This window comes from Lycorma delicatula, chromosome 13 (genome assembly GCF_047948215.1).
Source record: "Lycorma delicatula isolate Av1 chromosome 13, ASM4794821v1, whole genome shotgun sequence".
Classification (NCBI taxonomy): Eukaryota; Metazoa; Arthropoda; class Insecta; order Hemiptera; family Fulgoridae; genus Lycorma; species Lycorma delicatula.
In genome coordinates, this window is record NC_134467.1 from 13023293 (window position 1) to 13167471 (window position 144179).

At 30.8% G+C, this 144179-nt stretch overlaps 1 protein-coding gene across 1 annotated transcript; it reads right to left on the reverse strand.

The window, feature by feature from the left end:
• Positions 1-10759: 10759 nt before the first annotated feature.
• Positions 10760-114200, reverse strand: mew (multiple edematous wings). Its single transcript, XM_075381539.1, has 19 exons — positions 113931-114200; positions 86912-87039; positions 70235-70261; positions 53248-53351; positions 50919-51046; positions 47466-47677; positions 43010-43217; positions 40269-40403; positions 38475-38616; positions 30273-30520; positions 27780-28029; positions 25443-25680; positions 23330-23484; positions 22241-22482; positions 20043-20272; positions 16402-16640; positions 15415-15509; positions 14426-14552; positions 10760-11077 (listed from the first exon to the last, which is right to left on the reverse strand). Exons 1-19 carry the CDS (start codon positions 114125-114127, stop codon positions 10877-10879), a joined length of 3306 nt encoding a protein of 1101 aa, XP_075237654.1. The 5' UTR covers positions 114128-114200; the 3' UTR covers positions 10760-10876.
• Positions 114201-144179: the final 29979 nt, after the last annotated feature.

Below are 144179 nucleotides of genomic sequence, written 5' to 3' on the forward strand. Positions count from 1 at the left end.
GATACTGACTGTAAAACATAGTGATAATCCATCAGTTTTATTTGATGATATACACAATATGTATCTTATAAGACTACTTGGAGAATTATTTAAATGATTTCATTTTCCCTTAAGGTTATTCATTTGGCTACAAAAAACACTGATGTCTTCACTTACATCGGATCAACTGAAGTAGCAATAAAAAAAACCTGGAGAAGCCAACTTCAGCAATGATTAACAGTTTAGAGAGTTTGTTTAGCATGGTATTTACATGATTTATAATAAAATTAAGCACAGTTTCAACTTTATGAATAAACAAAGGGAACCCAAAAATAATGGAAATTGCATTGTGTTGAGTAAGGTTGTAATTTGCTCTTCTACCGCTGGAAGAATCTAGCTGGAACTCTTTTGAGTCGGTATACAAGGCAATGCCATCCTGAGAGGTATTACAAAACCAGAGTGAATTATAATAAAGTTATTTTTTAATTTCAGTGAAAATATGGTGGCTGAAAATCACGAGCAATGCATGTAATTTCAGGAAAAATGCGGCAAAAACACTTGAAAAGATTCAGAAAGCCTACAAAGAATCTGCAATGAGCAAAGGTTTTCATGCTTCAAAGGAGGAGAAATATCAATTGAAGATCATCAGTGATCTAGGCATTCTATGAATGTTTGAACCGGTGAAAATATAAAAAAAATATGTGAAGCCATCAATGAAGATTGTTGAACTAAAACTTTAACCTAAAGTTTCTCAAAAGATTATGTGTTTCTGAACAGAAAAAAAAAAACTGGAATTGCAACGAACAGGTGATGGGTTTTTCCATCATTACAATGCCTTGCCCTATTCTCTGTATTCACCCAATCCAATCTTGCACCTTGCAAGCTATTTTTATTTCTAAGGATGAAAAGGGGCCTCAAGGGAAAATGATTTAGCACGGTAGAAATTGTTGAAATAAAAACTAGCAGATTCTTTTAAAGGTAAAACAATAAAAGAGTTCAAAAATCATTTTGTAATGGAAAAAACATTTGCAGAAGAATATTGGATGTAATGGGCAGTACTTTGAAGATTATTGAATTTTTTAGTTATAAACTCATGATTTAAAAAAAAATAATTCCCATTATTTATGGTTACCCTCATATTTTAACAACTGAAACGACTGAGTTTAGAATTCTGAGAATCTCTAAAGTACTCATACAAAATTTTGAATTTATTGAAAATTATAATGTAGTGTATAATTTCACAGTAAACAGTAATTGGATGCTTCTTTTTTTCTTACAGATTTTAAATGATTGATATTAGCAGAAAATTACATGCACTTTGTAGTCAAATTGATAAGCGAGAATGCTGATTACAATAAGAAGTTATTTACTTTTCAACTACGTAGATATAGCATACACTTTTCCATGACCATACAAATATATTAGATGGAAACTCTACAATAGTAAATTAAATTAAACAGAAAAAGAAAATTTATTTGATGCCGTCATCAATTTACATTTAATGGAGATTAGATTTTAATTATTGTCATTTAATTAGTTACTTATAAATAAATGAAACTTTTTAAACATAATTTTATGAACACACTTTAATATTCCTGTACAAAAAATAGACAAAGTATAAAAACATGGTTCAATTCTTATGAACTTAAAAACAAGGTTCAACAATAAATTTAAAAAAAATTTTTGATATTCTATTAAAATCTGAAATGAACCACACTTGAATAATAAAACATAAATACAAACATTTAAATATCGGTTAAATATTGTTACTACATTTACAAAAAACTTTTTAAAAAATATCAGTAATATTAAGTGATATAATTATTTTTCTTAAGTTAGGCACGATATGAAGGCCAAGACATTTTATATTCAATTACATACAAAAATAACTGCACCATTTTCAGTAAACTAGATCTAATTACAAAAAAAAGCATATACATATAAATTAATTATTAATTAATAAGTCTTAATAAACATTTATGCACCAAGTAATAAATACATTTAAACTGTACATTTATAAATAGCTTTAATTCTAGAGAAAAATATTTAATTTTATTTTCAGTTTTATTTAGCAATCCTTACAAAAGGTTAGCCACTTACTGTGCGAAAGCTATTTTAATCAATTTGCGGTTTTTTTTTAATATACAATCACTTTGGTGTTAAAGAAAATGAAAGTAAATTCAGAATAAAAATTTCCGCACAATTAATTGCAATACAGTGCTACGCATAACAAAAGAAAACAGTTTCTCTTTGTAAAATTATATCTAATAATATAATTAAACTATAATCTTAATATTTGTAAAGTTATAACAAATCAAAGTAGTAGAGACCCAGGTAAAATTTTCCCATGTAATCTGATATCTCAAGTCTCTGTCCCCTATTGCTGAAATTTTAAGTTATCTTATACTATCCTTTCCAAAAACTTTTTTAAATTATATTCCTTAATTTCGTCAGGTTTTCTATTAATAAACTGGAACTTAGAAAAATAATGCAAAAATAAAAAAAAAAAAAAAAAAAGTAAAGATTTAATTATTTCTATCAACTCAAAAGATAAAACGTTTTCTTTTGTGATGCATTCAACTGATTTTTAACATACAGTACATTTATACGCAATTGATTTTCATTAAAATAAATCAATTATTGTTTATAAATACATAATAAAAATTAATGTCACATACATTTGATAAAAAAAACAAAAAAAAAAAACCACCAAATAATAGTTAAAAAGCCAAGAATATTTAGAAATATAAATTATTTTTAAAATATTATTTCATTTTCACCATAAAATTATTAAAAATTTAACATAACTGTACATAATTTTAATATTAAATCCATTTATGACAGTGAATACAACATTGTCTTTATTAAATCAAAAATTAGAAACAATGAATTCTACATCTAGAATTTTAGAAAATCATGTACAAAATCATCTTCAACCAACGGTGGCTCGCGTATAGGCACTGTGGAACTGCAGCACCCCCTATTTCCTTGATATTATTGATAACATTTAATATAATGGAAATCTTAAAAGAAATCAAACTCATACGTTACTTTTCACTCATTATTGACAAGAAATAAAAGTATACAATTATTGCCTAATGTTCAAGAAGGAAGGGTGGATGGGTAGAGGAATTAAAAATCAGTGCCTAATGAATGCAACATTTCTAAGGCCAGCCCTGATTATTAAAAAAATGCAAGAGATCTCTAAAACGATCTACCGCTGCACGATTACAATAATAGATAACTATTTCAGTATATATATAAAATTGCAAAATGAAAGGAAGAATTTTTAATAATAAGAAAATACTTAAATTTGCCATACAATTTAACACTGAAGATGACATGAATACTGCAATGTAAAGCATTATATATTGATAAGTATTCTTCAATTTTATAATAATTGTGTACGGTGGTTTTTGTATACTTATAATATAGGGTGTGGCATTTAACCTTATCCATTATGAGTTTACAATGTGTGGGTTGTGAAAGAGGTCATTTATATGACCTCTGAGATAGCAATGGTGGGTTTCCAAGTTGCCTTGAGTTTCATTGAACAATGGAACATTAGTCTGCATAGTATCATATTTTTTTTTTTAAAACAGTTTACGTTAAGTAAGTTTCATCGGGAATCTGGTGAAGACTGACAATATGGAGATGCACGTTCAAGGAAAATAATCAGTCAATGGGTGCAGATCAGTCGGTCATGAGACTGGGTCTGTATAGGATAAAGCCCATTGAAATACTATCTGATCACATGAAAATGTGTGAGAACAGTCTTAAAAGTCCAAAATCAGTGTAGTGTTATCCCCATCACTTGAATTTTTTGGATGAAGTGCAATGAATTTTACAGTGTGATTTGCATTTTTACCAGTCCAGAAATTAACTGCTGTGCACAAAGGACTGGAAAACAACAGATACTGTTGTTGTCCAGATCTACTGGAAAATAACAGATAGTGCAGCTATATTTTATATGCACGATGACCTTAAGAGGTCCTAATTATGATTGACAATAATTTTGTGGAGCAACTCTAAAACAAAAAAAAAACTGCCGATAGTCCTAAGTTGTGTGGATTGCCATTTCAGCAAAGGAAATTATTACCTCTTACTTTTTTAAGAATGATTATAAAGTTTCTGTGACAATGACACAAACATTATAATCATATGTTGGAAACTTTTTTCTACCTGAATGCTGCATTCTCCAGACAATTTCTCTCTTTCAGTTTAGAACATTTAGTAGTCCTCCATTTACCAGACCTTATTGACTTTTTTTTAAGGGGGGTATTAGAAAACTCAAGTTTTCACTCACATTCTCCTTGAAATTAACAGTTTAAAAATGAAATTTGTAAGGAGATTGGAAATTTTACGCAGGACACTATGTCATGTCATGACAAGTGTACCTTGAGGATGGCAAAAATATCTTGACTGTCATGGAGGAAATCTCCTGGATGTATTCAAGACATAAGGTCTGTTTTATAAATCCAAGACACTACTTACTTAACTGTGTTCAGTTGTATTTATTGCTGTAAACAATAAATGTGTTTGTTATCTTTCTATCAAAATGAGTAAAATTAAAACCTGTGTACGTATATGAAAATTTATATTCTTACTTTCAATAAATTAGATTTATAGAAAATTTACTCAACAAAGAAAGAATTTTAAGAAGAATTCACGGTCTGAGAAAAACACAATTAAAATCAGATAAATAGATATATGATAAATCTGAAGACCTGGAAGTAACAATAACAAAGCGCCACCTAAAATTCTATGGACGCACGGTCTGAATAAATCAATCAAGGCTAGACAAATTAATGAAGAGCTCAAAAAGTTCAACATTATAGAAAATCACTGTCTACATTGAAAAGAGTACGGAAATACAATTTTTGAATTAAAGGTTCCTGTAGGGATGTAGGATGTAGAGGGTATACCGAAATGAAACGACTAGCACTAGACAGGGAATCTTGGAGAGCTGCATCAAACCAGTCAAATGACTGAAGACAAAAAAAGTAGGTGATAAGAAAAAACTCAAAAGAAGAGATTGGACTGAAGAAAGAAGAACTAAACACTCCAAAATAATGAAGAACTTCTGGAAGAAAAAGAAACTACATGAAATAATTGCATGGTCCTTGAAGACCTATTTGCAGAGAAAAGATAAAAAAAATGCTTTTATTAATTCACTCATACACTCCCTGAAATTAACAGTTTTAAAAAAACAATTAATAAGGAGATAGGACATTTCATGTAGGATACTACGTGTGTCATGTCAAGTGTACTTTGGGGATGGGAACAACCCCTTGACAGTCATGGAGGTCATGTCCTAGACATATTCAAGACATAAAGGTCTGTTTTTTATCTGACAGTACTTACTTAAGCGGATTCAGTTGTATTTATTTCTGTATAAAATAAATGTGTTATCCTACTATCAAAATGAGTAATGTTAAATGCTGTGTTCATAAATAAAAAAAATTAGCCATTATAATTTTTATTTATAAAATGTTTTAAGCCACCTTTAAAGATGAAGTCTTATTATACAAAGAAAGTATACAAAAGTAATTTTCTTTTATATGGAATGGCACATAAAAAAATATTTAATTCTTATAAATTAACAATAAATATTTTTTAAAATCCTAAAAAAAATAATAAACATAAATTATAACTACAAATAAAACAATAAAACTTATAATAAAATATACTAATTACCTAATTAATAAATAAATAATTATTACATAAGAATTCTGTTAATCCATATAATCCAGACTGGATGATTTACAAAATTTCACCAATCACATGTTTGAAAATACAGAGTATCTTAAAAAAATTTAATTTGTTATATGTTTGATATATATATTGAATTTATTCTCTTTAATATTATTTTTATTTACTACTGCTTAAGACAGATAATGTATATGGCAGACTTCCATATATATATATATAAATAATGTGGTGATTTCTAATCAGTTGAAGTCGCTTTTATGAATAAAAACAAAATTTTCATCTAAAATCTTCAAATAAGTTTTTATAAACAGGAGATTTGAAAAAAAAATCATAAAGGCCACAATATTATCTAAAATAACAAATGAAATCAGCTTTTTTCTTGATGAATTAATTCATCACAGAAACTTGTACATGGTAATATGTAAATGTTATTTTGTAGGATATGAAAAACGCCATGGCTGACCGGGATTTGAACACAGGACCTCCAGAGATGAAAGGATAGTAATAAAGGATGTAATAATTAGAATTTTTTTCAGGGGTGGAAGTATTTGATAGGATGTTAAGGTAGGATGTCTTTTTTAAAGCCAATTTATTAGAAAGAACGATTTATGTAAATTTTGTAATGCATATCAAAAAGTCATACCTAATTAAAGTTAGAGGACAGAATCTATAGGTAGAAAATAAAGAATCCATCAATTACTGAGAACAGTAATTTTTTAAAAAAGTTATTAAATCTTAAATTTAAAAATTATATTTTTACAACTAAAATATATGTAAAATTATTTCTAAAAAAAACCTTTTTAAGTTTATTAAACTATATTTAATTTTACTAGGTAACCACCAACTACAACTATAATAAAATGGATGAAAGAATTTAACTAGTTATAATTAATGTCAAAAGAAGAGGAAAAAATAACTGGGAATTTTTAAGTTAAGAAGGTGCACTACTATTTACGATTTTATTTTTATTGATATTATCAGGATTAATCCATCTGTAAAAATGAATGAAAACAGTGGAACAAAGATTATGATACACGTAAAGCAAATAACTGAAGATGTCAGATGTAACAAAAGATTTATCCAGAAAGTACCATTTTTTTCTAGTACTGCTACAGCAGTGTAATCGCAGCTCTGAGCATGCACACCATATTCTCCCATTCATTGGCTTTCAATATACGCCATTACAAGTATAAAATTTATTTACAACTGATTAAACAACGTTTAAAATGTTCAAGTCAATCAAGAATCATGCCGACTGTAGAATTAAAGCATTATCTGATTTTCAAATGCAAGAAATGTCAAATCAGCTGATATTTATTGGCAAATTAATGAAGTTTATACTGACAAAGCTATGAATGATGGTATGGTTAGAAAGTGGATGTGGCAGTTCAATCAGGGACGCAGTAATGTGCTTGATGAACAATGGAGTAAGAAGAGTCCTTCTGTTGTGAATAACAATTTAGTTATATGATTGTATGAAAAACTAAAGAAAATCAAATTGATAATTTCTTTATTATATATTGAGTTATCAGAAAGTTCATTAACAGTTCTGCATAAAATCATAACATAGAACATAGGCTCTCTCAAACACTGCTGCTTTGATTGGATGATATCAATGTTGATGGAGGTTTACAAAACAAGCGATTAAATTAAATCTGATTGAATAATATCACTGGGAGCAACTGAAGCTGCCATATTGTATTCCTGGTATGGTGCAGAGTAACTGCCACTTGTCCCCATCTCAAATGATCACTAGTCAACTTTGTTATCGTGACAATGAAGCCGACTGCTGTAGGACAACGCTTATCTTGACTGAGGGCACTGTTCTTTGAGGAAGAAATGAAATATGCACCATATGAAATGGGCCTTAATAATGGTGTAAATTACGTAGAGAAATAATATAAGGTAAGGTTTTCCATGTAATAATAAAATTATTCTGTTAAATGTATTTTTTAATAACAAAATTGTATTTACTAATCTGATACATTTTGCATATTAAAATTAAAACATTAGGTCAGGTATAATAACCAGCTTGGTGCAGGGATAAGAATGTCACTTTATTTATATTGAAAAACAAGATTTAAAAAAAAACTGACTAATAACAGGGAAAGAAGAGGGATCAAAAAGGTAGCTGTTTACTGTTGATATTTTTCATATTACAGTTAAAATTAAATTTACACATCTCTTGATGTCTGAGATGAAAGGATTGTAGTATGTGTAAGAATCAGAAAGACATAAATGGAAAACATTAAAGAAAGAGAACAAAAAGAAAAGGAAAAACTAAAAAGCAAAATTCTTTAACCGGTAGAATGTTTTCAATAATTGGGTAATGAGCTGGAAGAGAAGGGAAGATTAGAGAGAGATAAGAAGAATAAACAATATAGAATATTTTTATCAGAGGACTAGTACAGAATAACAACCAGTGAAGATGAAATTTCTTACACGCATGATAGGTAAAAACACAAGAAGAGATTGTGCAAGGTAGAAAGGTAGGAAATGTAGAGGTGAAGGCTGTCAAAAATACAGAAAGTGTGTTGGAACAGAGCAGGGAGAGCAATATAGAATATTTTTATCAGAGGACTAGTACAGAATAACAACCAGTGAAGATGAAATTTCTTACACGCATGACAGGACACAAGAAGAGATTGTGCAAGGTAGAAAGGTAGGAAATGTAGAGGTGAAGGCTGTCAAAAATACAGAAAGTGTGTTGGAACAGAGCAGGGAGAGCAAAACTCAAGATGATTTGGTTATGTAAAAAAAATTTAGGGAAGAACGAAAATCACTGAGAATGGTTTGAAGTAGAAAGTAAATGGAAAGACACAAAGGAGCAAGACCAATGAAAAGATGGTTAGTAATAAAATTAAGAAGAATATAATGAATAGGTAGATAAAACTGGAAAGGGAGAAAGAGTATTGGAAGATTAGAATAAAATGGAGGTCTATGATCCATTCCCGACCCAGGATGGCTGTATAAATGGAAAAAAAAGTAATGAAAAAAGCAACATCAAATGATAAAAATATATAAATATTTCCAAAAATTATTTTGTAATTTTTATTCAATTCTGTAAAATAATAATACCTGAACTGATATAAAGAAAAAAAAATTAATTAAATTCTGGCAAATCCTGATTATTTATAATCTAATCAGGAATGGATTAACAACATTCTAATGCATAATAATAAAAATAATAATAAATTAATGCTAATTTTCACAAAAAAAACTTATAAAAAATTATATGAAAATACAAGGTACTTTGACGAACTTGAATTTCAAATAAAATTATATCATACATATAAATGGATCATTAAACACAGTTCCACTATATAACTTTACAAAAAAAATTGTTTTTTTTTACGTTTGTTTAAAATAGACAGATAATAAAACAAAATGAGGAAAATTGGTAAATAATTAATATATGTAATTATTGACCACATTTTTTTACATAAAGCTGTCTTGATTTAATAATTTTTAACATAACAATCCTCAATTTGATTTTGATTATAATTTTAACAAGAAAAATAAGATGGAAAATCCAGATTTTTACAGGAAATCCAATCTAGATCAATAAATCTAGAAACCAGCAAGTAAATTACAACACCAATTGGCCAGCATCTGGTTACGATCTAGGATAGTGTTAAGAATGACTTGCATAGAATACAGATATTATTATCAGAGCATTTTGGTTATTAAAATTTTACAAAATGCACTGTCTAAGAACTAATCGTAATGAAACATTAACGCCTCATATAGTACAGAGACTTAAGTACACGTTATTAGATAAAGTACACAACAATTATTTATCATTTTAAATTTGGTATTATTATAAAAAATAAAATATCTGATTACTTAACACAAAAAATTAATTGTTAAAAGATTAAGAAAGTTTATGGAGGTAATGCAAATGAATTAATGGTGATAACACTGAAAATTAAATTGAACAAGTCAGAATATCTAGATGTTCATAATTTTCTGGGTCATGAAAATAAATTTATTAAGCAAGATTGGTATAACAAGCTAGATAATATCTATGGCTGCCACAAAAGAATGCCAAATAATAAAAGTTTTTAATGTTTCAAATAGTTATTGAACCATTACTCATCCTACAGTCGATATAGCTGCCGAAATTTATCCATTTTTTCACAAACGTGAAATAAAATTGCCAACGGGTATGCATTTAATATGAATGATGAAAAGCTGAAAGAATGTATCATTATACTTATAAATGCACTGTTAACAGATGAGAATGATACAAAAACATACTACGATAAGTGCGTAAATTATTTATTTATTTACTTATACAACAACAAAAGGCTGATACAATTTATTAGCTTCTGATTGACGATACTAAATTTTTTAGAATATAAAAAATATCCTGCCAGGCCGGGACTGAAACCCAGATTCTATGGATGTAAGAAAAAGTTCCTACCATTCCACCATGAAGATCAGAAGACCAAAAGTTAATAATGGTGAAATGTCTATAGCTGCTAAGTAAAAATTTTAAGAAATTAAAAAAAAAAATTCTTTATATAAAACTTTTATTATTTTCCGAATGAATTAAAAATTAGGATCTGAAATAATGAAAAATGATTTTTAGCAAAAAGAAAGAATTCATTCAACATCCTAAATAAGATGATGTCTCTCAGCAAGTCAATACCTTACTCTATCCTTCTCCTTTTATTATCTTTCATTCTTTTTCCTTTCAATATATACTACTATTTTGAGTACTTTTATGATGGAAAAGTATAATAATTTAACAGCCAGTAAGACATCTGTTTCACAATATATATTTAATTGGGATGAAAAATCTACAACTCTACAGAAACTCTTTTTCTTTTTTCTGTTTAAACTAGTGTTTGAGCTAGTGTACAAGTTTTGGGTCAATACATTCTTATGATAAAAAAAAAAACTAGTGAATAGTTTCTTTTTTTAAAATTATTAAACTCTAAAATTAAACTTGTATTTTCATAAGAAATCATTTCCTACAGATAAATTATCAAATAAATATGTAATAGTAATAAAAATAATAATAATAATAATAATGAACAACTAAACCCTAATTAAATTAAAAATTATAACTTAACTTATTAAAATATAAAATAATATGTATCGGTTAAAAATTCTTATTAAAAAAAAAAAATAAAAAAAAATAATAAATAAAAAAAATAACAAAAATAATTATATACAACTAATAGTCCCTGTGTTTTTCTAAATTTCCTGAAAGTGTAGGATCCAACTGTTTTCTCTTAAAGAAACCAAGCTTCCATAAAAGTAGAGTAAGAATGATTAAAACTACTAAACCGACAACAATCGCAACTATAATAATCCATAACGGTACAGGTTCAGCGACACGTTGTTGTAATAAATCGACTTTAGCTACAGTTTCAACCTGAAAATAATAAAAACATTAAGTTCTATATTAATGTAAATAATATGTATGCATATAACAAGTTGATTCACAATTTATACAGGTGATTCAAAGAAATGGGTATTTTGAAAGTTGTGTTGGTAGCCGTGGGCGATTGGTACCACTTGATAAGTGGCGCCAGCCTCTCTAATCTAACCTGCCATTTACTTGTCATGGATCCTTGGAGTGGTGCGCAACATGCATTTGCTATCAAAGCGTTTTACAAAAACAATGACAGTGTAGAGGGAGGGTGTAGAGAATTTCACCGTCATTTTAATCTAGGACGGCACGACCGTGTTCCATCAGCACATGCAATTAAAACATGGACATCTAATTTTGAGGAAACTGGTTTGGCAATGAAAAAGAAACCTCCAGGCCGTGAGCAAACCGTCTGTACACCACAGAATGTTCAAGCTTTACAAGATGCTGTCACACAAAGTCCACATCGGTCAATCCGTCGTCTCTCAGCATCTTTACAATCGCATAGTTCAAGCGTTCGAAGAATGTTAGTGAAGGACTTGCAATACCATCCGTACAAGTTGCAGATCGTCCAGGAACTGAAACCGAATGATGCAGTTGTACGAGCACAATTCTGTAATGTAATGCTTCAAAGATAAATAATAACGAAGAGTTTGTTCACAAACTGTGGATGTCAGACGAAGCGCATTTCCACCTCAGTGGATTTTTTAACGGGCAAAATTTTAGATACTGGGCACAAGAAAATCCTACGCAGCTACACCAGTGTCCGTTTCACGGCCAGAAAGCGACCGTGTAGTGTGCTATGTCATCTTACGGTGTTATAGGCCCTTATTTTTTTGAGGATTACAACGGTCTTGCGATTACAGTGACATCGGCTCGTTACGTAGCCGTGCTTGAAACCTTTGTTGTGGAACAACAAAAGAGATTTCCACCGATTCTTAACACAGCCTGGTTTCAACAAGATGGAGCAATGTCACATACTACACGAATATCGATGGCAGCTGTACGCCGATTGTTTGGACAACATGTCATTTCACGAAACGGTGACATTAGATGGCCTCCCAGATCGCCCGATCTCTCAGCTTGCGATTATTTTTTCTGAGGTCACCTTAAAAGCAGTGTTCCACAGTAGACCTGCTACAATGGAAGAACTGAAGGCAAAGATCCGAGAAGCAATTGCGGAAATTCCAGTTGAGATGTTACATCAAACCGTGAACAATTTAACGAAGAGACTTCGTGAGTGTTTACATAGAAGAGTTCACCTGGAAGATGTCATCTTTAAAAATTAAACTAAAATGTATGTATCCTAAAATAGAAACATTTTTACAATTACATGAAATAAAATTCATTTTCTAAAAAAAATTTTTCATTAACATTATTTCATTTTTTAAATTTCCCGTTTCTTTGAATCACCCTGTACTTTACTTTAAATGGTTACTTTATATTTTTCTGTAATATTCTTAATTATATGAGGACTGAATATCTTTGTCGACAAACATTTGGACTGATTTAAGTAAAGTTAAATTTTTCTATGAAATACAAAAATTTTCTAAGGTGGGAAGAGGTTATGGAACAAATTTTCAGAACAACTTCCATAAATTTTTTCCTCTCTTTTGTAGCATTCATGTGTTCTAATTTAACCTTTTTAGTGGTTTATTTGAGTTTAATTTACAAGTCACAAATTTTTTTCTCTCCTTTACTTTATTTGATTATAGGTTTTTGTTAACAAAAATAATAATAATATTAAATCTTAAATGTGAATGCCGTCTTGTGACATGTTATTAAATACTGGCATATGAAAATATGACCAATTTATTTAAAATTCAATTAAAAGATTTTTTTATAGAAACAACATTACTGTCGATGAATGTTTAAATACCAATTAAATTAAAACATTAAAAAAAAAACCTTTAATTTTTTGTATCCCATTCAACAGGTACATAAATAACTGCCAAATTAATTTTATTTAATGCCATTTTGACTTAAGACTATATTATGTCACAAATTTATTACTTATTTAATTACTTAACCATTTTATTTTGTTATAAATTAAAAATTAATTTTAATTCTTTGTATAATTCAATGTATACACAGTACAACCCTGTTATAATGTTTTTAGAAGCCCCCAAAAAGAGAACTTTATCAGATATAAAAAAAAAATTCTAATATATAGTAGGTAAGTAGAAATACATTTTAACTACATATGAATATTTAGTAATAAATTGAATAAAAAAATTAAATACGAAAATATATTTATATCTGTGAATTTACACATAGCGTTAAAATATATGAACTCCAAGCAAACAAAATTAATTTCATTTTCATGGTTTTTCTTTTTTTGGAAATATAATCTAAAGTAATTGTACAGTCTTTTAAGCACTTTCCCTTACAGCCCAATTGAAAATACAGAAAAATAAATACCATATACTGTATTACTTTATTAGAATCCACTACTACATAACACAATACATTTGAATGTCTTTATTAATATAAACCACCTAGTACAGAATATTGAAATATCTTATCTCAATTTTACCATGAAAGTACTTTCGTAGAGTAGATCCTGCATCCTCAGTTATGATTGAAATACATACTTGTACATTTGACTGTATAAATTTGACAGTACAGAGGAATAATACAAATCTTTAAAAAATTTGAATGTCTATAACTTAAAGCTTAGATTTAAGACAGTTATTTGAAAAATGGGAAGTTATTTTTATTTCCTTGAAGTTCATTTTTTTTACAGCTACGTGTAATTTCACAGAGCTAAATCTATTAGTTTATTTATTTATTCTACTCAATTTATTATTAAATACATATACATAGTTAAAATGCATTTCTATATATCTGCTAAAACTGAAATTCTTTTTTTTTTTGATATCTGATAAAAATTCTTCATTTGAGCGACATCCTCGTCCACATTGAACCACGCTATAGCAGGGTTATACTTGAATCTACAGGTGAAGATCATATAAGAATCTAAATTTCATAATTTTAGACTAAGCAAATTTTTTTAAACGGTTCAGTTTTCTGGTTTTTCAAATTATTTCAATAATTGTTTAGCATAGATATTTATTTGAGAAACGTTACTGAAAAACAAAAAAAATATATGCTGCTGTTGATTAAGCTGGGCAAAAAAAAAAAAAAAATAATAATTTGCTAGGGAATGGTTTAAATATAAATTTTTATACTTCTATTTATAATTTTTTCCTCAAAATTGTTAAAAATTACAGATGAGTACTTTCCAAACGGACATATTCGTAAAGTACAAATAAAATACAGATGTAAAAACAATACACATGTCAAAAATACATTGTAAAATAAATAAATATCAGAATAATGAATAAATACCTGAGAAACATCATTGGTGGTATCTTGATGTATAATTAATGATGGAGGTATGTGGATTTTAGCTCTGGAACCAATTTTAACTAATTCAACTCTTGAGTAATCTTCAACTAATGTTGCATTCCATAATCTGTTAAATTTTTAATTTAAAAATAATTAATCAAAACATAAACAAAACATATCAGTCTTCAATATAAAAAAAAATTATTTATTGGTAGGTGACTAGATGATCTTTTAAGATTTTGTACAAAGAAGTAAACCTGAACTGAGCTGGCTCGAACTGCAGTTATTTTAGCATCACTTAACGCTTCTCTACCGCCACTCCTGCTACTACGACTACTACTACTTATGCCACTATTAATTGTGCAATTTACTACTCTCATCTATTGTTGTCAGTTGTACACTGTTCATGCTTCAGCGCAGTATAGTTTGTTCTTTACAGCTGTGTTTTTTCTAAAAATACCTTACTTGAGGAAAGGGTTGCTATAGAGGAAGTTAGTGTGTGTTCTAGATCTTTCAAGAAACGTTTGGGAAAAATTTTTGAACAGGACTGATTTCAAATGCAAAACATGAACTGAAAGATGCAGATACCTGGATGTCGTGAACCGTGGAAAGACTGGTCAGAATTCTTTATTGAAGGAATAAGAAAACTGGTTCACCTTGGAAGAAATGTGTAGCTATAAATGGTCACATGATGGAAAATAAAAGTAAGTTTCTGTAGCAAATAAAAAGTAATTTGATGACATATTTGTTTCAATTTACTATCTTTCATTTGAAAGTCATCATGGACTGTGCATTACATTTAAGCCAGCCTTCGTAAAAGAAATATCTGAAGAAAATACACAACAATTTTACCCACTAACTCACAGGTAATTATTTTAAAACTTAATAACACGTTAAGTAATTCCAGGATGAATGTTCTTTATAAGATGTTGAAATTGTTACGGAGAGTATAGGTGCTAAATAAAAATATACTGTAAAACAAAACTTACCGAGCTTTAATAAATATAGTTGCCTCTTCATTTTTCTGTAGATTATATACAACACAACGGAATTTAAAACATTTTGCAGTTCCAAGTATACAATTCTGAAAAAAAAAATGTAGTATATTTATTTATTCTTAAAGACAAACAGATAAAATCTAAATAGGTTTCACGGTTTACTGGGATTATGCACCAATGAATGATATACAAATCTTAAAGCAGATTTGTATTTGTATTGATTTCTATTTTATACACAGTGGGCTAAACGTCAGTTTCTCTTTAAATTCTGCTATAGACTGATCAATTCATTTTTTATCTGAATAACAGAACAATTTCATTGTTCTGTTATTCAGATAAAACTGTACTGAATAACAGAACAATTTCATTGTTCTGTTATTCAGTACATATCTACATATCTAAGTAGTATTCAGTGTATTCAGTACACAAAAGCGATAAAGAATTTTTAAGCTTTAATGCTGGTGCAAAAATAACAAATCTCATAATTATCCATTATCAACTTGCCAACATTTCAGAAGCTGAACATAAAATCTGAAAATACTAGAGATGTAGGAGACCCTTGATCCATGATCAAATATTCCTAGAACTAGTGATGCTTTGGAAAATAAACCTCTTGTTGTAGAGACAGTAAATATCAACCTGAAAGGTTCAAAAGATTCTAAAAGAAATGAAGTTAAAACTATATTATTGGTCACTTGGCTGCTGTGATTACAGATATACAAATAAGCTACATGGAGTTTATCTTTAAATGGGGCCAAGATAGAAAATCTTACCATCCCACAAAACGACATCAATAAACTAATTTTTAAACCGATTGCCTGGAGAATAATCAGAATTAGTTAGATAGATCATATTAAAAAGGGAAAGTAACACCGTTAACTGCCAATTTATTTCAAAATTGTGAGATTTATTATTTTTTCAAAATAACTAAATAAAAAGAATACGCATGTATCATGGTGGGAGAGAAATGTATCTTACCATCTTTACAATTTCATGTTTTCTTCCATCTTTATCGGTAAAAATTTCAGCACGTACAACCATTTCAGTATCTCTTCTTACACGTGTATGTAATCCTGAATCTGTATTGACGGTAACATTATGTGGTATAACATGCGACGATAGAGGCTCTATTGGTGGTTCATGTAATCCTGGCCTACTTCCTAATCCAAGTGGGTTCACTTGACCAGGTGCCATAAAACATTCTCCACCACTTAATGCTATTAAAAAAAAAAAACAAAAAAAAATTATTCACCTACATTAATACACTTATACCACAAATTAAAATTATAGATGTCAAAGAAATACATTTTTAATTACAGAGGTTAAAAATATTTCTAAGTGACTAAATAAAAAGTCAGTTATTTTACTTTCTTTAGAAAAACCTGCATGTAAACATATGATAACACATAAATAAAGATAACACATAATCAAAAGAGTAGAAAAAGAGCTGCAGTTTACTTCCCTTGGAGTCTCAGAGAACAGTTAGAGATGTTTAACATAACTTCTGCTTTTTGTTACCAAAGCTACTGATATTTCTTTTTCAATAAAATAAATGAATCTTTTATTCTGATCGGTATAAAACAATCCTTTACACAAATTCATGAGTAGATCTGCTATTTCATGGATAAAAAAAATGCCCAAAATTATCCTGGGTGGATCATGGGAAACTATGGTAAAGCCTTCATCACAGCATCACAAAATATACAATTATAAAATAAGAAATAGATGTGATTAGAATCCATATTAATTATTTAAAATACAGGTTGGTGCAGAGAAATGGGAAATTTTGAATTTGATGTTCACAGCCCTGTAGGTCTACCATAATTGGGAAAAAGGCATTAAACAGCAGAGCAGTAATGAATATTTAGTTGTAATGAAGCAGTGGAATAGTGTAGAGCGTGCGGTTGCCGTAAGGGCATTTTACCGATATGGTGACAGTTGCACAGTGTTATCCTGCAACGTGGTCAAGTTTCTTCTTCACATGCAATCAAAACCTGGGTTGAGAACTTTGGAGAGACTGTTTCGGCTATGAAAAAACCTAGCGGGCATGTATGTATTGACTGTATATACACCAGCAAACATTGATGCAATGAAAGCTGGAGGTAAGGTTTCCTTGTTGTTCAGCGCGGAAAATTGCCTCGTCATTGGATCTCAGACGTTAGAGCACGCAAAGAATACTCTATTACTTGAAATTTTATCCTTACAAGATTCAAATTGTCTATGAATTGAAACCTAATGATTGTATATTGCATCCGCAATCTGGCGAAAAAATATTGTCTAAAATCAATGAGAATACTAACTTTATTGAAAATCTTTGGATGTCGGATAAAGTCCAGCAGAACTTCCATTATTGGGCACAAACAAACCCTGCTCAGCTTCACCAGCATCCGTTACAGTACTAACTTACTGTACGGTGTGCAGTTTCATGTCACGGGGTAAAGACCTATTACCATAGGTCTTTACTTCTTTGAGTATGAAGGGGGGCTCTGCTATCACTGACGTCTCAATGTTATGTTGACATGCAAGAGACATTTTTTGCTTCTAGGTTCCATTCTCTTCTAAATTTTAACCTTCAAACAAACCTGGTTTCAACAGGATGGAGCCACTTCACACACTACCTGACAGTCTATGATAGCAGTGAGAAGTTTGTTTCAGGATCACATAAATTCAAGGACTGCTAATATTGCTTCATCTTCCCGGTCTGTAGACCTTTCAGTCTGTGACTTCTTTTTATAGGGACATCTGAAGAGTATTGTGTACCAGACCAGATCAAGAAACCTTGCCCGGCTCAAAACATAGATTTCAGAATCAACTTACTGAATATGTATCAAAAACTACGAAAAGCATGACACCACTTATGTGAAGTAATGTTTAAAAAGTAATTTATATTGAAATTTCCAATATTGTAGAATATATTTTCAACATCAAATAAAGTTTAGTAACTTTACTTCATTTTTTTAATAATTATTTCAAATTTTCCCGTTTCTTTACGCTATCCTGCATAAACATATGAAGTAATATTTTAGTAAATTCATAAGATACTAAATATAAAAAATAATTCACAAATCAAAAATAATGATAAAATTATTAAGAATATATTTATGTACAAACAGAATGTGGTGGAGAAAAATATCAGGTTTCTTATAGAACTGTTTAATTAATATTATTTAAAATCCATCAATCAAGTAAACATTGTTTCCGTAAAAAAAAATCTTTAATTGCATCTTAAATACATTTGTGGCAACATTTTTTAAATAGTTTGATAATTTATTAAAAATGGTAAAATAAGTATAATTGGTCCTTTCTTGTAAGCTGAAGTTTTTTGTCGAGTTACACAAAAACAGTTCTGTTATCTGATTTGGTCAAGTGGATTTAGTATTTTTTTAAGAATAAGTAACCCCATTATTGGAAAAAACTTTGCACATTAATAAATATAAACACAATAATAAGTGAACATTTAACATCTTCTAAATATTGATCTAAAAGTTTCATACTGAATCATACCATCATCTGACAATCCATTTTTACATCTTTGAAAACTCATTCTACCTTTTTGAGAGAATCCCAAAAGATATTATACTTCAAACTTCAAATGGGAATTTTCAGTGTTCCCTGGTAAACGATATCTAAAAGGAGAAAAAGGGTTGTAACCCATGTTAAAAGAAGATAAACACTTGTTGCCAACATAACATCTGTTTGAGAATTAAGGCAAGGTGAAATAGATATTCACGCAATAAGTTATAACTTGTGTTTATTGAAATTATATAACATATATACAGTATAAGAAACAGCATCTCGTTTAAATTTACGTTTAGAATATGTTTAGTAACAGCACTGGACTGTCCGAGTCAGCAACTGGAATGCGACTGATCTAAGAAACAGCATGTTGTTTAAGTTTATGTTTAGTAACAGCACTGGACTGTCTGAGTCGGCATCTGGACCACGACTGGCAATAAACTGCCCCCACTCTCTCTTGAACACTTAGCGGAGAGGTAGATCCAGTAGAAACGCTTAACAACATCCTTAACAAAAGTCTTATCTAACATATTCATTGCTTCATTGCACTTTATTCCATTTTTAAGTAAAAAGCTTTGTTCTGTCATTTTCAAACAAAATAAATAACTTGTAATAAAATACAATCTAATTATTTTGCTGCCAAATTTGAATTATGTGTCTAGTACGGTTGAAAATATCGGTATACATTATTGCCAGAAGATGAGAAATAGATAGACTTAATTGAAAAACACAGCGTTCAGAATTTAAAAAAAAAATTTGTAATTATTTCTAACAAGCCTATATTGGTTTTACAAGAACTAAGAAAGAAGCTAGGAGAGCAAAATCCTTTGTAATATTTTAACAGGAAATAAAATTGGCTAAATCACAAGAATATAATATTACATAAAGGGCGCTGTTTGGCACGTGTAATTAACATTGGTGACCAAAAACGGGTTACGACTGTGTGACAATAAGTTAGATATTGTTAACTTTATAATGTGCTGATCACTATGAAGGCAGAAAATATGTATCTAAATTGCAATAACAGCAGGAGTTGCATCTTAAACAAAAATCAAAAAATAACTTTAAGTACAGCTATATAAAATAATTAAAAAACAAATTACCTTCAACATACGGTTTTTCCTCCATATAAAGAAGCCATTTTCCTTGTGGTTTATTATTAGCTACTTGGAAAGGCCAATCGATATGTACTTCAAGGTTGGAAACTCGCCATGGTCCTTGATTAAATACTTGATATGTATGCAATATACGCGACCCAATTTCATCTCTGTACTGCATAGCTGATTCACCTTTAACTTCACCACCATAAAATACTTGTTCCGGTCTTGCCAAACTATAAAAAAAAAAAAAACAACTATAAAAAGAAAAATGAAAATTGAATATATATATATAAAAGGGCAGTATCTTGTAATGTGAAACTATGACATTACAACACGGTTGTCTTGCCAGAAGCCTTGTACGCAGCAGAAACCACAGTAATCAGAGAAATTACCAAAATTCATGAAAGTGAGAAGCAAGAATGGAAAATCTTCAGGAAAATCCACGGTGTGGTCCTAATAGATGGAATCTGGATCAAACGATCCACAAAGGAATTACATGAAATCACAGACACCATCACTGAAAAGTTTAGGAAAAACGTCTACAATTCTACGGACACTTATGCAGGATCAATGAAGATACTTGCTACAAAAATTTTCAACAAGGCAAGTAAATTAAAATCAATTTGGATGAAAGAAATACAAGACAACCTGGAACGACTCAACATCTCAGAAGAAGAAATCAAGGACAGAAGAAAATTTAAGGATGAAATTAGAAATAAGAAAATTGAACAAAAAAGAAAAAAGATAAGAAGATGGACGGAGGAGAGGAAGAAGAAATATAGTGAATGAATGAAGAGGTTTTTATAAGAAAAGAGAAGAAAGTAAAGCCATGACTGGTTCGAGTTCATGCACTCTCCTAAACGGGAACAATCAGAAATAATATATAAATGCATTTTGTAATACATATAATAATTAATTTTACTCCTTCTATGAGGGTCGTTTGGAAAGTTCTCAACCTGACATAGACGGCAAAAGTATGACCAAATAACTATGACATTTGTCAAGTATGAAGGAATACTGCACCGACTTAATACTTGTTTACTTTGTTTATAATTTTATTTCAAATTTATTTATGATTTAGGATTTATTTTGAACTTTCACTTTGTACTTTTACAGTCCACTGATGTGATTCATCAATAATAAAGCGATGTTTTCCCTCGTCCTCGGAAATCCAAGCGTGATTTGTAATCCATCTTAGAGCAGGTAGGAATATCAAAAGTTGGTTTGACCGGGTCAACTCTTAGTAAACACACAAAATTCATTAACCACCAAGCCAAACCTCATAAATTACTGTGCAAAATTACAATAGCTGGATACAACTTGAGTGACTGTAACCCTTACATAAATCTTAAAGCAAAAAAGGTACTTACGTCTTAATGGCACCGCAGCTACAGCTTTATTTAAAAACAAAGTAGTCAATTGGATTTCGGTGGAAAATGAACAGTCTCTTTATTAATTTTAATAAATGGTTATTTATATTTATTTATTTTATAAATATAATTTAACCAAACTTAACCTACGCTCGCTAACCTTGACTAATTAACAGGAGTGTTTTGATTATTTAAATAATAAATAATTGCAACAATAATTACTGAATTTATTAAATAAATACTCAAAAAAATTATGGTGTTAATTAGCCAAGGTTAGCGAGTGAAGTGAGCGTAGGTTAAGTTTGGTTAAATTATATTTATAAAATAAATAATCATTTATTAAAATTAATAAAGAGACTGTTCATTTTCCACCGAAATCCGATTGACTACTTTGTTTTTAAATAAAGCTGTAGCTGCAGTGGCATTAATACGTAAGTACCGCAAAAAATTCCTCCAAATCCATTACGAATTTTTACATAGACAGTCATCCATCGTGTGAGGTATTATACTTGTTTTTTATGATTCCAAAGTAAAGTCTTTTACAAAACTGTTCTTCAAAGCAGGATAGGAAGGTGAAATTGAAAGGAATTAGCATGCTGACGTAGAAAAGTAAATTTGGCTTGAAGATCACACCTCACTTTCCCTAGAATTCTAGAAATAAAAAAGGTCGTCAATCTTACAGATTTGTTAAGCTATTTTTAGTTGAGACTAACGTCTTAAATTATATTACCTAAACTATATGTGCTTACGATAAATATTAAAAATTGCGTAAACCGTAAACTTTTATTAATTAAATATTAGCATATTTAATATAAGAAATTAAATAATTACCCTCTAAGCGATAATTCAGCTCTTTTGACAACAGTAGCACGTAATTTAAGAGGTTCTTGAGGTTCAACTTCTTGAGAAGTAGAATTAGCAAATACAACAAATTCAAGCCACGATTGTCCATCTTCAAGTGTCCTCGGATCAAACCGTAATTGTATATTGGCACTAGTACCTTGTTTCAATGGATTACCAAGGCTACATATAACCATAGTTTTATTGTGCGGGTTGCAACTTAATTGTTTACCCTGAAACAACAATTACATATCAATTATAATTAATAAATACCAAATTTAAATATTAACAATTCTTATATAAAAAAATACATTACAACTTTTTTTTAATCCTATTAAGGGTATTGCCTTACACTATTTTAGGATCATGTAGGACTTTCAAAAAAATTGATAAAAAATCAATTTTCAACTTGAAACTGATTTAGCTATACATAAACTACTTCAACGTTAATAAATCTGCAATTGAGCATCATAGGAGTATAATAATAAAAATCACAGTTGCTGCTTTTAGTTTTTTGTATTAAATAATTGCTTTCGCAGTGATCACTACTTAATTACATATAAAAAACTTTTTGTTAAAAAATTAAAATAGCAAAGAAGTTTATTTTACCTTCTATGTCAAGTTAATTAACCGGCAATTAAATGAAAAATAAAAAATTATTAATAAAACTTTTAACTGCTACTATTGTTATTAAATAATTTTTATATTACATAAATTTTATCATTTGCTTAAACTATTCATTATTTTCAGAATTTAATTGTTCATTTATAATATAACCTAATAAAACTGTATAATTAAATAACCTAGAACTTCTTTACTAAATATAACGTCATTGTCTATATTGATTGTGTCCATGTCAATACTGACTTCTTCAGAAAGTTATATAATTTATTAAATTTTTTTTTTATAAAAGATCAATTTGTATTATTTATAGTAATACACATAAAAATGAATTAGTATTGTTGAAGTTCCATATGCATAAAGTGTGGGTGAAGCCATGACGGGGGATTCTAGTTATAAATAAACATTTTAATAGATACAATTTTTTAAAAACATAAATATAATTAACCGTATAGATACCTCAGTTTTAATACGCCCAATATAACTCAAAGTGGATGGATGTGATAAGAATAATTGGGCTTCATATGCTGATTCCCTAAGGTTGTAAGCCGTTATATTTAATGTGACTTCTTCATGCTGCCCTAACATTAACTGCCATGTTGATTTACCATCACCTAAAAAAGAAAGAAAAAAAAATCATACTATAATTGTTACTAGAATCAAAATTTATTACAGTCCTTTACAATTACAAATTATTTTTTTCATTTGCTATCAAAAATGATTATAGAATTAAAAAAAAAAAAAAAAAATACAAGTTCCTGAGTGGGATTTGAACCCAGAAATGTTTAGATGAATGGAAGAGACATTACTATTTAGTCATAAAAGTAGTATACAATAAATATCTCTATAATCATTTTATAAAACTGTACTGTAAATCATAAATTTAACGTAATATAATATTAATAAATTTTCTCTGTTCAGGCGATTATAGCCTGTACTGTATATGAAACTGTGAAATTTTACCGGTAGCATAAGTATGTGTATTATTCTGGTATGGAAATAAATCTAAAGATGAATTTCCATCTATAAATAATAAAAATTCATGAAAATATTAACTTCATTTTACTGACATCTATTTTACTCTGTAAGTAACACAGTACTGAATGATTAGATTACGTACTAAACTTCTGATTTTTGGTTTTGTTAGTTTAATGAAATCTAAATAGATAAATTTTTGTACTGATCAGTACATTATAAAATTATATAGATCACATTAAACATGATTAGACAGATTGCTTACAAAAAATAAAAAGAACTGAACCAGCATTTATTTGGAGGGATCAAGGAAAACCATGGTAAAACAGATCAGAGCAGTATCACAGAATAAAAAAAATAATTATAAAATAAACAATAATTAATGTGATCAAAAGTCATGATAATTAGTTAAAATATAAATAAATGAAATAATGTTAAAGTAAATACATGAAGGTGTTAAATATAAAAAATATCTACTAAATAAATCGGAAATGAAAAGATGTCAATGAAAATTAATTGAATACAGATTTACAGACACGTTAACAGGATAGAGATAATTCAAAATAATGGATTGACAGAGATAATGTGTTCTTTCTGTAAAGGAAAATCTTTTAATTGTACTTTAAATAATTTGCTTGGAAGATTTTTTAAATGATTAGGCATTTATAATATTTTGTTATATTATAATATTACATGAAGTTGTAATATTTCCTGGCATTGGTTATTTATTCTTACGTAGTAGAAAAATAATTATATATAAAAAAGTTACCTAAAATTTATATTTTGGGGTAGGAGTAAATTACGATGAAGTTTTATTGTAAAATTTATCATTAAAGGTTTAAATAAACCAAAAAAAAGATTTAAAAATTCAAAAAAATCATTTTTTTCTGCTTCTCTACCTCCAAAATCACCTTCCAAGAAATTTTTATTGCTTATGTTTACCATGTTAAAAGGAAGAAACTAAACAAAATTCCATTAAAAAATGTATAACCAATAAAAAGTTACCTAAGCTTTATTTTTTTGTGGTGGGGGATGAATTATGATGAAATTTTATTGTAATATTATTACTAAAAGTTTATTATTTAAACTTTTAACGATATTAAAAGTTTAAATAAACCAAAAAAAAAGATTGGAAAATTAAAAAAAAAACATCTATATTTTTAAACTTTGATCGGTTTCCCCACCACAAGAACTGCCCCCAAGGTTTTTTTTTATCACTTGTACTACTATTATGCCAATGCTTATGAAAGACATTATGCCTATGAAAGACATATAAAAAAAAGTTAAAAATTTAACCATCTTAAGTTCATTAATTACGCAAGATTTGTATATAAAAGAAATAATTAAAACATCATTTACATTAGCCCACTAGTTCTTTCAAGATTAAGCCAAATTACATAAAATAACAATCTAATCTACATATAAAGATTGTTGGAAGCAGTTTTAGCTTTACCAATCCATTTATTAATGTACAAGAACTTTTTAAAATCATAATAAAATTATTTTATAATTAAGTTTTAATTTAAAAAATTCAGAACAACTAAAAACAGATCACTGGGATACTGATATCATATGAAGAGAAAAAAAAATTACTTACCAGATGGTGGTAAATTAAGAGTGGCTTCGATAAACAACTGGCTTTCACATACATCATTATCACCACAGTCTTTAAGAAATGTTGCTTGAAATACTTTTTCGGCTTCCTGTTGATTTAATATTGGATAATCATCTACGCTAGGTAATGGTGATCCAGGAACCGGCATCACCGGTTCTTGTTGTACCAATGCATACGTTAATCTAAACATAATTGGCGACTGTATATCTCTTGTATTATCCTGCAATAAAGAGGAAAATAAAGTAAATAAATAATTTTTTAAATCAATTACTATAATTGTTAGCATTAAAAAACTGCTTGAAAGTATATACACATACACATGCACTATTCTAATTATTATGTTGTTTGAGATGAGAAAGAATAAGTCATACACATTAATACGATTCATATATTATACTGAAGAAATGTTCAGACTTCAATAAAAGCATTACTTCTAAGAGAAAAATGAGGAACTACACCACCAAAATTAACAGCTTATGCTTCTAAAATTAATGACAATAATTTCTAGAAGAATACAATGATAAAAACTACGAGAAAAACTCACATAGGTGTTAAGTAACTTCAATACCAAAATTATTCCTGGCACATTGAAGAAAAACAAATCTACATACAAGGTGACATCAAAAAGTTCACAAATAACCTCTATTTAAGGAAAAACATTTTATTTCCCTGTAATCTGCTATTCTTTGTGAGAAAATTACGAATAAGAAATATTCAGACAGGGTGCATTTATTGTCATGGAGAAAACATTTCTTCATGTGCCTCAGATCTAGAGGCTTTCATCAAATGTTTTACCTTCACTCCAGAACTTGGCACTAAAATCCCTATTGAGTTTTGGTGGGAAGGTTAGCATGAACTCTTGTCTTGGTGAATTTATTCCATATTTTTGGGGGGGCAATGCAAGGTCTTCAGACTGTTTGTCACCCTTTTCTGTCTTCACAGATTCTTTGTCTTCAGGGACATTCTTCCACTTCTGAAGTGTGTGCGTACCAATCAAAACATTGTATGCGAGCCATTCCTTATCACCATAGGCATGGAGAAATAAATTGAATGTCTGTGTAGTCGATTTTCCTAGCTTAATGCCAAATGGCTCATTGTTCCAAATTCTAATCCATGGTTTAATCGCAGACTACCATACACAGTATGTCTGAAAGTTCCGGAACTAAATATCTCTAGTCAATACAAGTAGCGCCATCTCTGGAACAACCAAGGAAGTATGTAGTATGATGTCTGACGAGTGTGTGTACATAAATTTCATCGTGTTTCATCACTCCAATCTAGAATTATATTCGGCTGTGTACGTTGTGTTCATGTGACCTTACGCGAGTTCATGACATGGAACAGAGAAGCGTGATAAAATTTTTTGTTCGATTTTAAAAATCTTTCGTTGAAACTTATTCTATGACACAGCAAGCATTCGGTGATTAAGCTGCATCTCGTACTACAACATACAATTGGTATCTCGTACTACAACATATAATTGGTGAAAGCGGTTTAAAGACGAGAGTTGTTGGATGACAAAGAACAAAGTGGGAGGCTGTTGAGCTGTTCATGATGAAAATGTTACAAAAGTGCATGCGCAACTGGTCAAACCATGAAATCTAAATTCTATTTGGAAGTAATGAAACACCTGATGGGTCACATTTGTCAAATCTGGCCCGAGTAGCAGGATCTGGGCAGTTGCTCTCTTGCACAACAATGCCCCAGGCATACATGGCAACAGTTTTAACATATTATTATACCACAAATCAAATCACCGCCTTATCACCACCTATTCACCTGACTTGGCTCCAGCAAACTATTTTCTGTTCCCAAAACTCTGGCTCCAGCAAACTATTTTCTGTTCCCAAAACTCAAGTTGAAGAGAGAAGGCATTTCGACGACATTCCAACCATCCAAAAGGCTGATGTGCATACTACATGACTTCTTTGTATGTCTATTAAATTACATATATTTTTTATTACATTTTTTTTGTTCCAAAATAATCCATAGATAGATTTTTTGGATTTTGGGCTTTTTTCAGACACTTTGGTCCAGTCAATTGCAATCAAAAGGGGAGGTGCACAACTAGATGTTACAACAGTCCTAAATCCAAAATTTTAACATTCTATGGCTAATTGGTTTTGAGTTGTGAAAAATACATATGTACGTACATACATCACACTGAAAGTAGTCGAAATGGATTCAGGGATGTTCAAAATGGATATTTCTGTTGAAATCTGAAAACCAAAATTTTTTGCGATTTCAATACTTCCTTGTAAGAAGGAACTAAAAAAGAAATTACATTCTTATTTACTTATTATATTCAAATTTACATACCTTAATATAAACAGAATGTTCATGGCAGTATTTTAATTCACCCAAGGTAGGTTCTTGTTTCAAAGTAATATCATTTTCAATAGTAACAGGACGTGCTGTGTTATCTGGGCCGATCCAAACCCGTGATATTTTCCTTTTAAAATCAGCATCTAATTTATAATGCAATGTTAAGCCACCACCAGCTCCCAATTTCGATCCACGAATGTCTTTAACGACAGCTGCTACTGACACGCATGCATTAAAGGTAAAACTGAAAATAAAAAAGAAATAAATACCTTAAAATACCAATAAATGATGTTATCTAAAGTTGTAGACTAAAGATTTAATTCAATACATATTAAATTTACGTTCACTACCGTTATTTGTTTTATACAAATCCTAACTAAAACTGAAGTGATGTATCATATGAGCAATTATGAGTACATTTTTGGAATTTCAGAGCCAAAATTTTACATACAACTTACTATATGTAATTTTTTTATTTCAAAAGAATTAGATGAATGGCGAATGTAGGTTATGTTTGGTTAGATTATGTTGTTTCAATGTACTGACGGTTTGTACGTATATCAACATAACCTAACCAACGCTCACTTTGCTAACTAACCTCATCAAATTAACATTATATATACAAATTATATACAACCTATTAATAGAAAAAGTGATATTTAAAATAAATACAATAATGTTAATTATTGTTATTTTATATTGATTAAATTTTTTTTTTTGGCTGTAAAATTCCAAAAAAGACCCAATTATAAAAAAAAGTATCATTAAAATTTTCATTGATCATTTTACAAAGACTTACCTACACAAAACCAATAATTACAAAGTATCATATACATTACACGAAGCTTAAACACCCTGAAGAAAAAATTTTGTTAAATAATTAAAGGATAAATCATTTGTAGTTTTCTTAGCTGTAGGGCTTCTACATTTTTTTTTGTCTTGTCATTTGACTGGTTTGATGCAGCTCTCTAAGATTCCCTATCTAGTGCTACTCTTTTCATTTCAGTATACCCCCTACATCTTACATCCCTAACAATTTGTTTTACATACTTCAAACATTGCCTGTCTGTACAATTTTTTCCTTCTACCTTTCGCTCCAATATTAGAGCCATATTCCAGGATGCCATAATATGTGGCCTATAAGTCTGTCTCTTCTTTTAACTACATTTTTCCAAATGCTTCTTTCTTCATCTATTTGCCGTAACACCTGTTCATTTGTCACTTTATCCACCCATCTGATTTTTAACATTCTGCTATAGCAACACATTTCAAAAGCTTCTAATCTTTTCTTCTCAGGTATTCCGAAGTTTCACTTCTATATAAAGCTACGCTCCAAAAACATATACTTTCAAAAATGTTTTCCTGACGTCTAAATTAATTTTTGATGTAAACAAATTATATTTCTTACTGAAGGCTCGCTTTGCCTGTGCTATTCGGCATTTTATATGTCTCCTGCTTCGTCCATCTTTAATAATTCTACTTCCCAAATAACAAAATTCTTCTACCTCCATAACCTTTTCTCTTCCTATTTTCACATTCAGCGGTCCATCTTTGTTATTTTTACTACATTTCATTACTTTCATTTTGTTCTTGTTTGAAACTTCTTTCTAATAAAGCAAATATTTGCAATACAAAATATCGGATAAATGAGTGCTCTGGCCTTGGCTGCACATGTCCTTTTGACGAAATTTTCTAAAACATGTTGTTCATTTATGTTGAAATTTCTTCTTTGAGGTCCTTAATTGTTTGTGGGTTTATTGATTTACACTTTACCCTTAAGATAACCTCAATGAAAAAAGTCCAATGGTGTCAAGTCACATGGATGGACTAAGAAGGACTGGGAGAAAACATTTAAAATTAAAGAATAACATAACAAATAAATTAATAAATTATTAACATAATAAATTAAAAATTAACAATAAAACATTAAAAAAAACATTAATTAAATTTTTCTTGCAATAACTGCATGGTTTCATCAACAGTAAGGCATGTTGCACTACCTTGTTGAAATCACGTCTTCCTCATCCATATCGTTAATTTTAGGCCATAAAATGTTTGAAATCATTTCATATTATTGAACTCCATTGACAGTAATGGCATTTTCATTTTCAGAGAAGTAAGGTACAATCAATCATCCTGCCCAAAATTCACACCAAATCATGAACTGTCAAGGATGCATAGGAAGTTCTTCAATCTTTTTTGGATTTTCTGCTCACCAAATTCAACAATTTTGTTTACTGACAAAGACATTAAGAAGAAAATGTGCTTCATCACAAAAAATAATTTTTTTTTTAAAACTCATTAACTTGTTATATGGTTATTTTTACAATTTCTAAGCGCTGTTCAAGCGTGTACTTTTCCACAATTTGACCTCAATATTTACTGATTACAGCATATAAAAATCTCTATTCTGATTTCACAGCAAACAAAGTAGCAGCAAATTTAAAATATCAGTTCATTTTGGGACACCTTTATATATAAACTTACCACGTAAATTCAGAATCAGGATCCTTTGAACACCCAGGTTTTGTAGGATCTATTTTACGTAAACTATTTTCAGGGCCAATAGTTGTAACAAGACCTACGATCGGTCTAGATCGTAAAAGTACAACAGAATCGCTTTCATATGCTCCTATTAAAAGATCTGGATAACCATTCTGATCCAAATCCATACCTCCACTTAATGAATATCCAAGTGTCTTTAATCCAGATAACGGTGGAGAAGATCTAATAACCTATTAACAAAAAAAAAAAAAAACAATAATAATAATAAGAAAAATCATTAAAAATATAAACATTAAGATTAAAATAATCACAAAACTAAAAGAATTAATATTCTTTTTTTAAATTTATATAACGTCAAAAGGTTCCTGAAAAATATTTATTTTACAAAAATTGTGTATATAAAAATGTCTTGTAAAAATTTGTTGTCAAGTATATAATGAAGGAATTTGGATTTAAGAAAGAAGATATTTAAAAAATACTGAAGAAACAGAAATAAGATAGCAGGCTGACAAATGTTTACAGAAAAGAAGGAATTAACAAGTAACACAAGACATGATTTTAAATCAACTTCTGTTCTGAATTTGCCATATATATATATATATATATATATGCGATATAAACATTTGGCGCTTCAATAGCTTAGTTATTTCAATCAATAGTCAGCTGTTAGCAATAATAATTTAGTCACTTTATTTTTAGTTGGTTATATTCATTCATATGAGTGCTACAATTCATGATCCCAAAAACATGTAAAATACAAGGAAAAATGTAATTTTTTATGGCAAAAACATTTCACGGCTGAAATTCACACGAAAATTTGTGATGTTTATGAGTTGAATATTATGAATGATGCTAAAGTAAGACGGTGGTGCCGTCATTCATTTTGAAAACAGTGAATGAATTTTCATGATGAAGAATATAGCAGCCGGCCATCAGTAGTAATGGATGATCTGATTGAGAAAATGGATGAAATAATACAAGAAAACAAGCGCTTCACTATGTCACAATTATCTCTGATATTTTCTGATGTTTCACTGGTTTTGATTTATGAAATTTTGACTGAAAAAATATGGCTACAAAAAATTGTGTGCCAGATGGATGCCAAAGATGTTATCCGACATATACATTCACACAAAAAAAAAAAAAAAAAGACATCTTGCTACAATATATGAATTTTTGCTATTACAAAAATGATGATGAAATGTTTGATTGCAGTGTTACTGAAGATGAAAGTTTGATTTATTTGAACGCCAAGACAGCAGTTGATGCGATGGTGGCATTCGGCATCTTCTAGACTGAAGTTCAAATGAAATATGGTAAAGAAGCTTACAGCTACGGTTTTTTTGGAACAAAAAAGGTGTCTTGCTTCTTGAATTTATTGAAAAATATTGGGAATGCCAATAGGGTGAATAAAATATAAACAGTAATTTTTTTTTATAAATCTATTGATTAAAATATACACAATTCATATCTTCATAATTTCTCTCTCTATATAGTCTCCTGCATGATCTACACACTTTTGCCAACAATTTGGAAGCTTGAATATTCCTTGTTCACAAAAAGTTTGAGAACAAGTCGTCAACCAATTGAGCATGTGCTACTCGATGTCTTCATTGTTTTTGAATCCCACTTAAGTGTGGAAAATTCAATACACAACAAAATTTCCACTAACAAGCTTCGAACTTATATTATGGTGAATTAAAACATCTAAAAGAAAGTTAAGCAATAAAATCAGCCGTAAATAAGTAGATTTTAAAAGAAATTTATATTAACCTGAGAAATGGAACATGTAGGTTTGTGAAATTCCGTAGAATATTGTTTGAAATTAGAGTCAAAGTTAATGTAGAAATTATTATATGTCATAAGTACCAGTGGTGAAATAAAAGTTTTTGTTAAAGAATCAATTAAAGTCTTGAAAAGTGTTTTTACTCAAATGAAAAACCTTTTCCCTTTCTCAATCAATAAGTAAACTTAGGTAACTGTGGGTTAAGGAGTAGAGGATTAAGTTTAACTTTTGATTCGATCAGTACCAACTTATTAATGCTTATTATTTGTATCTAATTCTAACTTCTACTTTAATCTCAGTATATGCCAACATGCAAGTGGGATACAGCTATCACTGAATTCACTAAATGATACGATCCAAAAGTTAACTGCTAATACCATCTTGTGGCTCTTTTAGGAACTATTATTCTTTTTATTTTCCACAATTTCATTCTTTTATAAGTGTAAATGAACTAAATACAATTGTATTGATCAATGTTTGACAACTATATATCATATCAGTTAATTACCTTCTCACTCTTTGTGCATGTTGGTAAACTTACAATATTATTAATTAATTGTGAGAAGATTCGCTTATAAATTTAGCACATAATAAACTTAATTTTTAATGTGATGATTAAAAATGTCATTAAAATATAGTAATGAACACTAACATTGATATACTCATATTCGGTAGGTTATGATTAATTTTTTTACCAGATTTTCAAAAATTTGGAAATCGCTTCTGTGCCTAGTCTTATTTATATATGTACGAGGTGTGATCAAAAAATACGGTGAATGAATTTTTATAGCGGCAACTGCCGACACTACATCCATATGCTGTAATTTGTCCAATAGCGTGATCAACTGATATAGGCAGGTACAAGTTGTAACACGTTCGAGCTTGCCAGAGCCGCTAGAGTGAGGTTGTGCTTATTGTGTCTGTCGCGCAACATGGATTTTGAACAACGCATTAACATTAAGTTTTGTTTTAAGTTGCAAAAGAGTGCCAAAGAAGCTCACAAAATGTTAGAATCGGTGTACGGTGATAATGTGGTAACTTTGAAGACCGTGTACAAGTGGTATGACTGATTTAAAAACGGAAATGAGTATGTTGAAGACGAGCAGCATGCGGGACGTCCAGTAACCTCAAAAACAGTTGAAAATGTGCAAAAAGTGGAAACAACGGTTCATTCAAACAGGCGAATGACTATTCGAGAGCTATTGGAAGACCTTAACATCTCGTATGGATCCGTTCAAAGCATTTTAGCTAATGAATTGCAAATGAGACGAGCGAGTGCAAAATTTGTTCCCAGACTTTTGAGTGATGAACAGAAGGAAAATCGTGTGTCAATTTGCACGGAGTTGAAGGGTCGTCTTCATGTAAATCCGGACTTCATGGCCAAAATTATAACTGGAGATGAAATTTGGGTCTATGGCTGAGACCAAAATGCAGAGTTCCCGATGGAAAACCAGTTCATCTCCTCGCCCTAAAAAGGCACGTCAGTCAAAATCCAACATCAAGGTCATGCTCGTTGTTTTTTTCGATAGTGAGGGCATAGTGCGATCAGAGTTCGTTCCAAGGGGAACAACTGTAAAGTCTGAATTTTATAAGGGTGTACTGCAATGTTTTGCAAAACGACGTACGAAGAAAGTGACCAAGAAAATGGACCGATGGCTTCCTTCTTCACCACGACAACGCACCGTGTCACACCTCTCGCTTCTCATTCGTGAGTTTTTGGCCGAAAAAAGTGTTCCTGTCTGTCCACATCCGTTATACTCACTGGGTTTAGCACCATGCGACTTTTGACTCTTCCCAAAAATTAAAACTGTGCTTAAAGGAAAACATTTTGACACCATTGCTGACATTGAGAGGACCACGACCGGGCAGCTGAAAGCCCTTCTGAAAGACGCCTTTCAGAAGTGCCTCCAATCATGGAGTCAACGTTGGGATAAGTGCATTGCTAGCCAAGGACAGTACTTTGAAGGAGATTAAATCGAATTCTATGTAACCTTATTACTTTTTTTAATAAAAAATTATTTACCGTATTATTTGATCACACCTCCTATATATATATATATATATATATATATATATATATATATATATATATATATATATATATATATATATGTGTGCATGTAAGTATAACATTTTTTCATCTACTCTACTGGATGCAAATCTTAACAGACTTTGAAGAAACTTGATGGTATAATGGAAACCTATTGGGAATAGATCCCTATTGATTTTCAAGCGAATCTGTTCACAGGAATTGGAGTTAGAGCCAAATAAAGACTAACTTTTTGTTATTTTATCTGGATCTTCTCCATTATCTGTCACCACACTGAATTAAATAATGCACTAAAACTAATGCTTTTATGAAAATTACTGTTCCATTTAAGTATACATCAAATACTAAGCTAATTATTTTGAAATGTATAGTAAACATTATTTCTAAAATTATAACAATAATTCAGATAAAAATGCAAAACAATTAAGTTTAATATTAAAATAAATAAAAGTAGTAAAAAATATTTTGGGAAAAGCTTTGGTAAAATGTACTTTCAATAAAATTGTTTGTACTGTGACTTAGTGTATTTTATTTATACTTAAGTACTGATGTATTTTTCACAAAAAACATTAGTTTAAATACACGATTTAATTCAGTGATGACAGCTAACGGAAAAGATTCTTCTTTCAACCTTAAATTGAGCATTAACTCAAGAACAACTTAATCAATTTTCATCAAATTTTCACATGTACAACATCAGATATAAAACTACAGCATATATAAATTTCAATGATGTACAACATCAGATATAAAACTACAGCGTATATAAATTTCAATGAAATTGATCAGAGTAGTTTTAGAGATTTTCAAGCCACAAATTTTGTATGACCAAAAGTAATAGTTATTTTCCAAATGCAATTCCAAAAAAAATGCTAATTTTGCTACAGTACTTTAGTTCACAAAATCCAAAATGCGATCTGGTATGAAGTAAAGGGGTTGGTATCCAAAAAATCAGTTTTGAAATTTTAATTGTTTTCAACACATTATACTAACATAACATGAAATAAAAAAAAAAAAAAACACTGAAAGCTAGCTAAAACACCGAAAGCAATATTATTTTCAAAAATTATTACAGCAATGAAACATCCTTTCTTTCTTAACTAAAACTGGAAATCTGCCCTTCTGATTCACTTACTGCGACAGAGTTATTTTATTATATCAGTACATCTCTCATATGACTGAAAAATAAAACACACATATAACAATATATATGTATAAATATATAATAATGATATATTTAGATATTACCAGTGTTTGTATGAATCTGAGCAGGAGGGAAAAAATCAATAAGTTCCAGAATTTGTTTTACAATGTATCAATGGATTTCTACATAACAGGGTGAAATTAGCAGCACAACCTTGATAAGTGCGGTTCTTTGAATTGCATCAGACAATTAAATTAAGTCATCGATCTGTACTGTTAATAGTTGTATTATATATTTTTTTATTTTTTGCTTGATGATACTGCCACATAAGCTAGAAGCTTGTGCATGGGATACAATTTAGTATACTTTCAATTTTTTTATTTTTTTTAAAGAAATTCTTTGATAAGGCCTTTAAAAATAAAATAGCTCATGTGCTAACAGAAATCATTACAAAAAACACCAGATTCTTAAGTAGGGTTTCTACCTTGTCAGGCAAAAAAATTTATTTTTTTACATTTTCTGAAATTACATATTTTAAAAAGATTTTGGGTAATTCTCAAATCGAAACTCATAATATTTATGAAGTTGTAATGAGTCAAAGGAATAGAGAAGCAGATAGAATTTTTTTCTGAGCGTGAAGAATGCCTGGTATCATAAATCTATTGTTTAGATTTGTATCTGTCCTTTCCTTTCAAAAATCTTCTTCTATTAAGAAAGAAAATATATTAGAGTGTGACAGGGATATAACAATGGTTTGAGACAAATATGTCAAAGTTTTTATTCAATATGTTTGGAATGTAAAGAGTAGGGAAGGATATTTATCAGTTTTTGTTTATTATCAAGATTACAATGCAGTTATAATCGCATTTTTAAGAATAAAAGAAAAAAGCGGAAGTAATTCAAGTCTGGGACAAAAATAAAAAAGTCAGTTTTACAGAATTGATATATGAAAGAACCAGTCATTGTTTACAAGCACTTAAGCAAAAAAATTAAAAATACATTTTGAGGCCGATATTGATAACATGCATGGGTATCGAATTACACACTTCATGTTTAATTTTAATATATTGCAAACGCTACTGAAAGTTAAGAAATATACAAAACTGTGGAATCATGATCAATGTTATCTGTAATTATGACAGTTACAAATTTTACATGTGGTTTTCTAAAAACACTTTTCTTGAACTGGTGGAAGAATTCAGTACCTATCAAATTATCCAAGTGGCATGGTTCTGGGCTAAAAGTGTTCAGAAACATTGTCTACATATTACAAAAATAATAATAGAAAAAAAAAATTAAAACTTTTTATATAATGAAAAGGACCAGCAATTTTGAGAAAGAAAACATTATTTTTGTTTAAGTATCCATAACTTGGCCAAAAATTATTTTTTTAATTTTGTTTTAATCTACTTTATGTGCTAATGTTTACTGATTATAAAACTGCTGGTTTTTTTAATTTCAGATAATTCCTTCAATAATTCTTCACATTCAGTCACCATGTTCAGCGATACCCCTGACTTTGGCCATCTCCTTTTACTTTTACCATTGATTTAGAAACTTTTTCTTTTTTCTTACTCGGTAAAAAAGTATATTACAAATAAAAATATTCCCTTTATCCATTTTTATTAATTCTTTAAAATAATTTTTCTGAAAATCACTTGTTTTTTAGGCTTAAAAATAAATATTTAAAAAATATATATTTTGTATAACTCAAACCATTTTGGACCTCATGATTGATGCACAATGTACAATACACAGGAAATAAAGATATACAATTACTGTCTAATGTTCAAGAAGGAGGACTTGGGTGGGTAAAATGCTGGAGGGAATTAAAAATCAGTGCTTAAGGACTGCAACACCTCTAATTATGTAAGCTTCTATAGTAAACCAAAAAAAAATTTTATAAAAATAAAATACTAATTTTTAAATGAATTTGTTTAAAAAAAAAGGAAGAATTTACTAATGTTGGGATTTGCGAAACAATGTACTATGACTACGCTGGTTGATAAGTTTATATCCTAAGATTGCTACTCTTTAAAATCTAATTGGAATACCCTACTGTCAGATAGATCAGATTTAGCGTAAACATGATTTAAAGGAGTCTCAAAATTAATCAATCGATTAAAATCAGAAATTTATATTTAATAGCTTAGTTATCCTTTTAAATAAAATTAAATAACATTGAAAAATTAGAAATTCTAACATAAAACTGAAACTTAGCTAGAGCCCTAAGTTATTTACCATTATACATTATTTATTTGATATGAAACAAACTATTTATGTATAAAAAAAATAAAAATAACAAATAATAAACATATAAATCAAACTCTTTTACTTAGTGTATGTTTGGCTCATAGAAAACCCATTATTAATCTACTTGGAACTCGTAGAACCCTTACTATTTATCTACTTGAACGTTAATATTCGCATTATTAGAATTTCACAAATTATCTTACAGAATAAAATAGCAAATTCCAAATTCTCAATGTTTAAATCAGTTAAATACTGTTATTTTAAAGAAAACTTAAACAAAGCTCAGCAGACACACATATTTGTTTTGACAGAAATTGTAGGTGTCAAACTAAAAAAAAAAAAATTCTTATATGTATAATTGTTTTATTAATACATACAAATATGGAATTGGCCAATCCAAAATTAATTCTAGTTGTAATTTTGAATATAATTTATCATTATAACAAGTATTATTTTTAATAGTTCTTTATTAAATAGTCAACGGATTACTACTATTGTAATGGATCCATTGGAATATTATTGCGGAGAGAGGCCTTAATTAATAAAGTTTTTCATACCTGTATCTTCAACTTTTATGGATAAATAAGTTACCGTATTTTGATATTGGTGATAGCCGATTGCGAATCAGTTCAGTTCAGGGCACAGTTGTGTTAAAAAAAAAATTTTGCCTTTTGCAACATATTTCAAAAAGATCAAACTTATAGATAAAAAAAGAATAAAACATAAATTGTAAATTTTTTGAACAGTTTTCTGAACAAAAGGGTAATTAAATCTAGGGTACGATCACTAATATAATCAAATGCTGACCATTATATGAACCAACTAAATGACCAGTTTATAGAGATTACTGTGAAATAAAATATTACCGATTACATTTTACACAATGCGGTAAATAACTTTTCTTTTTTTTTTTAAAAAGAGATTTAAAATCACAAATAAACAACAAATTACCTGAGATGGTTCCGTAATCAATCCATTTTTAGAACCCAAATAAACATATACAGCACCATCGCCTTCGTAAGGAGCACCAACAGCAATATCTTCAAAACCATCATTATTAATATCACCGAGATTGGAAATTGCAAAACCATACCTGATTAAATAAAATATTAAATAATTATAAAAATAAATAAGAAAAGAAAAAGCTATTAGATACAATTAGAAAAAAAAAGAATATAAAAAAGAAATGTGCAAATATTTTAACATTTCAACTCTAATCCCAAAACAGTAAACAAATGGATAAAAAAGAGGATTGTAAAGGAAGACATTACAGAAGGGAAAACTTTTACAGGAAAAATTAAGAAATTGAAACGTTTCAAAAAGGTAAAAACAATGAAGACCAAAAAAACACCTGGTCAGGAGAAAGAAATTGGACGAAGAAAAAGGAGGAGAATAAGAAATCACAGTTACTTCACAAGAAATCCAAAAGTGGCCAAAATCAGCAATAGAAGGACTTTACCCAGTAGTAACATAACCACTACATTGGATTTTTATGTGATTCACAGATATGAAACAAAATCCTTGCAAAAATTCAACAGAAAAAGGAGCAACCCCACTGAGCTCTAATAAAGGAGCAACTGCCCCATCGACTACTAGTAAATCCTACGTGGAATGATGCTAAATGATCCTTCTAGTAGCTATTCGAATTTGTATCTATTTTTAGACCTTATAATAAAAAGAAATAATAATAATCTAGATTTTGAAATATACAGAAATAAAACTTATACAGATAACATCACAGCTTGTGATTCGAGTCACCCAATCGAACATTAATTAGCGGCTTTTAGATACATGACAGGTAGACTACATAAATTACCGTTAAAGAAACCAATATATAAAAAAGAGTTAAACACTATTTTTCATATAGCAAAAATAACAGATGTAAAAAAAAATGAGTAAAAATAAAAATAAAAGAAATGAAATGGAGTAAATTAACATTTACAGGAAAAGACAGTAATGTAATGGCAATAACAATAATGGTATATACAAAATAAAATGGAAATATAATGCAACATACTTTGGACAAATGGGAAAAAAATTCAAATTCAAATATAACGAATACGCGAGATCTTTTTAAAAATCAAAAACAAGATTCTAATTATGCAATGCATTTAATAAAAGAAAATCGAAACATTAATGAAATGATACCGATATGAAAATGGAAGAATCAATGAAATTAATTCACAATTGTAATAAAGGAAGAAGAATGAACATTTTAGAAAATGTAGAAATCTTTAAATTAAAAAGTAACAATAAAATGATCATAAATGAACAGATCAACAATCAAGCAGATGTCCTTTTCAAGAACCTCAATTTATTGAAAACAGAAAATAGATAAATAAAATTAAAAGACAAGTGTAACCGTTAATAACAAATAAAGGTTGAATAAGGCATGACATCAAATAAAGGAAGGGGCAGTGATTTGTTACATAAATATTAACACAAATTTAGAAGTACCAGTACAATAAGTTTTGAGAATTGAGTTATTCCGAAACGCACCAACATATAATAAAAGAATGAAGCTAAGAAAAGTAAACGGTACTCAACGTATAAATCAAAGTGTTCTTAGCAGAAAATGTAATAATAATAGTATCTTAATAACTCCTGTGTAATTCATCCAAGAAAAGAGGCATAAGGAAGGGGACGCTCAATCTACAGGGATCATCCTCTTCTCTGATTGTGATAATTTGGAGAAAGTACACCATACCATTATAAAAATATTAAGTTAAATAATAAAATAGTTACCTTGATTCAAGTTTTCCAGTAATTCGTGTTGGTTTTTGACAATCCAAGCAGCGATTTTTATTTAAGAATACATATAAAGCACCACCAGTATCTCTGCTAAAATAAAATGGTGCTCCCACAAGTAAGTCTGGTAACCTGGAATTTAAAAAAACTTTAATAATATTTGAAATTCAATATGTAGAAGAAAAAGGTAGACGACTGGTTTGTAACTAAAAAATGTTACTACTATTTAGAAGTTAAATTAGAATAAAGGATAACCATGATACTAGGAACTGTATGTCAAGCACCAAAGTCAAGAGTTAGGGCCTTTGTGGAATCTCTGAACAGAAAACATTTGCACATCTGCAGAAAACACGAGTTAACATACTACCAAGTTCCACTATGGAAGCAACTTCACTGACTGCTACCTCCTCAGTCTCATAAGATTGGTGGAGTGCTGTGGTAACTCATCAAATTCTACTCGATATAAAGAAGAAATGGTTGTCATATTTATTTAAATATCTTGATTTTGGAAGTTAGACAGGTACTTTTCTGAAGAAGCTGAGATAGAAAGTAAAGTGATCTCGATTCATAGAGTGGCTGCAAAGCAATAAGGGATAACAGTAATTTATTCTTTTACAGGACCATAAAAAGAGATATTATATAAACTATCTGTTTTTTTAACTCTAAAAATTGATGTGATCAGTTCCTTTCTATATTAAGTAGGGTGAGCAACTTAAAACCAAATCGAGCTGGTTAAAACTGTAGCTATTTAGGTCAATTTTAACACTGCTACTACTAACGTGCCAAGATTGGTTGTGTATGTTACTATGTTTGTCTATTGCTATTAGTTGTAAACTCTTCAATGCTTCAGTGCAGTAGAGTGTTATTCTTTGTAGTTTTATTCTTTACAGTGCTCTCTGTAGTATTCTTGTAGGACAAAAGTGCATTGCTGCACAGGGCGCTCACTTCGATCATCTTTAATAAAAAAAATATGTTAAAGACATAAACTTTTGCTAATCTAAATTCAAAATTAAATCTAATTTACATTTTTTATCTCATACATAAAATGTTACCTATTGGAAGCTGTATTTAGTCTGTAGCGGTTCAGTATTAAGTGGCTTATCTGGTATTATGCTGTACATTTAAAAATACAATAAGTAATCAAAAACGTTCACTGATAATGATTATTTGGTGCCAATCAAAGCTAAACAGGTATGCCACCAGAGATTAAGTCAATATACTATAAAGCAGTGCATAAAATAGGGAAAAAAAATCATTTTTATGTTTATTACTCATTTCCAAACCCATGATCATTATCATAAGCCAGTGACAAATGATAAAATATTTTTGTTTCCTTACTGAGAAGTTAACAATGAACACTAGCACTTTATCAGAAAACTTCATGTACTACATACAATTGTTTTTTTTATTGGATAGTTAAATTTCAATTGAAGATCATCATCATGAGGTATTCCACCTATTGGCAGGTTCCTGACACCAATGATTCCTCCAGTTCTTTCTGTTGTACACCAGCTCTTTGGTATCTTTGCAACTTCCGTTCTTTATATCATCTGTCATCTTCAGTCTTCTTCTTCTTCCTTTTCTCCTTTCCCTATTCACAGTACCTTCAATAACGGTTGTTAATATACTTTCCCTTTTAATCATCTGCTCTTCCTTCTTTTAATCATTTCCAACAGTGTTCTTTCTTCCTTTAAGGTTTTCAATATATCCTTGTTACTAACTCTTTCTACCCATTTATCTTCTTCATTCGCCTCCACACCCAATTTCCATAGCTTATATCTTATCCTTCTCTCTCTTACCCAAAGTCTGCGTTTTGCATCTGTATAAAAGCAAACTCCATACGTAGCCTTTTCTTTAGATCCAAAACTATTTTGCTACAAAGTAGTTTCTCTTCTTATTAAAGGCCTCCTTTGTCATGGCTATTCTTGACTTAATTTCTGAACCTCTCCTCCAATTATCATTAAACATGCTTCCCAAATATCAGTATTTCTCAGCTTGTTCAACATTCCCCTTCTTTTGTTTGTATTTTCATACTCTCTTTGTCATTTACTTTCATATATTTTGTTTTCCCTACATTAATTTTCATCATATTCCTTAATCTGTTCTTCTAACTTAAATATCACACTCAGTAATATTTTAGTGTTATCCGTCAGTAATCCCATGTTATCCACAAATCTTACACAAGCAATCCTCTGACCTCCAATAATTACTCCTTCCCCATCCCACTCTACATTCTTAAATATGTCTTATACATAAAAATTAAAAAGATTAGGAGACAAATAACATTATTATTCAATGATGTAATTATGTAACTAAATTAACTGTAGAAAATGTTGATAAAATTTTACATGTTATGGATTTAGACTGTAGCCTTACCACCCTTGCAACCTTGTACATGGTTTAGTTAACAGAATTTGTAAAGGGATCCTGAAAAATAAACTGAAAATTAACTGTAACATTATGAAATATATTCCCAATTCTATGAGCACAATAAATATTTTGACAGATGACAATTTGGTTATCTTTCTACCTTATTGTTACAAAACTCATTATTTTTCTGCAAATATAAATATTAAAGTTAAAAATAATATTTTTACATATTATGAAATAAATCAAGAATCTATCAAAATATTAAAAGGATGGATGACAGACTTCAGAAGGAAAGGAAACTGTATAAATTTATCTCAGAATATTCAATTAAGCAAAATTCAATAATAATAATAATAAAAAACACATACTTATCGCCATTTACATCAGCTGTAGCGACTTCGTATCCAAAACTAGAAGCAAATTGTTCACCATTTATAATTAATTTAACTTCCATAGTTGAAGACATTTTTTTTGATTTTGAAAACAGAACGACTTGTCCAGTACCATTAGCTCTTGGAGCACCGGCTGCGTATGACATAATATTACCAAAAAATTTTGCAGCAGTTACAGACATACCTTTAAAAAAAAAAATGAAAAATATAACTTTATAGAGGTTAACAAAGACATATGTTCTTTCTTTATTTTATTATTATATAATAAATAGTATATGTTTGCATTATGCTCTTGAAAATTTTACTGTTCCTTATAATCAAATGAAAATGGTTTTTTATATTTATTGTAGCAGAATCATCAAATTAAAACTTATTAAAAAAAAAATGTAAGAACTATTATTGTGAGGGGATTATTACTTAATCTGACAATAATTTACAATACTAGAATTAACACCCTAAATAAAAGCAATTAATATTTATAAAATGAGAACATTAAAACAGACACAAAATTACATCAATTTTCTGCATATATACACAGAATGTATTACAAAGTTCTCCTGGGAATTTCATAACCTATTCTCTTTGTGAAAATTCCATATAAATGTATGTCCTAAAATGCTTTGTATGCAACTTACAACTAGTGAAAGATTTTGCTCAAATTTCAGCCACCTGGTAAAATGAGGTCATACTGAAATTTTTAGGTAACTAATTAAGGAGCAGAATTAGTGATTTCTTATGTTTTTTGACCTGAAAAATCTAATAAAATAGGTTCCAGAACCATATCTGCAGTAGTTTTTGAGAAATCAGGGAGGTGAAAACCAATAAATTGGGGTAAAAATGTTTGTTTTTTATGTTAGACATACAATAACTTTGTAAAATGGGTAATGAACACAACAATTTTAAATAAAACTTGTAGTTCAGAATTTAATTCTAAAGAAAATGGTGTAAGATAAGTTGAATAAATAAAGAAAAGTTAGAAAATTTCAAATTTCATTTAGAATCAGTACAAATCTACATTAATCAGAAAATTACTTCGTTAATGTAAAAAAATTATTTTTTAATGTGAAAAATTTGTAACAAACAAAATTTACTGTTAAAAAATTTAAAAAAACTGGAAATTACACAATTATAACGTAAATATAAATAAATAAAATTATTTAGATAATTTCTTTATTAATAACAGAAATACAATAAATTATTTGAAAAATTATTATTTTAAAGTTGGCAATAAAATAACAACAGCTGATCAACAATGCGCAATGCTGTATTAGTGTTCAACTATTGCTTAAATGCGTGCTGTGCAACAGGAGGGGGCACAACTGAACATTTACACAGTATGTCTGAAAAGTTCCCGAACTAAATTAAATAAAAATACAGATTTAAAGATAGACAAATTTACTCACATCAGCCCTCTTCATAGAACCCTTCTCTAGTTATACACTCGTCGCAGCGCCAGTAGAGCCCATCAAGCGCTCTGGAGAAATCACTTTGTGGGATCCCCTTCAACTGCTTGGTGCAAGCCCTTTGGTTGGCCAGAATGTTGTTGAAAAAGCGGCCTTTCATCTTCAACTAGAGTTTCAGGAACAGAAAATAGTCTGCTGGAGCCAAGTCGAGTGGGATAAGATGGTGATTTGATTTGCGGCATAATAACATGTTAAAACTGTTGCCACCTGTTGTTGTGCAAGAAAGTCCAACTGCCTGGATCCTGGTACTTGGGCCGGATTTCACAAATGCGACGCATCTGGTGTTTCATTATTTCCAAATAGGATTTAGAATTCATGGTTTGACCAGTTGGGATAAATTCATGATGAATCAAGCTCTCTGAGTCGAACACAGTCATCTTCGGGACATCTGCCGAGAGGACCCAACTCCGACAGTTGTAAGGAAGCGGCCTCACGCCGTACTGGACGAACCACCGTGATGGTGCGGTGCGGTAGCCGAAAATCGACAAACCAGGCTTAGGGGCCTCCATATCGCATGAGCCATAAACGGAATAGTGCGTCAGACGCGTTTCCGGGGTCGCGAGTGAAAAGTTTTCGCGAGTTATATAGTTTGAAGACGTCAAACACGGTAAGTCGCGCATAAAACAAAAACGCGGTCTAAATTTAAAAAAAACTTACAGTAAGACAAAATATCCCAGCAATTGCGACTCCTCCGGAAAAGGGGACGCATTGCTCCCTCCTTATAGCTAGTGCCCCGTTGTGGCGTATTCCTGCTAGCCTATTAAAGAGTTAGGACTTCAGTGGACGGTCTGAAGGGGAATTACGTCGGGAGGACAGGCTTTATAAGCCTAGCCTTCCGCGGTCGGCCCAAGAAATGGGTTCGATAACGCTGGTTTAACAACAGATTGGAATGCAATTAAATCCGTCTTAAATTCACTAAAATAATAATAGACAAAACTTGAAAAATTAGATCCGAGATTAAAAAATAACCCTTTTAAAAACAAGCCCGATTAGAATGATCCAGCAGCAAGGGACTCTGTCCAGGTTCTGCGATAAAGTAGGGAGTAATAGACTCCTGCCAACTTTGCATTCCATTCCATTCCATCTGAGTCGAAGAATGCAATCAACATCATTTTCACTCTTAATTTTTGCTGCCTGAGTTTTGCCGGTCTTTGTGCTCCAGGACTCAACCAAGCAGCCAGCAGATTGATGCCACATTTGCGAATCACACATGAAGCACAGCTTTCATCCCCAGCTATAATTGTTTGCAAAAGATTCAGGTCACTATCGGCAGTTTCAACAGTCTTGAGCGCAAGGAAGATGCACCTTTTTTTGTTCGTTGATCAAGAAGTGTGGAACAAAACGAGAGCACATCTTTTGGCAGTTCATTTTTTCTGTTAAAATTGTGCATACCATGTCTTTACTGATGTTTAGTTCTTCTGCTATGGTCCAAAGGGTAAGATGAAGTTGTTTAAGCAAGAGCGCATGCAATTTTGCAACATTTTTGTCGTGAACAACTGTTGAAGGCCTCCCGTTTCATTTGTCGTCAACCAACGACTCTACCATCTGTAAACTGCTTCCACCATGTGTATGTGGTGGTCATTACCAACACATGCTTGCTGTATCATGCAATAAGTCTCAATGAAAAATTTTTGAAGTTGAACACAAAATTTTATTGCGCTTCTCTGTTCCACGTTGCGAACTCGCACAAGGTCACATGAACACAATGTATGTGGCCAAATATAACTTGAGACTAGAGTGATGAAATCTTATACACACACTTGTCAGACATCGTACTACATAGTTCCTTGTTTGTCCTACAGATGACACTACTTGAATCGACTATGGAAATTTAGTTCGGGAACTTTTCAGACCTACTGTGTATGAATTGTTATTGTACACTTATTGTATTATCAAATGTAATTTACTTTACATTTAACATTAGTTTTTAATTTGAAATACAGAGTTAAAAAACTAAGTCTATTATTTTGAATTAGTCTGTACTTTGTGTCAATATGGCGGTATAAAAATAAACCATTGACCTGTTGAAGAATCATTCCTTTGCTCAACTGTCCAGGTAATTACAAGCAAACAACCAGTTTGAAATTGTTTTTCAACAACTCTAGACAGCTGAAACTACTGAAAATATGTTGAGTTTCCAAAGAATCACAAAGAATAGAATCTTTTATGTTTCGAAAGACAGTAAGCATCGCTTTGTTTGCAAAAGGTTGCATTTTGAATTTTTTTTTTACTGGAGATCTGCAGGTTTCCAATTAACACTAGTTTTCTCGATTTTGGGAAATAATGATATACCATGTTTCATTCCAATTTAGTATTAATAAAAGATGCTTTACCCTCATAATCAAACTTAAATTTCAATTCTGTAATAAATCAATCTTAATGTTTTCCGTGCTTCTATAACAAAACCATTTTCTGACAATAACAATATATTTCTTTCATAGTAATATGATGACTGTTTGAAATCTTTCTTCATTGCTAGTGGAAGGATCCAGAAAATTCTTCATCAATACATTTTTGACTATTGCTAAGTTAGTCTACCGATAAATAAAACTTTTGACTTGTTTATATAATTCATACCATATCGAGCAAACATTCAGCAAAGAAATATCGGCTGTATTCATGCGTTCAGATAACAAAAAAACAAATAGCTCTTTGCTGCTCTTCTCATTTTGAATGAAAATAAATAAAAATGTATGCATATAGTGATCAATTACTCACTGTATAGCACAGGCTTCAGGTAATGCAAGTGACTGCCATGCACTTAACTACTCAAAGTAATTCTCCAATCCATATAAGCTAATCTGTTTACTTATTGTATAACCACTAGTTGTATAATCTATGTTCTAGTACCTCTCACTAACACTAATTTTATTTTTTGTTTGAATAATACTGTTTTACTTAAAAAAAAATCACAAGAAATATTTTCCAAACTAAACTGAAAAAAAAACTTTACTTCAAAGAATAATTACCTAAATAGCTATATTTTTCAACAGGTGCTTCTGGTTCTTGTACTGGAGCATAATAATATGTTTTATCTCTTTCCAAATAATCATCTGATACACTGAATACAAAAACAGTACCACGCCATGTATATGGCCCAGGAGTACCGACTACAGCTGTATTATCATCTAATAAAATACCACTCGTACCTGCCTGACAGTAACCATACTGTTCATGAGCACTAAAACAAAAAAAGAAAACTTCAATGTATTGTAATTAATAGTTACATCCTTGATGAGTATATTTCTTTGAGTGTTAACGGACAATTAATATTAGTCATAGATTTATACTGTCATAAATTGTATTATACATATTTTTCAATTTTTTTTATGAAATCATTTGATAAGGTCTTTTTAAAGTAAACTTGTTTGTGGGCTTAAGAGAAATTAGTATAAAAATAACCGGATTCTTAAGAAAGGTTTCTACCTTGTCGAATAAAAAAAAATTACTTTTCTTTTTACATTTTCTGAAATTATATACTTTCAAAAATATCTCAATTCAATTTTCAAATCGAAGTGTATAATATTTGTAACGTTTTAATGAGTGAAAGTAGTAGAGAAACAGATAGAATTTCAGAGTGTGAGGAGCCTGGTCATCTTAAGTCTACTACTGTTTAAATTTACAGTTATCTTATACTTTATATTCAGAAACAGAATATATTGAGAGTGTAGTAGGACATTACAATGGTTTGAGATGTTTATTTCAAAGGTTTTATTTCAATACATTTTGAAACATTAGTAATGAAGGGTAAGAGCTTGTAAGAGTTTTGTTTATTTTCAAAGTTAAACTTCGATTTATTGTAATGTATAAAAGAAAATATTAAATAATTTAAACATAATATTTAACCCTTTTAGTGCCATCTCACTAGTGGTATAGGATGTAGGAATGGCAATACAAACAGTTTGATGCAGAACTGTACACAAAACCAACAATAAAAAACAATTTATTGTAAAATGATAAAGAAATAAATTGAAAAGAAAAGTGGAAATAATATCTCCACTAAGGGATTAGCAGAATGGTTTACAATTTAACTGGATACAATGATATTATAACGCCACATCTCCACTAAGGGATTAGCAGAATGGTTTACAATTTAACTGGATACAATGATATTATAACGGGGCCAGTGTAACAGGTTTTTTCCAATTAAGAAGAGAAAGAACTAAAAGGGATTCTTTATTTAGAATAACGATCCGTTTAACAATCTCTTTGTATTACAGGTAAGAGCATTTCCAAAAGCTGTTGTGTTCTACCAGGATTACTGGACCGAAAAAAGAACTTATAGAAAAACGCAAGGACATGGACATCCCAACCCCGTTAAGGGAAGACACCCACCTAGTGACACATTCCGGTCGCCACATCTCCCCATTCCTTGCCCTGTTGAGCTTGCAAGGACGTGGACAATGAAAATTATTATGCTTCAACAATCAAAAGGATGGTCGGGTACTGGTTTTGTAGGCGAGCAGGTATAAACACTGCTGAGGACCAACTGACAGAGTCAATATTTCTGCAATCCAGAGTGTTGCAGTTGTGAAAACAGTAAGCATGTGGTAACAACGAATGAAGAGTACATTGCGAGTATTCCATTTTGGACAGTGGTTGAAAACAAGAAGCTGTTATGGTAAATTATTTATAATTAGCAGTGAAAATGATAGTATTCTATTCATCTATTAAGTGTAGGAGGTTCTTTGGTACACAGTAAAAGTATTAATACATGCAGAAAGAAAATACGCTGAAAATCCCCGCGTTTATCACGAAAAACAATTACACCTGCAGAAGTTGGGCGTGTGGTGAGCGATATCGCGGAAGAAAATAATCGGTTCTGTTTTTTTCAAGTACACCATTAATGCAGAACGATATCAGGATATTTTATTTCGGTTCATCGCACTCTTGGAGGAGGAAGACAGACACTGCTGACTACAACATGACGGTGTGACATCGCACTACGCAGGTTCAACTTCTGATTTTGTCGAGGAATTCTTTGGTAATCGTGTTATCAGTCGAGGCTTGTGGCCACCAAAATCTCCAGATTTGACTGCGGCAGATTTTTTTCTACGGGGTTACCTCAAAGAAAAAGCCTACAGCAACAAACCACGAACACTTGAACAATTGAACAAGCTGTATTAAATATCCAGCAACAAACTTTGAAAAAAGTTGCAAGAAACGCCGTAAAAAGAATTGAAGCTTGTATTCAAGAAGATGGCGGCCACTTCCAACATTTACTTTAAATGTAAGGTAATGGATGGTAATAATAAAAATTAAATTTACATTTACACATGCCTTTTTATTATTTCAATACCTACCAATATAAGGTTGGGTTGCGTTTTATATGGGACACCCTGTAGTATAAATTAAAAATTTTTTTATTGTTATCTTATTGGTAATGCAATATTAATTTCTATCAGTCATTATAAGGTTTTCAGTAAATTGGATTGAATTCTGGTTTTTAGAATTTGTCATTAAATCAATTTTATCTTTTTATATTTAACTCACTATTTTGTATGTTATATATTTTTGTTATTATTTTTTTATATTTATAAGAAATTTTTATGTTTGTAAGTCTCTCAATATCCTTGTCGAACCGCAAACACGCAACAATATAAACGCATAATAATAATGACATTGTTCCAATAAGAATTCTTTCTTAACTCTCTCTTCTCTTACAAGAATATTTTTTCGACAATTCCTTAATTCTTGAAGAAAAAACAATTTCTGTTGAAAAAAAACAACAAAAAAGTAATATTAAATTCCCAACTGTGTAAAACTCCCCTGATCCACTGAGGTATGTGGTAAGAATGTATCCCTCCTCACTAAAGAAGGCCTTTAACATTCCTCTAGTGGCATAATTTGCCTCTAATGACTTAGCTTCTACACGAGTAGATGAATTTTTCTTTCATCAACTATCCATTTTTATTATTATTATTATTCCCTTCTCCGTTATCAATTCTGGACTCTGATGCTGTTAGATTCTCCATTATCAGGATACCTAGACCTAAAGAACCACCACTGGATCTTTGGTAACAGGTACGGGGAGGATGACCATTGACCAACTCAGGAACTTTAATTCCTGTCATTTGGATATATAGTAAACATATTAGGATATCATAACCCTCTTATAACACAAAAATACAAAGATATAAAAAGCAACAAAACGGAAAAAGAAGTTTAGTTTGTTAACAGAAATATATATTTTTTTCTTTTAAATTCTTTTTTTTTTATGAGATTACAAACTCAACTGCTATGGTCATTAGTCCAAATGAAAATTTTTAGCGTATGAAAAATTCCATACCTAACTGGAATACAAACCCAGAACCTCTGGATGAAAGGCTAAGACCACTCCACTATGGAGATTGGCTTATTTTTTTTATTTTTAAAAACATCACATAATTACATAAATAAATTTTAACAATTTATATACAAACCGATCAGTCGGACGTCCTTTACACGGTTCCCAAGCACTATCATAATCAAGACGTTGAGTCAGAGTATAACATAAACCCCATCCCCACTGGTAATTTTTACCTTGTTTAATATACCTATGAGCGCACACCTAGAAGAAAATAAAAAATTGTCAAACAATAAGATCTTATGACAAATTACTAATTTAAATTTACATTAAAAGTTTAAACTGATGAAAAAATTCTGCAAGGTATTATGTAATAATACGAATAAATTAGTTCAGTAATGAATCATTGATCCGAAAATCAAATAATTTATAACACTGATTTTTGTATTTTTCCACCTTTTAAAGGTGGAAAAATTTCAAATAAAAGAGCGATGCTAAATGGTTGGAAAAATAAATTGGAAAAAAAAAATTATGATCAAAAACAGTTTACCAAATTTTCATTTAAAATTAATTAATTAATTATTTTATTTTTAAGTTGATTAATTTATCACATAAGGTGAAGTCTGTATGTAGGAATGTGGAATGGAAATTTTGTAGCATATGAAAAACGGCCACAACTGATGAGGATTTAAACCCAGAGCCTCCAGATGAAAAGCTGAGATGCTACCAGTCTGCCACGGAAATTTTACAGTTTAAAAAAAAAAACAGTACTTGGAAAGGTTAACTAAAATTTATACTGGCAATGCAAGCTTATGCATTTCAACTTGGTTACCGGTACCAAATAGTAAACATAAGCAATTGTTGGAATTTAGGCAATCCAAATTGAAAGTATTTATTTAGCTAGGAACCACTTTAAGGATACTTCTTATTCATTTTCTGCAGTAAATAATTGCTAACAAATTTAAATGTGGTCACAATTCATTCAAATGATGCTTGGGACACCCAAACATCACTATGATCAATAAAAAATTGTCACAAAGATCCACAATGGATCCACAGATCATTAAAATCGTCAAAAGTCCACAATGCAGTATCTGACTGAACACGAGCTTGCTAACATCTCAACAAACCACATCAACTACATTTTACAAATGTTTTGGGTATGAAAAAACTTTTTCAGTAGATAAGTGCTAATCCACTAGTTGTTCTAGCGGTGAATGCATTATCGTAAATAGCTGATTTTAAAGACACAAGTTCTAAGGTTCAAATCTTAGTAAAGGGAGTTACTTTTATACGGATTTTATTACTAGATTGTGGATACCGGTACTCTTTGCTGGTTGGGTTTCAATTAACCACACATCTCTGGAATGGTTGACCCGAGACTGTACAAGACTACACTTCATTTACATTCATACATATTCACTGAAATAATAACTTACGTTGGTTCTGGAGGCTAAATAAAAAAAGAGAGTAGATAGATGTGTGTTTGTTAATAATCGATCAAAAACACATTCAACTGAACACTTTTCAAGCGCGTTAAGCCACCCTTATATTAAAATGCAATCGTACTGAATTTCTTCAATGTTTTATAACAGTAGATGAAATATGAATTCACCATTACACACCAGAGACCAAACAGTAGATAGGAAGTGTGCCGAAGAAAGAGAAAACTGTTCCATCTGCAGCAGGAAAAGTCTTGGCCATTGGTTTTTTGGGATTCTCGGGGTGTAGTGGCTCAAAGACAAAATGGAAAAAGGCAGGATACCGAAGAATAATACACATTACTACTGGGCTGATTGAAGGATATTACTCGGGTTAAACGTCCACATCTGGCCAAAAAAGTGTGCACTTCCCCAATAATAATGCACCTGCACATAAGTCTCAGGTTGTTACTGACTCCACAACCTGCACTTCTAAGAGTTTCCATATGTACTATATTAGCCAAATTTGACTTCCAATTTCCAAACGTGAAGAAGTGGTTTGCTAGACAAAGAATCACATCAAATTAAGTCAAAGCTGAGATAACCACTTATTTTAAAGAGTTGTACAAATCACATTAGTGAGAAGGAATTAAAAAATTGGAAAGTTGCTGGTCTAAATCAATCAAATTGCAAAGTGACTACGCTGAAAAGAAAGATTTTCTGCAAAATCGAACATTTTCTTTTTCAGGTTGAGAACTTTCCAAATGACTCATGTATCTATCTGTCTTCCATCTATTAAAAAAAGTTTAACCAAACTTTATTCCTGCGTTTAAAAAAGTTACCTATGATTTTTTTTAAAAATGTTTCCTCTTTAACTTATCCTGAATATTAAAAAAAATCTCCAATACATTCTACAATGTCATCTCCAAGAACTTATTTCGTAAATCATCCTCTCACCAAATAAATAATATAATTAACACTTACAATTTTCATACTTATTACATAATACAAATATATTCAAAGAAAAAAAGAAATAAAACTTACCAAAACTTTTTTACCAGGTCCTTGACTTTTAACAGTAACGCCTAACCATTGTCCATCTTTGATTTCATCATTTAATGGTGGCATTAAAGTCGTAGAATCCAAGGCTACACAATGGAAAAAAAAATTACAAAAATGATTACTCTTTTTTATAAAATTTATGACAAATTTCTTTAATAAACAAAGCATTTATTTATGATAAAACTTCTTAATAGTTCTATTACTATTTTTATTAATCAGAGAAATAATAATTATTATTAATTTAATTATTGAAAAGTGAAAAGAGAGACAAAATTGTTAAGACTGCTTAATTTTTGTGATCAACTTTAACAATTTCAGCAGTTTATTAACAAATTTGAATAAATGAGGTGTTATTTTGTTCACAATAAGACTTAAAATTTTATCTAATACAACATAATTCGATACAAATATTTACGGAACTATTAATGATGAAAAATTTTAATGGCTGTCATTTTTTAATTTAAAATTTTCAAACATTTATTTTGTAGATGTTGTTGTTTGGTGCACATACAAACACTAAATTTCATTATATCTAAATTATTTGTAATCTTAAGTTGTAATCTAAAAAATTACTAAATGGCAAAGAGAGAACTTGTTCATATGAAATTTTTTTATTTTTATGCCTCAGATTAATCCCTTGAGTATACCCAACACAACTCATATGGCACATTGTATATGTATCAGTACCTATAAAGCAACTTGTTCTAATCAACTGATTCATCAGTGTCCAGCAAAAACTACTGAAGATAAATTGATTGAAATTTATATATATGTTCTTCTTTGAGTGTAAGTCTACACTAGAAAGGATTTTTTGAAATTCCAACTTTAAAGGATTGTAATGGAGTAAAAGTGAAATTTACTATTTTTTAATTTCTCTGTAATAAATTAAGACATCAACTATATTTTTGGTGGGTATAATCTTCATGAGAATATGCAAAAACTAACTTCTAAATTGTTTGAAATTACAAATTTAAAGGATTAAAATGAATTTTGAATTCTTTTTGAAACTAGTTTATTTTTTTTAATTTCTCAGTAAAAAAAGAAGATATCAACTTGTTTTCTGATGTGTGTAATTTTCATTTAACTATCTAAAAGCTAATTTCTAGATTTTTCAACATTCAAACTTGAAATGGGTGAAGAAAGGTAAAAAAGATTTGAACAATGATTGCAAATGTTCCCCATTTCCAACTATACTAAACAAGATTAGATTGCGGGCTTGCAAATACTCTACACATAAATATCTAAAAACTACTTTCATGGATTTGAATTTCAATTTTTTAAGGCTTGCAACAGAGTTTGGCATGGGAGCTCAACCACCACCATTGTCATGTTACTGTATATGTGATGTGATTGGCTGCAACTGCATACAGTTAACCGACTAAAAAACATAAAATAAAAGTAATTTAACTATAAAAAAGGAGAAATGAAGTACATTCATTTTCTAGCGGCGTTTACTGGGTATTAAGAACTGGACAAAATACATTTTTACCATACTTTGTACCGGTAAAAACAGTACAGTTATATTTTTAAGATGGAGGCCGACTGTTCTGAAACCCACATTTTTACATCACTCAAAGTTTCGGGTCCTATACTGACTAATCTGTTGCACTGAAGAAATTACAATACACTGATAGTTTTGATAAATTGAACAGGCTTTAAATTTTATTTATCATTATTATTCTCACAAGCATGAATTTAATGAGCACAACCAGGTCCAAGGGGCAGAGCCCTCTGGCTAAACAGGAAAGGTGCATGAAGTGAGCTATGACCAGCTAGATCATTCTATATTGTTCTATTGATCAATCTATATTATTCTATTGTTCTAATATCTAGCTGGTCATAGCTCACTTCACGCGCCTTTCCTGATCGCAATGAGAAATGCAAGTAACCATATAGCACGAGCAAAGTCGTAATGAGGATGCTAGTATATATATATATATATATTATATACATACAGCAGTGTGCAAATTAATCCTAACACAGATGTTATTTAATAAAAAAGATCATATCTGTACAATTTGAGAATTTTAGGTATTAATATGTCCTCTTTTATTCTTAATCAATTCATGCTCGATTCAAAAAGTATACTTACTAAACATTTTTATGATTTCTTCATCATGAAACCATACCGATATTATTGCTTTAATGAGATCAATTTTTATGGTATAATTCATTTTTGAGAGTCTTTTTTGACTATGCTTAAAGATTTTCAATTTGATTGAAGTCTGGGGTGTTGCCTGGCTACAGGAGCACTTTGTTCTTCAAAAAAGTTTTCCACTATTTTAACAGTATGGGATAGTGCCAAATCTTGTTTGAACACTTCATTGCATTGTGGGAACCTGTTTTGAAGTTGTGTCACAGCCCATTCCTTCAGAATCTTTATATACCCATTAATTTCAACATACCATTTAAGTAATGAACAAGGGCCTTCAAATGTGTATCAACCCCAAGAAATTTTTTTCTTGGTATTTTTAATTGATTACTGGATGCGAGCCGGTGATACATTTTTATCTGATGCTTTTCTAAGCAAGGAACCCTTTGCCCCTGAAAATAAAAATAAGACTCGACAGAAAATTTAACAATTTTCTAGTCTTCTTTGGTCTAATTACCATTGCTTTGGCCCACAAGAGCCTTTTTGTACACATTCCTGGAATTATAAGCTGCTTTTTAGCTGGCCAACAAGCTTTCTGTCCAGCTGCAAAAAGTTGGCATCAAAAACAATTGTCATGTTTCAAGTCTGTTTCATTGGCTGTTAATTCTCGATTTAAGTCCACAAAAATAATTTTGGGTCAAGTTTACTTTTTCTCACTAATAATGATCTCATGTTAACAGTAGCTTTTCTTTTACTGTCACAATTTTTTTTTCTTTTGAAATGAAAAGGAACCAGTTTCTTTTAATTATTTTAAAATAGCATTCACTGTCCCTAGTCCAATACCACACTCAGAAGCTATTTGTTACTGTCATACTGGTATGCTAAGAAAGAGAAACAGTTTTCAAATTTTTTCTTGGCGTTATGTCCATTATTATATATTCAAGAGATGGAGAACAAAAAATAGGAAAATATGGTTTTGTAATAAAAATTTATAAAATGAAAATTGTTAAATAACCAAAGAAAAGTAACCTCACATTACACAAACAATTTAAAGGTGTACAGTCAAGTAGTGTAACCACATTAAAAATAAACAAAAAATTCCCTTTGTTCGGATTAATTTGTATGTATGTATATATATTTATTAAAAAAATTTAACTTTTTTAATTCCACTTTACAGAAGATGAGTAAGATACTTTAAAAGATGAAAAAAAATTCTGTAGAAGACAGATGCACCAATCTACATATCAGAATTGTTGAAAAAAGGTTTATATGATGATACACACAAAAGTTCAAACCCAATAACAATTTTAAAGTATTTTTTTTTTTTTTAACTGATTTATACACACTACTCTGAAATTCTCAAGATAATAATTCAGGGCTCATACACGGCTGACTCCTTGTTTTTTTAATGAGTGTATTTGTAGTACATATTACATCCACAGATGTCCAGGCGGTTTGTATCATTAATAAGAATCCAACAAAGTAATGGTGGTTAGGAGATGGCATTAAGGAATTTTTAAACAAAAACAACTAAAATATAATGGGGAGAAAGTATTAAGGATGCTTTGAGATTAAAGTATACCTGATCAGGCCAGGCCTTGAATTATCTACCTTCTGCAAAGGAAGAAGAAAAGGGCTTATCGCTTTGCACATTATACATCAATCTAATAAACATTAGGGCAAAAACAATTATTAAAAAAAATGTAACAATTATAATTTGAACTAGAGATGGGATAAAACGATTAATTAATTAATGTAAAACTATAACTAAAATTGCAATAAAAAATTGCTGACAATTTGATAAAATAATTTTAAAGGAACCATTTTAATGTATTATATAAGGCTTTTGAATACTTCTTGCAAGCGATAATTTAAGAAAAAAAAAAGTTGTAGCTTCATCGTTCATTTAGGATTTGCAATTTTATGAAGACTAAAGAGAACTATCACATTTGTAGTTGCAGCATGAAACAGAATTTGTAATATTCTGTATATATCATATATAAATTGAAAATATAATATGGAGAACTTATTTATTTATCTCTTGTTTTTAATTTCTGTTTGTCAATCCTATCTAGAATTTTTTTCAGTTTTCCTCTTATTAATTAATTACAATTTATTAATTTTTTTTGTTCGTAGCTTTAACTGGAAATTATAACTAATTAAATATATTTGAAAAATTTGTTACTTGATTGTATCTAATTCTTGGTTCAGATTTGGAAACCTCAAACAGCGCCAAACCTGAGAAAACCGCTTACTTTGCAGAGTAGGACAAATTGCGTTATACTGAGGATATTAAAAATCTTTTTTTAAATTTCTTAAAAATTTATTGTTTTCTTTTTCAGGCCAAGAACTTTCCAAATAGGCCTTGTACACAGTATATCATGATCTTAATTTATTTGTTTATCGCATATTAACAAAATTTAACCAATATATCTAATGTATAATTTTATATTTATCAGATGTATATGTTACCAAAATTAGAGAATGTCAATATTCTCCGATGAATGTTGATACATACCAAATATGTTGAAGAAAGACCAAAATATTTGCGTATATTATTTATACACTTGGACCTTCACTAGTATATGTCGACAAACACAAATAACTAGAAATTAAAAAAACATTACCCGATACCAATCTCTAAGGTAAATAAATTACAAGAAACATTTGTAAAAAAAAAAGGAAGTTTAAATTCAAGCCAAACATAAGCTACGCTCGCTAACCTCGTCTAATTAACGTTAAAAACACAAATTATATATATTATTCTCCAACACTGGAGGTGATTAATTAAATTCACCACATTCAGCATGCACTGATGGTAAAAGTTAAATAAAAATATTTTTATAAAAAAAATTGAACAAACCATCTGACCATTTATTTGTATTAATATCATTCATCCGTGCAGTTAACATATTTTGTATATCCTGACTGGCCTTTTCAATTTATAAAATGATGAAAATTTGATTAATTGTCTCCAATGTTGGTGAATAATATTATATAATTTATATATTTAATGTTAATTAGACAAGGTTAGCGAGCAAAGGTTATGTTTGGCTTAAATTTAAACTGTTTTTTTTTTTTTTTAACAAGGATTTCTCATAATATATTTACATTAGAGATTGGTACTGGATAATTTTTTTTAATTTCTAGTTATCATTTCGACCCCTACCACAGCTTATCTGTTTGTTGACATGTATCGGTGAAGGTCCGAATAAGCAAATATATTGGTCTTTCACCGATGTATTTGGTATGTGTTGACATTTACCATAGAATATCGACAATTGTCAGATATCTGTCTTTCATGGTAACATATATACATAACTATACGGGCTGCTATGAATTCATATTAAAACATCATATTAATATAATGTTGACAAATATTTATACTTTATTTTTTCAGTTACAACTGTTTTAAAAACTAGGCTTTCCTGTAGCCAATCATATAACTATATTAATGCCATGTTATTGTCTTGATGATGTTTGCTTTACCACTGAAGTTAAAATTGCCGATTGAAACTACCCTAAACAGTTTCAATCTAGAAAGATGTCATTCTTCAGCTGCTTAAATAAAACCATTGCATTTATTTTTTCCCATCTCTAATTCAAATAATGTGTTTTTTTAATATAAATTAACATTTAAATTATAATCTGTTTGTTTATAAACTTACCAATTTTGAACATACAAATCTTCTAAACTGAAGAAATTATAATTTATGTGCAAAAGTCATAAATTCAGATAATATACACTCATTTTTTTTAGATTAATATGATATGCAAGTCTCATAACATTATTAGAACTTTAATAATTCAGGGCTCATAGATGGCTGACTCCCTGTTTTTTTAATGAGTGTATTTGTAGCACATGTTACATCCACAAATGTCCAGGCGGTTTGTATCATTAATAAGAACCCAACAAAGTAATGGTGGTTGGGAGATGGTATTAAGGAATTTTTAACATTAAACTGATACGGGCTGGTCTATCTGCCTCTATCACCAGAAGGTAAGCGTCAATGTTAACCATGTGTTTCACTACGATATATATTGTCTATATTTAACAACATAATCATTGAACAGATGGAAATTGTTAACGTATTAAACAAAATTAGTTAATTATTGCTCTTCCACCAGCTATCGAATGTGATGAGTACCCACAACAGGTAAACAGTCTAAGTCATATTATTATATAATATTATCACAAATATTATATATCACAAACAAAATATTAAAAGGTGAATTGTTCACTTTATTGCTTTAAAAAATATAATACACAATTATAATATTAATAATAATTTACAAAATATATATATATATAATACACACACATTTTATTAAACTAGCAAAAATTCAAAATAAGCAAAAACCCAATATCAAACAAATGTTAGCTTAGCGTTATAAATCAAAAAAATCATTTTAAAAATGCAAAATAAATAACAAAAGCTTAAATTATTTCACATATGCTTAAAATTACATTCGTAAAAAAAGATTCATTCTTGAAGAAAAATAAATAATATTTTAACACTATAAATAAACAATATTTGTAATATCAATATAATAATTATAAACATGAATGTGTATTCACACACATGTTTATACATACACATACCAAGATGTTTATATATAAACAGACAACACATACAATACAAACCTATTAAATTAAATCCAGATTCATTATATAAAATACGAAAATATAGACTTCTCAAATTTCTAAAAAAAATTCATTCACTATTAAAAATAATGGATATAAAAAAATAAAAGACAAAAATTTTGTCAAACTTTACCAGAATTTGGATAGCCCTTAAAATGTATCTTTTCTTCATAACAAATTTACTATTTCAATAATTAACTTCCTTTCTGGTTAAATTTCATTATATTAGCTTATTAATATTATTAAATTAATTTCTATTAAAAAAATAAATAAATCCATTTCATTCTGTACTTAATCCACTTATTTTTAAACTTCTGCCAAAAGAATAAAAAAAAACAAAAAAAACACTGACAACACAGTTGTAATACTTACCTGGCATCAGTTATTTATTCTTATATATAGTGAAAAATATTGATGATACATGAAAATAAATAAAAACAGTTTTAAAAAAATTCAAAAAATCTTTTAAAATTCGATTGGCTCTCCCACTCCCAATACTGCCCAACAAAGTATTATTTTTGGGTCACAAGGACAACTATTATACTTAGGAAAACAAAAAGTATTTAGGTTAAAAAAATATGTAATAAATAAAAAAGATTTTTCGATTTTTGTGGAAGGGAGAATTTTGGGACAAATCGTTTTTTTTTTTTTTAATTGTAACAGAAGCATGCACACATGTAATGAGCTAAATATAAATGCGGTAATTTGCAAAATTTTGAGAAAATTTACCCAAAACCATCCCCCAACCACCTGAAAATATTGACACCAAAATTTTACCCACAAATTGCCCAATGGATTGAAGTTTCTATACAAAATTTCATCACAACCAGTTCATCTGGTCAAAAGTTATTAAGCTTCAATACATAAACACATGTACATAATAATATGTACGAAAATTATCCCCCACTTTTTTAGTTTTTTGGTCCCTGGGTCATAAAACATTGAATAATAAAAAAAACCCACACTCCATTTCTTGACTGATTACCATACTTCCTTTCTTGCAGTATAGCTCCAGAGCTATGATGCCAGGAACCAGTAATCATAACATCTATATTTTCCCTCTTAGGTAGTTATATCCCTTGGGTAACCTTCAGCTTACAGGAAAATAGTGAATACCCCTCAGATATGGGGATTACCTATGAATAAAAGTGTTAAATAAGCAATTCTGGATCATGGTGGTATCATCAGCAGGACGTGGTGAGCTTATTCTGCTTTACACCAGATGGGCCATATAAAAACCTATCTCGCCCGTCTGACACAGTATGTTTTGACACATATTATGTCAAAAGATCGTATGTTTGGCGAGCATGCGTATTAGTTGAGGGTCATTGACTCAATCATAAGCCTTCACCCTTCCCTTCCTGTTCAGTGAGTCTATAGTGTGTGTGTGTGTGTGTGTGTATGTGTGTGTGTGTCTCTCTCTCTCTCTCTCTCTCTCTCTCTCTCTCTCCCTCTGTGTGATAGTGTATTCAACTGAGCAGTGTGTTTTCATTGTGGAAAAACATGTTCACAAAACTTCAATAAATTTGGTTCATGAAAGGTTACAAAAGGCATATTCTACAAGTAATGTTCCTGCAAAATCAACACTTCAAGATTTAGTGAAAAAGCAAACTGTATTGGAAGGAGTCCTCACAAGTCAATGTGACAATTAGCCTAACAAACAAGAGTTTCTGGAACATCATGATTTACAAATGAAAGCCTATCATCTGAATGTTGGCCACAAATTAAAACAACATAAGGGTAAATGAGTAAACTATTGCCAGTGGCTCTTATAGAATATTAGTGGATTCCTTGATGATTTTCTCCTAACTTCAACAGATAAAGTACGGTTAAATTTATCAGGCTACATTAATTCACACAATACATGGGATTGGGCTACATATAACCCAAATGAAACCCATCAGAAACCATTTCACGATTTAAAAATCTGGTATATAATTTTTGGAAGTGAGATCATCATATCTTTGAGGAAACTTTAATACAGATGTTTATTTATGACTGTACAAAGAATTTACAATAACCTGACTCCAGAGGAACTTTTTTATAAATACTTCCACAAGAGCAAGTGACTTGCCACACTTCTGATCGGTCTCCCACTTGAATCCAGCAAGATTTCACGAAGGACAGAACAATCAGTAAAACCCCGATCTCCAGACTTATTGCTGTGCGATTTTTACCACGGGACCTATCTGAAAGCGATATTCAACAAAAACAATCCACTGACATTGGAAAAGTTGAAAGATAACATATGACAAGAGATTGTCAGGATTCCAGTTGGAGAACTGCAGAAATTTTTTCTAAACATGATTTGCCGCATTGAACTTTGTATAGCGGCTACTGGTGAGCATTTTAAACAAAGAGTTTAAAATTACATAGCAACAAAATAGATAGCTCTTTTTTCAAAAGCACTGTAATTGAGAATCAATAAATTAATAAGGTGATTTAATATTATTTTTTGCTTTTCATTATTAAATTTTTATTTCCATGGACCGGTTTTATTTGAACCACCTGTATGTCCTTACATGCTTCTGTAATATGTACATATCATATGTAATAGAGATATGAGTAATTACTACTATTAAAATAGCAACATCATTGAGAAATTATAAAAAAACAACCTTGAAAATGAGGAAAGAGATAGAAAGACTGTGGGAGGGGGAGAGAGGAGGATAGCTCTTATAGCAGTAAACTCTAGAAACACGTTAGAATGGTCAATAATCTTGAAGAGTGAAGAGAAGATTTTTCCAATAGTAGAGAAGGTTACTCCTAAACAAGTAAATCCCAACAGGCAAGTTAGGAAGCCTTAAAAGAGGCAAGTTTCTTCACCTAGTCGGTTTGGTTATAGGGTTGAATGCCAACACGAACAAAATCTGATCACCATTAAAAGAAAATTCATGATGTTTTATCACAGATAAAAGGATGATATAGAAATAGAACAGCTACACCATTCCCAAATTTATCCGGTCCCTGTACTTAATTCTTGTATGTACAATTTGAAAAATAACAGAACCATACTACATTCTTATGAGAATTAGAAATTTCCTTTATTCTTATTTTTTTATTATTTTATAGACTATAAATAATACTTCTTTCTTAATAATTTAGTCATCATTTAACAACAGATAAAGTAGTTTCCTCAATTCTAAAAATGTCATGTTATACGGTAGACTAAAAAAGAATAAAGTTTATCAACTATCTACCTCAAAGAAAAAAGAGGGAAAAAGCTGAAAACTAATTAATTTTAATTATAAAATCCATTTTAATAAATCTAAGAAATAATAATATCTAGTTATAATAAGGATTTTAAACAAATAAAAACTTTCTTTAAGTAAGTCGGTTAAAAATATATAAATATTTTGCAAGTCATAGTATATATAACGGATAGAATGTGGTTTTGGTATAATGCCAAAAATTTGACATGTAAAACGCTATACTGACCTATATAAAAAAGTTATAGAAATATATAAATAAATATACAGTAATTTTAAATGCAGCATAATATTAGAATGGAGGTTATTAGAATGGGCATCGTTTTTTTATATTTTTAAGTATGAAAATAACAATAAAATTAATCCAACAATGATCACTGCATAAATATTATATAAAAAAATTTATACACCTCATTAAATCCACAAATAAACGACGTTAATGCAATTTAAATCGTTATTTACATTTTATTTAATATAAGATGGAATATATTAACAGTTAAAATAAACAACACTACTATACTACATATATTTTCTTACAAATTAAATAACATAAAAATCAGTAACACCGTTTTTTTAACCATAAAATTCTGTAATGTTTTCTTATAATCTGGCCACACCAAAAGAAGTTTAATACATTTTTTTGGTATGTTTATAAGTGCACTAAAATTTAAGAACAGCTGGACTGGTATTACATAATATATATTATATTGAACAACTCATCTAGGTATGACAATCTAAAGAAAATAAAATAATCAATAAATATTTAAAATCATTTTTTTTTTGAAAACTTTGTTTTCAAGACAGATTTCTTAGCATTTTCATTCTTTACAAATATTTTTTCTTCTTATACTGATACTTTTTTATATAGCTACTAAATCGTTATTTAATTTCTGAAATTGGACCAAATTATAAGTTACCTGTTGTTTATAGTAATTGAATTCTAAATTTAAAAAAGAATTGAATTTATTTTTAAAATAAAATAAAAAAAAAATCAATTTCTAAAGATACAACAAAAATTAAAAAAATAAATAAATAAACAATTCAATTCTTTTTCTAAATTATTAAATTGGCACTAAAGTATAGAAATTTTTATCTTAGAGATACAAAGGCCTATGTTTCCCTTTGAAATAGATAATGACATATCCAAAACTACTTTGAATTTCATATCGGTTGTCTACAACTATTTGATTATGTCATGTAACAAAAATATCTGCTCGAATGAAAAGTACTTATGCTTAACTCATTTGCTTACTAATTTTATCAAAGAAAATATTTTTTTTATTAACTGAATAAAATTAAAATTAGGCAATTAAAAAAAAGAAAGAAATGTTAGTGATTTTTTTTTTTAACTACTTTTTTAAACCTTTTTTTTTCTGTACGTTTAATACATTTAATTATAAGTTAATTTAACACTAATTATTTTTAATTTAAAAAATCATTTATTCTTTCTCTTAGATATATTTCCAACACTTTTACGGGTAAAATAAATTTTTATAATAGTTTTAAAAAATGTATATATTATATCGTACAAATAAAATACGATATCCTGACTAATTAACATGTGCTGTAGTGAGTGGCTAATAAAACTTAAAATTTAATACATGTCCTTTTTTTTAAAGGTAATTAATTCACCTTTAGAATAAAATGTAGTGATGATGCAACACTACTTTGTCATGGAGATCGGTAACCTCTGATCAACACCTTTTAACTAATGAAGGCTTGTAGTACTTGTAAATTTATTATATGAAGGTGGGATGCAAAGTTTCTAGCCTGACAAAGAAACAACAGTTTTTTTTTTTTTGCTTTTATTTTGCAACATAATCTCGACAAGGACTTTTCATTACGTCACTCTAATGCAGTTATACCAATCTTATCACGCAATCTGTCAAGCTCCAAAATATACATTTACAGTATCAATGACTACCTTGTTTCTCTCAAATCGTCTATTAAACAGTCACTGGGCACTAAATCTAACAAATAAGGCGATCAGGAAAGAAACTGGAATTTCAGTTCATTGATTTTAATCATTACGATGATTGACAAAAGTGCTGGTGCATTGTCAATGGTGAAAGAGATTTTTTTTTATGCTAGATGTGGTAGTTTTCTTTTTACTTTGTCAATCCTAGATTAACAGGGCTACTATCCTGAAATTTGGTGTATACAAGTTAGCGAAGTATAGTACTATAGAATGCCAGAAAGAAATTAGACCTGCTGATGTCATTTATATGTCAGGATGGAAACTTCTCGGCCCACCCTGCTATTAGTTTTGTAACTTAAAAATATAGACTTGTATATTATAAAATAACAGAACAATATTCAGCACTGAAAAATTATTTTTAATAAATCAGTTGTTATAATAAAATATACAAAATAAAATTAATAAAAATTATTTAAAATTAAGTATAGAATAAAGACAACATGCAAAGAAACTATATTTAGAAAAATAAACAAATTAAACAACTTATAAAATGCAAAAAACCCATAAACTACATTAACACATGCATTTTTATATTTTATTAAAATAAAAACGCATGCAAATATACAGAAATTAATTAAAAAAATCTACAGTATAAAGATAAAGAAACTATAAAAGAAAAGATATGTCAAAAAAATAATGTAATAACGCTAAAAAAAAAGTAGGAAAACAAGCTGTGTGTTCATTCAGGTGCCAAAACTGTGCTGAAAAAAATCACCAATGCGGAATTTAAAAAAAAAATAAACCATAAAATTCTTTAACCATGAATTCAGGTGAAATTATCTTTATCATAAATATTTCATTATAAAATATCATGTAACAACAATAATGCAGAAATAAATCGATTTAGTAATTTCTCACATGATATTTTTAAGATTTATTGTTGAAAACAACACAAATCTACATTCTGTAACTAAGTCTAATCATATAATTAAACAAAAAAAGGAGATAATTACAAGATTTGTTAATGAATTTAAGTAAATAAAGGACTTAAATATGTTTTCATATACGGTAGTGATAGCTAAGGATTTTGCCCAACCGTAGTGAGAGTTCAATCAATATTCATAAATGATGTGCCACTTTGCTTAGAAATCACATATTTGTATATAGACAGTTTAGTCAAACTTATATTTGATGTTTAGTTATTCACAAAAAAAAGAACAGAAGTAGAACTTGAGAACAGTAAATCAAACGGGAAACTGAGCTGTCATTATGATAACATGATTGTGGTACAAGCAACAAGTTAAATTGTTTGAAAATTCTTTGATGACATCAGAATATATATTTCAATAATTACAGTTACCTAATGATAACTAAAAAAAAGACATAATATGAAAAAAAAAGTTGAACCACTCATTCTTAAATTATTGAAAGCTTGTACCGCAATCAGAACAGACTTGGACTCTTATCAAATGTGTGGTTTAAACTGGGTTGTTTGTTCTTGAAAAATTACTAATGATCTACAAAAATGAAATTATGATTGCGATTTAATACACTTAAAAATCACTTAATATATGAAATGTATGGAAAATACATTTTGTATACATTGTATTGCCATTCTGTCAATCTCCATGGTGAAGTTGTAGTCTCTCAGCCTTCCATCCGGATGTCCTGGATTCGAATCCCAGTTAGGCAAGGTATTTTCCTACACAACAAAATCTTCATTTCTGACATTCCTGCACGCAAGTTTTAAGTATAAATGGCAAATTAATTTATCAGCAAAAAAAAAATACTGCAACATTTCACTAACCAGAAAAGCATAATTAAATTGAAACTGATAGCAACGAGGTATAATAATAAACACGATAACTAATCTTTTAATTCCAAATGTGAAAAGAAATTGTAAAAGAACGATTAGAAAATGATAATGACATAAAAGAATTCCAATTTAAAAATGGGGATGAAATTATAAAATCTATAAAAAAATCCGTTTTGTAAAGATTATACAAGAAAAGCCGTCAAGTGAATGGAGCAACATTGGGTATATTCAATCTTAAATTTTTACGATGAGACACTTCGTTAATTTGTTCCATGCATCAATCAGAATTATGTCCAATAAAATTACTTAAGATTTTTTTTTTTTTAAAGTGAGAGATTTTACAGCTACAAGACATTATTAATCATAATTATTTGAAATATTTTTACATCTGTAAAAAAAATTTCTAATAATTTTCAGCAGACTATTTAGAACTCATTTTAACGCTTTAAAAATGAGGTAATGTATCGTTCAATGTATCGTTATCTAAAAGTATTTTATCTAGTTTCAGTTATTTACATGCACATTTTTTTTTATCTAATATATTTATTACTTCACTGCAATTAATTTTTACACCGATATTATTATTTTCTTTTAATAATTTATATTAAAAAATCCAGATAAATGTAAAATTCAAATTACAAAGTTCTTTAGTTTTTATTTTTATTTGTTATAGATGATTAAATTCACCACTTAAGATTGAAACGTGTATATGGGGATGTATAAAAATTTAGCGATGTAAAATACCAAAGCCTGAACAGGATTAGAACCTAAAAGTTTCTAGATGAAAGATTAAGACTAATTACACTTCATCACAGTAAGCCAATAATTATAATAATAAAATATTATTGTAAAAAGGAACTGACTTCCATCCAAAACTACGGTGTGGAATAAAAGCAATTAGAAAATGGTAAAAAATTCAAAGATTGAATAAATTACTGGTCAAAGAATTGAAAACATCTTAATTTCAAACCGAAGTTAAGTCATGTACTTAATTCAATAAGGCCCTTTTTTACTATTCTAAGATACAAAGTTTGTTGTTACACTAAATACTCTTGAATTAAATAATGCTTTATATATATATATATATATATATATATCTATCCAATTAAAAATAAAATAAAGATCAATTTAAAGTACTTTTAAAGTTTCTTTTGCAGGTTACTTAATCTACATATATATGACAATCTTCTTTTTTCGTGTACCCTAATAACTCAATAACTATTTAACTGATTTAGTTAAAACTTATTATTATTTGTCCTTCAAGTGTTTACATGTTATTAGTCCCACAATACTTAATCTATACTTTTATATGAAAAAGAGGGTTTTTTGAAGATAAACAAAAATCTACCCGATCTATCACTACAAAATTTTTATCCGTTTCTTAGCATAACTGAGAAGGTTTTTTGTTATATTTCACCTCGATAAATCTCTATAATATATTATATACATAATGTAATAGTAGAAATTTGCCAGTTGAAGCACAAACTTTAATGAATTGAATTATTGAAGTATGAACTGTAAGTGTCTATCATTTGTGAGTTGGGCTTGAACTGATTATGAACATCTAAAAACCAATTAATAGATTTTTTGAGTTTTATTTCAAGTTTCAAGGGTTAAAATTGATTTCCAAATTTTTTTTCAAACCCTGTTATTTTTTTAATTTCTCATTACCAAATGAAGAACAAATGGTAACAAATGAAGAAATCAACCTGATTTTTGGTGAGTGTAATCTTCATGTCAATAAGTAGATTTGTAGATGTTTGAAATTTAACCTTGAAAGGGGAAGAAAAAAGGGTAAAAAAAAAATTTAAACGATTGTAAATTTTTCCAATCCCGACTATAGTAAACGAGATATTCTTCTGTAGATTTGGGCTTGCAAATTCTTCAGATAAATATTTAAAAACCATTTTTGGGTTTATTTTAATTCCGATTTTTTAAGGTGTGAAAGTATACGGCGCTGTGGCTCAACCGCAGTCACTGCCACTGTTACTGTATGTGTGACTGACTGCACCTGCCTCCGGTTACTTGACTTGAATAAACATAAAATAAAAAGATTGACCGCTACGGGAAATGCAAGTAACCATATAGCGTGGGTCAAGCTGCAACGGGAAGCTAGTAATATAATAATTTAAATAATGTAATTTTTAATCACATAATAACTATCTGAGTAAGTTGTTATTGATTTAACCAATGATCAATATAGACAAAAATCGATATAGACGATATCTCTTGATATATGCAACATTAAATTTAGTAAAATAAGTTTTGGGCTATTTATTTATGATTTATATAGTAGTGAGGTTGGTGGGGTTTGAACTATGGTAAACATTCTGGGAGGGTCAAAAGAAGAAAAAAAAAAAATTAATAGTGAATTAATATTGTACAATATATTGTTTTCATAATGTTGACCGTTTCATTGTTTTTATAATGAGCCCTCCTGGCTAGACAGGAAAACATCTTGTCCGATAAACATGATTGATCAGCTAAACATCCCTGACCGTGACAGGAAACGCCAGTAACCATATAGTGCGGGTGAACCCACAATGGAAATGCTAGTTCTATTAATCGTAAAACTATGTCGGTAAAATGCAATTTTTATTACAGAAAGGGAAACATTATCAGTCATTTTACATTAAATATACCAATCATTCTTATGGATGTATATTGTATGCAAAGCATTTGAGATAAAATAGGCACTAATCCGATTTGATTTCTCTGAGAGTTATGATGTACACAATACAGCTGATCCTTAGTGAACAAAATGAAGGAAATGAAATGTATGAAAGAAAATGACCTGCATTTCAGTAGTCTTAGCACAGTAATATACAACTATATATTTGGCTCTGTAGAGAAGTAAATGGGAAACTACTTCACTCCTCCCTTCCCTTAATAAGCCTGGCGCATTTGATGCTTGTTATTCTTAAATATGAATATTTAATTTTTTTGAAGGATGTCAATCATCAACTATTACAGTTTGCCACTTAATGCAAGTACATGCATAAAAATTAAGTGTAAGAGTTAAACTCGAATTTTGTTTAAATAAAAAAATTAATAAATACACGAAAAACTTATTTAATAAAGATTAGTGATAAATTTTACAACAATGAAATTAAAAAAATTAATCAGTTAAACCTGAATTCATGGTTGTAAAAAAAACATTATTAACTAATAAAAAAAGTAAAAATATTTTATATATTAAAAACGGAAAAACCTCAGCAAACAAAAAAAAAAGGCCTGAAAATAAAAATGACATAATTAATCCAATTAATCTGTTAATATAAAAACTTACTGTTATAATAGAGTCCATCGCTGGGATCTGCATAACAAAGAAATTTTAATAAAGATAAGACTGCAATAGTAATAAGAGTAAAAAAAAATAAAAAATAAAAATAAAAGAATAACCAACCATCATCATATCAGTAATAAATAAATTAACATGATTTTAAAATTTAAAAATTTTTTATAAATATAAAATTTAAAAACAAAGACTTTCACCTATAAGAAAACGCAATCCCAACTCTAAAGCGATTCCTTAAACCATTAAAGCTGTGTTCGAAAAATAATTTGTGATTTGTGCAAGCTAATAGTCATATTTAATAGAAAAATAACAAATAAGATGCCAATTGAAAGCTAAACTGAGGTACAAACAGTTTATGTAGATCCTAAAAAAAATTTTAAAATCTTAATAAGGATTCTCAGAACGAAGATGAAAACAATACAACCGTTGTAGCAACATGCACGTCTACCATTTATTTTGTTCAGGGCTGGTAAAATAGCAGTCATGAAAACATGAAATCTCACTGTTACTTCTCAACAATGTTGTCACATCCAATTAGTTCTGCAAGTTGAACGATAGAGCATTGTCAATGCACGTACTCAATGAACGTATTTTGTTTACAGTACAGTAAAAATCAATTAGAGGAAGTTATGTGAGATATGATGCCAGAAATTCAGACAAAAAATAAATCTGTTTAAAAATCTAACCGAAAAATGACAGCTACAATGTTTAGGGACTGGAATACATGAAATGTTCCTGATATTATTCAAGGAATCTGGAACTGAGAAAAACATTAGAAATTTATTGTAGAAATTGAAGAAGCTTTGGAATTCAAAGAAAAACAAAAAATACAGGATCCTCAAAAAAGGTTTTTTATTTTTTGCATGTACAGGTTCAGCCCCATACTACATGTTGCATTATTATTCAACATGTATGTATGTATGTTCTACAGAAGGAATTGCGACTTCTAAGTTTTATATCCCATTATTAAATAAAATTATGAAAACATGTATTCACAGCAATATACCATACGAAATGAAAAAAAAAATTTTAATTTTAACTGGGAATTAAAGTAGTATAATTTACGTGTTTTTTTTTTTTTTAACAACGGAAATCACATAACAACTAACCACTGGAAAAAATACTTAATAACAGATTAAAACTGTTCTTTTAGATAAGCTCATATGAAATCTTTTAACAAAATTATAAAACATTGAAATACCTGATCACAAAGGAGAAAAACAAAGTACTTTATAAGTATCTTCCATAATTCCTAAAGGTTTTCTTTATATAAATTAAAATGCAAAAAAAGGAATGTTTTTTAATCTATTATAAAACCCAACAGATAAATCTCCATCAAAAGATAAATAAAAATCAAAGTATAAAATTTGCTAAACCAATGAATGATGTAATAAAGAGCAAACTGAGAGACCACCATAACAAAATATAAATTCAAACAATTAGAAAAAAATTAGAATTTTTTCTGCTTTTGAAGTTGGCATCAACGTAAATGTACACAGCTGTTAAATTACGATGCACAATATGTTAAAATGTAATACATCTATATACCTAAAACTACAATGAAAGATAAAAAATCTACTAATAAAAATATTCTATTCTTTTACTGATATATTTAATGTAGATGCAACAAGACGCTGAAATGGAATAAGGATACAGTAATTAATGATATAATGTTTACTACAGTGTAATGCTATCTCTACTTACATACAACAGTAATAATTATATATTTTTTCTACATAAAACTACTTAAGATTGTTTCAAAAAGAATTCCTTTTTAAAATCAAACTATAACAATTTAGGCCATTGGTTCCCAATGTGTGTGCCTTGGTACCCTGGAAAACCACATCTGAATCAAGAGGACGATGCAGAATATTATACAATTTTATTTCCATTTGAAATTCAATTGACAACTGTCAACCTGTCATACCTGTCATATTGAAATATGACAGGACAACAAGCTGTATCCAGTTTAATTCCACGATTTGAAAAACGTGTGGTGATCCGACAGGCTCATCCATCCTACTGCTTATTCAATTCATCCAACATCCAATTAAATTTTTTTATGATCATATTGTGTTTTATTTATTTTTATCCAACACTTGCAAAAAGATTACTGGCCAATTCACAAACTGTATATAGGGCGGCTTGGGAAAATCTAAATTCAGTGAGGGCGTGGAGAATGAAAAGGTTTGGGAACCATTGATTTATGCAACTACAAGCTACTACCCAATTACATTCACCTATTCTCCTTTTTTTTATATAATAACGTGAAAAAATTCTGAAACAAATGAAAAATAACTTGTGAATTGAACAAAGAACACTGAATGAAAAGAGTAAATGGCATCATTCATTGAATTGTCAATAACATCCATTTAACTGGCAAATGTTTTATTCTTAAAATGATGCTATTCAATGTTTAAAAACAGTGGGTGTCAATAAAGAATTTTTTTTCAATTTGGTAAGGATAGTTTTACATAAAGAATAACAAACTGCAACCGTACTTATAAGATTAAATTAAATAAATTATACAAAAAGGACTGAAGAGGCTTCAGGAAATATTCATTTTAACTATTAACATCAACTTAGGAAGCCAAGCTTTGTGCTGCTGCAGCACCACAATCAGTTGGATTTTTAATAGAATACCTGAATAAAAAATGTCAGAAATCTCAAAAGCTGCCGCATTAACTAAGTCCATTGTCTTTAGTGTTCCCAGTCTTGTAGAGAGAACAGAGTGGTTTTCCATTCCTGCGATACCCAAGTAAGAAATAAAGGAGCAAGAATTGGGAAAAGGGGATAACACAAACAACCTTCATGTGGAGTACCTGCATTCCTGACTCTTGCAGTAAGCATACGTTGTTACATTACTGGATCATTTGGACAGGATATGTTGTTAAATAAAAACCCAAAAAACACAATGACAGTCTGGAGATAAAACTTTAACGGTTTATTAAACCGAGTTCAGTAAATCAGTTCTAATAGATTATTGGATAATGCTGAAGCACTGCATGTTATTGATATATATTACTGTATTAAAATATGGGATTACTTTACATTTTACAACTAAGGTTGGTACTTATGTATAACGCCACCGCAGCTATAGCTTTATTTAACAACAAAGTAGTCAATCGGATTTCGGTGAAAAATGGGCCAATATAGAGTTTAACATAGATTCAAAACAGTCTCTTTATTAATTTTAATAAATGGTTATTTATATTTATTTGTTTTATAAATATAATTTAACCAAACTTAACCTACACTCGCTAAGCTTGACTAATAAACAGGAGTGTTTTGATTATTTGAATAATAAATAATTGCAATAATTACTGAATTTATTAAATAAATACTCAAAAAATTACGGTGTTAATTAGTCAAGGTTAGCGAGCGAAGCGAGAGTAGGTTAAGTTTGGTTAAATTATATTTATAAAATAAATAAATATAAATAACCATTTATTATAATTAATAAAGAGACTGTTCATTTTCCACCGAAATCCGATTGACTACTTTGTTTTTAAATAAAGCTGTAGCTGCGGTGGCATTAATACATAAGGAGCCTAAGATTTAGTAGGAGGTAGAAACAAATCAGGATTTACATAAAATATAGTGAATTTAAAATTTTTACCCATCATCATGACTAAATAGTAAGGTGGATATATGATACATGATTTTAATGTAAACTTTTAAAAGAAAAACAATAGTTAAAACCGTTTCTTGATAAAAGGCTTAGTTTTTGAGTTATAGCCAAAGTTGCAAAAATTAAAAATCACAATAATAATAAAATTGTAATAACTTTTTTAATTTGTATTACTTCAGAATTACATCCAATAATAAACTTTAAGCACTTAATGTCAGAATTAAAGGCCCAAACATGAATAATTAATAATAACAATAACTAATAATTTGCAATACTACTGCAAATTAGATGGCTAGGTCAACTGACATTATTTACTCTAATTATAAAAAAATATATATATTTCCAAATTTAGTTAAATGTTTACGTTCTAAATTATTTAATACAATAAATTTTGAAAGCGTATCGTTCTATAAGAACTGATCAAAATGCTATCGCTCATAGCTTGGAGTGCTAACCTTAAGTAATATCAGTTTATAACTTGTTATCATGTTTTGTGACATTATGCATATTCATCAATTATATGCCATTTCAAATCATCAACTGTTTCATATAAATTATGTTTAAAGTAACTCTAAAAACAATAAACTAAGAAGACAGATCTATAGAACTTTTTTTCTTTTTCTGTTTAGCATCCAGAACCACGATTACTTAAGAGTATGAATGAGGATGATATGTATGAGTATAAATGAACTGTAGTCTTGTACAGTCTCAGGTCGACCATTTCTGCGATGTGCGGTTAATTGAAACCCAACCACCCAAGAATACTTATATCCAAAATTTAGTATTCAAATCCATATAAAATCAGCTAACTGCCTTTACTAGGATTTGAACCTTAAACTCTCAAATCAGCTGATTTGCAAAGACGCGTTTACCAAACCTGGTGGGTAGATGTAGAGACTTGACAGGCCATTTTATGGCTCTTTTAGTACCTATCCATAATTTTGAAACGTTTCATTTAAAACTTCACCATTTTTTACCTCATAAAATTTTACGTTAAAATCATGTATCATATGTCCACCTTCCTGTTTAAAAAAAAAAAAATTTGCTTCAATGTATCAGATTCAAGATGGTCAACAAAAATTTCAAAAACCATAAATTAGTAATTCTGTTAACTACGTAGATCCGCACTTGTTTCTACCTCATAGTATCCCTCAGTTTTGAGATATGATGTGTTTCCATACCTTAATATCACCTGTATATAAATAGCTAATGATCCTAGCAACAGATGCCGCTTATAAGATTTATTTTTTTTTAAATGTTAGAAACCGGAGGATAAAAGTTAACAAACGATTATGTAAGAATATCAATATCAGATGATGCAGAAAAAATATAACTAAGAATATAGAAGCCGGCCTATGTGGCACAAGTGGTAGCATCTCAACCTTTCACCCAGAGGTCCGGGTTCAAATCCTGGTCAAGCATGGCATTTTCACATATGTTACAAATCATTTATCTCATCCTATGAAGTAATTCTTAACTGTAGACCCGCAGGTTAAAAAAAAAAAACCTAAGAATATAGAAAAAAATTAAGGTTAGAGGATGATGTAAACATATTCTAGAAACATACCACCACAAAAGGTGGTGTGTAAACATACCACCAGAAGAAAAACATGTGAATATATGGTGGCATGTGAATGTATGATGTAATAGAAGCGGTGATTACGGCAAGGAATTTAAAAAAAGATGAGGGTTATCAAAAGAGAGAAATAATGGTTGGTAGAACAGAGAGATAGGGAGGAACCATAAAAACCAATTAAACGTTCTGAATATATTAAAATCTATACGTTTTTTTTTACCAGAATTCTTTTTGAAAACTCTTACATATGACACAGAATTAAATAACACATCAAATTTATTAGGTACAAATATACTACTACTTAAATATACTAAATGTAATTAAATTCTAAAAGATTAATTATAAACCTAATATCTAAACCAGAAAGTAAACTAAATAAAAAATAAATGATTCTATTAAAACACTACAACATAAGTACATAAAAAAGAAAAATAAATAACTAACCAGAACAACAAATATAAGGAGTGTTCAAATATAATCAAGAATAACTTTCATACAGGTGGAAAAAGAAATTCAGAGCAACCTAAAAATTAGGAATAAAATTAACAAAAATTCTTATATGAAAACTTCTTTGAAAATTTAAAAGGAAGCATTTTACCCATAATTAAAAAATTATTTTTTTATAATAAATAAATTTAGAATACAAGTTAACAAAAATACTTCTAAGGAAAAATCTTTATAAAAGTAAATTAAAAACAAATCTTATGAAATTTGTTGAAACCATTTCCTCCTTTTTTTTTATTAACTAAACATTGTAATGAAAATATAAGAACATAATTCCACCTCCCTAAAAAAAAAAAAATTATATCTGAGAACTACCATATGTTCAAGTTTTATGTCACGCAACCAAAAATATTATCAACCAGAATAATTTGGGAAATTTCTAATGATGGAAAATGCAAGAAGAACGAGCAATAGAATGAAGGGAAAATGTAAACAGACAAATATAGTGGAAAGAATCTAAGAATACAGAAAATGTTCAAAATCTAAAAAAACTTTAAAAAAAAATTTTATTGTTTTGAAACCATTATGTTTTAAAATAAAAAAAGAATGGGGGAGGTTTCTGCTAAGTTGGGACAACTTCTATGTCCACAGGTGTGAATACTGCAGAGGACGAGAGAGAATGAGTGAGAGCGGGTGAGAGGTGGATGGGAAGGGGAACATTTGAGTATCAAGAGGAGTGTATCAGGAACATATTCCACTCTGCAACACCGTTTGGTTCTGTTAAGTGTGAGAAGCTGCTTTGCAAGTTCATTGAGAACAAGAGATAACATTGTTAAAAAATAAAAATTGTTTAAAATAAAAATGTAGGCTAATTTCTTTTGTAACTATTAGAAAAAAATAATCCTTGTATAATGTTTATTACCGATTTTGTAATTATGATCTGCATGCCATAATCATATCTTAATTTTGCATTCATTTTCATTAATTATTGTAAACTTCATAACAGAATGAGAATTATTGTTCGTAACAAATAATTTACATATCTTGTAAATATGACACTCAACCAAATAAATTCTATATTCACAAGAATTTAAACATGACTAAATTTGTAATATACTTTGTCAGACTGATAATATGTAATGTTATAACAATTAATAGATAAAAATAACTTAGGTAAGAAGAGGTAAATATTAAAAATTAAAAAAAACAAGACTTTCAGACAAAGATTGCTCTTTAATGTAGGAAAATTAAAAAGCGTGCAGGTGAAAATTTTATATACAGTATTTGTATATGGTATAGTTTTTTTTTTATTTTTTACATTTATTTATTTATTTAGCAACAGTAATAATTGAAGAACATAAGAAAGAAGCGGTAATAAGAAAGGGAGTCCGACAACGATGTTCCCTACCCCCGTTACTTATTAATCTTTACGTGGAACTAGCTGTTAATGATATAAAAAAAACAATTTAGATTCGGAGTAACAGTACAAGGTGAAAAGATAAAGATGCTACGATTTGCTGATGATATAGTAATTCTAGTCGAGAGTAAAAAGGATTTAGAAGAAACAATGAACGGCATGGATGAAGTCCTACGCAAGACTACGGCATGAAAATAATCAAGAACAAAACGAAAGTAATGAAATGCAGTAGAAATAACAAAGATGGACCACTGAATGTGAAAATAGGAGGAGAAAAGATTACGGAGGTAGAAGAATTTTGTTATTTGGGAAGTAGAATTACTAAAGATGAACGAAGCAGAAGCGATATAAAATGCCGAATAGCACAAGCGAAACGAGCCTTCAGCCATGAAATATAATTTGTTTACATTATAAATTAATTTAAATGTCAGGAAAAGATTTTTGAAAGTATATGTTTGGAGCGTCGCTTTATATGGATGTGAAACTTGGACGATCGGAGTATCTGAGAAGAAAAGATTAGAAGCCTTTGAAATGCGGTGCTATAGGAGAATGTTAAAAATCAGAAGGGTGGATGAAGTGACAAACGAAGAGGTGTTGCCGCAAATAAATGAAGAAAGAAGCATTTGGTAAAATATAGCTAAAGGAAGAGACAGACTTATAGGCCACATATTAAGGCATCCTGAAATAGTTGCTTTAATATTGGAAGGACAGGTAGAAGGAAAAAATTGTGTAGGCAGGCAACGTTTAGAATATGTAAAACAAATTGTTAGGGATGTAGGTTGTAGGGGGTATACCGAAATGAAACGACTAGCACTAGATAGGGAATCTTGGAGAGCTGCATCAAACCAGTCAAATGACTGAAGACAAAAAAAAAATATGACATTTCATATCATCATCATAAAATGATAATTCTTCAAATCTTACTCTGTGAAAAAGACATTTGTATTATAAATCTAAAAAACAAAATTAATTAATTCAATAATTCATTTAAACATATATATAGCCTAAAACACTCCCAGTAATGTAAGGATTCCAAAACAGGGTTGTACATCTAAATCGGTTGAGCCATTGAGCTGCTATGGTGGAACAAACATACACATATACCGTAATACATTTCTTTTTGTTATTACTCTTCTTTTTGGGCAGTCATGTAAAAATAAAATCAGATAAAAAGCCTTTAGATATTTGGGTTCTCCAAAAAAAAAAACCACAAAGGACAAAGAAGTGATTTTCACTTTAAGAAAGTCTGAAGAAAAACAAAGCTATCTACTTACAAAAGATTTATAGGTTTTGAGAAGTCAGTCAATAACTTTATGCAAGAATGAAACAAAAACTTTCACAAAATGTACAATTATTTATACTTTGCGTTAAAATCAGATGGTTGGAATTAAAAAGTAGAAAACAAACAAGAAGTGGAACCACCAGGACAGAAAGAAAATAGACACAGTCTAACATTAGTTTTTTAAAAATTTATATACAGAAGAATTTTTCCACGAATTTGAAAAATGTAAATATACAATTTCCTAAGAAAAGTGTACATAAATTTTTTCTGACGATGTCTCAAAATAATGTGTTATTAAAAAAGGCTACTCTATGAAAGTAATGGTGTTTATCACATAGTTAAAACCAAGTAAAACAATGTATATTTTGGAAGTCTTGGAATAGTGATATCAAACAATATATGTGTGATATTTTTAATAAAGAAAACAGAAAACTACTTCGCTACTTATTTCTATAGTAAACCTAGCACACATACGACTATAGAAAAAAAATTACATATAGAAGAAATAATAATATAATTTAAAGAAAAATTTTAGAGCACAACAAATAATCCAATGAAAATAAAACTGCATAGATTAATTGATAGGATATAGATTTTAATTTAAGAATAAATAGTTTAAAAAGGAAAGTTGCTATAAAAAAAAAATACCAGTCATGATTAATGAAAAAAATAATTAAATTTGGTTTTTTTAAATTTCATCAAAGTTCCACTACCTATTTAACATGAAGAACAATTCAATTTTTTTTTTTTTTTAGTGAACTAACTTGGTTATAGTCAAGTCAAATTGCTGAAATATTAAAAAATAAATACTTTTATTTTTTTTTTGTCTTCAGTCATTTGACTGGTTTGATGCAGCTCTCCAAGATTCCCTATCTAGTGCTAGTCGTTTCATTTCAGTATACCCCCTACATCCTACATCCCTAACAATTTGTTTTACATATTGCAAATGTAGCCTGACTACACAATTTTTTCTTTCTACCTGTCCTTCCAATATAAATACTTTTATAATAAAATTTATATTTTTAATGGAACACTCCTTATATATATATATAATTAATAACAACTACATATTACAGCAAGACAATAAACAAAATTTACCTTCATTAACCTACATAACATATGTTAATAACACAAAAATATATTTATGTACCTAACATTACTGCATAATATTAATATAATAAAAAAAATTTGTTATTATAAAAATAAACAATTGCTTATTTTAAAGTAAAATGAAAGAAAAGACAAAATTTAAAAATTACAATGAGCCACAAAAATATAAAATTGTTAACATTTACTTCCAATAACTAATAATTATTTTCATTAATATTTAATAGAATTAACGACCAATATATAACTCACCATAACAGATTTTATGTTTGTGTTCACCACTTAAGATTTACCAACACACATGTGCATGCATGTATACACATTCATCCAAATACAAGATGTGATGAAAAAGTAACCAAACTTGGCTCATAGAAATAAAAATACTTAACCTGTTTAGTTAAACGATTTGTCTTCTTTCAAAGTAGGCCCCTTCTGATATAACAAACCTATCCTAGTGATGTTTCCGTTGTTAGAAAATTTTTTTCAGTCATTTCAGAGAGCACCATACATCCTCTTATCGCATTTCTTTAGATCTGTTCTCTAACTTTCAAATTTCTTTCTTTTAAGCAGAATTTTAACTTTAGGAAAGACCCAAAAATCACAGTGAGCCATGTTTGGTGACTAAGGAAAACTGACCAAAGTCATCTGATACCATATTTTACCAAAAGTTTCTGGATAAATTGTAATGCGTGGGTTGGAGCATAGTTGTAATGAATTTTCATGACAGCGTCAAAGTCATGTTGAGTCTTAAAATGACATAATTTATCACAAGTATACTCCTTAAAGGCAAACTGTCAATAAAAAGTACTAAATAACAATCCTTTGTCGGCTAAGAGATGCTGTTTGACACAAGAGAAAACAGCTTTGGGGAAATTCATCATGACAATGCTTCAGCCTATGCGTCGCAACTTATGCAAACACAGGATCAAACAACCTCAGCAACTGCAGCTCCCAGTGATTTCTGGCTCTTTCATATTCTTAAAGAAATGAGATTTGAAGACGGACAAGAGATTAGAAGAAATGCGACAAGAAGATGTTCGTTAAACGACAAGAAGAAGCGACAAGAAGTGTTCGTTAAAAATGCTTCCAAATAATGAAAATATCATCGAGAAAAGTGTATTAAATCAAAAGAGGGCAAATCATTGAACTTAAATAGATTAAGTATTTTTGTTTTTACAAGCCGAGATCAGATACTTTTTGATCATACCTATATGTATTTCATCCTTCCTTTTTTTTGTTTCAGAAATCCTCAAAACATTGAGAAATTATAATGCACTGTTTCTTGACAGAAGGGATGCATTAATTTATTGTTTTACACAACCGATATTTCTTAAGGTTGCTAAATATGTAAAGCACTTTTTTTATGAATAATAATGTTTATTATATAGTCAATTCCTACAGTAAACAGGGTAAATGTATCACTTGTAGAGCTTAACTCTTCCTTAATTGGCTTGGGATGCCAATTTACAACAGTATGTTGTTGGCTGTGATGAAGGCACCAGGAAACCACTTCACTTCTTTAATAAGCCTGGCGTGGTATGATTGTTTTCTTGAAAGTATCTATGCCAATTTTTAGAAGTGACTGGCACCTAATTTTGAGGCTGTCTGCAACTTTTTTGTTTATAGCAACTAAACAAAACTAACACACATGTAGATTTTCAATTTAAAGTAATTATATATACTGTTTTAAAAGGGCTTGTTTCTTCAGCATACTAATTACTATATCAACTTATAGACAATACATCCACTAAATATAAAAATTACACTTTTGAAAAAAAAAATTAATAACAACTACATAATCCAAAAATTACAATTTTATAAATTGACTACACATCCTGATTCCAAAAGTTATACATTATAGAAAAATAATCCAAAAATTATAGAAACCAATTTCTTAGAATTTGAAAATATCAATTTACAACTTAAACGTTATATAAACTCAAAAATAGTCGATTAATCTGAATGAAATTAATAAAAATATCAAAGTGAGCTTAAGAATTAATTAATTTTGTGAGAAAGCACTGACAATTTATAAGGTTGAACTGGTTTAAAGAAAAATTTATTTAAAACAACATATTTTATATAAATACGCAAATGGTTTATTGATTTATAAAAATTCACGAATGAATTGAATCTAAGTTGATCATAGCAAGTACAAGATAATTGAAAAATTTATACATAAAATAAAAAATTAATAATATTATATCATATGTTTTACAGTAAACTAAACATACTATTAAAAATTTTTATATATATTTATTAATTAATAAAGTAAAACCCATACTTTCTTTTTATTTTTTAAAGGCTACATGATTTTCGAATTGGCGATTTACCTTATGATAATAAAACCTTTTCCTTAAAACTAAATACAGATTATCTAATAATTAAAAATCTTACAATAAATAATCAAATGATGGTACACCAGAAAAACTTAAATGTTACACACAAAGACCCATAAATTTTCCTGAACATAGGTGACAGTTTTTGGAATCGATATGAAATGAAGCCGAACAAAATGATTCTAACCTACTTTAAAATATTTTTTGAAGTAGTAACCTTTTAAATTATCTACACATAAACAGAAAATTGTATTTACTGATATTTAGAAAACAATATTTATTTGTCTTGAAACTTAACTGAACCAGCACGGTGTAATAATTCCAGGTAGAATATTCTACCAAAGAATGCCGGGAGCATAGTTTTTTGAAGGTGCTATGATAAGAAAGAAAAATTTGAAAAGCCAACTGACTATGCTCTTCCATGTTTGCAAATAAATCTTGATCATTTTGAAAATCAGTATAATTCATTAATTAATCTTCAACGACAAAGAAAATGGATGATGAATCTCTACAGTCACCAATAGACTTTTTCTTTTAGTGTTGCGAAAGATAATACATATATCGTCAAACAACCACACATTAGCGACAAAAAAATATTATCATTAACTCGCTTTCAGATAAATGAATTCATATCTTAGTCTACAAAAAACTATTTGCCTCAGAGTTCCGTAGCGGCTACAACGATACATTAATGAAAACGGAAGACAGTTTGAGGGCAAATGTTAATCAGGTTAGTTTCATTCAATGAATAAATGTAACTTTTGAACCATATATAGTTATTTTAGACATATAATTTCTCCTACACCATAAAAGCAACCAAAAGAAAAGCCCTTCGCATAAATATAAATAAAGCAATACCCAACACCAATAAATGACAAGAACATTACAATAAACCAGAAACCACAGAAACTAAACCCAAAGCCTTAAAAATATTATAAATTTTATGAGCTGTATAATCTATACAAATACAAAATGTATTTATTCATAAGTATAAAAAAAAAATTATATACAAAATAACTAACAACAATATTGGAGGGGGTAACTATATATATAATTTTGGATAATTACATAAATGGATCCAACATACTAAGTAACAATTTTTCATAATCCAAATAATTGCATATCATTTGTATTTTTTTTTTTTTTTTTTAATTTATGATCCCATATATTACAACAGCTGAGAGCCAAAAAAAAGAGATGATAACCAGGATTTCCAACTCTTAAAATTATCAATTTCAACTTTTCATCATGCTATGTTGAAGGAATTAAAAAATGTTTTACACCAATAAGATAACTAGAGAAATGTTTTTATATCCCAATGATAGTAGCAATAAGCATAACAGAATATTTATATTAATAAAAATTCCATCTATATCTAGTTCTACCTAAAATCTTTTCTCAATTATATTATAATATAAACCACAACATTAAAAATTTTCTTCTTCTCTCTATATTATCCAACTATTCTAGACCAGAACTTATATTAAGCATGCAATTAATTTCATATTTAATATGAAAGTTAATTGTTTCCCACAAACATTTTTGTTTCACGATAGAAAAATATTGTTTTACACTATCTGTCCTGATCTTTTTTATAACTGCAAGACATGTAAAACACCTGAAATACAAGAAGTTAGAGTTGATTTCTCTAAGAGTAATGAATGATATTCACCTTACAGACGATGCCTGTAATGAATATAGTGAAATTGTATCATTTGTACAGAATATCTTCTGCATTTCAATGAGCTTGGCATACTGATACCCAATTGAAGAGAAAACCATTTCACTTCTCATCCCCGTAGTAAGTCTGGCATGGTATGTTTTTTTTAATCAAGAGTGATTTGTGAATATCAGATCCTAAGACCATTATGGTTATTGCATTTACACAATAGTATATATGTTTAGGCATGATTAAATTTTTTTCTGATATTACGAGTAAAAATATTAAATAAGTGATAGTTCCACCTTTTTACAAATTATATTTCATAAATGTTTAATTTAATATGCCATTACTTCTTATTCATAACATCCTATACACAGAAAATAAATGAACTAAAATATGACACTGAATTAAAATTTTAAAGCTGTATAAAAAAGAGGTTTAAACTAAAATCGCAAAATAATATTATTATATAAAAAATGGACACTAAATAATTTATACGAATTAACTAATTAGAAATATATAAGTATACTATACAGAATTATTGAAAAAGACTGCTGGGTTTTCAGTAATTCATGGCATCATAAACACTGAATATACAGAGATAATTATAAAGCCAAAATATTCATAATGTGAATTGTTTTTTGATATTTCTTTGTTATCGCACTACCATTTTTTTTTACGCAACTACTTTATCAAAAAAAAAAAGTATTATCACATCTATTAAATTGTATTATTGTTAAATATATTATCACAATGTATTAAACAAAAAATATATTTGTTGGTGAGCGAAACAAGCATAGGTTGTTTGTTTTATTATATTGACTCTGTGTACAGACGACTCGTATGTATATCAACATAACGTACGCTTGCTAACGTCATCTAATTAATGTTAAATAGTATTATAATATGCATATTTAATGTTAATTATATGAGGTTAGCGAGCGTAAGTTATGTTTGGTTAGGTTATGTTGATATACATATGATTCGTCAAAACACGGAGTCAACATAATCTAAAGTGTTTGTAATTTTTATTTTTCATTTTAAAAAAATGTACTTTTTTCACCTTAAATAAACATTATTATTCATTTCCTCATGAAATCTGAAGAAGTTGGATAAAAAATGAGTGGCGGTATGATAACAATCAAGTACTTTTTTTTTTTTAATTTAACAAAGTTTCATTACTGCATATTCTTTTTTGGCTCTACAGTTGTCAGTATTCTGCCGTATCTATTCAATCATGTCTGATGTAATTATTCTAATCAGCTGTACTTTGTAGCAAGATAAGTAAAGTATACATCTTTTCGGTGGATAAACCTTAATGTAACCAAGAAAAAAAATCAACTGGAGTAAAGTAAACCGTTAAGAGATCAAAAAAATACACAGGCTTATAAGTTTCATATGTATTAATCATACATTCACTTTTGAAGAATTCCAAATGAATTATTGAATAATATTGTGTTGTTCAGACTGTAAAAACTACAATTAATGCATCCAATAATGTGAAAAATAGTTTTAGCTGTATACAAAACCAAGTGTAAAAGGTACACATTATTTATTTTCTCAAGCTTGAAACATAAATAGAACACATTTTGACCGACTGTCTATTTCAAAGTTGAACTTTATACGTATGCAGATGTAACACACATTTACGAAGAACATTTTGAATAAGTTTTTGTAAATTTGTACTGTGACTCAAAAATTATTTACATTTTCACCATAACATACCTTCAAAGTTGTCACTGCGTTTTGTGCATGCATGCTTAGAGTTGGTAAAACTGCGGTCACATGTGGAAAATTAGATCCCAATTACGTCATTTGTCTTCTGGCTATTGTAGTGCAAACATATCCGCTCCACTAGCAGTTGCGCTAAGGAGGAACAACAAGCAGTGATCCGATTTCTCTGGTCAGAGGGTGTGAAAGGGGCTGAAATTCATTGTAGATTTGTATCAGATTACGGGACAGTGTTTTATCATGTAAAAGTGTTTTTTCTTGGATAGAGAAGTTTAAAAGTGATGAGTGTCGCACATGAAGAGAAAGCAGGATGTCCGTCAACCTCCACCATGGATGACAAGATTCAGCAAGCTCAAGAGATGGTTCTGGTGAATAGGTGAGTTACCATCGATGAGGTGGCGCCTTCTTTGAACATTAGTTATGGTTCTGCCCATCAAATCATCCACGACAAGCTGGCCAACCCGCCGACACACAGCTCACCAGTGTTAAGACCATTAACAAGTTGAATATTGACGTACTGAAGCGCCTTCTCTACAACCCAGATCATGGTTCCTCTATCTTTCATGTCGGCTGCTCAAAAATTCTTGCAAGGTCGTCGATTTTCCACAGAGTTAGACGTGCAGGAAGCGGTGAAAAATTTACTTCATGATCAACCAAAACCTTCTTCTTGGAAGGAATATGCAAGCTTGTGAACCGCTAGACCATATGCATTGACAAGGGAGGTGATTTTGTAGAAAAATGATATACATGTTGAATGTAAATAAACTGAAGAGCAAAAATTATAGATAATTCTTCAATCGCAGTTGTAAATTCCTTTGAACAATGGAATTTATTTTTGGACTTTAACATAAAGTAATCTCATATATCTGACACTGCATTCGATTTTTTTTAGATAAGCCTGGATTATAAGATCCGCTGTTTAAACCAATGATCAGTATATATTTGTTGAAAATTACATTAAAAAGACAATTGATTATAATTACACAAACCACAGCAGACAAGTTTTTATAGCACGGTTCACATTCTACTGATGCCTAGCAAGTCAACGACCATGGATTAATATACAGCATTAATAGCTAGTTTCAAAGTCACAGTGCCTATAGGTCAAGGTGACTGACTTTCCATATATAGGAAAAAATGTACAATTTTTTTTTTTTAAATCCCAGTGCCGAAACAAATTCTACATATTAAAAGATTTATGGAGTAATAAATTCTTGAAATCCCAGCATTATTTTTTTCCAATGACACGTATAATACTTTAACTATAATGTAACTTTTATTTAATAAAATTTTTTGAAATTGGATATCAACATTGAGATTACATCAGAAGAAATTATTATAAGATGATAAACTGTAATGAACTATTTCAAAAATAATACATTTTTATCATATTTAAATTAAAATTAAGGGAAAATAGTTTAGAGAGAGATATAGTAATGAAAAAATAAGATGTTAAAAAAATGTTATATCAAACTAACTTCGTTTTCCATCAGTGACAACTTGGCTGCAATCATCTTCATTTGTTGTTAGTGGGCAGCTCCATAACGCACCTGAACGACTTGTATTTGGTTGAAGATTTTGGCCTAAAGGTGCACCAACTAATAACCTATACGAAACAAAACATTAAATATAATTATATGAATACTGAATTCAAATTATCAATTTTTCTTATCTATAAGAGAATAAAATCATAAAAAGCGTAAAATGTTGATTTTTCTTGTCATTAGATTAACTGCTTTCATGTGTTTTTTATTCCTTAATGTTCTATACTAATTCTCAGTCCCTGCTTCATGTATTCAATAACTTTTATTTTTATTTATAATTTGCCCTCGCAATTCCTTCTCATTAGAAACACCTCAAGTGTTAATATGTAAATCATTTCATTAATTTTTTCCATTTAAATTCACCTTAGCACATCATACTTTAGCTACCATAATGTAATGATGGATTGCTTGCATGAAATATATCTTTTACATCGATTTTCCTTTCATCTATTTTATCATTCACCCCTTTTCTTTAAACTTTATTACTTTTTTCCCTGATTAAAATAGATGTAGATCTGACCCGACTATATCCTCCATGATAACATTGAGAAGAATTTTAATGATAATTCCAGTACATATATTACCTACTAGGATGAACTGTATGTGAACCGATTCATGTACTCTGATGTTAGATAATTGAATTATATATACAGAGTGATTCAGGAGGATAGGGCAATACAACTCATTCTAGAGGCTAAAAATAAGAAAAAAGTTCATATAAACATAGGTCCGAAAATGCTTTGTTAGCGAGTTATACAGAGTGAAAGATTTCGCTCGAGTTTCAGTTCCTCTGGGTAAATTAAGGCTTTCTGACATTCTGGGAAGGTCAATTAAGGGGCAAATTCAGTTACTCTAATCCCATCTACACATGAAATTATTCACACTTGTTTTTTTTTTTTTACCATCTGTAAACCTAAAGTTTGTCCCAAAGACTGGATTCCTACTACTGTACAGCGTTGTGCCTTTCTCAGCATGTTGATTTAAAAAAAAAAAATGTTTTATTTTCCCCTCAATCATATATTTATAAAAAAAAAAAATGAAAAAGAAAACATCAACTTATCCGGTATCCCTACAAACATTTCTTATTACAGCCCGACTGCAGTGTAGGAATTCCTACTCGTTAACAGTAGAAAATCCAGAAGTTTGATTCACAAAAAGATGACAGAAGAAACTTAAAATTTTTTAAACAATTTTCTTATACTTCAACATCTGTGGTCTTCCTTTACACAAGTTACCCTTTTCCAAACTCATTATAAAATTGATAAGATGCACTGAGCACCTGGTCAATCGATTCCAAAGATAAGTAAATCTTTATTCTGAATGGTATATAATAATAATAATAATAATACAATATACATATATAAATCACATCAAAAATAGGTAGTTATGCCTCCAAGGATAAGGTAAAAGGAACTTCCCCAGCATTTATCTGGATTGATCATGGGAAACCATGATAAAACATTGAGCAGAGCAGTATTTTAATATAAAAAATAGATTTTGTTAAATTCCACATCCATAAGCTTGAAATAAAATAAAATAAGCTTAACTACAAAGTAAATAAATCAGGAGCGGATTGATAGAGATTATTTTAACACAATTTATGTACAGTTTAAACAGAGATGCTGAAAATTCTGGATTTTTATTTATTAATATTATTTAAGAATTCATTAACAGAATAATTTCTTTCCTGTAAAAAAAAACACATTTTTTAATAACATTTTAAATAAACTGATGGGAAGATTTTAAAAATAATTTGGTTATTTATTAAAATATATTAAAGCCTTTTCTCATAAGCCAAAGTTGTGTTGAATTAGAATAGAAAAACTGTTGCCTACGATTTGGACAGAGGAGAGATTTGGATTTGACAGACTCTAAAATCATAAACATTAACACATAGATTGGTTAACATTTTTAATTTTCTTAATATCAGTGGTCTATGAAATCCATATTTATGGATGCTAAATAATAAAGATCTGACGATACATTTCTATATTTTGAAAACCAATTTTGAATTTTTGAGAGAGCCCAAGAGATGATATTATATGTATATCACATGAAAATATACATAAGTAAAACAGAAATACGAGGTGCTACCCAAAAGTTCGAGGAATTTTACCATAAAAATCAAATAGCTTAAAATAACTTATAATTTCAACTGTCTCCTTCAAAGTAATCCCCTTGGGCATTGATACAGTGATCCCAGCGTTTTTCCCATGATTCCATGCATACCTGGAAGTCTGCAGGTGTAAGTATTCGAAACACGTTCTGCGTTTCTTCCTGAATTTCCTTAATTGGGTTAAAACGACGGCCTTTCGATTGAAATTTCATTTTCGAAAAGAAAAAAAGTCGCACATGGCAAGGTGAGGCGAATAGGGTGGGTGGGGAATTTTTTGGCTGAATTTTTCAAATCACTACAGACAGCTACGCGATTTTTTTTCTGGTCGCTGTTCAACAGTCTCGGCATGAATTTTGCAGCGATGCGTCTCATGTTTAAATTGTCCGACAACATGCGTTGCACGGACCCGTATGACATTTGTAAGATTGTACAAACGTCGTGGATTGTTTGTCTACGATCTGCAACAATATCCTCTCGCACTTTCGTGATGTTTTCCGGTGTTGCGTTTGTTGATGGTCTTCCTAGAAGGTTAACGTCATCGACTGTCGTTAGTCCATCTTTGAATCGTTTGTACCGCAAAAATGTTTTACTTTTACTCGTAGCATTGTCACTAATTGCTTCCACAAGCATGCGATGGGTTCCTGCACCGGTTTTTTTAAGCGTGAAGCAAATTTTGATGCGGGTTCTTTGCTCTTTAAAATCTGGCATTTAGAACTTCCCCGAAGCAGTAAAACACAACGTTATACAACCGCAGAAAGTCAACAATGCAGCCTCTCACCGTCACAGCTGTTGGAATACTGATTCACAAAGAGTACTGTTAGCCACATCTAGCGACAGCAGGTCGTAACCCACCGGGTTGGTCTAGTGGTTAACGCGTCTTCCCAAATCAGCTGATTTGGAAGTCGAGAGTTCCAGCGTTCAAGTCCTAGTAAAGCCAGTTATTTTTAAACGGATTTGAATACTAGATCGTGGATACCGGTGTTCTTTGGTGGTTGGGTTTCAATTAACCACACATCTCAGGAACGGTCGAACTGAGAATGTACAAGACTAACACTTCATTTACACTCATACATATCATCCTCTGAAGAATTATCTAAACGGTAGTTACCGGAGGCTAAACAGGAAAAAGAAAGAAAAGCGGCAGCAGGTCGTACCGGCAATGGTTCGCACGCGAAATTCAAATTCCCCGAACTTTTGGGTAGCACCTCGTATTTACTTTGCGTTTAACTACAAGGCGCTTCAGAGCAATTTAGTACACGCAAAAAATCTTTAAGTTGTTCAATTATAATTTTCTTTGAGATAAAATATTAGTCAACAAATGCATCTGCTAGAGATGAGCTAACAAAAAATATCTTTAAGACTTTCCCTTTTATTTGGTATATAATTGACACGCATAGAAATAAGTGCGAGTGGAATGAGATGAATCATTTTGAAATATTTTTACAAGTAACTAATAACGATGATATAATTCTAAAAATATATAAGAATAAAATAAATTACGAGTCAAATAATAAAATACGCCACATAGATATGCATATATCGCATTAAGTACCTATGTACAACTATTTCCTGTAACAATTCAGTTACTGTTGTATAGATATGATGACGTGAAAGGAGAAATAACTAAACTGTCTGTGTCTAAGTGTGAAATGAGTGTAAGAGAGAATGCGAGTGAGTGAATAAGAGAGAGTGAGAGAGAGAGAGAGAGAGAGAGAAGATAGAACTGAGTGGTGGATCATTGAAAAAAGAGAGTCTAGCATCTGTTATCCTTCTTTAAAGCAGATGGCATATTAAATATAATTTAATGATAAGATCATCATCCTTTATAGTATTTAAACAACACATACACACACACAAAATTTAACAAAAACAAACACCATCCACACACACACACACACACAAACACAGTCTGTCTATCTGCTTATTTAACCAATGTGTGTTTATTAAAATACATAACTAAACTCCTTAACACCATTATAAGTTTATATATATATATATAAATATGTATAAAAATGTAACCTTAACAAAAACCTTTTTTAATTGAATATTTATTTATACTTTTTCTTAACATTTTTAATAACTTTGCTTAGGTTAGCTAAATATAAACATACTAGATACGACTAACTAAGAACATTGCACTCTACTGTAATTAACAACACGACTATGTCTGTTCAGGCATTACCCTTGAATAACTTAACTTACAGATAGTTTTTTTTAGTCTTGGATTTGATTCAAATTTACGGCCGTGTATAATTTAAAAAAAAATAAAAAATACCAGGGGACAAATGTCCTACTTCTTGATCAAAAATAATTTTTATTTTTTATTTGTTTCAATAAATTTTATATTTTTTCTACAAACTAGTATTCTATTTATTATTAAAAAAAAATATATATATAACAGAGCTTTTTATCACAATAATTATATTAAAATTATAATCTGAAGGGTCGTGGCATTTTTCATATGCTTCAAAATTACATTTCCATATGATATCCCACGATATGATCGAGGGTAGATTGACGATGTCATCAAGTCCCCATCTTCCAAAAAAAAGGGGGAAAAATATATATACAGACAGTGTCCCACAAAAAAATTTTCAAGGGTACTAATGCATTATAATGGCGCCAGTGTGGTTGGAAGGTTATATGTTATATTTATTTATTTTATAAATATAATTGGTCAAAAGCTGTTATATCTCCACCTTCTTATAATTATATATAAATTAACCAAACTTAACCTACGCCTTCTTCGCTCGCTAACCTCGACTAATTAACAGTAATGTTTTGATTATTTAAATAATAAATAATTACGGAATTTATTATATAAATATTCAAAACATTACTGTGTTATTATTAGCGACTAGCGAAATATTTCAACCGGATTTAGGTTATTTTAATACAGAAAAAAGCTCTACTGTAATTTTTGGAACCAAAATTAGGAAGTAATTAAAACTGATGTTTTCTTATGTAATTTGAGCTGAAAAATTTGTGAAAAACAAGTCCCAGAACTTTAACTCCAGTAGTTTTTAAGATATTCGACGTAAAACACAATTTTCGGTGTCAAAAACAGGTTTTTTACTACCTTGTATGAAGTAAAAGAAGTACTATGATCGCAAAAAATTTCGGTTTTCAGATTTCAACGGAAATATCCATTTTGACTAGTTTCGGCGTGACATCTGTACGTATGTATCTCGCATACCTCAAAAACGATCCAAAAAATTTGGATTTTTTACTTTTTCTTAACTACAGTAATAAGCCCTCACGGAAAGCTTTTCAATGATATATCATACGTGGTACTTATTTTCATCGGTTCCAGAGTAATAGCCAACTAAAATTTTAATTAATGAATTATTTGGGTCTTACAAGGGGAAGGCACATCGGTTCGAATCGGACATTTTCCTTTAATTTAAATATACTGATTTATTAATAATTAACCTCTGATTTACTAAAGATGTACGAAGCAGAAGCGATATAAAATGCCGAATAGCACAGGCGAACCAGAAATATAATTTGTTTCAAAAATTAATTTAAATGTCAAGAAAAGATTTTTGAAAGTATATGTTTGGAGTGTCGATTTATATGGAAGTGAAACTTGGACGATCGGAGTATCTGAGAAGAAAAGATTAGAAGCTTTTGAAATGCGGTGCTATAGGAGAATGTTAAAAATCAGAAGGGAGAATAAAGTGACAAATGAAGAGGTATTGCGGCAAATAGATGAAGAAAGAAGCATTTGGAACAATATAGTTAAAAGAAGAGACAGACTTATAGGCCACATACTAAGGCATCCTGGAATAGTCGCTTTAATATTGGAAGGACAGGTAGAAGGGAAAAATTGTGTAGGCAGGCCACGTTTGGAGTATGTAAAACAAATTGTTGGGGATGTAGGATGTAGAGGGTATACTGAAATGAAACGACTAGCACTAGATAGGGAATCTTGGAGAGCTGCATCAAACCAGTCAAATGACTGAAGACAAAAAAAAAAGAAGCTTTCAGAATAAATCTTTTTACAATGAAACGGTCTTTACTTTAGAGATAACCTATGTGTAATAATTAAAAATAGTGGGTAGACCACCCACTATTTTTAATTATTTCGTTAAACTACAGTTGTAATAGTTTAATTTTCTTATAAACAAAGAATATATTTGGACGAAATGATTTCGGAACGATTTAAAAATTTTCTTAAAATCGTTTGGGCCTCCACGTGGTTCGTCTGGATAGCTTATGGAAAACTGGAGATATCCATAAGTGAAATAAATAGAAATCAAACCTCTTTGGCTAAACTCCAAAGTTGTAAACTCGTGGGCTCGCCCGCAATACAGGAAAGAAACATCCTGGAAAGTTCACAGTATGGAAAGTTCTTTTATTACTAACTATATCCCTTCTGGTAATAACCAGAGAAGTTCACCGTCGGATTGGGGAGGTGGATAAATAAGAGAAACTTCTGAAGACGAATCGGAGCGTCGGAATACAACCAAAAAACAAACAGTTAAAACAAAACAGTTCCACTACTTTGCGACATTAAACGTTAATTCACTAATGAAAACAGGGAAACTCAAAAACCTCACAAACATACTAGAACACCAGAAAATAGTAATATTAGCATTACAAGAAATGAGAAATACCACACAAGAACACTACGAATCACAAGGGTTCAGAATCTACCAAGGAATTCCTGGCAAAAAAGTCATGAAAAATGTCCCGCAGTTTGGAACAGGTTTCATCGTCAAAAATGTTAAATACTCGATTCAGTCATAGATTTTCAAGCGTACTCAGACCGAATCGCAACATTAACGATAAAATCAGCAAACAAATTCTACACACTAATCAACGCACATGCACCAACAAACATTAAAAACAGGACTAATCCTAAGGAAGTGGAAAACTTCTAGAACCTATTGGACCAGATAACTACCAAAATAAATAAAAGGCACACCAAAATTCTATTAGGGGATTTCAATGCACAGTTGGGAAAGGAAAAAAGATACCAAGATATCATTGGTAAATGGCCTGTAAAGAAAAGAACAAACGCAAACGGCCAAAGACTGGTGGATTACTGTAGAAATCACGACCTTTTATCTAAATTTACCAGACTACCCGGAAAAGCCAAAAGAATGAAAACCTGGAAAAGTCCAAACTGGAAACTAGGAGAGTTTCAACTCGACCATGTCTGTATGGAAAAAAAATTCACACAAAGAGATCTACAATGTAAAAGTAATGAGAGGTTTGGAAGTAGACTCAAATCATTACTTAATCAAAATTAAAATCAAAATGACACCGAGGAGAAAATCTGCAAGGGACAAAAGATTTAAAAAGCAATATGACCAGAATAAAAATACAGGAAAAGTCACATACACCGAAAAAACAGACCGACTAGGGACTGAAAACAAACTAGAAGCCCTGGTGGAATAACTAAAAGAAATAGCATCAGAAATTGCACCGCCAGATAAAAAAAGGAAAGACCAGTAGTGGAACATTACCTGTGATCAAGCACTGGCAAACAGACACAAGGCTTGGTTGATCTTCCGATCAAGAAAGACAGTAGAAAACCAACAAAAACTAAGAATGCAAAGAAAACTCGCACAAAAAATAATCCGAAATCAGAAGAGGGAGTATCACAAGAAATTACTAGAACAGATTGAGGAAGACTTCCATAAAAATAATACAAGACAATATTACAAAAACTTTAAACTGAAGAACACTACATTTAATGCCCCAACACTAATGTTAAGAAATTCAGAAGGAAATTTGCCACACACTGATAAAGAAAATGCCAACGTCATGAGAGAAAGCTTTAGAAAACTTCTGAATTGTGAAGAACCAAAGAACTTCTGGAAATAAACACAAATACCCAGATTAAAACACCAAGAGAAAACATCCTTCCACCGACATTAGTAGAAGTAAAGATAGCTCTGAAGCAAATGAAAAACAACAAAGCAAGTGGAGAAAATTTCCTGACTGCAGAATTATGGAAGAACGCGTCAGAAAAAGTACACAGAAATCTCCACAAAGAAATGGTAAAAATATGGCACAAAGAAGAATTTTCGGAAGAATGGAAAACCGCAATAATCCACCCTTTACATAAAAAAAGGTGATAAAACCAACCCTGAACTATAAGGGAATTTCCTTACTAGATTGCACTTACAAAATTCTATCAAGAATAATTTACAACAGAATCAAAGACCAACTGGAACAAGAACTAGGGGAATACCAAGGGGGATTTAGACCGTGGGGATTTAGACCGAATTTTTTCTGGGCAGCCTCGCCCAGAAAAAATTCTAAATTTAAAATTAATTATAAGGTATCATAAACTAAGGAATAAACAACTGGTAGTGACTTTTATTGATTTCAAGAAAGCATATGATCGTGTACATCGAGAATCCCTGCTGAAAATCCTGAGAAATTTAGGGCTTCACCCAAAACTAGTCAAAATCATCGGACTAACACTAACGGATAACAAATACAAGGTTAAATTCAGGCGAGAAATATCTGATCCATTCGACATCAAAACAGGACTGAGACAAGGAGATGGACTGTCACCGCTTTTATTCAACTGTGCCCTTGAATTTATAATGCGGGATTGGAAAAAATTAAATAAATACAACGTTAAAATAGGAAAAGGTATCTCGGTAAATTGCCTAGGCTTTGCGGACGATTTAGCCCTACTATCTCAAAATATAGAAGAGGCCGGATACCAACTGTCATCACTGGAAGAGATTGCAGGAAAAATTGGTCTAAAAATTTCATACGAAAAAACCAAAATTATGGTGAGAAACCCGCTATGCATAAGCAAAGTAAAAATAAACAATAATGACATAGAACTAGTAGAAAACTTTAAATATTTGGGGGAAAACATCACGCACAACCTCCAAGAAAATCCAAACTGGAATGAAAGAATAAATAAACTCATCAAAGCCACAATAAAAACACAAAACATCTATAACAAAAAATGCATGTCCATAAACACAAAAAAAGACATTATAACTCAGTTATCCGTCCAGAAATACTTTACAGATGCGAAACCGTATTTGGACCGTACCAGACAAGGTTTACCGACAAACTGGAAAAGATTGAAAGACAGATTCTACGACGATGCATCGGGAAAAACACTAAAAAAGACGGGATTTGAAGAATTATTCCAAACGAAGAGATTTACAAAACGATCATCCCGATAACTAATAAATTTAGAAAGAAGAGAATTTCCTTTCTAGGACATATTTTCAGAACGGAAGAGATCAGACTTATCAGACGGATAATCGAACTTTTCTGGAACAAGAAAAGCAGACTGAACCGGTTATACGAAGTACAGAAAAACATGGAGGAATTAGACATAACCCAAGAAAACCTAAAAACGAAAACCGGAAACTATGAGAAATTAAAAAATAAAGAAACAAGATTCCTATCAAAACCTAAGAAAACAATAAGCCGGGTGCACTCTGAACAAGAAAGGGCAAGAAGATCTGAAACCCTTAGAAATTACAGCCAAAAAAGAAAAGCTGAAAAACAACAAATCGGCAAGAAAAGAAAGAACTTGCCAAAAAAAAAAAAAAAAGAACTAAAGTGATCCATTATGGTCTTAAAAGTAATAAAAAAAAAAAAAAGAATAAAATTTAAAAAAATCTGATGTGGACATCACATGACTTCCTTGTACACCAATTAAATTACCATAAACATTTTTAAAAGTACGTACATTTTTATTTCATTAATAACTTTTTATAGTTCATCTTTTTTTTTTAAATTGTTATTATTGAATTATTATTCATCTTAAAAATGTTAATGATTATTAATAAATCAATATATTTAAAATGAAATGAAAAAGTTAAAAAAAGGATTCTTATTCGAACCCTTGTAAGATCCAAATATTTCATTAAATAAAGGTTTATTTGGCTATAACTGTGGAACCAATGAAAATAAGTACTACTTATGATAATATATCGTTAAAAAGCTCTCGATGAGGGCTTATTACTACAGTTAAGAAAAAGCCCAAAATCCAAATTTAGAATTTGGGCTTTTGAGTTATGGGAGATACGTACTTACGTACAGACATCACGCCGAAACTAGTCAAAATAAATTCAGGGATGATCAAAATGGATATTTCCGTTGAAATCTGACATTTTTCGCGATCACAATACTTCGTACAAGGAAGTAAAAATTATACCCTTTTTTAGTTTTCTCATTTAATTTATGTTTTGTAAATTTCTTGGGCAAAAAATTATACAAAATAAAATAATGAAAAGTCGTTCTTTTTCAACTGCGAAAGAATTTTTTATATTTAATATCTTCATATATTTAGTTTAAAAAATTATTTCACGTATTTATCCTTTAAATAATTAATGTGGAACTTTAATAGCTTTTTATTTTATAATTATGTATTTTATAACAACGATATGATCAAAGTTTACTATGGTTTTCCTTGATCCATCCAGGCAAATACTAGAGCGGTTGACCTTTTTTTAATCCATTTATTTATTTCTATCTATTCCTGACATCCTTTTTCTTTTTCCTGTTTAGCCTCCCGTAACTACCGTTCAGATATTACTTCAGAGGATGAAAGAGGATGATATGTATGAGTGTAAATGAAGTGTAGTCTTGTACATTCTCAGTTCGAACATTTCTGAAATGTGTGGTTAATTGAAACCCGACCACCAAAGAACACCGGTATCCACGATCTAGTATTCAAATCCGTGTAAAAATAATTAGCTTTACTAGGACTTGAACACTGGAACTCTCGACTTCCAAATCGGTTGATTTGGGAAGACGCGTTAACCACTAGACCAACCCGATGGGTATCTATTCATGACATAATCTACGGAATCTGCACGGTATTATTATAAATCGATCCAGGATAAGAGATCTACCGTTTATATATTCCCTACATTTTTTCTCAGAATAATTTTCACGTGAAAGTATTTTAAATATTAAAATGATAAAATCATTACATTAAAACGATCTAATATTACCCGATGATGTCATAAATGAATAATACTTATAAATAATTTAAATGAAACATTTTTATTGTTTTTATAAAATATAAAAAAAATTATCGAAACCGGTGTAATGGTTATAAATTTAAAAAAACCGGAACGAGTTGAAAAGTCCAATTTAAAAAAAAAAATCTATTAACAACAAAAAAACAATTCATTTCATATGAGATTATAAGAAGCCGCAAAAATTCTTATCAAACTAACAACAGCTGTACCTCGATTTACATTAAGAGTCACGTTCCAGAGTTAAGTTGAAAATCATGTACGACTTAAACATAACAGTTATCATATTTCGTAGAAATATGATCAATAACCGCAGTTATAAATATATAACATTTTCTCATCACTTACGTTTTACTTTCGTCTAGATAGCAAATTAGCAGAGCTATAACTGTAGAATGAATATTGTAATCAGTCTAATTCGGGCATATGCGGTTTTCAGCGATCTTTACTTTTTCACATCTAAGGAATCCAAAAAAACCGGATGGATATTAATCTTCGTAAGTGTACGTGTGTTCGTTGTTACCCTATGAATCAACTTATATATCCAGAACTGCTGAATCAGATTACTTCTACAAACGGGGCATTGATGCCATTAAATTTTGACTTAAAAGGTCAAAGGGGTGAGGCTGTAGAGCAAGGTCACCCTCAGTATCTCGAGATTTCGCCTAATTAAGGTCATATTTTTGTTTGGCGCATTTGTTAATGATTAAAAAATAATAACAATATTTGTAAAAAAAAAAAGTTTTCCAACATAGCAAGCCTACTCTAGAAAATGCTTTAAACTATTGCTATGTTGTGACGTCACAGGTGAGCGATAGAATTAAATAAATGAATAATATTTAAACTGGTCTGTCGGGTCTCGAACTCGATCGCCCGGTCGACTCGGTACCTGATGTGTTAAGCCTCGCGGCTACACCGGTCTGCCGAACGTACAGGCGAAATTTTTGAAATCACATTATTTTAGTTAGTGCTAACCATCGCCGCTAGTACCGCTACATCCGCGCGAATTAAATACGTTATGCGCGTGCGCTTTAGTTAGAATCATCTAAACCCACCGGGTTGGTCTAGTGGTGAACGCGTCTTCCCAAATCAGCTGATTTGGAAGTCGAGAGTTCCAGCAATCAAGTTGTAGTAAAGTCATTTATTTTTACACGGATTTGAATACTAGATCGTGGATACCGCTGTTCTCTCGCGGTTGGGTTTCAATTAACTACAAGTCTCGGGAACGGTCGAACTGAGACTGTACAACACTACACTTCATTTACACTCATACATATCATCCTCTGAAGTATTATCTGAACGGTAATTACCGGAGGTTAAAGAGGAAACCTCCAGGCTGTGAGCGAACCGTTCGTACACCACAGAATGTTCAAGCTTTACAAGATGCTGTCACACGAAGTCCACCTAGGTCAATCCGTCGTCTCTCAGCATCTTTACAATCGCATAGTTCAAGTGTTCGAAGAATGTTAGCGAAGGACTTGCAATTCCATCCGTACAAGTTGCAGATCGTCCAGGAACTGAAACCGAACGATGCGGTTGTGCGAGCACAATTCCACCTCGTTGGATTTGTTAACGAGTAAAATTTCAGATACCGGGCTCAAGAAAATCCTACGCAGCTACACCAGCGTCCGTTTCACAGCCAGAAAGCGACCGTGTGGTGTGCTACGTCATCTTACGGTGTTATACGCCCTTATTTTTTTGAGGATGACAACGGTCTTGCGATTACAGTGACGTCGGCTCGTTACGTAGCCGTGCTTGAAACATTTGTTGTGAAACAACAAAAGGGATTTCCACCGATTCTTAACAAAGCCTGGTTTCAACAAGACGGAGCAACGTCACATACCGCACGAATATCGATGGCAGCTGTACGCCGATTATTTGGAAAACGTGTCATTTCAGGAAACGGTGACATTAAATGGCCTCCCAGATCGCCTGATCTCTCAGCTTGCGATTACTTTTTGCGGGGTTACCTTAAAAGCAAAGCGTTCCACAGTAGACCTGCTACAACGGAAGAACTGAAGGCAAAGATCCGAGAAGCGATTGCGGAAATTCCAGTTGAGATGTTACGTCAAACCTTGAACAATTTAACGAAGACTTCGTGAGTGTTTACGTAGAAGAGGAGGTCACCTGGAAGATGTCATCTTTAAAAAATAAACTAAAATGTATGTATCCTAAAATGACAACATTTGTACGATTACATGGAATAAAATTAATTTTCTAAAAAAATTTTTCATTAACGTTATTTAATTTTTTTAATTTCCCGTTTCTTTGAATCAGCCTGTATATATATATATATATATAAATGTTGGGGAAATCTTTTCTTCGTATTTCAAGGCAAAACTAAAACAAGTTTCTTTAATACTTCAAAGGGAATTAATTAAACCAAATATAAAAATATAAGTCGTTTTTATCGGCTAACTTTTGCCGTTTTTGAAGCAAAATCATAATCCTGTCGCCGTATAACTTTTGTGTTTTCTGGACGAAAAACTGTGATAAGTGATTTTCATAGGAATCTTTTGAATCCAATTTTAAACTGTTAAGAAAGTTTTTTAGGGACCGAAACAAACGGTAGTCTACCGGGGCAAGGTCGGAACTGTAAGGTGGTTGCATCAAAACTTCCCGACCTCAATTTTTTAAGGGTTACCAAAGATCTACGGGATCAGGCGTTGTCGTGATGTAAATCGATACTTTTCCTATCGATCAATTTTGATGACTTTATCTCGATCGCCGGGAGTAATCTTTCCGGTTGTTGACAAAGAGGTAAGAATCAATCGTTCGACTGGGTTATTAGTATAACGGTTCCTTTCCGATTCCACCAGAAATACAGCATCGAATTTCTAAAAGCTATATCGTGGCTTTGCCGTCGTTTGCGAAGCTTTATATCTCTTCAACCGCGATCTTTTCCGTACACTATTGTCGTACGTGATCCATCGTTATCGCCTGTAAAAAGCCAGATTTCAAAAACAGTTACATTTTGTTCGTTTTAGCGACAATTCGAAGAATGGAAATTCGATTCGTTAAATTTATCGCTGTTAAATCACGCGGTACGCGAGCGTGTGAGCTTTAAATTCTATTTTTTTTTTTTGCATTCAGCCTTCTTCAAACGGTTTAAAACTGTCTTGCGGTCGATGTTTAATTCGTTATTGATATCACGACCGGCAATTGTCTTCAATTTTTTCCTGGATTTCATCGACTTTTTCAGTAGTTGGCCGACCAGAACGAATTGCATCATTAGCATTAAAATCTACAAATTGAAAAGGTCTATTCGACTTTTCTACCGCACGTACTGATATCGAATCGAGTCCGTAAATGTAAAAAAAAACTTTAATAAAATGTCGTGCTTGACTGGAATTCGATCACGGGATCTCTGGACGAAAGGCCGAGACGCTAACTCTTCGCCACGGTATCCCATATAAAACGCAATCAAACCTTATATTGGTAGGTATTGAAATAATAAAAAGGCATGTGTAAATGTAATTTTTATTATTACCATTTAGAGTAAATGTTGGAAGTGGCCGCCATCTTCTTGAATACAAGCTTCAATTCTTTTTACAGCGTTTCTTGCAACTTTTTTCAAAGTTTGTGGCCGGATATTTAATACAGCTTGTTCAATATCGACTTTCAATCGTTCAAGTGTTGGTGGTTTGTCGCTGTAGGCTTTTTCTTTGAGGTAACCCCGTAGAAAAAAATCCGCCGCAGTCATATCTGGAGATCTTGGCGGCCACAAGCCTCGATCGATAACACGATTACCGAAGAATTCCTCGACGAAATCAAAAGCTGAACCTGCGTAGTGCGATGTCGCACCGTCATGTTGTAGCCGGCAGTGTCTGTCTTCCTCTTCCAAGAGTGCGATGAACCGAAATAAAATATCCTGATATCGTTCTGCATTAATGGTGTACTCGAAAAAAATAGGACCGATTATTTTCTGCCGCGATATCGCGCACCACACGTCCGACTTATGCGGGTGTAATTGCGTTTCGTGATAAACGTGGGGATTTTCAGCGCTCCAAATTCTACTGTTTTGGCTGTTTACGTAGCCGTCCGAATGACACCGTGCTTCATCTGTGAAAAATAACGAATCCATAACGTTAATCCCCTCACGCAGAAATCGACGGAACCGTTGACAATATTGTAGCCGTTTTTCTTTGTCGGGCTCAAGAAGTCGATGAACCGTTTGAATGCGATAAGGTCGTAATTGTAATGGTTTGGTCGCCCGATGAACGGTCGATTTATTTGGCGAGGCGAGTAATCGGTCTTTGATTTCAGCGACCGTATCTGTATTCAACACCGACGCAGATCTTTTGCGTTCCTTGTTATTAACAGAACCGGTCTTTCTAAATTTTGCGACTGACCTTAATACTGATGTTTTGTTTGCAGCAGGTTTATACGGGTTCTTATGGCGAAACAAATCTTGCACTGCAATCAATGATTTCGTACTGAAGTACGACACGACGATGAAAACACGTTCATCTAGCGAAAACACCATCTTGTCTCTAGCGATACATCGAACGTTATGATTGCATTGTTGTTACTTTCGGTAGTGTTCTACTGCGTCGCCGCGATGTTCAAATGTTGGACGAGTCCATTTCAGTAACGAGTAGTGGAGTAAGCTTGATTTTTGAAATTTCATAGGTTGCGTTTTATATGGGACACTCTGTATATTTATTTTATTTTTCCGTATTATTTATTAAGTTTATTTGATATACATTAAACGTTAGAAAATTACGTACAGTACTTATGATGAACGGTTTTTAATTTTCCAATTATCCGGATTCGGCCTTTAAAAAGATCAATTCGGATAATCGTCATACCCCTGTATTACAATTTTTTTTTTTTTGCTTTTCCTACTACAAACATTTAGCAACCGTTATCCGCACAAAAATATTTTAAAGAATTTGTTTCTAACTTTAAAGACTGGTTTTGGGCAAGGCGGTAACCCCTCTGAGGGTTGATCTTGTAACCAATTGATCAATTTTTAATTGAAAAAAAACAAAAAACAATCCGTTAAGCGTTTAATTTAATTATAAACGTACAACTGGTCTTTTTATTTTAAAAACGGAACAGATACTTATTTAAAGGAAGTACTGTAAACCGTAAGCGAACGTAATAAATAATCTTATCGAACGGTTCGAGTTCAATAAAATAAGCCAAGCTCTTACGATAACTATAAAACAATTACTAATTAAACAAAAACGTATATAATTCATTTAATATAATTAAACGTCACATAAATATTCTACGATGCGATGTATTTTTTAAAACGTTTAATTATTAAATACTTCAACAAATTAAATAACAACCGTTGTTTGTTTTATAGTTTAAAGAGTAATTAAATACAAGTTTAAAAAGCTTCCTTCAATAAATTACTAAGCAAATTAATAATTAAAAAGTTTTAATATATAAAAGAATATTTTTTTTTTATTGGCCTTAAATTTCTACATACAGACATCAATTTGGAAAATTTTCAACTTGACACAGAAATGAGCAAACGACTATGATATTCGTCAAATATGATCTTTTAGGCGGCAAAATTTCAGACGCATACGTTTAATAATCGCTTGTTTATAGCGACAGAACAAAGAAAATAAATTTTGACACTTTATTAAAAATGAATAAAATTGAAAAGCCAACTGTTATAAAGTACTTTGATTTTTAAAAAAAAAATTAACCTCGAAGAATAAAGAAATAATTAGATTCCACTTTAAAAGGATTCTTCTTCATTTTCGACATTAAAGAATTGGATTATTGAATTTAAACCGTTTTGTACATTCATTCAAGACGATTAACGGTCTGAACACTCAAAAAAACAGTTTCGACCGCCGAAATCGTCACAAAACCCCTTAAAGTCGTGTTAAATGACCGAACTCGCTACGAACGATAGCCTGACTCAATTTGATTTTACGGGTACGATATTTTGCGTATGATAAAGGCTTACCGCGCGATGGAAGCCGCGTTTGTTAATAGTCGACCAAAAACGCATCGTCCGAACACTTTTTGAGGGTTCTCAAAATTTAAAAACAATTCTGCTGAGTTTCTTTCGCGTTTTATGATAGCAGATGAAACACGGATTCCTACTACACAGCGACAACCAAACAGTGTGTGGAAACGTCCCGAAGAAAGCGAAATTGTTCAATCTGCAAGTCTCGAATACGATTTTTTGGGGATTCTCAGTGTGATTCTCATAGAATAATTGGGAAAAGGCAGGACTTTCACCGGGACCGATTAATAAATGCTATTCAGGTTAAACCTTCCAATTTAGTCAAAAAGAAAATGTTTTTATCAACGCGATAATGCACACACACCTCTTTGATTATCGATGCAAAACTCCTTGATTTACTCTTACAAATGCTTCCGCATGAGCCGTATTCGTCTCCCACCGATTATTTCCACTTCGTAAACCTGGAGAAATGGTAGAAGATTAATTTCAAATGATTAAAGCGATGCCGAGAAACCGGTTATTTTGCGGAGTTGAAGAAATCGTATTACACTGAACGTATTAAAAAAAATTCAGTCGTCAATTAGCTCTTGTACTACGTATGTGAGATTCACGGTACGGGACCTTTCGGTCGAATTCTGAAGCGCTTCTGCTTATCCATTCCCGCTGAAATTTTGAATACAGTATGCTCTTGACGACAACACATTTTAACAACACTTTCAAGGCACGCTAAGATGCCCCTAAGTTGCTAAGTGAAAAAAAAATGCCGGTTGAACTTATGCGACCTCATTTACATACATATTTTCTTAGCGAAAGAAATTTTAAGCGAGATATATATCAGGGTATACAGTTGCTACTAGAAATTCTGTACAGTAGCGACCCAAGTTTTGGGAAAATTTACTACTTTTTAACCGGATCCAAATTTTCGAACGAAAATCGCAAATATCTCGAAAACGGTCGATCCTAGCGCTCTGAAAAAGTCTTTCGATCCCCTCCATTAACTTCCCGTCCGATCCCAGGGATATCCGTCGGATGATAATAATTTCAAGTGCCCCCGGGCCGCCGTTCGGAAATTGGGTACGGGGTTCTACCGTAATATCTCGGCAACCGCTCGTCCTATTTTCACGATTCAAACAGCGTATGTATCAACCGGTCGAGCGGTAAGTGTTTAACGCATCGGATACAATCTTCATTGACCGGATCTTGGTTATTCGGAAATTAAATCGTTTAACATTATGTTTTGATTGCACTCACCCGCCGTAACACGTACCGACCCGACCTTTTGCTAAATACGGTCAAACCTATGCGGTAGCGTAGCTGAAGTATAAACTTATGAAGACTAAAAAGTACAAAATAAAAAATATTTTTAAAACCACTATTATAATAAATCCACTACAAAGTAGAAATACAGAGATAGAAGAACAATTGCTAACATGTACAGGAACCAAACAGCAGCAGTAATAATCGAAGAACATCAGAAAGAAGCCGTAATAAGAAAGGGAGTCCGACAAGGATGTTCCCTATCTCCGTTACTTTTTAATCTTTACATGGAACTAGCAGTTAATGATGTTAAAGAACAATTTAGATTCGGAGTAACAGCACAAGGTGAAAATATAAAGATGCTACGATTTGCCGATGATATAGTAATTCTAGCCGAGAGTAAAAAGGATTTAGAAGAAACAATGAACGGCATAGATGAAGTCCTACGCAAGAACTATCGCATGAAAATAAACAAGAACAAAACAAAAGTAATGAAATGTACTAGAAATAACAAAGATGGACCGCTGAATGTGAAAATAGGAGGAGAAAAGATTATGGAGGTAGAAGAATTTTGTTATTTGGGAAGTAAAATTACTAAAGATGGACGAAGCAGGAGCGATATAAAATGCCGAATAGCATTTAAAATTAATTTAAATGTCAGGAAAAGATTTTTGAAAGTGTATGTTTGGAGTGTCGCTTTATATGGAAGTGAAACTTGGACGATCGGAGTATCTGAGAAGAAAAGATTAGAAGGTTTTGAAATGCGGTGCTATAGAATGTTAAAAATCAGATGGGTGAATAAAGTGACAAATGAAGAGGTATTGCGGCAAATAGATGAAGAAAGAAGCGTTTGGAAAAATATAGTTAAAAGAAGAGACAGACTTATAGGCCACATACTAAGGCATCCTGGAATAGTCGCTTTAATATTGGAAGGACAGGTAGAAGGGAAAAATTGTGTAGGCAGGCCACGTTTGGAGTATGTAAAACAAATTGTTGGGGATGTAGGATGTAGAGGGTATACTGAAATGAAACGACTAGCACTAGATAGGGAATCTTGGAGAGCTGCATCAAACCAGTCAAATGACTGAAGACAAAAAAAAAAAAAACTAAGTAGAAAATAAAAATAAATATGTAAAAATGACAAATAAAAAAATATTAAAAAAATTTTAATTTGAAGCTATGACTTTCACATAATCAAGATCAAAGCTTGTTGTCAAATCCATTGTGAGATACCGTCCTAAACTTATTTTTTACCTTTTAGTGCGTTTAATTTAAGAGTGATATTTTCATACTATTCGCAAGAAAATAAAATATTCTTTATAAACATGAAAAATAATTTAACGATGACTGAGAAACAAATAAATAAATAAAAAAATCGCAGTCAATTTTTTAATAAATTACATTAAACATTAATCTGAATGTAAAAAATTATATATTTTTTTGTATCCATGATGGTCAACAACAATAATAATTTAAAAATTGAAACTTTTCTAATAGCAATCCGAACCAAAACTTACATTATTTTAATAAAACATATTAAATAACCTGAAAATATTTTTTGTTATGTTTACAACCGACTTCAGTAACAGCGACTGGTGGAAATACGAGAACAAAGTAAATTTCTAAGCGGACATTACTCACTACTGAGAAATAAACTTTTTTTTTGTCTTTAAGTCATTTGACTGGTTTGATGCAGCTCTCCAAGATTCCCTATCTAGTGCTACTCGTTTCATTTCGGTATAACCCCTACATCTTACATCCCTAACAATTTGTTTTACATATTCCAAACGTGGCCTGCCTACACAATTTTTTCCTTCTACCTGTCCCTCTAATATTAAAGCGACTATTCCAGGATGCCTTAATATGTGGCCTATAAGTCTGTCTCTTCTTTTAACTATATTTTTCCAAACGCTTCTTTCTTCATCTATTTGCCGCAACACCTCTTCATTTGTCACTTTATCCACCCATCTGATTTTTAATATTCTCCTATAGCACCGCATTTCAAAAGCTTCTAATCTTTTCTTCTCAGATACTACGATCGTCCGAGTTTCACTTCCATATAAAACGACACTCCAAACGTATACTTTCAAAAATCTTTTCCTGACGTTTAAATTAATTTTTGATGTAAACAAATTATATTTCTGACTGAAGGCTCGTTTCGCCTGTGCTATTCGGCATTTTATATCGCTCCTGATTCGTCCATCTTTAGTAATTCTACTTCCCAAATAACAAAATTCTTCTACCTCCATAACCTTTTCTTTTCCTATTTTCAAATTCAGCGGTCAGTCTTTGTTATTTCTACTACATTTCATTACTTTTGTTTTCTTCTTGTTTATTTTCATGCGTAGGACTTCATCTATGCCGTTCATTGTTTCTTCTAAATCCTTTTTACTCTCGGCTAGAATTACTATATCATCGGCAAATCGTAGCATCTTTATCTTTTCACCTTGTGCTGTTACTCCGAATCTAAATTGTTCTTTAACATCATTAACTGCTAGTTCCATGTAAAGATTAAAACGTAACGGAGATAGGGAACATCCTTGTCGGACTCCCTTTCTTATTACGGCTTCTTTCTTATGTTCTTCGATTATTACTGCTGCTGTTTGGTTCCTGTAAACGTTAGCAATCGATCTTCTATCTCTGTATTTGAACCCTAATTTTTTAAAAATGCTGAACAATTTATTCCAGTCTACGGTATCGAATGCCAAGTATGTTTTTGTTTTTCTTTAATCTTCCTTTTACTATTAATCTGAGGGAGAAATAAACATTATATCAAACAGATAGCCCAAGCGTAATGCACAGTGGAATATTAAGACAGAATGAAATGTTATACAAAGTGACAGATGCTGCCGCCTTGTAGTTTCATAGCCTTACATTCCAAAATACGATGACCCATACAATCTCATTTTCTATTAATCGATCCACCTGTTATGGAGTCGAATACACCCGCTATGCCAACGCATCTATCGATTCACATAACAGAATTTCTTTACGCTATTTTTCACTATGGCACTAATACATGCATATCAATTAAATATACAAGTAACCGTATTTTAAGTAAATTCCTTATTAAACCTTTATATGTATAAGTGTTATTGTGAGTGTGATGTGTGTCGTTTGATATATAAAGAAATACTAATTTTATAATGCATATTAACAAATTAAGTACAAAAAGCCGGTAACCACAACAGTAGCAATATAATAAGTTTGTTTACATTTATAAAAAGAAACACTTTGGTATTACAAATAAAGAGGAAATGAAGTCAGGAGTGAACATCATCTACCGCAACATGTGCGACTGAATTTTAAAAGCAGAAAAGTGAACTGTAGTGACATATACCACCAAAAGGCCATTTATGGGGACAAAACATTTGATCGAAGATGAGTGATAACATTTTACGCATCAGAAGCTTGTAAAATGAATATTGAGGATGAATTTTGCAATCTAACAAGTTCTAGGACCGGTGAGAAGCACCGAAAGAAATGGATGAATCGATTTAAAATGACCATCACATCATACAACCATGTATCGCCACCTGGATAAACATATCAGAACAATATATTATTCCACAAACAGTAAAATCTGTTTTTAGGGGGTGGCATGCAAACTCACAGAAAAGAAGAATAATTTTCATATCTTTCCACAAATAAAGTGAGATATTAAAAGTATTCATTTTATTACAGATAATGAACTGAAGGATGGAGTAAGCCTGTGTATTGAAAAAAGACTACCTGCATTATTTATTAATGTATGAGAAAACTGGTTCACAGTCATGAGAAATGTATATCTGTAAACAGTAACTACATGCAAAAATCATTATAAGTTTTTGTAGCGAATAAAATATACTTTTATGTCACATTTACTAAATATTTGTGAATTATTATCATCTAGCTGCCCTTGTAATTTGTTTTAATAAAAGTAAGGAATTACTAACCGCACCTAAAAGTATCAAAAAGTCCTCATTTTCTAATTTCATTTACATCAAATATGAGTAGACATCAAACGATATATTGCAGTTGATGGATGAATGTAGAAAATATAAGAATGCTAGCGATGAAGAAAGTAAAACGAACAATTGATGATTAAGAAATACTATAAACAGGAAGTGCAAACTAGCGAAAGAAGAGTGGATTAAAGAAAAGTGTTCAGAAGTGGAAAGAGAAATGAACATTGGTAAAATAGACGAAGCATACAGGAAAGTTACGGAAAATTTTGGGGTACATAAACTAAAATCTAATAATGTGTTAAACAAAGATGATACACCGATTTATAATACGAAAGGTAAAGTCGGTAGGCGGGTGGAATATATTGAAGAGTTATACGGAAGAAATGAATTAGAAAATGGTGTTGTAGAGGAAGAAGAGGATGAAATGGGAGAAACAATACTGAGATCTGAATTTAAGGGAGCATTAAAAGATTTGAATGGCAGAAAGGCTCCTGAAATAGAAGGAATACCTGTAGAATTACTGCGCAGTGCAGGTGAGGAAGCGATTGATAGATTTTACAAACTGGTGTGTAATCTTAATGAAAAAAAGGAAGTTCCGTCTGACTTAAAAAAAAAGTATTATAGTCATGATACCAAAGAAAGCAGGAGCAGGTAAATGTGAAGAATACATAAGAATTAGTTTATCTAGTCGAGCATCAAAAATCTTAACTTGAATTCTATACAGAAGAATCGAAAGGAGAGTGGAAGAAGTGTTAGGACAAGACCGATTTGGTTTCAGGAAAAGTATAGGGATAAGGGAACCAATTTTAGGCCTCAGATTAATAGTAGATGGAAGATTAAAGAACAATTTAGATTCGGAGTAACAGTACAAGGTGAAAAGATAAAGATGCTACGATTTGCTAATGATATAGTAATTCTAGCCGAGAATAAAAAGGATTTAGAAGAAACAATGAATGGCACGGATGAAGTCCTACGCAAGAACTATCGCATGAAAATAAACAAGAACAAAAAGAAAGTAATGAAATGTAGTAGAAATAATAAAGATGGACCACTGAATGTGAAAACATTATGGAGGTAGAAGAATTTTGTTATTTGGGAAGTAAAATTACTAAAGATGGACGAAGCAGGAGCGATATAAAATGCCGAATAGCACAAGCTAAACGAGCCTTCAGTAAGAAATATAATTTGTTTAGATCAAAAATTAATTTAAATGTCAGGAAAAGATTTTTGAAAGTATATGTTTGGAGTGTCACTTTACATGGAAGTGAAACTTGGACGATTGGAGTATCTAAGAAGAAAAGATTAGAAGCTTTTGAAATGCGGTGCTACAGGAGAATGTTAAAAATCAGACGGGTGGATAATGTGACAAATGAAGAGGTGTTGCGGCAAATAGATGAAGAAAGAAGCGTTTGGAAAAATATAGCTAAACGAAGAAACAGACATATAGGCCACATACTAAGGCATCCTAGAATCGTCGCTTTAATATTGGAAGGACAGGAAGAAGGAAAAAATTGTGTAGGCAGGCCACGTTTGGAATATGTAAAACAAATTATTAGGGATGTAGGATGTAGGGGGTACACCGAAATGAAACGACTGGCACTAGATCGGAAATCTTGGAGAGCTGCATCAAACCAGTCAAATGACTGAAGACAAAAAAAAATGAGTAGACGTCAAGATTTTAGATACTGGAATTCACAACAATAAAGCTACAAAGTTTGCCTCTTTTTATATTGGAACAAACAAACCGAACGTACAGTAATAAATTTGGTACGATCAATTCTGGCTGTTTGAATCGAGTATGAACCTGTTTGTACTTTTTTGCTGAATTAGAGTTTTATAGATCTGCTCCGATTGACAGACATGTACCGATAGTCATAATATATATTACATATTTAACCATAATACACCATATTTATTACCAAATATACATGAATTTTAACAATACATGTTTAAAGATCATAACTCCTTATTTGAAGGGGATCTAACACCATAGACCCCTCTGGCTATATACCTGGTAATTAACTTTTATATGTAACAGAATAATAAATTTGACTCAATTGTTTAATATATTTTTAAACTGCATATTGTTCAAGTCACTTTTGTGCCATAAATAAATAATTTTTTTTTATTCTGATGAGTATATAATAAAGTATTCTTTCACTTAAAGAATATGTAGGTACACTAATGGATAAAAAAAAGAAACCGCCCAGAACTGATTAGTATGAATTGTAGGAAACTGTGGTAAAACCTAGATTACAGTAGCTTTACAAAATACTCGCTTAATTATAACATTTTAAACAATACATGCGATTGAAGGCCATATTAATTACTTAAAAAACAAACATAAATAATGTTACAGTAAATACATGAAATCGATACAACATCAAAAATAACTGCAAAATAATTCGTAATTCAAAACACGTAAACAAAAATAATTTGAGTACATATTTATGTAAACATTGACAAGATGTATACAGTTAGGGTTTTTTATTTTTCAGTCAATTTTATTTAAAAATTCATAAACAAAAAATCTGTGAAAGAAAATCTTTTTAAATGTATTTTAAATAAATCGGCGGGAAGATTTTATTAGTAAAATCATTACTTAAAACTCTAATAATATTCAAATTTAATCAAATAGTCAATACATTTTTACGATCAAATCATTTTGCTTATTCTTTCAACAATCTCTTGGTTTTTGTATATTGAAGGATGTCCCGATCTCATATAATCTTCAACAAAATAACAGCCATTATCAATTTGCTCAAACCAACAAATGTAAACTGTATTAATGATTTCTTCAACATTTTCACTTGTATATACCTCACGATTGACTGACAGCATCAAATAAATTAAACCCGTCACAAACTGTCACTAAAATTAACGTCACTTGCCGCATTGAAGTTTGCTGTCTTACCATCAGTCGATGCTCAGTAACAGTAATCACCATATTTTTTTCTATCATTCCTTGTACATGAAGTAATATTGATTTATTACAGCTTGTGTTAAGATAATAATTTCAGTTACAAGTGCCAGTGATGTAATACGTTTTTCTAGTAATATATGCTGGAATGCACTATTAAATTTTTCAGTACCTGATCAATTGATTTTGTTTTATAGAAGACTACAAAATATGGTCCACAGCCATTGCTATATGACAATGTTATGAAAAATGCACATTCATTTCGATGTTTACACTGATACGAAGTAAAACTTTTTTTTTCATATCAAATGTTAAACTTATTTTTGTGAATTACATTTTTAGCGAATTATTTGGTAAAAATAGTTTGCCTACAAATATCTAACAGCAAGGATAATTTTCATGCAGTCTTATTTTATAATTTAGATTATATTTTTTATCGGCTTTAAATTAAAACAAATTTTACATGAAAGGGCAATTTTTTATTTTTCTCAAAAAGCAGTACAAAACAGAATTCCAGTTCCAGTACACCTCTGAATATATCCAGTATATTGACAGTTTATTGTAAAAGTATATTAGAGTAGATTGTTTGTAACAAAAGATTTGATTGTGCAACCTAATAAATAAAGAACAAATTACTACCAAAAAAATTAAAGATATATATATAAAATTATACATAAACCATACAAGCACCATGACCAATAATTTAGCTTTTTTACAACTCTTATATAGTGACAAGCGCAGTGACCTTGCCGGGCCCTAATAAAGAAGCAGCTACTGAGCCGACTTCTAGGTGTAACAAATGAGACCCAGAGTAATGGCTAATAAACTTCCCATGATATTTAAGTAAAAAAGGATATAAAAGAAGAAAAGGGGATGGAATGAGGATGGAGAAATTACTTCTGATCAAGATAAAATACTGTCTTTCTCAAACGCTAATTAATACATTAGAAGAAATCCACAATATTGACAAGAAGTTTTCTTTCGATAGTCAGAGATCACCTAAAATAATCTAAACCCAATATATAATAAAAAAGGCAACTGAATAATCCAATTACATTACTAAGAAAACATTACTAAGAAAGTGTAAAATAAGTACTACATTAGCTGTAAAATGACTGTACTTAATGTGTAAACTTATATTCCTTTCCCCTAACAGCTAGGCACACTAAGTTTGGTTTTGCAATATATCTACAATCTTCGACAATAATGTAAAATTTTTATTCATAAATAAGTTATTCATTTACTTAGTATAATCTTTTAATAAAAGAAATCGCGTTTTCCTATATTTAATTCCTATATTTAAAAATAACTAAAAACTTATTTTTTAGTATCTACAACAAAATATAACAAAAACCGTTAACAAAGAAAATATTACAGTCATTCGTAAATAAATGAAAATTTTTAAATGCAGTAAATAGATTACACTGAAAAAACAAGCGCACAATAGAAAGTTTACAAAAGTGAATCAGACCGTAAAAAAAATTAATTTTTAATATGAAATATACCTAAATTAAAAAACTGAAATGTGCAAACTAAATGTACAGCTGTTTACTATTAAGTAAATAATGAAAATGATATAAAATAATTATCAATATTTACACAAGCTTAGGCATGCGCTAATTAAAAAAAACCGCAATGTCAAAGTAAACAACACTCACTTAAAGAGTATGTAATAAACGACTTCCTGAGAAGCATGACTAAGAACAAAGTAAAAGAAATACCTACACGTAAGACAACTTAAATTTATATAATAATATTAATAAATGTATTAAAAAAAGTTGAAAATTAACGTACCAACTATGTTCAATTTTATTTGAAACGTCACTCACAGCCTGATGTTCGGCTACAGAATATCCAAAATAAGAACCTTCGCTTCCTCTTTTGATAACAGGCAATCTTGATTCTAAATTAAAACCTAAATTAATATTAATATACAATAAGGTTATATAAAAACATAAAACTATTTTCACATTAAACGATGTGAGATCCATGATTATAGAGTATATGTTAATTTAAAATTCAAAAAATGTAAACACAATAACATTTGACACCCACTCACATCAACACACCCCTAACCTACTGTAGTTGCCATCTTAATTTTTCGAGGTTAAGGTGCTACAAAACAACTAAAAAACAAGATAATATTTTATATGCATTACACGAAATCTAGCGGTTATTTGTAGTACCATACAACTTTTCTAAACTCGTTTACCGCTATCTTTCGTGTCTTTTAAAAATGTCAACTTAAACATTCGTATAAATAATGTATAAAGAGTTGAACTGATATGAATTGTTACAAAATTTTTCTTAGGATATATAAATTGTAAGAATTTCTATATTTAAAATAATCTGAACTTGCCACAAAAAAAAATGAACTAAAGTGATCCATTATGGTCTTAAAAGTAAAAAAAAAAAAAAAAAAAAAAAAAAAAAAAAGAAGCTGAACATTCTTCGTTTTCCTTTAAAATACACTCAGATATTTGTAACATCAACTACCATTTCATTTAGTATTGTTTGTATTTATTAATTGTCTCAAACATTAGCAGCACACATTTAATATTTTGCAGTTTTTTTTATTTTATTTGTATTAATGTGGAATATAATTACATCTCTTTTTAGTTTTTAATTTTATACTTGATGATGATGCTTTGATAAAGATTTTTCCATAGCTTTGTTCCTTTTATATAAATTCTGGGGCAGCTTCTTTTGATATTACTGAATAGGATACTTAACCATTCCTTATGTGTTCATACAGTGATCAGAATAAAATGTTATAAATTTGTCTAATTATTCATAACATAACTTATTTTGTGTAATTTCACAATGAAAAAAGTAAATAAAATACAGTTTGTAAAAAAATAATATCACGGTTTTAAATGCATTTAATGCCTCTTAACTTTGACTTACACTAAATGAATCATAGATAAAATTAAAGAGTAACGCTTATAGATTTTCCTATAAGTGTTCAATGTGAGCACCTTTCATCACTTGGCACACATCCAACTGATAGGAGAGCACATTCCATACTTTAACCAGCATAGGTGTAATGGAAGCGAATCACTTCAATCCTATTTTTCAAATTGGTAATCAGTAGATTATTGGTTTGCTTGGCATTTCTCCCGCTACCAGCACATTCGGTCGCCCTAAAGCATAAGACCAAATGTCTGTGCCGCAAATGGCTACTGAGTTTTGAAACAGTTTAGCAACCAGTGTCCTAAATAATTCCTAGAGCTTAATAATTCCGCTCACCTAACAGCGTGAGCGGACTAAGCACGTCTTTTGGTAAAACACCAAAAGGTATTTATGGAAAATACACTTTTTTAGGTTTGGAATAAAATAACTTTGTTAATTTACCAATAAACAAATAAAAATTTCTGGTTAACTTTGTATAGAATTTAATTATGAGAAAATAGATGTAAATAAAATCTATTAAATTAAAAATAATTTGAGAAGGTCAACTTTAATCAGAAACAAAACACACAAATTGGATCAGAAAACTGATACGATTTTAAACAGAACAATTTTCATCAATGTTTGAACATCATAATGTAACTGAAAACAAATAGAAAACTCATCGATTACAGGAAAAATGAACATAAAATAGATTTAAAAAAATAAAAATCATGTACTTTTTGTTTTTTTTTCTAAAAATTATTAAATATCTCCAAAAAGTTACTTGATAAAGCTGCAAACATTTCAGAGCAGTAGCTCAATGTGGCAGCCATTCTGTTCAACACATAGTTCAGTTCGGTGAATCCATGCTATCCGGACACATATAAAAGTAATATTATTATTCCTAACAGTAGCTCCAGCTTCTATTATACACTGTCTTAATTCTTCTTGTGTGCCAATATGAGCGGAATAAGCTAACGACTTCATTTAACTACAAAGGTAAAAGTCCATGGGCCAACTATAGCAGTTTTTAAAATATGAAGACCTTTAACTGAAGCATTAATAAAGTTACAAATTAAGTTTCAGATCTGAAACTCTTAATAAATCAAATCCAGATTTCTTTTCATTTAACGACAAAATTACCTTATGTACTTCCTGGGCAGTGACAGGAGACCAGTGGCGGCTCGCGTATAGGCACTGTGGAACTGCAGCACCACCTATTTCCACTTGATATTATTAACATTTAATATAATGAGTCCTTTTTTCTTTATACTTGTGTAATATATAATCCTTAAGCATAGTGTCAGTAGCCATCCCCCAGTTTAAGAAAAAGATGCAAAAATCTTTGTACAGAACTGTGCCATTCACAGTTTCGGTAGTGTGGTGTTTGAAGAACACATATCTCTCGCTTCCAAAATGCCGAACTTGGCATGCTGGTGGAAGGTAGTTTTCTTTTTACTCTGCATGTGTATGAAACGTCTTGTTCGTTCCCCTGTCTAGTTTAGTCGGTGGAAGGAATATGAAAGCGGTTTAGTTGTTTTTTCAGTAGCGATCAGATGGCGGACAGCAAGGGCTCTTTGATCGCCAAACCTGTATAATAAACACGCTGGAAGGGCGAAAGAGAAGGTAATTAATAAAAAGTAATTATGTATTTGTTTTTGTGTGCATAAATATTTAAATTAACACCAATGGACTACAGTATTTTTAAGCGGACATTTTATTAAGTTATTATCTAATAATACTAAAAAATATTATCTGTATTAACATTTTATTATTTATTTGGTTAAACCAAATACGGTTTTTAAGTATAATGTGCTTAAAAACCGTATTGCTACAAACCAAATACGGTTTTTAAGTATAATGTGCTTAAAAACCGTATTTGGTATTTGGTTTTGTACCGTATTCTTGAATGTGATAAAGTGTAGAATTAGATTGTTATCCTGCTTCCAGCTATTCTGTTTGATTCATATTTTTCTGTTCTTTTATTTTACAGAAAACTTTAACCACGATCTTGAGAAGGCCCAGAAAAAATTTTCTGGAGCAGCACCCCGATTAATTTTTGCCACGAGCCACCACTGCAGAAGAAATATGAAACTAACATCAAGCGGAATCAAATCTAGGTGGTGTGATAGCAAAACATTGCACCTGGGCTTTATAACATTGACTTCTTTAATAAAACGATCAGCGAAACGATTAGCCACGGTCAACTCATAATCATTAAATATTTTTTAATTACTTCATCAGTTTCAAAACCTGACTTTTTTCCAAGCAGCTTATTAATAATATGCCAGGTATTTTTAATGTTTCGCTTATCTAAAACTAATTTATCAAAGTAAAATTTATTCTTCTGCTTTTTAATGTTTTTACTTAATTTATTCTGGATTCTGACAGCAATTTTTCAACACAAGGTTATCAGGAGATTGCTTCCATCTTTCAAAAAGTTTATCACTTTTTTTAATTTGACCTACTAACTCACATAATCCATTCCTTTTTCAATTTTTTTGTTCTGGTACTAACAATGACAGATTTTTTACGAAAAAATAAACTATTTTCATAAATATTTTGAAAGGTTTTTAAAAAAATATTGCAAAAATGCTCAGAGCTGAAGAAACTATTTAAATCATTAAAATTAGTATTTAGTAACCGTCTATTAATTTCACTTGCTTCCTAAAAAGAATAGAAACCACAGTCTCTTCCACTACCATCGGAAACATTATTAATGCTATTAGTATTACAAGTATTATTAACAAATATGGATGCACCAATTAAATAATGATCGGACAAGTTGGTTGACACAACAAAAGGAGTGTAAGAAAGAGAATTATTCTTAATATACACATGATCAATAATTGACTTTTTTAGATTTCCTTTCAAAACCACTTCTCTGGTAAATATATTTATACCAAAGAAAGATAAGAGATAGGCTCTTATATTATTTATTACAGAAGGTCATCATTTAAATATTGAAATCATCCTGACCCTCGTAGGGGAAGATACCTTGTCACGATGCCATCCCCAACGTTCCTAGCCCTGATGGGCTTCTTTAATGGAGATCGTCTTTTACATCCTCTAAACTTCATAACAACAAAGTCATCAGTTTTGCCGCTGTCAGGATGCCACTGATACAAATCCATCGGAAGACATTTCCATCAGTGTATTTACCCAATTTTCTTATGGTCTCTTTCATAAATTTTATATTATTTATCAAATGCAATACATATTGAAAAGGAGAGAAGAAATGATTTATCGCGAACAATAATAATAATAATAATGCCCCGGACAAACCCAACCCCCAACCGTGTAATAACATCCACACACACGTCCGGGGCGAGCAACAACGCAGTGCTTTGCTACCTTCACTTATGTCAGACTACGGGTCAATGGTCTTGGTCACAACCTCCTTTGTGAAGTACAGGATTGGACAGTTTCCAGCTGTTTGCGGTTGTGCTTCTCAGCTTTATTGTTTGCAACGTGGCAAAAGGAATGACCGTGATCTTTTTAGCCGACGCTGGGCGGAGTGCCCACCTCTTTTTTTGGTTGTGGGTGGGCTGCTGTGAGCTTAGCTCTGGTGAAGTTTTGCGCAGCTCAGCGTGAGTCAATCACTTCGGCCCTTAGCAGGGATAGTCCTATAGGTAAGGGTATCTGAACCCTGGGATGTCGGTATCTTGGGTCAGGTAGTACCTGACCTCCCAACCCGGGTTAAATAATTTGTAGGAGATGGCTGAGTGGGGGAGCTCAGGCATCTATGATCCAGGGCATACACAACCGTGTCTCCACTCACATCTTATGACATATTGACGATATTATAGGTCAAGGAAAATTCTACACCCACATCTTCCGTGGAAGAGGGTCCTCGTAAAAACCCTCGTCCAGGAGAATCTTTGTCTTCGGAAGGGAAGAGTGTCAAGTTCATTGAGACAGAGAAGAACATCCTAAGTTTTGACCTAAGAGATTTGGACTAATTTTAAAGTATCTAGTGATAAAGAATTCAGAAGAAAAGAGGATTTTTCTAGTCAGTCCTTTTCTGATTGCTCTGCGATTACGAAGTTGCAGGAGGACCTGTGAAAGAGACAAAGAAGACTGCTATGGGCTAGTTTGTTTAGACCATCAATGACCTTTAGCCGTCATCACGGCTACTGAATGCTACGAAGAGAGGTCTCAACGACATTGAGGTTGCACCGCATGGTACACTAAATACCTCCAAGGTTTTGTTTTTTTGCTGGGACCTTGTAAACTGCACAGAAGAAGAGATCATTGAGGAGTTTCAGGAACAAGGAGTTGTTGCATGTCGACATTTGAACAACCGACGTAAACCGGGAAGTTGAACCCTCCAGTTGCATTTTTTAACATTTAACAAACCTGAGTTTTCTGAGAAAATTAAGGTTGGCTTTTACAGACTGGATGTCTGTCCTTTCATCCCGAGACCATTGCGGTGTTTTGGATGTCAGAAATTCAGACATTCTATGGCAAAATGCACTAGGAAACAGATCTGTCCCTGAGGTGATCCCTTACATCCAAATGACCCCTGCGAGGATCTGTCTCTCTTCTCTTTTTCTGATTAGACTCCGGAATCACCGTAAGGTATTACTTCAGAGGATCCGCCAGTTTCTGTTAACTGCCATGTACATCATTCTGTTAGATTGCAAAACTGTCCAATTTCTAAGGAGGAAGTACCAATATAGGAGGTTAAGACCATTCAAAAGGTCAGCTACTTCGAAGCCAGAAAAATTGTACTCAGCAGATCACTGAAGCTCACGTCCATGGTCAGGTTGCTGCAGTCCCTACAGCTTCTTTTAAACCAAGGACATAATTTCTGAACTTGCACTAGCATTGACAAGCATAGTCCAATGTACCATCGATCACAAATTGACAAGTCGACCAATTAGAGAAAGTAATCCAAAGCCGATGAAGAAAGAAGTGGATGTCTTTCCAAAAAGATTGTTAGTCTACCAAAGACTGAACCTTCAACCGGTAAAAAGACGAAACCAAAATGAAGAAAACTGAAGCTAAAGTTCAGATTGAAAAAATCCCCACTCAAGGACCTGTGAAACCAGAAGTAAAGATTTTGAAAATCGAATAATGGAGGCTTTAGGTGAGAGGCTGCCTCACACACTTTAATGGGGATTGCAAAGTCTTGACTCTGATGCACTGCTGACCACACCATCTGATGCCTGCAACAGGAGATCCTCCATAATTTACTCCGGAGGATCGGAATACTCCATCTCTGAGGCCTTAGATACCTTGGAAGTGAGGCCTTAGTAAAAGTGAGGGTCATTTTCCAATACCTTCTTCATCAAGATTAACATCAGTATAAAACGTCTGTTCTGAGAGGATCTGATGGTCTGGATTGGGTAGTGATTACGAATAAGAAAAAAACACATTAAACAGCACATCAGCATTATTTTAAGTTTTTTTAATTTATAATAATAATAATAGAAACACAAGAAGAGAAGACAACTGAGAATAATTATTACATTCACAAAATAAAAACAAACAGGAATTCAGACAAATAATTTTAACTCAGTACGAAAACACATAGCACGACGAGCCTTACCGTGGTCAACATTTCACTTAAAAAAATAATAATTCTAGCTTATCCGATAACACAAAAATAGCCGTGAGCAGAAAGTAAAACATTAAATAAAGTCTTTAGAAAACTAAATTCTTGTAAAGAGTTTGACGCGACAATATATTGTCAACAAAAGAAACAATGTTCACAGCACCGAGACTAACACACCCAACGCACACAGAGAGCAGACTCGCGACAGCTGGTAACGGCATTCGCACACAGGTCAGAATTGTAACAATAAACAACCTTGGGTTATGTTGTTTATAACACCATTCACTGATTTGTTGACAAACCCTAGTCCGTTTAATGCGAAATCGGCAAAACTGTGGTTTCTCGAACAACGTTGTGTTTGCGACCTTGACCAAAAGCTGAACATTCTCCCCCGGCAGTCAGCAATGGAGTTGTTGATGATTTTCTGTCGGCACATAGAATTCTTATTAGTGTTATCAGGGTTGAAGCAAGCTTTGAGATAGGTCTTGTAAGAGTAGAGATAGTGGTTTTAAGTGTAACCACTCGATTGAGCCCATCCTTCCCAGGGTGAAGAGCAAAAACACGAGCAAGCGGCCATTTTGAAGGGGGAAACCGCTCATCTGTGAGGAGGACCAAGGAGCCAACTAAGATATCGTGAGCGGGGTGGTGCCACTTGGAGATGGACTGCTGCTGCTGAAGATAACTAGATGACCAGGCCTTCCAGAAGGACTGTAGACGTTGTTGAATGAGCAGCCATCGTGTAAGTCTAGAGATTGGAAGCTGGTGCAGAGCAGGTCCTGGTACCGTAATGGGAGCTTCCCCAATGAGAAAGTGACTTGGTGTGAGCGTCGAGAAATCGTTCGGGTCCTCTGATAGTGGTTCGAGCGGCCGAGAGTTGAGTACGGCCTCAATTTGTGTTAAAAGCGTGCTGAGCTCCTCGTACGTGAGCACAACATCCCGGACTGTGCGAGCAAGGTGAAACTTCACTGATTTCACCGCTGCTTCCCACTTTCCTTCAAAATGGGGAGCACCAGGAGGATTGAACGACCACTGAGTGCCATCGTTGAGTAACACAGACGATAAAGCCGTATATTCCAGTGTCCCGCGAGAAAATATCCGTTTTAGTTGTTGATCCGCTCCAACGAAGTTGGTTCCACAATCAGAATATAAAGACTGACAGCGACCTCGACACGAGATGAACCACCGGAATGCCGAGATGAATCCATCGGCGGAGTAGTCTGATACTAGCTCCAGGTGAACCGCTGACGAGACCGTGCACACAAAAATGCCCAACCAGCCCTTGAAGGACTTACGTCCGTGACCTCTCCAAGCCTTAATAGAAACTGGACCTGCATAGTCAACTCCCGTGGAGAGAAAGGCACGAGCGGGATTCATCCTGCATATAGGAAGTTGACCCATCAGTTGTTGAGCTCTCTGACTCCTGAAGCGAGCACAGACCACACAGTTAAAGATGAAAGAGCGAACCGGCGCGCGGCCACCAAGAATCCAAAAGCGACGACGAAGTTGAGCTAAAGTGAGCTGAGTTCCTCCATGGAGAGTCTGAAGATGAGCATCCTGGATAAGCAGATGAAAGAGTCGAGCGTGACGAGGCAATATGATGGCATACTTGGCGTCTTCCCCTGAGCATGCTGGAGACGGCCACCAACTCTAAGTATCTCACTCAGATCAACAAACGCGGTGAGGCGGGTGAGCGGGGTTCGATTTTGATAATTTATGGCCTTGAGCAAGAAGGTTGAGTTCAGCAGCGAAACGGGTGGCTTGAGTGGAGCGAACCCAGAAGATCTGAGCGGCCTCCAGCTCAGCCGGCGTTATTGCCAGGAGCAGAGAGGAGCCGGGAACGCACCGGAACCGGGCAAGGGTGCGATGACAGATAGCTGTAATACGCAAGAGTCGAGAGAGCGATGAATATCTGTCTAATAAGTCCCAATCTTGCGGTGACCGAGAGGATGCTAGAGAGATTCCTGAGACCTCCTCGAGAGGTGCAGCTGGGTCAAGAGTAACCTCGAGCACAGGCCAATGAGATGAGTCTTGAATGAGCCAAGAAGGGCCGGACCACCAAAAAGTAAACTCAATGAGTTTGAATGAGGTCAGAATTGTAAGAATAAACAACCTTGGGTTATGTTGTTTATAATACCATTCACTGATTTGTTGACAAACCCTAGTCCGTTTAATGCGAAATCGGAAAAACTGTGGTTTCTCGAACAACGTTGTGTCTGCGACCTTGACTAAAAACTGAAGAACGTCCAATAAAATTCATATGATATTCAGCTATACAAAAATAATACTTTTAACTTTATTTTCCATAGAGAACTCAATAACTTTATATAAAGCAGCTCTCATTGATTTCTGTTTAATCTAAAATGTTTTACATATCTTGTCTGAGACAGATAATGTAAAACAAATATTTGCCTTTCTGTTATGAAAAAATACATTATATTTATATATGCTGCAATTTGACAGGGTTACCAAGAAAAATATTAACTTAAATCCAAGTTAATTAAAGAAACCAGTCAGAAATTATGGAGCAGTGCAGACATTTTTCCGTTTTTGTACTGGGACTGAGACTACTAGTCTTTTGTAGAATTTTTTAATAGAAAAATATTTCTTTGTTAATCCATAGGAAAAACTGATTGTAACTGAATAGACCAATATCTTATCCAGCAAGGAAAAAAAGGGGATAGCAAATTCGGGTAGAAGGAAAACCCCAAATGAGCAAGTCATAAAAGAAGAGAGATGTCACCTGAAACGTATAGAGTCCTTCTAAATTCGTGATTCAATCTGCCTACTATTTCTTGACTGTGTATTTATCCAAATAAGTCAAATAATTTAATTGAAGACAACCGGCATTTAAAACTGCTATAGTATCTTTGCTGTTCTTTAGTATGTGTTTTATACAATGAGTTTAGGTATACACACTGATCTCCAGAAATGTACAATATCTGAACAATATTGAAACTAAAATAGCTTATTAAAGCTATTATTATTATTATTTTTTTTTTTTTTTGTTTTTTTTTTAGGGCGAAAAACGGTTGGACGTTATCATCGCCCGGAAAATAAATAAATAAAAGTAATTAAAACTTAAAACTACTATCACAGGAAACAAAATTCGGAATGGGTGTAAAAGGCCCATTCTTGAATAACAAAAACACTAACATGTAACTTAAAATTACGTTAAAAACTATGATATTAAAAATAAATAAAACTTAAAATTAAAAAAGGAGATAAAACTTAAAACTATTATGTTTAAAGTCTTACAACTAATATCACAAAAATCTTACAACTAATATCACAGATTAATTTAAAAAACATAAAAAAAATATGAATATATATATATATATATATATATATATAAAAAAAAAATTCCGATAGGGAGTGTAAAAGGCTCGCTACTCGGACAACAAAAACAATACATAGGACTAAAGTAATTAAATTTTTATATTATGTTAGATTTTTTGTATTAACCCTATACTACGCAAATACAGAAACATCCGGTTTAAAACCTCTTTATCATCACAAGATACCACGGATGTTTCTGGGTAGTTTAAATTTACGACGCAATGCCGCATAACATATGCAGTCCACGAGTATGTGGCGCACAGTCACGCGGCAGTTGCATCGTGCGCATAGAGGTGCTTGTCCTTTTGTAAACAGGTACTCGTGTGTCCTATCCGCAATCGACAGAGAACTACTTCCTCACGCCGGGGTTTTCTGTATGAGGAGTCCCATGGTAACACAGAATCTTTAATCTGACGGAGTTTATTATCAACGGTAGTCGTCCAGTCACCTTGCCACCTTGCTCTTAGTAATTGTTTTACATAGTTAATGAAATCACAAGTAGCAACTCGGGTGGTGAAAGGATACTGGTTACATGCTTCTTTGGCAGCGGCATCTGCATGTTCATTACCTGGAATCCCTACGTGGCTAGGGACACAGCAAAAACTTAATTCTGTGTTGCGATTATTCAACTCAGCGATTGCGTTGTAAATTTCAATGACAATAGGATGTGTGGAATAAAAGTTTTTTAAGGCTTGGAGAGCGCTACACGAGTCACTGCAAATAAGAATTTTTCTATATTTAGGGTTAATGATGTTTAGAGCATTATTTATAGCGTATAGTTCAGCGGTAAACACACTCATAATACCTGGTAGACCAAACATATAAGTTCTTTCATCGACAACAAATGCACACCCAACTGTATCGTTTTGTTTCGATCCATCAGTGTATACAACCGCGTCTGGTTTCATCTTGGAGAGAACACACTGAAACATTTGCTGGAAGACAATAGATGGTGTTGATTGTCTATTGTATGTCGTAAGGTCAAAATAAAAATTTATAAGGTTTATTCTCTATGGAGGATATGAGCAAGGATACATAGGAAAGAATGACGGCGTGTCAACATTTATATGCTGTAGCAGACCCCAGGTACGGACATCTACAGGTGCAGTACGACGTGGGTGGTCCTCATACTTTCCTAGATTAGGATTTCTAAAGACTGAGTCAAGAGCCGGGTGATTTGGCTGTCCTCTGAGACGAACAAAATAAGATAATAAAAGCTGGTCTCGTCTATCCCAAAGTGATGGTTCACCACAGTCTACAAGTAGGCTTGCGACAGGACTTGATCTAAACGCGCCTGTGGCAAGCGGAAGGAAAGCATGATGTAGACTATCCAGCATTTTAAGCACGAATTGACGAGCTGAAGAGTAGGCGACACAACCATAATCTAAACGGGAGCGAACAAAGGAATAGTAAAAACGTATCATGCATGACCTATCGGCTCCCCAGTTGGTGTTAGTAAGGACTCGCATCATATCTAGAAGTTTGGAACATTTTGAATTCAATTCTTTTAAATGTTTGACCCAAGTAAGACGGCTATCAAAAAATAAACCTAAAAACTTGACGTAAGTAGAGAGAGTAATAATCTCTCCGTTCAGAAAAATTTGCGGAATAGAAGGGTTTCGTAGCCGAGAAAAAACTACACATTTTGTTTTTTCGGATGAAAAAGTGAAACCAGTAATCCTGGACCAAGCTTCAAGGTGAGATATAGTGTTCTGCAGTAGTCTCTCTGCTGTAGGTGTTGAACGGCCTGCAATGTAGATAGCAAAGTCGTCAGCAAATAGAGAACATGAGACAGGAGCCTGCACACATTTGGTAATATCGTCTATGGCTACAGAAAATAAGGTGGCACTTAATACACTACCTTGGGGCACTCCATTCTCCAAGATGACACTATCTGAGAGCGAATCATCCACACGAACACGAGCCGTTCGGTGATTTAAGAATCCCCGGATAAAAGCAAGCATATTGCCCTTGATTCCCCATTCTTTGAGTGTTAAGAATACCACGTCGCCAGGCTGTGTCATACGCCTTTTTTATATCGAAGAAGATAGCGACGAGGTGCTGCCGATTTAGGAAAGCGTTTTGTATAGCTGTTTCTAGTGACACTAAATGGTCAATAGAAGATCGTCCTTGTCGAAAACCACACTGTTCTGGAGATAGAAAGCCATGTTTCTCCAAGTGCCATGTAAGTCTGCGGTTTACCATTCTCTCCATTATTTTACACAAAACGCTTGTTAATGAAATAGGGCGGTAGCTTGAGGGGTTGGTTTGGTCTTTACCAGGTTTTAGTACTGGTATAATAAATGCTTCTGACCAGCCGGGTGGGAAGACTTGTTCGGAGAATAAACCGTTGAAAATATTCAAAAGTTGTTGTAGTGCCGAATTAGGAAGGTGTGAAAGCATGGAAAGGCGAATGTTGTCCGGTCCAGGGGAAGTGTCCCGTGAGTTTTTAAGTGCATGTAACAATTCTTTAAATACGAATGGAGTGTTTAATTCACCAACCGAATCACCAATGTTTAACGATAATACTTCTATTTGTATCTTGTACCGTTGAAAATCGTTATTATATGATGAGGGGAGAGACACCGAGCGGAAAGATTTTGCTAGACTATCTGCCACTTCCGAGGGTGATGAAAGGAGTTCTCCTTCATCAATAAGACCGAGAATAGATTGTTTTGGTGATCCGAAAATTGCACGAATTTTCTTCCATACAGTAGACGTGGGAGTAGTGCGTAAGATAGTGCTCACGTATTTCGTCCATGAATTCCTCTTAGCGTCCAAGAATACTCGACGGCACACCGCTCTAGCCCTGCGGTATAAATTTAGATGTTCTGTTGTAGGCCTACGATTAAATTTGCGTAGTGCCTGCCGTCGATTCCTAATAGCATATTTGCAATCATCGTTCCACCATGGAACGAAAGGACATCTAGGATTACCCGATGTTTGTGGGATATATCTGTTGGCATTCTCAAGTATCATGGACGTAAAAGAAGAATATTGGTCGAGGATGTTCGCTCCATCGTCATACTGAGATTGGAATGCTTTATGGTATCCGTTCCAATCTGCCTTTTCAACAATCCATCTCCGTGGCCTTCTTTTAATCTCGCAGTCTACACCGAAACCAATAATAATTGGTCTATGATCACTGCCGTGAAAGTCATCACAAACAGACCAATTAAAATGAGGGAGCACATTCGGTGAGCATATGGAAAGATCAAGGTTAGATACAGTACCAGTTGATAAGGTCATGAATGTGTGTGATCCATTATTCAGTAGGCAAAGGTCAAAGTCTTGTCTCAATCTGTTTATCATATTTCCTCGAGTGGAGCAGAAGGTTGAGCCCCAGGAAATATGATGGGCATTGAAGTCTCCTACTATTAACGATGGAGATGGTATTTGCGTGAGGCGATTTGAGACATCTAAAGCACTGAACTCAGTGTTCGGTGAGAGATACAGATTGCAGATATGCAATCTGTAAAATAATTTGAAGGGAATAGAGACCTTTACTGTAATAGCAGGAATGACAGTGGTTAGTTGAATTCTTGTAGCTGACACACCATTCTTCATGAAAATCGCTACTCCACCACTCTCCCTACTGTCTACTAGGCAGTTGTATCTCTCACAGAAGTATCCTCCGAGTGTAATTAGGTAGAAGATGAGTCTTTTGGAAACATATGATTAGTGGATCATGTGTGTGCGCTAGTACTCTAATATCTTCAATTCGGGACCGAGTACCTCTAACATTCCACTGAATAATGTTCATAAGTGTAAAAAAAATAAATAAAAAAATTAAATAATTAAATTTCGGAAATTATATAAAAATTAGTTGTACGTGATTCGGTTTTTATTTTTTGTATTTTTTATTTTAAACAACTCCGATGCCCTAGGGTCAGGTGGTTCTTCATTATGCTACATCTCCAATGAAGTTATGTATCACCCAAGCAATCATTATTATTGATTAATAGACTTTTATATTATATATATATATATATACAAAACCAGGAGGATATATTTCATGATTGGACTTTTAATAAAGTTCAATATATCCATAGGCGCTGCCACTCAAAAAGCCAAACACACGAATACATGGGACAAAAATGAAAAAGTTTCTTCACTAGTTTACCATAGATCTGGTAGGTGTCTTATCAACACCCATCAAATGCCAGTAGTTTGACGTCAAAATGGTTAATGAAAAATAAACAATGTACATCAGTATACATCCATCCTCTGTTTAATTCCTTAAAAAAACAAGGTATATTGACTTAATATGGGAACAACACATTACTGATCATGCTACAAGAAATTACCTCTTTCCACCTATCAAACAGCGATATGAGAATAGGTTCAGCTTTCTTTAAGGAACCATTCTCCACCCCCAGAATTGTATAAATTAGGAAGTGGCCAACTGAAGTATAAACTTCAGCTAGTTCTTCCGTGATTGGAAGAATAATACACTATCATATACAAACACATGATCTTGTTTGGTTATTTCTGATTAATACTGGACATCATCCCAAGCTTTTTCTATTCAGAATTAAGTTATTTCTAAATTTTTTAAAATGAACTATATTTTAGAATGTACAGGCATTTTAGTTTGATGTTTATTTAAGGTTGGTAAGGGAGTTAATCTTTCGGTTTACATCAAAAGACTAACATATTTATCACTAAGATATTTGCTAAATGGATGGCCTTTCAGCATTATGTGGATGGATATTCTATATCCAAAAATATTAAGATGTATATAAATCTTAATTTTCTCGGCTGATCTCAATAAATGTTTTTAGTTTCCAAGGATTCCTAATTTCAGAAGAATTCAAGGCAAACAAATGTAACCAACTAACAATGTAACTGTTAAGTAAGTTTCGACTCTATTAACTTTCATGGAATGTGCAATCTATTCGATTTATTTCAGCAGGGGGAGGTGATTTATTTGTGTTGAAGATAAATGTGACAAATTAAAGATATAGAACTTGTGTAGAAATAATCAGATCAGACAGACAGCTACATTGAAAAAGTTGTTCTTTTGCAGTTATGCTTAGAGCACACCAGGTTTTTCTAATCCACCACCGGGTTGGTCTAGTGGTTAACGCGTCTTCCCAAATCAGCTGATTTGGAAAGTCGAGAGTTACAGCGTTCAAGTCCTAGTAAAGCCAGTTATTTTTACACGGATTTGAATACTAGATCGTGGATACCGGTGTTCTTTGGTGGTTGGGTTTCAATTAACCACACATCTCAGGAACGGTCGAACTGAGAATGTACAAGACTACACTTCATTTACACTCATACATATCATCTTCATTCATCCTCTGAAGAATTATCTAAACGGTAGTTACTGGAGGCTAAACAGGAAAAAGAGAGGGTTTTCTAGTCATATTTTCATGTTTTTTTTTTCCAACTATATCAACATGTCTAAAACAATCTACACTGTCTGAACTTTTTAATAGTGGTAAAAGTGAACATTAATGACATTCATCATTGTCTAAATGGTGATGAAACTGTTGATCGACATAGCTACGGGTAAAATACTTATTTGTGAAACAGAAGCTATTAGGTGAATATTAAGGATGCGTTAACAATGTTCTGGAATTCTAAACTTGTCTTTGTGACTGATTAACTGGAAGTCAGGTTGACTATAAATTCTGTATTATACATAGAGATGTTAAAAACACTTTAGGAGATGTGTATGTGTTGTTTTCGATAAACCATGGAGCTGATAATTCTGGAACATGTTAATTTTTTGAGCCATTCACATTGCATGCAACTGTTGAGGCTCTTGTAAAGTTGAAATTTGAACGTATAACGTATTATCTTACTTACTAGGTTTGGCGTTCTGTGATTTTTATAACTTTCCTCAATTAACGAGTTAGTTAAAGGTATTCATTTCACTCCTGACTACAAACTAAGGACAAGGATCGTGAAATAGTGGATCAAGGAAAGATCACAAACATTCTTCATTGATGATAGAATGAGAAAATGGTTTACGTTGAGGAGACATATGTAACAATAAATGTAAATTTTACTTCTGGGTGCACAACAAAGTATCGTCATCACCACTCTGATATGATAGTTATGCAGTAAATAAATATATAACATTAATAATCTAAATAAAAACAATAAAATTACCATCTGCCACATAGTAAATGATATAAACAGCTGAAACATACTATATCAAATATTTGAATGTAAATGGACAGGCCCTAAGAAATCATACAACATCATCTAATTGTTTCCTAACGTATTTCAGAAGTTAGCCCCTAGTTTAAACTTCTGATGCGATGCTGCATAACAGATACAATCCATAAGGATGTGGTGGCAGTCACAGCAAACACAAACGGATGCATCGGTCTGAGTCATGATTTCCATGAGTAAGCCCTACTCATAAACACAAACAATAACCTCCTCTCAACAGTTATTACTGCACGAGGAGCTCCAGGTGATACAGTATTCTTAACAGAATAAAATTTATTGTTGATGGTAGCACTCCATTTACTTTGTCACTCATCACGGACAACCCTTTTCAGTAAACTGACAAGATCATCAGAAATAAAACAATTAGTGGAAGGAGGCAGGAAATAAGCCTCTTTTGCCGCATTATCAGTGTGTTCATCGCCTGAAATTCCAATATGGCTGGGGATCCAGCAAAAGCTCATAGTTTTGTTACGTTGAATCATTTGAGAAATAACACACTGAATCTCACAGACAAAGGGCGTCTAGAGTACATGTCACTAATCGCCTGTAAGGCACTCATAGAATCTGAACAGACAAGTGTCAAAATGTTAGGCTAATTATTTTTGTATTAATAGCATACAGATCTGCAACAAAAATGCTAATGATGCTGGGAAAGCATGTTAGTTGATGAAATTTATTTTTATGCCATATTTGCTTAATTTGTGAGTTATCAGCAACTGTGCATTCACTTCAGCCAGCCTTCATACATCCTTCTGGATTTTTCAATGCTAAAATTGCATTTTTTGTTGAGAAGGAGATCGTGAAACGTCAAGATCTGCAAAAACCCTGAATGCAAAATTTGATCTGATTAGCAAACTATCCCTTACAGCTGGTAAGATAAAAATAAATAAAACAATCAAATTAATAATCCATTTATTTATAACAACATCCTGTTAGTAAAATATATATGTATATAATGTAAATATAAAACATGAATAATTTTGTTAATAGAAAACAACATTTATAATATAAAAATATTTAATAATTAAGCAATAATAATTATTATTTAAATTTAATATTATATATAATAAGATAAGGCACAAACATTACATGACAAAGTGTAAAGTGGTACTATGTAATCCAAAACACAAGAAAACACCTGCAATACTTTATAAGTAGATGTTAAATATTAACAATCTAAAATTATTACTTCTGGTAACTGCACCACCAGAACAATTGAAAAAAAAATCACACACAAATTAATAATGAACCCATTACAATAGTAAAATATTATATAGTTTTTAAAATACTTATGCATGCTTTATTAAGTCAAGAACGAATTCCTGAAGGAAGCTAAATACTATTACTGTATTTTTAGATCTAAAATAAAAGCAAAATGTTATTAACATAAAAATTATTTTTCCAATATAAAATTACTACTCTTATGTTTAGAATTCCAAATAAAACTATTTTCTTATAAGTAAACAGATTGTGCAGAAGTATAATCTGAAAAAAATTTGTCTTTTTACAGAATTTTGTAAAATTTATATTGATTTAACTATAACAAAATTAATTAATTTATCACATTATCTATAAGGCACAATGTAAGCAAATAGTAGATGAATAACAGATTTCTTAATTAGCCACTATTAGCATCAGTAGTCATAAGAAGTATTTGGAAAGTAAGTACCATATTCATCCAAATAAGGCTAATAAATCATTTTGAGTAACCTGCATGGTGAGCGTTCCTGGTACAGATGGCACCAATGGAAGACAAGGTTTTTTATTAACAATCTATTATGTACGTACATTTTAAACATTTACGACAATTGAAGCATCCACTGATTATGAAATACCAGTTTATTATCTCTGTTATTTCAAATCAAGAAATGTGAAACAAGAAAATTAAATCCACAACACGCAAAAAAAACAAAAAAAAACAATGATGAATATTTTAATTACAATAAAGAGGGTTTATTGTTAAGGACAAGTGAATAAAGAATACAAAAAGTAAAAAGATTACAGATATTTGGGGACTATGGTATTAATATTGGGGTATACAGATATTTGGTGACAGGATAGAGGACTGAAAAAACACAATGAAAATAAAATGAAGGACAGCGATACCAAAGGAAACCTTCAGTAAGAAGAAGAAATTACTATTTGGTAAACTTCTGGGCTTAGAGTTAAGGAAATGGTTAGCCAAATGGATTTATGGAAGTGAAGCGCGAGCGATCAGGAAGAGGGAGAGGGATTGAGTAATTTGAGATGGGAATATGATAGCAAAAGTAAAACGGATGGACATGAGGAACTAGGAGGTAATGAACAGGATTAAAGAAGAAAGAGTACGAGGAAGTACGCAAAGACAAAGGACATATGATTAGAAAAGGAAACTGGTTAGGACATGTGTTCAATGGAGTCTTGACTGACTGCATCAGAAGGGTCAGTAAAAGGAGAAAGGATGAAGTTAATTGATTGAAATGAAGATCGGGAGCTAAAGGGAAGCGAAGGAGAAGGGACAAGGATGGATAAAAACAGCATGGTGTAAGGGACCTGCTGCCAGGCATAATACAAGATTGTGATATTATAATGCAATTTTCATGATAATGCTTGGTTCCATACTATTGCCTGTACCCAAAAATTCACCATACCATTTGATCTAAAATAATAACATAAACCTTTGACAATCCAGATTTAATTTCAGGTAATTTTCATATGTTGCTTGCTGATCATCGACTAAACAATCTGAGAAATATTGGCTGAAGCAACAAGTGGAATTATTTTAAAACAAGTGCATTCACAGATAGATTCCATGCTCCAAATGATTTAACATCGGTTAAAACTGTACTGAAAACCAGTATATAGTATAATCTTCCTTATAACAATTTTTTTAACATTCTATTAGTAGAGTACTTACTTTCTAATTGGGCTTAGTACTTTAATTAAATTCCAAACTTTCTCTTCACAGAATACATATATTACATTTCAAAAAATTATTTTATTGTACAAATCTGTCATGTAATGTATTATCAATAAAACTAATAATCATAACCATAAATAAACAAAATATTAACAAACACCCTGTGTATTAATTGCACTTATATTAAATAGAATATAAAAAAAAATTTTTAAGTATGGACTAGGTTAGAATTGTAATATTTAACTTATGGATGTTTCACAACATTAAGGATCATCGGTTTATTTTATAAAAAAAATAATAATAAAACTTTGGTTATATTTCATAATCTTGTACTTAAACTTTACAATAAAAAACATTTGTTATAAAAAATTAAAAACTTTGTACTGACATTAAAAAAAAATTGTTTTACATACATATTTAAAGACGAGAAAATAAAAATAATCATGGTAGTATAAATAAGAATTCAATTATTAAAATAAAAAATTTTCAGGTTAACAAATGTGATTATATTATCTAATGACATGTTATAAAAATAATTAGGCCTGTAATACAATATAAAAATAGATTAAAGATCAGTCTTTAGTATTATTAATAATAAAATAAATAAATAAAATTAAATCTACTACATTATGATTTCTACTTAAAATAAAAAAAATGACAATGTAAAAATGAAAGTAATGAAACATGTTATGGCAAGTTAAAAAACATTTTATTTATTTTACTAATCCATACTATTAGAAATAAAACTAATCACCTTTTTAGTATTAAAGTGAAATAAAAAGGTACTTTGTTGAAATAATACTTTTGGCAACATCGCTTGTACTAATATAAGTGATACATACAAATAATTATATACATGTACTTTATTTCTGATGGAAAATATTTTAATCTATATTTAAACATATTATTATTTATTTTGTTATGAATATTCTGGAAGTTTCTAGATATCCCATGCAGCTTTCAGGATTCACGGCTCATAGGCAGCCATGTCCCTTGTTCGTGATGTGTGGTTAATTGAAGTCTCACTAAAGTATACTGGTATCCATCCACAATCTATCATTCGAATCCTAATAAAGATACTTTTATTCAGATTTGAACCTGAAAACTCTTGATTTTGAAATCGACTGATTTATGAGTTTTACCACTACACTGACCCGGCGGGATAACATACTATGTCTTGTAAGCTAATTAACATAATTTTATACAACTGATGGATTAAAACAATTATGTATAAAAAAATATATTATTGTAATTAGTAGTTAATTAATAATGACAAGTTTACAGATTGAATAAATAACATTAATTTGAGATTTAAAAAAATATATATATCTTATGCGATACCATTAATATTGCAAAATTATGTTGCTGTTCGCAACCTCAATTTAATCAAACATCAAGTTATTTCCTTCCACATGGTATTAATTGTTTTTTTAGTGATATGGAATTTTTAATCATATGTTTATACGTAAAAAATAAAATTAATTTTATTATTACCTTTAATTATTTGTTTATAAGGTCCTCTGTTATTTTTGTCTTTTGTTAGAGAGACCAAGTGTTCTAATAAGTAAATATTAATAAAATAACTATTAAATATATATTTTATCGGTTAATAAAAATAATCCTATTATTATTTATTTTCAGTTGAAATTATAGGGTGATGCCAGTTTTTAAATTGTCATATGTTTATCTGTTTGGATGAGAAACAAATTTTATACCATAAGAAAAAAAGATTAGGTCACAAACAAGACCCCATAACAGAGGTTAACAGTAAAAGAAAAAAATAATTTTTTAACTTTATATTACATCAAACTGACTTTTTTAATATTCTTATCTGAATTATAGTTAAATGTTTTAATTTATTTAATAATCTCTGTAATAATTATTGAAATACAGCTATTTTTTTGCATTTTTTCCTGGTAATGGAATTTAACATTTCATAACTCATTGAGATTATATGAATAAATGTTTAAATATTTTTTGTTTTTGGTCGATGAATCAATTCAATACTTAAAATTTATCGCAAAAACTGTAGATGGGAATATAGAAATGGAATTTTTTTAGTGTATAAAAACTGCCGTGCCTGACCGGGATGTCCAGATGAAAGGCTAAGTGAGACACTATTACTCTGCTTCAGAGATCGGCTATGTAGGAATTTAGTTTTTTCTGTGTTCGTTAAGTAAAAACTTTCTGATTGTCGGTTTCGGCACTGATAATTTTTATAAAAATGATTATTTCTAAAATAACGATAAGAAAATGTTTTTGCATCGAATAGTATGTTTTAATAATACTGTTAAGACTTGATTTATATAAGTTTGTGCTTGTTTATACAAGCACGTTTTTACATATGATAATTTATATTACTAATGTTTTAATACTGGAGATGAATACATGGCCATCTAAGGCACAGTAGAGTATTGGTGGCTATAATATTTTTCTGAACTACGAATCAGTTGGCCTTTTAATGGAACCCACCCACGTGTATATAAACTTAATTTGTCGGTATCATTAGTAAAAAATTGTGTCATCGGACAAGTGCTGTTAATCCTATTTCTTTATATAGTAATACTGGTGTAAGAAATAAACGCAATTCATTTTATTATTACCATTAATTATTTGTTAATAAGGCCGTCTCACTGTCATTGTTGTCTTTATCAGAAAGTTATACGTATTGTTATAACATTGAGACCTTATAATCAATAAAGTTATAACCTTATTAATAAATAATTATTAATTAATTCATTTTAACAGAAATTGTAAGGTGATAAACTTCACTGTGTACTCAAATAATATAAGAAATATTCATTGAATTTTCTTTTGTAGCTTTTCAAATCTTTAAATTCAGTTTTATATTTTTCCACAAAGGATGCACACTCCACCATCTGTTCTACCTTTGATTTTCTTCTTCATCCATTTACAGGTTAACCTTCCATACAGAGATTCATTGTGAATGTACGGAAAATTTTTCTCTGTACACACTTACCTTCTGGTATAATATAAAATTACACCCACAGAAGAACCTGTGATGGAATAGAACGCCCGGCATGTATATAGTCAAACCTTTATAGTACTAAATATTTACATAATTTTAATTAACAGCAGGATGGTAAAAACGTGGAAGGAAACGAAAATATCATTAAAATTGCTTATCATCTGTTATAAAACACAAATTTCATTACTGTCTTTACAACTGTTTCACTGTCTAACACTAACAGAATAATTCTACTTTCAAACAGCAATGTTAATATTGAAATAAACCAATGAAAAAAGATTCTTTTCTGTTAATTCAATACTACACATATATTTATTCATATATATTGCACTTATGTGATAATTAACTAAGTTATGTATTAGGTTAATGCAAAAGGCTAGATTAGGTAATGTAACAAATATTTCTGTGTACAATACTTCATATGATATCAATATAATCTAATGCTTGCTTCACTCATCTAATTAACATTAAATATATACAACTTATAAATAACAAAGTTGATATTTAAACTAAATAAAAAATGGCACTGAATTAAAAAATTACATTTAAAGTAGTAGTGAATTAATGGAAAAGAACTGAAAAAAATGTTTAGATATTTAAAATGGCTCAGTAAATAAATCTATATATATATATATATATATATATATATATATATATATATATATAAAATATTTTAAATCTCTTGACAAAGTTATAGAATGTTGAAAAAACAGTAAAACAAACGGAAAAAAAATTATATGCATTACTCCTGACAAGACTATTATAGATATTAAATAACAAAATTCACAAGTTTTAATATGGTAAAAATTCAGATCTTCACAAAAGATCTCTTTAAAAAACATACACGATTTTATTTATATGATCTTTAACGGCAAATTCATTTTAATTCATAGAAGAACCTTAATGTTTTACCTCATAATAAATTAAAATTTATCAATCATTAAAATAAATGCTAGTTTACATATTTAATTAGTCTTTACTTGTATAAATAAAAAACCTTTCAGTAACCAGTACAATGCTGAACAGATGTGTTAGATTGACACACTCATAAATAACTTGATATAGCACGAATAATATTAATAATTAGCCACATATTAGGTATTGAGAAATAAAAAAAAAAACACCTTGGCAATTAAAACCAGACCAAAACTCATAAAAAACAGAAATTGATAAATAAGTTATTTTAAATTTAAATACCTTGGTGAAATAATAGAACAAAATATAATAAAAACAGAAAACTCTAGAAAAAAGAATAATAAAACTAAATAAAATCTATGCATTACCTAAAAGACTTATGTAACAAAAATTCTTATACCCAGAAATGCAATAAAATTAAGACACTATAATACCATGTTAAAATCAGAAGGTTTACTTGCTTCTGAATATTTATCTCTCATTAATAAAAGTTTAGTAGAAAAAATAAAAAAGTATGAAAGAAGAATCTTGCGGGAAATTTTCCTATCTACAAACATGGCTGGAAATACAACTGAAAAATTATAAAAATTAATTAAATTTTCAGGTACTTGTTTGTAATCGCACTGTCACTTTTTTCCCTTTTTGATGCAACTTCTTTGTCAAAAAACAACGGATTACATATTTAAACGTATTATTAAAATGTATTAAACGAAAAATATGTTTGTTATGTTAATGAGTGTAGGCTATATTTATTTAGATTACGTTCACTTCGTGTACTGATGAATTGTACGTATATCAACATAACCTTACCAAACATAACCTATGCTTGCTTCGCTCACTAACCTCATCTAATTAACATTAAATATGAATATTATATGATATTAATTGTTAATTAAATGAAAATAGTGAGCGTAGGCTATTTTTGGTTAGCTAAGTTGATATACGTATGATTCATCAGTATATGGAGTCAACATAATCTAAGTATTTATGATTTTTATTTTTCAGTAAAAAATATATACTTTTTCCACCTTCAATAAAAGTTATTATTGATTTTCTCATGAAATCTGAAGAATTTTCATAAAAAAAGTGGCAGTGCAATAACAAATAAATACCATTAACTTGTAAAAATCTTTGGAGTACGACCATCCTAGCCAAAATTAAAACCATTAAATTTTTCATAATTGCTTTCAAAAATGATCTACAAAACCTCTTAAATAATTGCTCAACAGTGAAACACTAAGAAAAAAAAACAAAAGAAATTTAGTAAATGCTTCTGTCCCAAAACAATCTATCTCTGAGACTTGAGGAGTACTGTAAGCTAATTTTAAAACTAGCTATGATGATCAAACCTAACTATAAACATCAAAGATGGCTGGAAAATACAACTGAATGAAAACGACACAAAGTAAAAAATTTTCTGATACAATTAAAAGAAAAAGACTACAATTTAACAGCCACTTTATAGAATTAATAATAATACTAAATTAACAAAGAAAATATTTTACCGTTATGCAAATAAAAAGATTTACAGAAACTTCTAAAGATTTAAAAGAAAAACAAATAACTGTAAGAGATATTAAAAATAAAGAAAAATTATTAAAAACATTAAAGAATTCTAAAAAAATCCTGTCTCAAAAAGGAAGAGCAAAAGCAATACAACAAAGAAGAGAAAAAACTCTGAAAGAGTGAAACATGAAGACTGGAAAACATTACGACGAAAAAGAAAAGAAAAGCTAAATTAAAGTTCATTAGCTGGCAAAAAAAAAAAATGTATATAGTATTTTATATTTAATAATGTAATTATACATAAACAAGCAAATACAGATTTAATCCATTAAAAAAAAAAAAATAAATAAATAAACTATTAAAATTATTTATTAATAATAATAAAATAATGGGATGACAATGATAATGTATTAATGAATTCTTTAATATTTAAAAGAAATATATATTTTTCTGTATTAGAATAAAAACTTTTATGATATAATACATATTAATATGAAAAATACGGTATAAACTACATACATACAAATAAAATGAAATAAGGCACATAAGTGAGATTACTATAAATTAAAATTAGAACTTTTTTTTTTTTTTTAGTAGTAATTATATAAAATATTTTTTTCATTATTAATTAAATGTGGAAGACAAATGTTTACATTTTATATATATAAAATAAAAGCATTATAAGTATAGTTATTTATTGTTAAGATAATACTATATTGATCAGATCCCATGATGCACATTATCAAACCCAGTTCACCTGTGAAATAAAATAAAAATGTTTATAAGTAAATTTGGTTATACATTACTATTTTATTTATCGATTGAAGAAAATTAAAACTTACATCATGAATTGTTACATGCAACAAAATTTTCATTAATTCATTGCAAGTGGTATTATTAAATATATTTCATTCTAATAAAGTAATATTGTTCATTTTATATTAAATATTATAATTCAGATGGGATTGGAGTGATATTCTTATATAGCCATCCATTAAAAATTAATGTTTTACAACAAATTTCCAAACCGATTATAAATTAATATTCATTGTTCATGTATAAAATATAAAAACCCTATAAATAACATTTCTACTGTTACCATAAAAAAATTAAATGTAGTAAACACTTCTACCACAAAAAAATTATTTTTTCAATACGAGACTGCTGCCACCCCCCCCCCCCCCCGCGGCCAATTTTCACAATTAGAGTCATGATATATCATTTTAAAAGATATTACCACAAAAAAAATGATGTAAAAAACACTAGGCTACAACATTCATAACTAAAATTGACAGCCATTTAATATCTTATCTTAACTAGTTTTAAAAGTAGCTTACAATATTTCCCAAGTGCTGAAAAATAGATCGTTTTGAGATAAATCAGTTAAATTTCTTTTTTTTTTTAGCGTTTCACCTGTTGTTAAGCAGTAATGTAGATCAATTTTGAAAGTAGTCGTGAAAAATATTAAATGGCTGCAATTTTGTTTAAGGTAGTATAGTAGATCAAACTTTTTTACATAACATTTTTTTATTTTTTAATCAAATTTAAAATTAATTACAACCCTACCTTTTCTGTTTAAATTTTTTGAGTTAGTCCCAACGAATGCTTTGAATGTGGTGGTCTCATACTGAAAACAATTTCAAAATTGGACTGTTTACTAAATTATATTTTTCTATGTTTAATGATTGAAAAATTGTTAAGGGCTGACTTTTACCCTGTATGCACTCTGTAACAACATCTTTCTCTGGTTGGCTGCAAACATCAAATTCAAAATTTCCTGTTTCTCTACACCACTTTGTATAAAGAAATGGTTTGCTACAAAAAGATTTATGTAAAATTATGAAAACACAGCCGAAACATCTACCGATATATTTAAGACTTGCATAAATCATACTATATGGTGAAGCCGAAAAAAAAAATTGAGCATCATTGGACTTACAGTATAATCTTGAAAGTAAATTATGTTAAGTAAATAAGATTTTTCCTCGAAACGTGAGTCTTCCTTATTTTTGTAGTCTTATCAAACACTCCTAATACTTTTAAAACTCCAAAAAAAGGTTATGGGGGATACTATTTCATCAAAATTATTCGCAACGGTTCTGGAATATGTTGTTCAGTTGAAATGGCAATACAAAAATATAACCATTTTCAAATCATTAATAACATTAAATTAGATTTGATTAAAATTAATAATGTTATTATTTATAATAACATAAAATCGCCTAAGATTTGTCAATGATATTTTACTGATGCATAGTAACCACGTATAGCTCTAGTAACAGGACTTAAATAGAATATCACAGCAATAGCTGTTCAAATGAATCAAATGAAAAAAGGAGATAGAAAATGGTCATAATAATATAGAACAAAAAATTAATAATTCATCAAAAATACATTTATATATATAGAGTATATGCAAATGACTAAAAGATTTAAAAAAGATATAAAGTTAACATTTTACACATAATATTAATTTATTGTAATGACAAAATCACTTTTTACTGAATATTTATGATTTCAGATTTGAATTTTAATAGGTAAATACATTTTTAATCTTAGTATTATTAATATAAACAATTATCAAATAAAAACTTCTAAATTAATCTCTATATATAATTAATATTTATAAAAAATCACTCACATTCTACAAATATATTACTACTATATATATATGGAGATTTGCTGGTTGAAGCAAAACATTAATGAATTTGAATTAATGTTTTAATTTAAAACATTAGTTCTTTAAATTAAAGAACTGTAAACTGTGAGCCTCAATCACTGTGTTAGCTGGGTTTGAAGTGGATTCAAATCATAAAATTACAAAAATAATAGAATTAAATTTACATTAAATAAAATAAAGTAATTAAATAACTTTAAAAAAATTTCTGTTTAATATTAATGGGCTTCCCATGTGAGGACTATGTGTACGGCTAAAGTGGTGACGTGATGGGAGCATCTCATGCGAGGCTAGACAATCATAACCATCAACTGGTAATAAATGGGGGTGCCTCTGGGGTAGTGTTTTGGGAGGTGCAATGGGGTGCTCTTATATAATCTCTGCAAACAATCGTCTGGTTTTAAAAATTCAAACGGGGTATTTGTTAGTAAGTTGAAGTCTTCTTTCTTTTTCCTGTTTAGCCTCCGGTAACTACCGTTTAGATAATTCTTCAGAGGATGATATGTAATGAGTGTAAATGAAGTGTAGTCTTGTACATTCTCAGTTCGACCATTCCTGAGAAGTGTGGTTAATTGAAACCCAACCACCAAAGAACACCGGTATCCACGATCTAGTATTCAAATCCGTGTAAAAATAATTGGCTTTAGTAAGTTGAAGTCTAACATTTGCATACATCAAGTACACTCTTGATCTAACAGATTACATTTATTTGAAAATATTTTATTTATTTGCAACCAATCTTGTGATTTTCAAAAGGGATATTTGCTAGTATAATACAAAATCGCGATGGAACCAAACCAGAATAAAAATTAACCGATATACTCAGAGAAACCAAGTGGCCTGCGCTACACTGAGACCGGCTTGGGCCCAGTTGAGCTCCCACAAATGGTCTTTGTAAAGTTTGATGACAGTACAATTACACGTAATACTGTCTGCACTGGATTGAGGATCAAGCTTGATATTGTCGAATTTGATGCTTTAGGGGGACAGTGTAAAGGACAATGGCGTATGCCGACACTAATATTAAGCTGGGCTGTGTTGGTGCTTAAACTACAAGGAACTACTGTAGATAGAGCTGTTGTAGATCTCAGCATTCACGTCTTTGCCAAGGGCCAAGATGTCTCACACAAGACATCTTGGGAAAATTTTGTTCCTTCAATAAAAATATTTAAATGCAGTCAGGGAGGCTCTGTATAGTAATTTTCCTATATTAAAGAGCATTGTTCTAATATGAAAATCATAATTTAGTAATTGGAACATTGAATCCAGTAAACCAAATTCAATGGAGATGCTGTAAAAGAGTAACAAGGGACCTAACTACACAGCATAGTTACTAAGTGCCTATAAAAAAATTGTTGTTACCAAATGAATTGTAATCTTAACAAGCAAATTTCATCAATGTAGTAGAACTGTTTTTATGAATACAATTTTTTTCTCATATTTTAACAATTTTCAGAATTATCTGATTCACTGAAAAATTGTATGTTAATAAGTATAATAAAAATAACAAAAATTCAGAGATTTTGAAAATTCTATTAAAAACAACGGTGTAGAATTAATACAAATAGTTTTACATAGGAAATAAAATACACATTCAATCTCATTTATTAATATTTTTGCAAACATTTTCCAATGAGAATCCAAAAATAAAAAGGTTTAGGATGGAATATTCCGACTGTTCTTTGGTTTCAGATTGGTATCTGACTTTCATCAACTGTTATGAAACTATGCGAGAATTATTCTTGATTATGTTGAAAAGTCCTAAAACCATGCTTAGAAATGTTTCACGCTTTTGATCGGCTATGAGCAAACATGGTACCCATCTTGCAGACAGTTTTCACATAGATAAACTTTGATGCACCGCTTTATTTAAGATGTCTATTGTATTATTGTACTTATGTGTATATTTAGTCTTCTTTCACCCATCACTGCATCATAGATTTATTCAATTTTCCCTGCAGCAGTAATGTCAACAGGCAGATTGATCAATCAATGCTGATTATACACCTTTACGAAAGTGCTCATACACCTCATAACACCTCGAATATGAGCGTACAAGAAAATAAAACATTTAATATGTAAAAACAAAAAAAATTTAACCTTATAAAAATTAACACACCAAAAATTATATACAGGAAGACTACAAACAGTAAATTAGCAGAGAGGGGATATTAGATCTAAAAATGCTAGTTACACTGTAACAAATACTGGTTACATAAATAAATTAAATGTAAACTCTTGAGAAAGTAACATAGCTTCTTTAAATTTTAAACTTTGATTTTCCTTTCGTTACATTTGGATTCGACCAGGCTTTTAAGCTGTTTCATAGTTCATTTTTGTTTCTATAATCTTGACGGGGTACTTATTACAGTTTATAGTAATAATTACCTTCAGTCATTATTATTATCATAAAAAAGTACCTAATTAAGAATCTTATTTTAATAAAGATATTGACTTTTAAATTACGAGAATATACGTAAATGAAAAACACAGATTATTATTAATACTATGGTATTCAATTTGTAATAAAAAAAATTTCAAAACACAATCTCTGCTAAAATTCTCTTGACAGTGTTTTGGGATTTTAACGCATATAAATGACTGGCTATGTGGAAGCAGGTCAACTGTAAATTCTGTGCGATATGTAGAGATGTTAAAATACCTTACAAGAGATGTGTGTTGCGTTCAATCCAGAGATTCAATAATTCTTAAACATGATAATGCACAGACCACACACATCATGTGCAACTGATGAGGTTCATGAATGATAAAATGAATGATGCAGTGAGTCTTATTGATCAAGGAAAGACCATAAGTATTTTTCATTGATGGAATGATGACACTGGTTCACCATCGGGATAAATGTTTAGCTGTAAATAGTGACAATATGGAAAATTAAATGTACGATTTTCTAGTAAAGGAAAGTACATATTTTACTATATTTGTTTCATTTGATTATCCCTTTTTATTTGCAAGTTATGAACGAATGCACATTATATTTCAGCCATCATCCTTTTGTGTGTGTGTGTGTGTATGTGCGCATGTGTGCGTGTGTATGTATATATATATATATATATATA

Coding starts and splice junctions, on each gene's coding strand:
- mew (XM_075381539.1), bottom strand. CDS start 114,127: ATGGATCTCACATCGTTTAATGTGAAAATAGTTTTATGTTTTTATATA. Junction 16,641..20,042: donor GGAAAAACCGTATGTTGAAG/GTAATTTGTTTT, acceptor TTTTTTTAATAG/CATTAAGTGGTGGAGAATGT. Junction 14,553..15,414: donor ACTATATTTATTAAAGCTCG/GTAAGTTTTGTT, acceptor AAAATTTAACAG/ATTATGGAATGCAACATTAG.